This window comes from Corvus moneduloides, chromosome Z (genome assembly GCF_009650955.1).
Source record: "Corvus moneduloides isolate bCorMon1 chromosome Z, bCorMon1.pri, whole genome shotgun sequence".
NCBI lineage: Eukaryota > Metazoa > Chordata > Aves > Passeriformes > Corvidae > Corvus > Corvus moneduloides.
In genome coordinates, this window is record NC_045511.1 from 38,199,587 (window position 1) to 38,343,765 (window position 144,179).

General features: G+C 39.9%; 1 protein-coding gene and 1 long non-coding RNA gene across 3 annotated transcripts; one reads left to right on the forward strand and one right to left on the reverse strand.

Moving 5' to 3' along the window:
• Window positions 1-1,445: 1,445 nt before the first annotated feature.
• On the reverse strand, window positions 1,446-88,801 carry DAPK1 (death associated protein kinase 1). 2 transcript variants are annotated; one of them, XM_032095687.1, is made up of 26 exons: window positions 88,768-88,801; window positions 88,213-88,359; window positions 45,994-46,215; window positions 35,356-35,494; window positions 33,391-33,520; window positions 33,057-33,105; window positions 32,886-32,912; window positions 32,309-32,461; window positions 32,123-32,168; window positions 30,370-30,459; window positions 29,870-29,962; window positions 28,182-28,301; window positions 27,169-27,267; window positions 26,266-26,364; window positions 25,009-25,107; window positions 23,430-23,627; window positions 22,247-22,444; window positions 18,834-18,932; window positions 16,014-16,091; window positions 13,763-13,985; window positions 11,207-11,395; window positions 9,211-9,408; window positions 6,941-7,079; window positions 5,921-6,041; window positions 4,434-4,622; window positions 1,446-3,834 (listed from the first exon to the last, which is right to left on the reverse strand). In XM_032095687.1, exons 2-26 carry the CDS (start codon window positions 88,272-88,274, stop codon window positions 2,602-2,604), a joined length of 4,293 nt encoding a protein of 1,430 aa, XP_031951578.1. In that variant the 5' UTR covers window positions 88,275-88,359; window positions 88,768-88,801; the 3' UTR covers window positions 1,446-2,601. The 2 variants fall into 2 exon arrangements, with proteins under 2 accessions (XP_031951578.1, XP_031951579.1); XM_032095688.1 differs by lacking the exon at window positions 32,886-32,912.
• Window positions 35,493-38,022, forward strand: LOC116437681. Its single transcript, XR_004237413.1, has 2 exons — window positions 35,493-36,428; window positions 36,965-38,022. It is a non-coding gene; the product is annotated as an uncharacterized LOC116437681 (long non-coding RNA).
• Window positions 88,802-144,179: the final 55,378 nt, after the last annotated feature.

Consider the following 144,179-nt stretch of genomic DNA (forward strand, 5'->3'; position numbering starts at 1 on the left):
GGATCTGTGCATTTTTTAAACACATTTCTTAAAACTGTAGAATGAAGTTCTCCTTCTAGTTGCATTCACAAAATAAAACATGGAATTAATAAAAGTGAAGCGACAGAAGGGATTGTAACACTTGGTTAGCCTTTTTTTTAATCCCAAAATTGTCATCTAGGAAAAAAATTTGTCTTTTCTTGGTCAGTAGCACAGGATTTATAAGAAAAGAATCCAAAGCTATCCTATGACTGTGATTCACTTTCCTGAGACTATTTACCACAAAACCTGTAAATGATGCAATAGGCTGTGACTGCTAGTCAAAGGTTCATCATAGAGTCCACTAAGTAATTTATACTCCCAGGGCTGCATTTTAGAGTAAATGGAAGCAAGAAACCGTGAGGAACATGCTGTTGGGAAGGGAAAAACAAAAAGAAAGCAAAAGGAGTAGTTAATGAGTGTTGGTAAGTTGACCACGCATCTCAAGTGCGCATAAAGCATCTGGGGAGGCGGGCAGGGGAGGAACCTTTTCGGGTAGAAACCCAGTAAGTTTTTTGACATGAGAAAGACCCCTCCACTTATCAGAATCTGACAAAAGTACTAAAAATGTCTACAGCTGGAAGGTGAAGAATGATAGTGGCCATTAATTGACAGAGGTACACACAGACTGCATGGAGCTGGGCTCTGCACTGAGCTGCTTTGAGCAGCGGTGGGAGATTCTGAACACAGTTTGTCAGTGGCAGAATATCAAAACACAGACAGCTCAGGGTAGGACTGCTCATAAACTATACTTCTTACTGGGGACTAGACTTTAAAAGAATGGTTAACTATAGAGCCCAGCAATAGCCGGGACCTGGGGAAAGATTTAATGAAGTAAGAGTAAAATAGGCAAGGAAAGGCAGGGGGAAACAGCAACTAGCATCTTAAGAAGACCTTGCTTAAATCCTTTGCAGCATACACAGGGCAGAGGTATTGTGCTAAGCTGCCTGCATAGAGTGCCATACCAAGACTGTGCAGCTAACAGGGAGTGATGCTGAGATTTTAAATAAGCAGCACCAGCACAGTCCCTTGTGTGATGAGGGGATATTTAATGTAAAGGACCATTATTGCAGCACAAGTGTCCTCTCCCTCTGCAGCACAGTATTATCTGGAGGATTCCTGATGATAGTCTCACATTTGCTGTGTTGGTTTCCATTATGAAAAACCACAAAGGAAAAGCTATGTAGCAAACTGCTTCGGCTTGCCATTTGCTGAAACGAATGCAGATCTCTCTGCATGCACAGGGACCACCTCTGCAGTAAAAAAAAAAATACATAAACATTCCTGCAGCTTACTAAGAAATCCCCCTGAAGTCAAACAGGAGGTTCCCAGAACTTCAGATGGCAGGCATTGCCTCTCCACAATTGTGACTGTAAAGAAAAGAGAAGTTTTGATACCCTTCATCAATACAATGTGATCAACAAGGATGCAACAAGCAACAGTTTATTTGTAGAAAAATCCTTTAAAATTTACTACATTGTAAGATTAGGGAAAAAATAGTCTTAATATATATACATACAATATATATAAACAAACACATATCGCACCATGAAAATTACATGCTTTTTAGAACAGAGAATGGATCATATTCCCTCATATCAATTTTAAAGTTATCACTGCAAGAAACCTTGCTTCCTTTTTTTTTTTATCCCCATCAAAGTTTTCAAGTACAGGAAGTAAGTAATGCAGGATCTAATAGTAGAAAACCTTTGTTATACACAAATTACAACTGACAGCTAGACAATATTATTCTGCAGTATTCAACACTTGTGGTTTTTGAACTCTATAATGATATGAACTTTTACCTGAGGTGCATGGAAATAACGAAGCATGATAATTGGCAAGTTTAAGAGATTTTCACATTATGATTTGACTGTAATTGAAGTTGATTAGGTATCACATGTCTGTATGTATAGTACTGGCACAAGAATGCTCTGCATGGGTCATCACCAATGTCTTAGAAGTGCAGGAAAAATTAACAGGCAAGCACCACTTGCAATGATAAGCATGCAGACAATTTAAGTGAAACAGAGGTAGCATGTTCTTTAAACTCCAGCAGGGTCATTCAAATCAACTGCACTCTCCCTTCTGCAAAAGGCACTCACTTTTTCAGCTAAAAACAATGCGCTTAAATTTGGTCATATTGACCACAAATGGTGGATTTCTCTCCTTACAAATATAAAAAAATGTTAAGCAGAGGACACAGTGGAAGGGAAAAAAACAAATGTAAGAAACACACGTAAAAGGTACTATGTGCTATTCCTCTCCCTACCTTTTATGGGGAGAATTATATAAAACAGTTGCAGTACATAATCCAAAAGTTAAGACTTTCCAGTTGAAATGGCAGTATTAAGCAGCACATTCTCTATCAGAAATAGTTTTAAACCACCAGAAGTACAGCAGTCTTTTTAATAAAGAGCAACAATTCACAGTTAGGAGTAGAAAGTTTATGAACAAAAAAGGTGGTGCCAGAGAAGGATCCTTTGATCCAAAATCTCATAAATTAGTATGCACTGTAACTTTTATGCAGTATCTTTTATCCTTTCTGCGCTTTGAAAGGATGCCCATGCAAAACACCTCCTCTTACCGTGACACTACAGAACTAATCGAGTTATAAGATGTGCCACTGTTGCAACTGGAAGCATAAGCCTCTTGACCATTAGCATCTAAATTTATTTTGAATACAGAAGATGCCTTCAGTAAGAAATCTGCTGCATCTCTGCGACCTAATTCCCTCAGTTTAGACATTAGTATGCCTACAGTGCTGTCAGGTGCATTACTCCATTCCTGCAGAAGGGCATGGACTGGGCTTGAGAGAAAGTAATTTTGTGTTCCATTATTTGTATTGTACTTTGCAACAAGATCAGGGAGGCCCAGGTTCATGGCCAGAAGGCACCAATCTTTGCCCATTGGATCAGGTGGATCCAAAAGTCGGCTTAGTTTTCTCCTGGTGAGTAGATTCAGATCAGAAACATGGATATCCATTCCTAGGCTTCCCTGGGAGTAAACATCAAGACACCCAAAACAAAGTATACTGCTAAAGCTCTCTTTATATCCCCCCATAGTGTTAGTTAATGATGTTTCCTTTTGACTCTGTGCACGGAAAAAGTCTCTAGGCTGGTAGACCATTACTGGCTCATGATGTTCCCTCAGCTGCTGAGGACTAAGGTAATATTTCCCAGTCAGAAGACCTGGTAAGGTTGTGGCTATTAAGTTATCAATGGTGCTGCACACAGAATCCAGAAGTAAACAGCACTTGATCTTCTCTGTTTCCAGTCCTCTAACTTGAACCTCTATACCCTGCCCGTGGTTGACCAGCAGCACTAAAAGCTCAGCTCCACGATTCATAATCTTTGATCCGTTTACCCACAAACGTATATCAGCATCCCCCTCTGTGCTCTGCTGATGAATCCACCTGCAGAGATTCACCTGAACTTTATGAAAAATTCCACAAGGAAATGGGGTAAGATGTTCCACAGGAACTATTCGAACACCACCATAAATCAGCACTTCATCCTCCTCATCTGTCCAAGACCTGTGGAGATTGTCAGTCTTTATGAGAGCAGGAATATCCACCATTGCTCCACTGCTAAGGTCCCTTGCACAAATATCCATGGCATCCAAAATCTGTATCAGTTCTTCCACGTCACTATCTGTCACCAGACGCTGGATGTCCTCTATAGTGTACCGACCTCTATAGTGATGGAGGGCTTTTGGGTTCTCCACTGACAGGATTTTTCCAAGAACATTAGAACAGAGCCAGCGAGGATCCAGAAGCACAACATCTTGGACAGTTTCACTCTGCATAATGTTAATCTGTTTATAAATATGAAAGTTACTGTTTATATCCTGTGAAGTACAAAATAATAGCCGAAGTTCTTGCCTTCCTAACAGACTGACCCCATAACTTGATTAACACTGCTCACAGGAAAAAGCAAACAGTGCATTTAAATATATGGCAAGTACTCAGAACAAAAACCAGATCTTGCTGTTGTTTTCCACTAGTAATGAAACCATTAGAGCCTAACAGCTGGAAAGCCTAGTCATGCCTTGCAAGCTGTTTATGCAAAGCTGTTATCCTACTATTCAATTTCTAATGGACACATATAAATCTCTCATATGCAGTGAACACTTCATTGAAGGTGATAACATAGTGATCCTTTCTGGGTATTTTATATTCTTACAACTGTAGCAATAAACTAATTATTCCTGTCTCAAAGAGGTTATGTTGAACAAAATAGAAGCCACAAGACATAATGATAACAGAAAGCGTTAATAAGCAGTCTCTACTTATGTCTTAAGAGGAAGAGAAAAAAACCAAACAACTTTAGACATCTGCTTAAACTCATAAAGCAATATTCTACCAGAACAATATCTTGCAAATAAAGAGATGGAATTTACATAAAAATACTTACTTCTCCTATGCTATGCAACTGCTGTGCAATATGCCGTAGGTCATTTTCGTTTGCTAGGGGATTAAGGTGTTCCTGTACATCATAAACAAACTGCTGCAAGGACATCAGCTGGTTGGGTCCATTAATTTTTCTCCATGAAGGCAGTGTGGAGATTATTTTTTCACACAGGTGAGTCATAGGTGGGCAAGTCTTAGAAAAGCACAGAAAACATCAATTTGAGAATAGTGTACTATTTTTTTTTAATGGAGGTCTAATGGATCTAAAGAGTTCCTTTGTGCTGGACCCTTACTCTTTCATCTGGCATTCTCTTGCCAAAAAGTCTATCTACCTTTCCTTAAAAAAGTGAATTGCAGAAACCAGTTTTTCACTGAAATAAGCAAATTTTCCAAATATCACCATGAGTTGTCCTCATAGATCTGTAAATTAATGTTTATTTCTTAAATTATCAGGATTTATTTAGAATCTGTGCTCATCAATATCTGTACAGTACCAATTTACTTAAAAGATGAGACGGAGGAGTACTAAATAAGAAGCAAAAATGGTACTTTGATGTATTGATTGCCTTAGACATGATGCCTTCTTCCCACATTCTCAAGCCACAGCCTCCACTTCTTATGCAGTAAACCCCTTCAGATTTCAAGCTAGTGACCATAGCTAAAATAAAGTTTTCGTAGAGAAGAAAAGCTTATAAAATCAAGAGACCATCAGGAATGTAAAATAGGCTGAATTTTGCATAAATCCAAGTATTTTCCTCAACCCACAGAATTAACTCAGTAATACATACACTCTTAATCAATTACAAAAAAATGCATTTCCAAAGTAGATGCAGAAAATCTTGTTGGTGTGTAACATAATATTAATCCATTTAGCACAGGCTACAAAAATTTCTTAGTTCTTAGTATGGAAGTCTCCATGGATTCATGGTGATAATATCAAACCATGGCTACACTTTACCTTTAGTCTCACATGCATATACCTACACATACAGATACAACTGAAGCAGTATTTTTCAATTTAAAAATGCAGTCAAAAGTTAATACAGATTCAGTTTACATATCTATATTTGGAATTGTCTTTCTAACAGCTGAGAAAACTGTTCTAGTCTGGTGGGTTTTTAATGAAAAACTTACTTTCCTGAAATATATTTATAATATGTTTCTCTATTTCTCTATAATACTATGCTGGAATCCAATAGCTGCCAATCAAAAAAGAAAATTATGACTTTGAACTGAAATCTCAAATTGTTTCCTTTCAACAGAGAGTATTTTGGTCACCTGGTCAAAACAGCTACCATTTTCTAAATACTGACTGAATCTTTGATTTCAAGGGTTTGTTTATCACAAGACCTGTCAAGTATGCTGATAGAAAATTGGGACAACAGTGGTTTCTGTATGCTTCATTGTTCCAAGTTTGAAATTTACAGAAGATTATTACACAAGATGTTCACATTTTGGCTGATCCAACCCAGACCATAGGGCACTACTTACAGAAATTATCTGGCTTCTTGTTTCTTGCAAATGATTTCGAAGAAGCTTCATATCTTTAGACCCAGATGCTCCAGCATCCAGGACAAATAACTTTTCTGAAATTTGCAAATCATTTCCAAATCTAAAAGAAAAAAATTCTTATTAACTTAGCCCCAAATCCAGTTTATTTCTTAATACAATTGTACTTCAGTCTTTTCAATTGATAAAGATACTGCCCCTCCTGCCTTCCTCCCCCCTCCCCCCCCCCCCACTGTGCTGGAATTCCTACATCTGTTTCTTGTACAACCCAGAAAAGTGTCTATACTCACAGGTTTGGATGGTTTCTCACACCCAGTGTTCCCACTTAACTGCTCTGCATTTTCCACTCTGCATATAAGGTATTGTTACTTTAAACAATAGTATGTTCATGAAAAATTCCCTATTTCCATCTACCATTAGCAAATGCTCCAGACATTTGCTGAAGAATTCTAGAAGTTTCCCTAACCTCTCGATACCTCTTGGATGACCTTGTCACCTTGTGTGACTCCATAAAGTCCAGCTTTTTGCAAACCATGTAGGGTTTGTAGAGTACTTCCAGGCCTCATTTAAGTTTTTTTCATACCTATCCTACATCAGTTCAGAGCTAAGGGTAGTTCTCTGATAAAGTTTCCTCTTTTGCATCCAGAGTTTTTAGCTGCAAACTGTCTACTTTTCTGAGACCAGGGCAAAACCTGAGCACCAAGATGTTAGATGGAAAGCTGGAATGGGTCTTTGGATGTAGCCCAGTGTTTACAGGGTGAGACTGCCTATGCTACAATTAATTTTGACACCACTGGGCTCATTTTAGCTCAGGGCAGCTTACTCACTGTACTATTGGTGTATGTTTCAATTTTAGCACAATATAGGCTTCCTGAACTTATTCAAAATACCATAATATCATAAAGCCATATGAAAACCTTTTACATATTCCAATGCATTTTAGTATTTTTTCTTTCCAGTTAGCATGTTTAAGTGCTATGTATAAATATACTTCCCACTTACCTGTTCCTAATTTCCTTCAACAAGGAGATGTCTTTGTCATACCAGAACTCTCCCCCAACAGGCCGAGGCAGATTCACTATGTCAGCATGTGTGGCAACCAAAACAACACGCAGGGGACTCTTCAGCTTCCCACCAAATGCTAGAAGAGAAGCAAGAGGACTCCCTCACTATGAGGCATGCCTACGGAGATGGCTGATACTGAGCCAGGAAAGCAGAAATGCATTTTACATTTTTCATACCAATCACTTTTGTAGTGATTTACCAACTCTAAGCATAGCCATTAACAGTGTAGCTGCCGGTGCTCTGGCAGTTATCTGCTTATAGGACTGTCTATATAAGGCCCAATTTTAATAGCTAGACTACTTGAATAACATCAGATACATTTATATTGTGGTACTTTATTGGTTTAATAAAAACAATAATCAATAGCACTAATGATATTGCTACTAACTACAAACTATGACAGCATGAGGAAAAAATAATTAGAAACAACAGCTTCTTGAAAGGGTTTTGCATAATCTTTGGATGGTCCTTTATACTACAGGTGCAGAAAAGAGGATTGTAAGAACACAAAATGTCTACAATATTCATATGTTGATATGAATGCTATTTTGCAGTACTTACACAAACAATGACCTCTCACTTAAGTGAGAGTTAAGTAGGAAAGCCTGGCAGAAACCATGAAAAAGAATGAGAAAGAAAGAAAGATACAAATGGCATGAATGAGGTGACAGTACGGAACACAGAGTTTTCAATCTTTTCTTAAACTCATATTCCAGAAAAGGAAAGACATCATTAGACTAATTTTAAGAGCCAGCACACCTAATCCTGCTCTTCTAGCCTTAAAAAATCTTCACATGTGAGAAATATGCTTACAACACTGCTCTGTTCTCATCAACTAAGAGCTCACACAATCTTTTAATTCATAAAAAGCCACAATTCCCCAAATCTCTGCATAGCAGGTGTTTTGTAATTATCTTATTTTTTTTAAGTGAAGTAGCTGAATAATGCTGATAATCAGATAAGCAAGAAGAAAAAATTAACTGAGATTTCTGACTCTGTTGAACCAAGAACTATGTTTCCTTGCTAGAGTGAGGAGCTGTGAAAAGCTTTCAGCAATTGCAAATTAGCTGTATTTGCAGCTTTGATACCTTTTTGCAAATTTCTGAGCTTTAACTTTCACAGGTAATTTATTGTTGGTTAGATCCAAATGCTGATATTAGTAACCTTGTAATTTAATGTAAAATAGAAAATAAAAGCATGCCGATGCCTGAACTGAAAACCAAGGGTTGGCCTTGGCTCATTGTGTGCCTGAGATAATGCGTACAGAAACAAGCAGAACACAGAAAGAGAGACAAAACAACTCTTTGCACAATGTTAAGTATTTAATACATTTGTCTGGTGAATCTCTAGCGTTGTTACAAATGTCCTTTAGTGTTGAGTTAGATCCACTGGCTGGAGTAATCTTTCAGATCATGGAACCAAGACATGTGTCAGAAGTGTGTTAGTCCAAGAAACTGTCACAGTCTGCAGACCAATACTCAGATACAAATGCAAACAAGTTACAAGTTACTGTATATACACCTGAATTACCAGACCTTTTAAGAAAAATGTTACTAAATGTTAATTTGTTTGCCTGCCAAGTAACTTTCAGTAAGCCTGAATATAAAACAAGTAAAATTACTTAAAACCGGTGCAAAATTGAAGAATATGTGAAATTTACAAGAAATATTGATTTCTGTGCATCAGCACCAGAAAGTTATCATATTTGAAGTCCAAATACAACTCTAGTTAAACATATGAAAGTTGCACATACTGAAGGGTAATGCTGTTTCATAATACTGTTCCTGTTCTGTTGTCACTGACAAGACTAATTTATGCTGAAAACACTGCTAATTGGGGGCTAGATATAAGAGGAATTTAAGCAGTGTGTCTAAACTTTTTGGGGTTTTTTTTTTTTTGTGTTTTGAATGGTTCCAGCCCTCTTTTGGCAGCTTATCTGACATAAAACTTCATCTGCCATGTACAAATGTAAATCCCCAGTGCCACAAGATATGCACTGTACTTTGTGACCCTTTTTAATTGAACTAAGTGGTGTATGCAACTCTTCCAGCTTCTTCCACAGTTAAATTCCCTTTTTCCAAGAAACCTTATGTAAAGTTTGTTTGAATACGTGGGGATGAAGACACCCAACACAGACGATGTACACAGTTGCACAGAAGCTTTATTCTACAGACCTCAATACTTCATTAACAGGCAGAGGAACATACCTATTGGCTCCTCAACTGGCACCAATGATTTCAGGAAATTGAGCCAAAAGGTCACTTGGTTTAATTGGATTTCATAAGGCTCCTCAAGACTAAAAAGCACTATGTGAATTGCAGTGTGATCATTGGCAGCAAAATAATCGTAACAGCAGAAGTACACAGGGTTCCCAGAGAATTCCCAGATGCTGAAATCACCAACTCCTGAAAAACAGACAAACAGATGAAGAGATCACACTTCACCAGTAAGCATGAAACATCTGGCCATGGAAAGACAAACAAAACAGTTAATCTGATTTAAACTTTTGCAAAGATAAACTGTATGCATGTGAGAAAGCAAGACTGAAAATGCAATCATGATCAAAGGGAACAAGTTTCAGTCAGTTTCAGAGGCTTAGCAGTTGGACCCTCAAAATCTGTTCCTCTCTCACATTCCTTCTCTAGGACATTTAGCTGGATGCCATATGTAAGCAACTGTGTTAAATGCATGCAGTCTTATGCAATTACATTGAGCTTTGCCTTGAACAACAGCAGCAGATCTTGTAATTGCCTTGCAAATTAAAAATAATGGCTCCCATTCTTTTCCTGTTCACCTCAAAAAAGCTTAATATTTTTATTAATTTTTCTTCTTAACGTGCCACCACTAATTTTAGAAACTGCTGAAGCACATTCTCAAAGAAGCCACTTTGCTTTGCCGAATTTTACTATTCGCATTGTGTTGGTAAATCAGGGCTGAACAATCACCATGGTAAGGATTCCAAGAGCTCCATGCTTCTTTTTGCCACCTCCTTTAGCTTTGGGTGAGAAAAGTGTTAGTATGCTGCAGTTCCCAGATGCACCATCTGATTAGGGTGACTGATGTCTGCCACACTTGTACTACCTCTAATTAAACAGATTGTGATTAAGATGCACCTCAGAATTCTAGAAGGAGAGAAGTCAGAAAACTCCAACCTGCTGTTATGAATACAGATATTCAGAGGTCACCTGTGTGTACACTTTATTCTGTATCAAGACAGCACGGAGAAAGAAAAGAAAGTCCTTCTGAGAGTCCGTGGCACAACTCTGTTTCACTGCAAAATTTGACTGGGTTTCAAATTATACTGAAGGAAGAAATTAGCCTGCACAAAGAACAAGCTTTAGCTACTTGGCAAACTCTTCAGCATCTAGGATAATTGTTCTGTCATTTCATTTCATTACTGTGCACTCATAAGCAGGTTTCTGTCTCCAAAATAAACTCTTGATTAATACTAACTCAGCTTCAAAATTGCAGCTGCTAAGGCACGCAAAACATTTTCCTTATGAAGAAGAGATTTGACCACCTATATAAATGATGATTAGTATGGCTGGTGGAGTATAAGCACCACTTGTGTGATCTCAGAGTCAAAAGCCATGTGTGTACTTACAACACCTTCTGTGATTGACCCCTCTTACTGCTAACTGGCTTCAACTGCAGAGCAGTTAGCTTCCTTGCAAAAAAAGAAATGAAATCAGAAGCTCCACTCACAATAACTGATGAGCTCCAGGGCTCACCAAATATGCTCCAGCCATGTCATGGGGTGAAAACAGTATGTCCTTTGCATAGCTGGGAATATAGTTAAATGGTGAGGACTAAATGGGCCAGACTAAATCTGATAAAATCTCCAGATGACATATAGTATAAGTGAAGAAGCCTTCATACTAGTAGTATGGTTGGCTACTTTGCCAACCTGCTCCTGTCATACCAATCCCTCTTTTCTACTCTTCCACTTACCTCAAAAAAGTTTCTACGTAATACTATAAAGATGTGACATGAGTGATTAAAATGTATATTACAGCAGCTACAGAACTTCAGGCAGATTTACTTTCTCCTTAAATGAATTATATCCCACCAGCATTGAATTGTCAAACACGGTCACTACTATACCAAGTCAGACTTTTCCCCCCATTTTTATTTTAAAAAACAAGTAAAATGGCATTAACTCTCCTGCAGCACTAAAGCATCCCAGCCCAGGGCTCTTCTTACCATGCAAGCAGGCATTCTGGATGTCAATGGCCTTGGTGGACTGGTCATCAGAAGAGAAGTGAGAGTGATGAGCAGGTGATACGAAAGTTTCTAACACGCCTTTGGTCAGGCCTGGCTCAAACATCATACTACGGCTTCTCACGCTGACATTTTCACAACCAGGATAAAGATTCGTAATACTTACTGAAACTGGGTCAGGGAAAGGAAAATGAGATTACAAACCATGTGAAAATCACAACCAGATCACTTCAAAACAAGTATGCAAGCCATAAAAGCAGATTAAAAAACCCAAAGTGCTCTTCAAAGAAAGGAGATGTCTATGAAGCTGTGGGCATACACAACTACATCCTTATTCTGAATGATTAAAAGGAAAATATTAGAATGATCCTATAAAGCACTTATGTCCATTAACAGATATACCTCTGAGTGGGAAGCATAGAGAAAGACTGAATTTTATGGGTGTGAAAGGTTTCAATAATTAAAGTTCTATGTTGCAAAGCTATATTGCCTTTTTTTTTTTTTTTTTTTAGCTAAGGGCTACAATTTCATTGCATGACCTATTATTATTGGCATGGAAATGTCACATATTCATATTATTGATTCCTGTAAAAGTATCAGAAAGTATCGCTGTGTAACAAGTGTCTCTGGGGTGGTGAGGGAGAAAAGCAGACCCTTAACGAAAACTATTTTACTAATAAGCAATTTTTAAATTTCATGTTTATTCAGATTCCCAGAGTGCAACTGAGAAACAAAAGGGCTTTTAAACTGACTTGCACCATCTAGTGGATAAAAATTTCGTTCCTCCACTAGTTAGCAAATTCTAATATTTGGGTTTTACAATACAAAGATATTACCTGTTAGCTGTAAAATTATAGTTTCATGTTTGATCTCCTAATGTAATATTTTAAATCTTTGGGCTCTTGTAAATAAATATTTGGTGAATTCGCACACCTATTTTTACAGAATTTAAACAAACACATAAACAAACAAATCATGTCATCAAGTATAGATCAAATTGTGCTGATTTAAATATTTTTCTGATTATGTCACTCAACCCATAACATAATTTACATGCTATATAATGATTTACATCCCAAAAGAACATATACTGAAAGAAGCAAAAACCAAACCTCCAAATGTTAAAATAACACCATAGTAGCTTTGTATGTATAGGACTGCACACCTTTCTGGCTTTATATCTCGGTAAGCTCTTTTCAAGGGCATGCTTCAAATTCATCTTTATTTCTACACTGATTTGCCTATGTGACTGGCAGTCTTTCTGATTTTATGATGGTGTGAGCACATAACACCTCTCCTTTGGTTCTGTTACAAACTATCACAAAAAAATCTTTTTCAGTCAAAACCTTCCTGTACTGCCTCCAGGAACTGATATTCCTTGAGTGACTTATCCCCCTTTGTATGACACAATAAATTAAGATAAATAAATCAAGAACTTTTAATTGGTTAATTTAATCAAGTTCTTCTTTCTGTTATCACAGATGTGGGGCCCTTGTGTTAAGTAAACATCAAATGCAATAACAATCTCTGTGGCATGGATCTTGCCTTGCCAAGCCACTCTTTGGATGCTCTAGAGCTTCCTCAGGTGAGTAGAGAGAAAGCAGAGATCAAAACTACTACTAGCACTGTTCTAACATTACATAAAAATTATGAACAAAATCCAAACCTGCAAGTATTATCCAAAAGGCTTTTTTTTTTAAAAAAGGCAAGCCTGGCCCCATCTAAAACTTACACAGTAACACAACTTCTAAATATCAATTTAAACTTGAGCTCCTCAACATGCTTAGCTTGTGTACATTGTGTAGGCTCCCAGCATTAGAAAAGGGACCTGGACAAACAGTTCACTGGTCTTTCCACTGTACCCCTGTGGGTCCTTCCAAAAGTGGGCACATGCTCAGGTGTAAACCTAGCTAGTTTCTCCACACCTTGTAGCTCTTCCCACTTTGCACACGCCAACTGGTTCTACATGAGCAGTCTATTCCCTAATATTTGCAAATATTTACTTCAGTTTAGAAAGCTTTCATTTATTTTCACCGTGTTTGGAGACAATTTTAGACACCTCTAACTGGGCTAATTCATCCTGTACCTTAAGGAAAAGCACTCCAAGGCATCAGAAGCAGCTCTGAATCCTGCTATTACTTCAAAATCACATAAAGATGCAGCAACTGTTTCAATTTTGCAGTTCCTCCAGCAAAAAAGAAGCTATTAATGACACTGATGTTTGCAGCCTAGGACTTTTTGTGAAAAATAAAAAGCAGTGTTTACAAGTCCTGTCCTCCACTCTGCAAGTTCACTTATGCAGCGTGTAAGCAAACAAAACCTTAACTACTCATATATTCTTCACACGTGCTGGTCCTCTTCTTCTACTTTAGGTACAAGCCTATGCACAGAGAAATCAATCCCTCTCCCCTTTTCTTTTGTTTCTTACATGCTAAGGCTGTCCTGTCTTTTGCAGTGCAGCCAACAGCTTTTTCTTAGGAGCTTAGAGATTAAGAGGAAACTCTTTTCTCATACGAACATTATGGCTCAAAACCATACCTGAAGGTTTGGAAGACAAAGGGGATGGGGGGAATCTGCTGGAGTTTGTGGAGGAGAGCCTAGGCCTACGTCTTCGGAAAAAGCTTCGTAACAGGCCACACTTCAGAGACTCCACAAGGGTGGTTTTCCCAGCACCAGAGTGTCCAAACAACTTCAGTTTGATCCGGGGCTGTGGATTCTGTGTGTGCCTCAGCTGCTGGATAAAAAGCCCCCGGTGCGTATCCTAAAATTCAACATGAGGAAGAAATCACAACATGTGGCAGGGAACGTCTGCCTCCCAACACATTCAGCATGGGGTTTAGATACACTTTCTTGCCAGACTGGTGTTCATCATGCAAGCCATCAGTTACTGGACTGGCAGACAGGATGGTTTTGTGCTCACTCTCAGGAGCCACCTTGATATTTCATGAAAACTGCACATCTTCAGGCTCAACATCAGTGATGGAATCAGAATGGAATTCTTCTGACCCTCAGTGGAGAGGGCAAAGGCATCAAAACCAGCCTCTTTCAGTACCCATTCTCCTAACCCAGCAGTCTCAGAAGGTTAACCAATATACATACGCTTACAGAGTATACATGCAGCACTGAAGAATTTTGCTGTGACACCTATCACCTGAGCAATACAACAATTCAGTGTGCATTTCTTCTCTTCTTTACATAAACTTTTTCTGTGCTTCTCATGGTTGGGTGAATTTTAAGGAAACAAGGAGAAAGCAGAAAAGTGGGAGAGCAAAGTAACTAGTAGATTCATCTTCCCTTTCTTCATTTCCCCGTTTGGAGCTGAGAGAGAGGCTCTGTTGTTCTGCATTTGCACCTAATTTACACATAGGATGAGCCCCCCGAATTATAAGCATGCAGCAACTGAGCTGAGAAGTTTGACAGAAACAGTTGTGCATACAATTTAGTTCCTTCCTCACCAGCAAGCATTTATTTAGTAACACTGCACTGTTACAGCTAATACTGAATCCTCCACAAGAGCCACTATGATAGTAGGTTCTTCATCTGTCTGTATTAGAGGCAAAATACTTCACAAGCACCAAAAATAAGTGTAAGGTATGTTCTGTACTAGATTATACTGACCATTTTAAGTAGTACTAGAATACTTTCAGTGGTTAGATAAAATTTTAAAATTTCAATTGATCAGATTCTCTGTCACAAAGTATAGTCTAATGAAGTTTATGATCACCATGCATTTTCCCCACATATATAGAGACAGACCTTCAGCAATGTATATTCCACTATCAAGAAGTGAATTACAGTTTACTAATATTTCTTTCAAAATACATCTATCTGACCTTCTTCTTTTGTTCTAGGTCAATTTGTATTATTTTCATATTTACATCATGACTGAATCACAAATTTACCTGCTTGCATGCAGACACAAGAGATAAGAGTTTGGTGTGGGGATGTAACTATGAAAAATGGAGCCTGTTATGACAAACATTTACAAAAGCTGTCATTGCAAAGGATGTCTGAACTTTACGCTTTCTCACATCTTCACACATATGTAGTTTACAATCCTGTTGGCAGGCCTAAAGGACATGATTCTACTTCCACCTTGGCAATACATGGTGTGCACCATCTTCTACTAGCAACAGAAATGGTAATTTATTTCAGTTTCTCCAATCATAGACTCAACATTATAATTGTAACAGGATTATTTTAATTGGTCTGGCTCTTGCCTGTAATCTCCAGGCAAGTAGCCACTCAGCCTTCCCAGCATGAGTGATGCTGCCTATCTGACTAATCAGTCTGTATCAAATGTGTCAGACACACCGCCTCACAAGCCCAGGTCAGCTTTTTGTTCTAGTTGGCAAGACATTTGGATATACTGAAACTGCAGAATTAAAAGATGACATTGAGAACTTATGCAACTTTTCCATACGGTATTAACATTTTCATAAGGGGCACAAACCCCCCATCCTTTGTAACCTTAATCTAAGTGAAATGGTGATGGTGAGGAAATAAGTCATCTTGGGGGATGTGCTAATTCTTAATATGTTTTTTTTAAATAAACACCTTAGATGCTTTGCTAGGCACTGTCAGAGACTGATAGATATAAATCAGTGGTGCAGACTAGCTTAGCCAGCTTCTTTAATATGTACATATTTGCTTTAATTGCTGGCATAATTTAAAATTAAAAATATAAAAAGGAAAAAGAAAAAAAAGACACCATTGCAGTAAGGAATTTTGCAACAGCTTTTAGAATAGCTTTGATGAAAACCACAGTTAAAATTCATGCATTCCCAACCTTTTTAAGTCTTGCAAGCAGACTGGCTACATGCTCATGCTGCTCTGCTCTGGCGAGATCTTCTGCTGTTTTCCCATCCTGTTAAAACACATATTATTAGCAGCAGTTCCTTCCTTTTTCTTTTACAGATGGGCATCTGGATGCCACTGTAGCAAGATACTTTGAATTCAGAGTCTGAGAGCAAAATCAACACTCCTCCCCCTGAATTCAATTTCTCTTCTCACCAATTAGAGGATGATAGTGATTTCTAGATATTGTCCACTGAATAGATTTAAAAGTTCACAAAGAAGGGACACATCAGCATATTGACTCACATGAATAGCAAGTGAGTGGTTATTTACCAATGGATAAAGACTGACAGTGGCATATCAGCCACTGGAGGATTCCAGAAAGCAAGAAATTTGTAAGGGATGCAGTTTAAATTGCATCAGCGAGTTAAAAAGGAGAAGCAAAGCTGCCTTCAGCATTATGGTCTTGTCATTTAGTTATCTATGTTTTACTGATCAGCAGTTTAATATTAAAAACACTAAAAGAAAAATTGCCCACTACTTTGACTCTTACAGCTACATTATGCTATTGTGTTGCTTTAAATTTTGGTAAGAGGTAACTAATTAAGGAGTACTTAGCTTATTTCACTATCTCAGATAAGAGAATTAGAAAATACATCCACAAGCAAAATAGCAAGTTATTTTCCTATTCAAGCTTTCCTGAAAAGTACAGAGTATCTACACACTGGTATAGTAATATGTAAGCAAAACTGACATATGAAAAGGGCTTGGTTACAGGATCCATGAAAGCGTATTTTACACCTACTGGTAATATTTCATCAAAATTGCTGACTGGCTCCCTGTGTTGCAGATCAGAAAGCCTGCAAGAGCTGATCCTGAGTTCAAGTGGCATTTGCAAGTATCTACATCCAAAATTTTTACTCCATCTGACAATTTTAAAGTTGGTTTAGAATATTCCATGAGGAGAATCCAACAACATGGTGCCAGTTAGCATGTAAGCACAACAGATTTTTTGGGGCAATTTTCAAACATTTGAAATGATTGTATACTCCAGGAGTGGAAGGTTTTCTAAGGTCACTTAACACCATCCATGCAATCAAATTAAAAATCAAACTAGTCATAAAATGGGCTTTATCCCAGAAAGGAAGCAAGGACTTCATAATACAGCCCAGTTACTTAATGGGGTTGGAAAAGTTAGCTCCTCAGAAATGCCCAGTGAAAGAAGAAAAAGGCTATTAATTCTACTGCACTGGCTCAGAAAGAGCTGTTAATAAAGTTTTCAGAACAGTTTAATATCCCTCTAGCAAACCAATGCAAAACTGAAATATTAAAATCACAACATGCAAGTTCCTCTGGTCCCCTCCTCCTTTTCCTTCTCTCTGCCACCATGCTGTTGGAATAATGGATGGTTCCATATATTCAGTCTACTACTCCTGCTAGATTTAGTATCAGCACTATTTATTTTGCTATGTCCTTCAAACTGACCTAAACTAAAGAGACAAAATGTACCTTTATCTTGGAAGGACAGTGTCCACATGGGCAATTATACCAACACAGCTGTCTTGACATAAACGAAGAGCAACAGCTCAAGAATTCCCCCACCACCCTTTCATTTTATCTCATCTCTACAGTACATAGTAGTGCAAGTACATATACACAGTGGGATGTAAGGAACAGACAAAAAAGACAAAAAACAGGCAACAAAGGAAATCTGTAGAGCATCCTACCGAGTCCACTGCATGCACATTTCATTATTATTAATAGGGGACATGGCAATATACAATCCAATAGCTATCAAAAAGCAATTAGGTGCTAAACTTGTTTAAGCCACAACTCCAAGTTTATTGGCATTCTCCTGCTACATAAGATCTGTGCTTAAAAGAAAAAACTGCAGTACTAAATCTGAGGAAAACAACATAAAATTTTGTATTTTCTACCAAATGGGTAAAGCAAATGATACAGAAGTTTTCTCCTTTTTCCTCTCCATTTCAGCCATCTCAGGAAAAATTGCTTAGGGAAAGAACTCTGAAAATTGAGGACTCAACTAAAATCTAATACAACATGTCTTCCTCATACAGAGCAATAGTTATTTCTAAGCAGAATACATTGGTTACAATGAGTAGCAATGTAAAACGATCCACTGGATCTGAATATAAAACATGGTTAGTTTGTTCAAAACACATGTAATTGTGTGTATGATGTCTATAATTTATCGTGTGTATGACGAAGGACACTTCAGTCCTGCTGTGGATATGTCATTAGGAGGATGCTTCTCACCTTACTGAGAATGAAAATGCCTTCAGTGTTACTAACTGGAAGCAGTGGTGCTGGCTGATCTGACATGAATGATTTAGTTTACAAGGATATTCGCATGCTAGTTCACTCATCCATTAAACCACACAACTCCCACCATAAAACCAGAAATTTTTAACCCCTTAATGCAAGAAAAATATTTAAGATACATACAATGTATTTGTACTTTTCTCAAATGTGATGTGAAATGACATAAATCTTAATGACAGTGACTCATTGTGCTTATAGAAAGCATAATGATACAAGTAATTCTTAGGTGAAGAAATTATTAGGTTAGATGAAGTGGTAGCTGTACTGTACCGTAATCAGCTCCAAATTCAGTTGCAAGAAGGGAACAAGTAGACAAGAGAGATATAACAAATACCACTCCCATTGTATAACATACAACAGCCTTTTTTTTCTAATTTCAAAACGTAATGTCCTTTTCCTACACCTGTCTCTGAGTTTGTTTTCTACTATCATGCATAAAAGAAGAAGAACAGCATCTCTCAATACTTACAGAGGTTAATGCTTCTACATTGGCACCGGTAAGACACAGGAACCGGACAACGTCAAGAATGCCATTGTTTGCTGCCAGGTGTAAAGGTGTTCTTCCATACTAACATGAGGAAAGAAGTGTCATTACATTAGTCAAAGAACTTCACTTCAAATTTTATGACTAATAATCAAACGTATTACACAATTATACATACTGATACACAGAAAAGGTTTTGCAAAAATGTGGATACCATATGCAGCTAGCAAGAATTTCTCTTGCTTCTTTCCACTCCCGTGAGATACTTTTCTCTCTCACGGAAGATATTAGCAGAGTTCTATAAGCTATGAACACCTGTGACCTTGCAAAGCCTTGTTTATGGTACAGTAGAAAAATATTTTGACAATGGATGTTTTAGGATTTTAGCCAATCACCCCAAGGGGTGGCTGATCCTTTGTCCAATTAGACTATGAAGAAAAAAGTCTATAAAGGAGTTTGTAAAATAATTAAATAAAGGAATCTTGCTGCACAATTCCTGCCCGTTGGATCTCTCTTCTCCTCCCTACCACTGAGAGACACTGTGATACAAAAACTGCAAGAAAAAGTACTTTTGATAGCAGCTTAAGTACAACTGTTGAAAGTGCAATTAAAAACAAAGGCTAGACGACTATTTAAAAAATGGGGAAACAATTTTATAGCCAAATCCTTCACAACTGTGGAGGAATTCTTTAGTTTTTTTGGCTATATTTGAGAATGTCTTTTTAATTCCAGAAAATTTAATTGCCTTTTTACTTAATTAAATATGAACAACACTAATTCCTTAACCTTTAGAACTCTGGGTCCTATTTCAATCCAAGTACTACTGAAGATTACATATCTGCAGTCTCCCCCTTTCATCCAAAGAAATAAAAGGAATGAATGAAAGAAGTCAGCATGAAGTATTATATTTTTCCAGTGAAGAGGGAAGGGCTGTACAGTATTGCTTTCCCAATTTTTTCTTTTTCCATGAGTCTCTTCACTGACAACAGGTCCTCATGACGTTCCCTTCTGTTTTCATGTTCAGAGCTACTGTTAAAAAAATTACAATTTATTCTCTTCTGGTATTATCTCTGCTGCTATTACTTCACATTTTTAGGCTTTCAATACTGTTCTTCCTGTCTACAGTCAGAAACAAACTCATAAAACTACTTCTTGAAAGAGCATTTGAGAGCAAAGCCAACTAAATTTCTGACAACTTGAAGGTGAAAAGATGCTCAGGCTCCTCCATACCCAACACCTCAACTCAAGTAGCATCCTGCTTGTATTACAGTGTGGCCAGCAGGTCCAGGGCAGCGATTGTCCCCCTGTACTCGGCACTGGTCAGGCCACACCTCCAGTTTTTGGCTCCTCATGACAAGAAGGACATTGAGGTGCTGAAGCATGGCCAGAAAAAGGGAATGGAGATGGTGAAGGGTCTGGAGCACAAATCCTATCAGGAGCAGCTGAGGGAGCTGGGGGTGTTTAGCCTGGAGAAAAGGAGGCTTGGGAGAGGCCTAGTCAATCTCTATAACTGCCTAAAAGGAGGGTGTAGTGAGCTGGGGGCTGGTTTATTCTGCCATGAAACAAGTGATAGGACTACAGGAAATGGCCTCAAGTTGTGCCAGAGGAGATTTAGATTGGCTATCAGGAAAAATTTCTTCACAAAAAGGGTTGTCAAGCACTGGAATGGGCTGCTCAGGGAAGTGGTGGAGTGATCATTTCTGGAGGTATTTAAGTCATATCGATGTGGCACTTAGGGACATGGTTTAGTGGTAGACTTCACAGTGCTGGGTGAATGGCTGGACTCTGATATTGTAGTTATTTTTCAACCTAAATGCTTCTGTGATTCTATGATTCTAAATAAATGCATGTGATGTTCTACTGCACTGAATCTGTGAAAGAAACAAACAGTGCCTTCAATCAGTATTATACGTATGTGGAACAAAGCCAGATGTTTGGACGAAGGACAGCAGGTAATTTTGTTAATGCTCTGTTAATACAGGGTTTGCTTCTGAAGATGAGAGGTAGAAATTAAGATTCTCTATTTGATAACACTCAAGGTCACCATTCAAATAAAGGGCACTCTAAAAATCTCCGCAGGATACATTACTCCTAAAAGATTAACAAAACAATAACTACAACCATAGCTTCTGTAACCATGTTCTCACAGCCACTGAATATTTGAAGGCTGATTATTTTTTCTACAGCATGCTGGTGGTGATCCCAGTTCAGCATTCTCCATTAGGAAAGAGGGTGACAGCCTCGTAGTCCATTAACTCCACTAAAATGTGCTCTTATCTTTGGATCTGGATTTCATTGCCTGGTCAATCAGATTTAAAATGAGAAGCAGAGGAGCTCATTGTTTTAATTTTTTTCATTTGACAGTTGATGATTTTATTGTTGAAACCAAAAGTGATTGCACTGGACAATCCTCATGCCAAAAAACATGATCATTTTCTTTACCTGGCTAATACAATGTAAGTGCTTTGGTAATGAATAGAAGTGCTTACTAGCAAAGTATTATTGCTAGAATATGAGAATATGTACTTTACCAGAAAAAAACATGAAGAAGCTAAAATACCTGAATCAAATAAATTGCAGATAGTGACATAAAGATTCCTATAAGTAACTTTCAAACTTTGTGGCATATATAAAACTTAAATAGGGCAGAGGACGACAGTCAGAGCTAAATATCAAGCCCTAAGCACCACAGTCTGTCAGCAGAGTTCAGTGGCTGATCTTGACGTATTCAAACTATCCAAAGAAAGTTTCCTGAAACAGCTCACTTTTCTCTTAAAGATCTTTAGGAGAAAAGCCATAACATAAGCCCATAGGGCATTATGTTTAGTTATCTCATACACTGCAGCATGAGCACAACAGAAGCAAAAAAAAAGGAACTAGTGTCTCGAAATTAAGGGACAGGTAATGAAATATTCTTTTTGGAAAGTGCTTATACCAACTACAGATTATTTGCATTTTTAGCTGCCATTCATCTACCAATAATCATTGCAATCAATACTTTTAGCGTTACAACATTGTAGCAGAAAATGTACCAGTCTTCAACATATGAATTAATGTTACATATGAAATTAAAGCCAGCTGCAATGCATTTCGTCTATTCTTTTGCACCTAGATGTAATCTGCATAAAGCAAAGCTATATGGCTAGGGAAGAAGGTTGGCAAAATATACTGTGATAATTCGTCTGGGTTCTTCCTTCATGTATCTTTAATAATCTATTCAACTGAAACAAACTGTGGTTAATTCTGTGAGGTGAGTAATTTAATACTTCGCTTTTGGCCACTTTAAGAGATAGAAGAATCAAAGAAAAGACTTTTTCATATTAGAGAATTTGAAAAGGTCATCGAATGCAACAGGTGACCTAATAAACAACGTAGTTCAGCATCCATATTCCATTTACCTTATTAGTGACATCCAAACTACAACTTGCTTCACAGAGAGCCATCACAATAGGCACATTCCCATCTTTGCAGGCCACATGTAAGGGAGTGTTGCCATGTCTGTCTTGGAAATCTACAAAACATCCTTGACTGATGAGAGTTTTAACTACTTCTATTTGACATCTTCTTACAGCAAGGTGCAGGGCTATATGACCATCCTGAAATCAAAAGACAGCTTGTAAGTGAGATCAATAATGCTAAAAATCAAAACATTTAGCAAAGTCACAATCATCTCAAGTAACAGGGTGCATCTCCTTGCTTCAAGAATCACATTAGTTTTAAATTTGAAGGTGGAGGTAGGGAGATGCACCATATCTGTCAAAACAAATAATCCATGAGATGAAAGCAAATTTCTATTAAGCCACTGGTCTTTGCAGTGGAACAGATGAAATACAAATACACATTCTCTTCTAACAGCTTTCCTAGGAGGCAGGACAGTGATCAACTGTAACAACCAGCTGAATAGTGCAAACTCTAGTGTTTACTAGACAGAAGTTAGTTATGCAAAAGTCATGCAATCTGCTTTGTGATCAGTAACTTTAAAGATAGAGCTTTCTCTCTGTGGAACAACTTAAAGAGACAATGTAACTGGAAAAAACAATTTAATTATTTTAGAAAACCTTTTTCTGAACTTACTTTAATAACTATTTTGTTAATATTAGCAATAAAGGTAGTGAAAAGGCCAGCCACGCCAAAAATACAAGCAATGAAATTCTAAATTTATTTATTTGGATTACATCATGAAAGACAAAAACTGATTCTGAATCAACTAGAGTAATATTTTTAAATAGTTCTTATTGGAAATGGGTGTGATTTATCCAACCCATAGGAATCAAAGACCAACAGCAAATCCATCTTTTTCTCTGAAGTTAACAGCTTGTTGCAAATTACAGAACCTGATGTTCCTGCCATTTTTCAAAGAGTGTTACTCATGAGATGATAACTGAGAAGGAAATAATGGATCAGCAAAAACCCAATCATGGAATAATAACCATCAGTGGACAACTTTAAAGACTATTGCAGCCATCAATGGGCTCTGTGCAAACTGCTATGAAAATTTGCATTGTGGAAACAATGCTGACTTGCAGCACTCAAATGAAGCAATTGAGAGATACGTCCCTGTGGTCTCCGGACATAACTAACCTTGTCTGTTGCATGAAGGTCAGCCCTGTGTTCTGCCAAGCATTCCACAATATCATGGTAACCCCTAGCAGATGCCGTCAGGAGTGGGGTCTCCCCTTCTTTGTTTTTAATGTTCACATTGCAGCCTGCTTCACAGAGTGCTTTGGCAACAGAGTAGTAGCCGTGCCAAGCAGCGCAATGCAGTGGGGTTTCTTCTTCCTATTGACATGGAAAATCAAAAAATAATACTGAACCAAACTCAAGGAAGAACAATTCCCCCACTTAAAAAGACAAAAAGATGGTATGGAAAAAAAAAAAAAAGACAGTCTACTAAGTAAGTCCTATAAAAAGATGTTGTAATTTCTAATGCTGACATTCTAAAAGCAAGAATAACTTCAGCTGACATACAAGTGGTTATGGTACCTTGTGTGTCAGCAATCCTACTTTAAATCTATCTGTGCTCCTGAGGCTCTCTCACTTGAAAACAGACCCTTGTTCACAAACAACTTCTATATCCTGTGTGCTGAGACTAATCCAGTGTTTAAAACAGATCGATCACCACAGAGATGCAAATCCCACTAGACTTGCAATTTGAGGCAGGTCACTCTGCTTACCGTGTTCAGAAGCATATCCCAGTGTTCTAGGAATGAAGGTACTCAGACACCTGAGTCCTTTAAAGACACATCACAACAAGCCTTTGAAACTGTTTGCATTTGGAGTTCAGTTGCAACTGAAGTACTAATTTGCTTTTTGCTTGAACCCAGGAAACTTCAAAACATTCAACTTCAATTCACTGTATGTCAGAGCAGTTATGTGGAACACCATTAAAAACCTCAAATGTTTCATAAAAACATGCTGAAAGTAGCCCACTGAAAAAGCAGAGAGAATTAAAACCCACCAAAGAACCAGCTCTATCAAATTCTAAGAAATAGGATATCCTTTCTGTACCTGGCAAATATCAAAGAGGAGACAATTGAGGCTGACAGTAGTAGAGGACTTGGACTGTATTCACAGTTTCTGTAAAAATCTGAGTGTAAAGAAATAGACAAAGAGCATGTTCTGTCCTCCCTCAGACTAGGGCTGCTCAAACAATAAAATGGAAGTCCTAGAGGACGCAGCACTTGGGGAGGCTTGTGGAACTCGCATACAGAGTCAAATAATGGATTTTCTTTTTCTATTAAGCCTTCTCTTCCTTGTTTTCTTACAAGAGTTCAGACCTTTAAAGAAACCCTCCTGAGCCCTCTCATTTTCAAAAATGAGTCCTTGACACTGCAGAAAAGTTCTGTGACTGCTAAAACCAAGCAGAATTCAAGGCAAAAACTAATAAAAATCTTTAGCCGAACTCACAGAGCACACGCCACCATCCACAGCTTCATGGAGTTGTTTCTCCACCTTTAAGCTTTCATTTTTGAGAGAACCTGTGTTTTACAGCACAGGCTGGTTCTCGCGGTTTTTCAGAGTCTTTATCTGTTAAGAGCTATCAAAACCTCGGTAATTCTCGTTTGCAAACATGCTAGAGGCTAAAGGGAAGACTTGAAGTTCTGACCACTTATATAAAGCCTTATTTGTTGAAAAAATGCAGACAGTGCTCATGACTCACCTTGTCTTGAAAGTTTGGATTGGAGCCAATGCTACAGAGAAACTGAACCACATCCACATGCCCATACCGAGCTGCCACGTGGAGAGCGGTCTCCCCGGACTGCAATTACAGGAGAACATGCCAATGTAATGTGTCACCCCCTGATATACACTGCCTGTACACCATGTACAGCCTGAATGCCTTGAATCCTGCACAGGATACTCCTCCCTCTCCGTAGCCCAGCCACACAGCTCCGTCAGCAGAGCTTACAAACTGGTTGTACGTGTCAGACACACCAACACCTGGCAGGTAGGTTATTTCTTCAAAGGCTTTCTCTTTCCAGAACTTATTTTCCTGCTTTATTTGTTCCAGATCACAGCCAAAATGGGATTTCTGAGCAATATGAGGAGGAAGCTGTGTGTGCATTGTGTTGAAACAGATGACCCATTTCTATTCATAATAGTTCCATACGCACCCCTCCCCGCCCTATATATTCAAGTATGAAGAGCTGGCCTAACACCTTTGTGTACCCTGGCACATTTTGGTTACTATGTCTAACTATTTGCAACACTTTCTGCTTCGAAATTACATAAAGCAGAAACGGTATTTTTATTAAGGGAGTAACCTCTTACCTAGTAGCCTTATCAGGAGTCAAACAACAATTTTCCTACTGTACCTTGCCTTGCATTAGTTTCCTCAACAAAGCAAACTGTGTTTCACAAGTATAATTGCTTCTGTACTGGAGCTTTGGCCAGTATAAAATCATTGCTACAGTATAAAAATTTAACAGCAACTAGTTTCTAGGGCATATGTTGCTCAAATAACATTGCTGAAGACAAGGTAAGTGCTCATCAGGTATAAATTGTTAGGCTTCCTTATACTCAATAACAGTCAAATTTACTTGTCAGACGAATGTGATTTTCAATCAAGAGGAATGAAAAACCAAATCACGATTTCATCCTGAGTTCCAATGAGAAATCAAGTCTTCAAGTGGAAATTAATTTAGGTTTGTACTTCCCCACCTACCCACCATGTACTCACCACATTTAACATGCACACTTGGCTAACATTTGTCAAGAAAATAATCAGTACATCCAGCTACTTCAAAGCTCTGTTATCACGGCCCTATGTGTCAACTTAGAAAACCACACTAAAAAAGCCAGTCAAATTTTGGAATTATGGCACAGCTGAAAACTATTCCAATTGAAATACCCTCTCTTTGCTAAGATAAAGTTATAGGAAAAGGCCCTCTGTGTGAAAAAGGAGTTATTTTCTTACCTTATCCTTAATATCCAAAGGACATTCATTATCACTGAGAAATTTCAGCGTTTCTACATGACCATGTCGTGAAGCCCAATAGATTGCATTAGATCCAGCCTGTCAAAAATATTTCATTTCAGATGTTATTGACCAAGTTAAAATCCTGATTCCAGATTTTCAGCTGAGGTATATGTGCACTTAGCTGTACACAGACACACTGAAAAGGTACTCAAACTTATATGAACACTTAAAAAAAAAAATTAAAATTGGTTGAACAACCCCACATACTGACAGTGACAACAAAAACCTCTCTATGCAAGGATGATTAACAGGATTACTAACTCTTTGCAAGATTAATCCTCTTCTCCCTTGTTAGGGAGTTCTTTGGAAAGAACAGTCATGAGATAAAAACCTTTCTTCTGCTTACTTTACCATATATTAGATGGAGAAGCAGACAGTTCTTCAAGCTCGTTATAAATTAATTGTTACAGCACATTTGGAAAAAAAGCTTGTTGCAAAGCACATCCTCCATCAAATATGAATTTTAGTTGCAATATTCCCCATGGCTAAAATATTCATTTTTCTATTAATATTCTATATTAAATAAAGTTCACCATTGTGTTTTAGGGCAATCACTAATTTGAACTAATTGATGTGGTTTTGTAAGCGTGAACTACATTTTAAGATTAGTATCATTCAAATGATTTCAGCTAATAAAGTGATGAAAATCAGAGGATATGTATTAATAACAAAGGAAATTGCTAAAGACTTGCTTTTATGTTTTTGCTGTGAAGACAGAAAACAGGATCTACAGCTCAGAGTAGTTTTTAATTTCCAATACCGCTTGGTCTGAACTACTTGTCTCCTGCTAACTGTACAAAAAAAACTTAAAAAGAGCAGTTGACAAAGCAGAAACCCAACCTTATCTTGAACATCAATACGAGATCCACGCTTTAAAAGCAACTGAAGCATCTGAATGTTTCCACAGCCGGCAGCAATCAGTAGTGGAGGTGTTCCATGCTAACAATGAAATACAAGCAAGAATGATAAATTAATTTTTGAAGGATTAAGAAAACAGTGGAATAGAAGGCAGGTATCAAATAGCATTTCTGGATTTCCACTTTCAAATTAAGTCTTCAGGAAATATTGTATGAAAATAATTTATCCCTTTATTCAAAAAAATTTATTGCCATTTTCTGTATTTTTGAGATGAATTTATGATATATCACACAGTAAATTTATGCTTTTAAAATCAGGAATATTGTTAGGCTCTCATTAGCCTCATTTGGCAAGAACGTCCCCCTTTGCAATCTCTTTGCAGCTCAGACACAAGCCATCAGCAACATTTTGGAAAGTTAAATTGGACTGCCCATTAAAACAAAAAATACAGTGATTTCTTAAATGGTTCAAGACCCCATCACAGTAAAATAACATACATTTCACTTCTCTACTGCTCTTCATGAATATTTCTGAAAGTACTTGGTAATGAAGGTCACTATAACCATGCAAAAAAGTGTGACAACTTGCAACTCTGCAGTTTGCAACTTCCGTTTCTAACAATGCTTTGTAAAGTCAGATTTGGCAGTCTGGTTATTCCTAGGTATTCTGCCATCCTCATCTGCCACAAGAAACAGCAACTGCAACTGAGAGCAAAGGCTGATATTTCATACATCACTGTTCCTGACAATACATTTGAGCTATACATTTGAAAGGCCTAGGCAAAAAATCCCATTTTGGGCTCCATTTTAATGTATCTTGAGAAGACTGAACACAAAGCACATTAAAATTTCTCCTAGAAAAAAGGCAGAATTACTTCCCATTCCCTTGTCTTCATTTCAGGTGTTACATTTCTATTTTACAGCCACACTGCTCTCCCCAACAGGGTGATAGCTAGTCCCCCACACACCTCACACCTCAACACAGACCCACACTACCTTGTTGGGTTGATTGACATCATAATTTGTCAGAGATCCCAGAAGGTGCTGTAATCCAGGAACATTGTCATCATTGATGGCATGAATAATAGCTTTCATCACAAAAGAATCTTCCTCGTCCTTGCAATTAAATGCGAAAGAAGAAAAATTGTTAGCTTTAAGAAAAATCCCTATCTAAACAGCTGCCAAGACATCAAAAAAAAAGAAAACCTAATTTTTTTTAAATATTATTTTTGTAAAAGAGTGCTTCAGCTGCAAGTTGTAATCCTCCATGAAGCATATAGCTAGCATGTATGTATGTTATTTGAAAACCCACACCAACCCCCCCCCCACTTTTCCTAGTAAAATATGCTTCCCTCTTCTTCACACATAAACCTATTACTCACTGAGATTCCACATAGAATTCTTTTGTTAGGTGTATTTTTTTTTCCTCATAGGAAAAATAGATGATAGGTTTCAATTGAAGCAATACTTGCCTAAAATGAAATTAATTCTATGTGAAGAGGCGCACTAATACCAACTGAAGTATCAGGTTTTGTGCCATCCAGAAATATGGCACAGGAGAGGTACTTTGGCCCAAGCTTTCATCTATTCAAATAGATCAGTTAAAAATCTAGAACGCAAGTAATGAGCCTAGATACCTCTGCAAGTGTAACTTTATTTTTCTCCTATGCACTAGAATTTCAAAGAACTGAAATTCACAGAGCCCATTATTTGGTTTGCTCTTAACTCCTCTCTTCTGAGGTTTCAGATTTTTTTAGGACACTAACAGTGGGCAATAATCCTTTCTGCTGGAACACAGGTGTGAAATGCTGATCCAGTGTTAAAAGGCATACAGATAGCTGAGGTGGGGGGGTGGTGGGTAGGGAAAGGAGAACAAGAGGAGGAGAACAAAGAGCACAGAAGCCAAAAGATAAGAGGAGAATAAGTAGAAACATGAGCATGGAGTTGCACAGGAGAGAAGACTGAATGCATAAAAAGGGCTTTGCAGAATTTTTGAAGTTTGATCCTATTAATGCACAGAAAAGATGATATTCCCCAGCTCTAAACATATTAACACACATTCCTTGCTGATCACAGGGAATTTGTGAAGCATGTATTAAAAACTGTAGAGTAAGCTAAGAAGAATGCTTTTGGATTTACAAGCATTTGCAATTACAAAAAATAGAGCAATTACTCCTAACTACTCAACTCTAGTCGTATCTAACACCACAAACTGAATACTGGCCAACTCTAAAGTCTCCTCCTTAAATAACTGCTTGTTGAGACACTGCTGTCTAGCATTCACTGGATCTAAGAGGGTCTCAATGATTTTGAATGTTCGGTGGAAAAAAGTGGAATATAAGGAATATTATTTTAGTCTACACAATGATGATGTAAATGATGAGTAAAATTCAGATGACACTTTTCCACCATATAATTGTTACAGTACAAAAAAATCCTCATGAGTCAAACTTCAAAATCAAGAAACAAATTTTTGACACCAGCTATCAGCCTCAGCATGATAAGTTCAATTTCAAAGTTTCAAGATGCAGAAGATCAAACTATGGATAACTGCCCTCTGCAGTCTTAAAATCTACTTATGAGATTAGTTAATTATGCAAATTTTCAAGAGCCTAATATTTCTGTTAGTTAGAAACTGGCGAAGTTCATATATGATCAAGCATTCTAAATATATATACACTTACCAGAGTATCATCACTTCTAGCGACACTCATGCTACTTCTGGACAAGAAAGATCTTGATAATCTTTGGCACAAGGAAATTAAGCGCACTGATTGCTTTATAAAAATAATAAGAAAAAAGCTATATGTAAAAAAATTAGAAAATTCTGATAGGTTGTTATTGCAGAGATTTTAAAGGACTTGGCAAAACAATGTGAATTTTGACTTCAACACCCCCATCTCCTTTTTATATTGAATTTGAATCTTCAACTTCTTTTGTTATTTATAATCCAGCAGAAGCACAAAGCAAACCATCCACACACAAGCATTTGTATGCATATCATTAACAAAGAAGTCCTCTCCCATACTACCATACTCAAGCACTTAATTTATTCTCAGCAATGGGAGATTTTGTTTCTTCTTTCTTCTTTTCCACTCTTAAATGCACTGACCTTTCCCTGGAACAGGCAATGCTACTTCATTTGTATGTCACCAACATTTTGATGTGTCATTGAATGACTTACTTTCCATTTTCGTCGTGCTGCAAACTTTTTGAATTTCTCCATATTCACTGCAGAAGCTTTTCTGCTGAGTGCTTGCTGGGTGTCTTTCGGCTATAAGCAAAAAGAAAATAAAGCCATTCTAAAAAATCCCACGATTTCTGCAGGTAAGACTCTGTCCCTCAGCGATGACTTCCACTTACATAATAATAGTACTGCAATCATACTGTAATAATAAAGTAATTGTAAGCACATAATTTTAATATTCACAGTCTAGTGTGGCATAGAGATGAAATTTCTTAAGAAAATGCCATAAGGGAAATCCAGACCTAAGAAAGCAATACCAAAATATGCTTCTACATTTTAAACAAAATACCCCTTCAAACATCAGAACATTCAGCCTTGTCCTCCACCTCCCTCCCTGATAGAGGCATTTGATTTCCAAGTAAATCCTGTCTTCTGGGAAAATTTCTTGACTGATTTTAAATGCAGACAATCTTTGTTATAGTCTCAGTGTATTTACCTGGATGCTGCTGAACAATTACCCCCTCCCCAAACAAAATCACATCCCACCTACCAGTGCAGCAAGCTCTAAGCCTGCATCCTTTCAAATTTTTCATAGGCTAAAACTAAGTACTAATGACTAGTGAAGCATACCAAATTTTGCATCTTATGATCCCATTCTTAAAATAATTTTTATGGAGATATATATATATATCACAGATCATGGAAAGGCTTGAGTTAGAAAGGAAATAGTTTCAACCTTCCCTGACATGGAAATGCAGGTGAAGATAGTGGTGGAAAAGGGGAAAAGAGGATATGACCAGTGAAGTGGGAATCAAATGCCTGGAAATTAAGGTATAAAACAAAATAATAGGATACAAAACAACCTGTCACTTTGCATGAGTGTGGACCTTGGTCCAAGAGAGACAACCTTGCTTGCTTTAGTGGTTTAAAATATCATGTCAGTATGTTCCACACATTTCAACTATTTCAGATTACCTCAGCAAAAAGTCAGCAGAGCATGGTCAAGTTTGTAGTTTGGCAAATTGATGTAGAAATGCCTGCCCTTAGATGTTGTACTGTGAACTGAAGCAGTTGTGGCACAGATAAATATTCTGCTAACTGATTCTCTGGGAAGTGGAATGGGATCAGATACCCACTGAGCATCTCCACATACTGGGAAATCAATGGCACTGAATGGGTTTACTGCTCATAATCAGAATGTGATATGGAATTAAAAAAATTAACTGCCAGGTACTACTACACACATTAAGAAGAATGATAGGTGCCATTTTCTCCCTCTCAACCTAGCAGCTTCACAACGGGTCAATCCAAACCAAACACCGAAACACTGAAGAAGGAAGTGGACCACCAACCCACATCAACTGCTCTCTTCAGTCTAAAAGGAAAGGACAGAAGAGAGATTACTCTTTTTTCCCAGTCTAAATAAGGGCATTAGAAGAAGAAAACTTAGTGGGAATTGGACTGGTTTCAGAGACTGTATCTTTGTCAGGGCAATGCTCTCTGAAGATTAGCTTCTCTGTCTGAGCATGAGTTTAATTCCCATAGTGGGCTACTTCCCAACTGCTAACTCACACGGAGTGGATATTAATGAAGCCCACATTCTGCATATGTTAGCTTTCATACAGACAGCTTTCCAAAACAGTAAGTTACATTAAACAATTATGACAATTTTCCACGTTAAGAAAACTTGAAAAGTATGAAATGAAGAATGATTAAAAGCAGGACAACAGAGAATGAATGGCATGCTAACCTTGATCCAAGGATGCAGCAAACTGTCTTGAATAGTCATTCTTTTCCTTTAAGAGAATAAAAAATAGAACTGTTTCAGATATTAAAAAATACATACTGTTTTATGTTTATTAAACTAACATCTCAAAATATAATGTAATTTGAAATATTAGAGATGTAACTGCCACACACAAGAAAAACAACTCACTTTGGATCCTTGACTAGAAGTCTTCGTATAAAGTCTTTAGCTAGGGCACTGGTATTACTAAAGAATTCTTCTTCAAATTCATAATTCACAGCAGACACATTTGCCAACGTTTCCTGTTTGGTTTCTCCAAGAAATGGAGATGCACCACTTAGACTGCAAGAAAGATAGTACATTCCTCTTATTACATGTTGTAGCACTGCTGCTTCAACCCTCTAAGATCAAATAACAGTAGGAAATAACATTTTTCTTTTCTGTTTTAATGCTGCAAATGTACTTTCACGAAGATGTGATGTAGCAGGGCAAAAAACTGGGCTGTAATTTCAAAGAATACTGGTTAAGATATAGTTGTAGGAACATCACCTACAGATTTGAAGACAGTTTCCCATGCTTCATCAATGCTGATTAATGGCAATTCTTTCAATAATTAAATTACTGCTTTCATGATCATACAACTTGAATCATGATGTGCAATCAGAATGGAATTATTTGTACAGACATGACCAAAACCCCAGAGGATAGAATCAGAATTAAAAAACAACAGCATTTTCAAGAAACACCCATAGATTTTGGTACTTACAGAATATAAGTTATTACACCAATGCTCCTGGATTGAAGGTAAACCAAACAGAAAAAGGATGAGGGAGAGGAGAGGAAAATAGATGGAAAGAGGGAGAGAGGAGAGAAAAAAAAGGTTAGAACATGAGCATAATCATGAGAGACTTATTTCAAGTAAGATCCAATAACTTACCACATATCTGCTTCAAGACCAAGAGGCTCATAATTTACTATTTCAGGAGCTAAAGGAAAAAGCAGCAAGATAAGTACCTAGTCAAAGAACAGATGTAAGTCTCACTCTGAGTCTATGTATGTCAGAGATAATAAGCTAAGATGCTGATAGATAAAAACACCTTAATGCAAGTCTAATTTGAAATCAAACACTACAAATTGCTTATTTAAATTTCAAAATGTCACAAATTACACAAAAAATTTCAAAATCTGTAAATCAGCCAAGCCAAGATAAGCCACTAACACTGTTTCACAGACTGAAAAAGAATAGTTTGAAGAAACAACAGTTTTCTTACCAACAAACTCTGGTGTTCCAAAGATGTTTTTGAATTCATTTCCAAAGTCAATTTTGTGTGCTAAACCAAAGTCAATAATCTTGATTCGAGGCTTCGGTACATTCCTGTCCAACAACATTATGTTTTCAGGCTTTGAGAAGGAGGAAGGGGGAAAGAAAGAGAGATTACACATAGGTACGAACTGTGGACCAGTATTCTTCAGCACTGAACATTTCTCTTTACCTCCTTTAGACCCCTGAATTGTGTTTTAGGTGGAAAAATCCTGTCTTTTCTTATTATGATCTATCATATGCTAGAAGTTCACTACCGTAAATTAGGATTTCATGTTCATATGGAAGCGCTGTGATTTCCACAAAGCCAAGATTTTACTTCTTGTAGATATCACAATTGCAGTTTTCATGTGGACTGACCCTAAGAGAAACACACTGTCCCCAGTAAAGGTGACATGCCCTGTGCTACAGCCATTCCAGCACTGCTGGGAGCTTGCAGGAAACAAACCGCTATAAACTATAGTCCCTGAAAGAGGTTTCTTTCACACCACGTAAGCAATCAGGGAGGTGTATCTTCTTGCTTTTGGATGTTCCAGGGAAACTTCTGGAGTGGTCCAGCTCCCAGATTTTAAGGCTCAACACACTTAAAAAAAAGGGAAAAAGAGAAGGTTCTCCATCTTTTCTAGCTTATTTTGAAATATGGACTTTATATTACTTTACACCAAAGCTCTGCAAAACCAGAACAAAGAAGATGAAATGTCAGGATTATCAGCAAAGGGTCCTGTTTCTACACTGCATCACTTTGCGAGCACACAGAACCAGCTACTTAGACTCCGTATCCTGTCGTCCATAAGCTAGTGTGCTCTGAAGAGGTCCTGTACCTACATCCATCCTATTCAGAGTGTTAAGGGCTTCTGGAATCATTAAGGACAGCTCTTCATTATCACCCTTCTTTCACCTTTCTTTCCCAGTCACAGGACCTGATACGTGCAAATGTAATTTTCTTTATTTCCTTCCTGCATTTCTATTGCATATTTATTGGTCTGCACATTGCTGCCCACTTTAACACACAAGTTTTTGGTATCTAGTGTATCCAAGGATGACTTGTTCAATTACAAACACATTGGCAAAAATTCACATTTCATACTCTAAAAAATACATTCCTTTCTAGCTTTACAATTTTTTTTCTTGCTGACTGTCATACGAAGACCAAATATATTACTGAGCTGATGAAACTGGAAAAGGTATGCTTACCCTGAAATCCATTCCCTTCCCTACCTCATCCCCCTTTCTGAACCATATTTCAATTGTAATGAAATAATCATGCCTCCTTTTTCTCTTATAGACATAGCTGCCCATTTCAGCAGGCTTCAGGGAATGTTTAGTTGTCTACCTTTGAAAAAAAAATCTTACGGGGCGGGGGGGGGGGGGAAGATCTTGAAATTGAAACATTAAAAAGCAGTTGCTGAGTTTAAATACAAAAAGCTCTGCTTTCATTACCAAAAGGATGCAATTAACAGCTTTTCTGAAAACGAACAAAAAAGCCACAAAAGGGAAAAAGACAGAAGAGGAAAGAATCTGCTGCCTGCTCCACAACAATCCTTGTACTTAGTGCAGTTTCAATTAAGTGCCAAAAACGCTCCCCCCAATTAAAAAAGAATGTTTCGCCCAGATCCCATTCACATTAAAAAAAAAAAAAAAAAATCACAATCCTCATTTTTATTTCAGGTTTGTTTTCTCAGAATGGTTTAGTTTTGTCAGAAGTTGCCATTTCCCCGGAAGAATCTTACGTTGGGAACAGACGGGAACTATTTACAGTTCAGTAACTTCTTTCCAATGGCTGAGCTTTCCCCTATCTACATAAGCTAGCAAAACAAAACTGTGGCCAAGGTCTGCATGATGACTGATTTGTGGCTAGAATTACAGAGGGCTTTAATGGATATTGCTTACAGCTGTTTTCATCTGTTCAACACACCTTAAGATCAAAGTGGGCAATTTGCAGAGAGTGGAGATATTGAACACCATTAAGTATCTGCTTGAGAAATTCTGTAGCTTCCTCCTCTGTGAGAGATTCTTTTTCAGCTAAGAAGTCGAAGAGCTCCCCACCTGCAACACTTGGAGAACAGAAGCAGAGTTATTGACAAGCTTGTTTTAACCAGTGGGTTCCTTTTAGCATAGCTATCCTCTAACCAGCCTTGACAAGGATCCAGATGCTTCAAAGGTTGCAAATATCAGAAAAGATGATGAAAATTACTTAATTCAACACCCAAAAGAGTTAGTTATTCCCTCCCTCCCCCTGAAAAGAATACGGTAAAAAGAGTCTTACTTTTAGACCAAAAAAAGTTTAGAAAACCCAAACAAACATGTTTGACAGTATCCGAATTTAAATGAAGGCCTCCTACTCTCTATGCACATTTAAAAGAATAAAATTAAATATGAAGTAGCGAGACTCAAAACATACTAATGTTTTAATAACACATTACATTAGCTAGAAAATAAAACATGAATTGGCTCATATCAGTAAAACATTAGATTTCTACACCCTCATTGAAAAATACAAAATTTAAAGCTTATTTTGAAATATCTATTGGCAGCTGTCCTACTATTTAGTTTCTAAACTCTTCAGAGCATTCAACTATTCAAAAATATTTTCTGTTCTTTGAATACCGTATTACAAGCAGCACCTATATTGTATTTGTACTCTAAAATGTATTTGTACTCTAACTTTTTCTACAATGAAAAGCCCTTAAGACTGTTTCTAGTAAGTGTTCTAGCTGCACAGCAGAAAGAAAAGAGGTATGAGAGGGTACATAAGCACATCTGGATTTTTCCATTTGAGAGACAGAGAAGAATAAAGAGAAGATGACCCTCTTCTCAGCTCCGTCAAGCAGCTCTTGACTCAGTCAACAGCATAAAGAGATACTGAAGTGATAAGAAACAGAACTACAGCTATTCCTAAATAACAGAAAAACACCTTTCAGCTGAAGGACATATAAGGAGATGACTGCTCACTGTGGCAAAATACTTTTCCCATCTGTGAAAGCAGGGGTATTACTTAGAAATGCCTTACAGATTGCAAAAATGGTCATAATACCCCCTGTAATTTGCATTGTAATGATATTAAACAAATTCAGAAAGTGGACCCTAATTTTTATTGCTTTTCTGCAGGGGAAAAAAAAAATCTGTTCACAATTTAAAGTTCTGATTATGAAACATGAGGCAGCATTTAACATATAACAATAGGCAAATAGTTTGGGCAAATTTCTGGAAATACATTTGACTTCTTTATCATGTCTACTTTTTAAGAGACTTGATCTGCATTATTGTAATGCAAATTGCATGAAAAGTGTATTTTAATGAGTTCTTGAAGCTTTCATTGAGCTGCCTAGACAATAATGAGAGTATTGTTTTGGGTATTATTTGTCTTGTAATATTTTCTGCATGAAAGCAATTATTGAAACAAAGTGCCATTAAAATATAAGAATTATAGACTGGAAGGACGAGGCCATTTTAATAAATTTTTGTGGTTGTAGAGACATTAAGATGGAGTTCCTAATGATTAAATCCAACTTGTTATTTTACAGAGACTGGTCAGAAGCATCTTACAAATGGACACACATGCATATTCTCTCATTGTTCGCTTCTGAATTAAAAAAAAAAGAAAATATTTTCAGGCTAATGTCTGTATCTCTGCAGCAGTGCACTGAACGGTGACATTCATTTCCAGTTATTGGACTAAAGGCCTTAGCATCACGTGAAGCTTGCTTCCATGTGTTTACAAGTGGATTTTGGCTGCAGCTGTTGAAAGGCTGTAAACTGGAGCACAGCCATGCCACATGGAGCAGGCAGACTCACTGTGGCTACAGCAGCCACAGCAAAACCCATCACCTGAATGCCTTCAGCATGGTTTGGCACTGGGCTAGCTATCGCAGTTTGGGGAACCAGAGAAGATGGATCCTCAGCTGAGGAAGAGCCTGTAAGACTGCACCAAAAGACTGCATCTGGTCCTGCTTTTCACCCAGCTCAAAACCCTGTGAAACAGCAAAAGCTCCTGCTGGTGCTTAAGTCAGTCATCAGCAATCACAAATACAAGAGAAGTACTCAGGCAGGCATTTGCAGCAATGCCCTCTCCAAGTACTGTGCTGCCCGCCCTGCAGTCTCAGACTGTGACAGTGTCACACAGGTGGTGTCATGCTTTATGGCCGGTAAAACTCGCTCTTACTCCTGTTGGCATTTTAAAGATATGCAGTCTGTGAAACTTAGTAGTCATCTATGATTATCACTGATTGTACACATTCCTTATAGACCCAAAAGAAAGATTTAATTCCCAAGGTTTGCAACTTTTAGAGATATCTGCATTTGTAAAATGGAAAGAGCTTCTTCAGCTTCTTTTTATCTGGAATTATTCAGATTCTGTACTGCTGAGTACTACTCTTCTGTCTTTGCTACAGGTTAATTGTAGTGACATTTCTTTAATGACATATCATAAGCCTTGTAATTGTGTGCAATAAAATGTTATCTGTATTTCACAGGTAATATACCTAGTGCTTGCAAATCTCGAAACTGAGGGTCAAAGAAGCTCGAAATGATTTTTCTTTTTTAAAACTGGAAGTTCATTAGAAAAAGTGGTAGATTTTTCCAATCTGTTGTGTGCTTCTTTGTGTGATTCTTAAGTACTGCCACCCTAAGTGACTTGGCAGCTCTTGCTGAATGAGTAGGCGAGTGAGGAGAGATGGGCTGTAATGCACTCAAAGCGTTGTTCCAGAAGCAGCTGTACCTCTGGTCTGTGGGACTTTGGTGTGCCCCCTCATATTACACATCTCACTCTTGATGTCTAGGAGGAGATCCTGCGTGGGTTCACCTCAGAGAGGGGGCCACTGTGAATTCTCCTGCTGGTAACTCCTCAGCTGTGGGGGCGAGCTCAGAAACCCGTGTTCTCCCCTGGTGTGCTGCCATAGCTGGCAAGCACAGTGCCCATCTAGCTGCTCCTGCTGTTTACTTCTACTGGTAGGGACATAAGGCATGAGAGAAAAGGGTTTTTATAGCAATGATGAGTAAAAGGTTATACTAGCATGCATAAAAAGCTTCACCTGGAAGCTCAGAAACACCTGGCTTCCCAGAAAGGTCCCTCTGCACCCAGCAACCTCTAGGGAGGCCCTTCTCACACATGTAAGGCAGTGACCCATGTCCTCATGGGAGGTTGTGTTTTTCAGCTTCCTCTTCATGCTCTTCAGGAGACTACTTATTCCTTACCATTTTGCTGACTCAGGAAGGTCTGATATTAAGCTATACTACCACGGGCACACAAAAATCCATTGTATCACTGCAAGGCAATCTTCAAGTGAGTCATGGAAGGTTAATACAGGTCCACACTCAACATCCTTTATAAGTTTGACTTCCACAATTAATTGACTGAATTACAATGTCCTCAGATTTATCAGCAGAGCATGGTTTCACAGATCTCGTAATTGGATTATATATGTAGAATAACTAGATGATCTTGACTAGACTTCCAGATATTACAGATGATGAAATGGGTTAGAAGAAGCCAGTAAAGACACTGGCTGTGTAAGCTACTGCAGCCTTCACAAGCGTCCTAAAATGCTGTTGAGTTTTCAAGTCTAGTCCTGTGCCTCAGCCAGTGTAACACAGTCCCACAATACGCAAACACTGCACATTTTAGTAACCCAGAGTCACCTTTAAGAGTGGAACCAGAAGGCAAGCAGAGAGCCCCATACCACCAAGGAACCTGTGTACATCCCATCTCACACACAGAACCAGTGTTAATCTAAAGAAGAAAGCACAGGTAATTCCATACATCAGCCCTTTCGGCTGGTCTTTTTGAACATCATCTTCTACCAAGTACACTGTTTCCACCTCCATTACAACGGGCCCTTGTTTCTAAATTGGCTTTGGGGTTGCTGATGCACAAACTCTCTGCTGAAACCTGACTGAAACCAGACCATTGCATGGGTTTCCCAAGCCACACAAACTTGCTCCCAGCCCACCTTTGGTCCTCTACAGAGCAGCCCACACAGCCAACATCTAAAAGACTGCTGCCCCCAACCACCAGATGGAGAAAGATGCTTCCTGAGGGGAGTGGAGGCTAGAGGTTCACCAAGCACCAGTGCTTCTTCCTGTACAGGACTTTGAAGTATCTCTACCCGGTATCCCCAGGAAGCACAGAGCTTCGTTCTGTTCCATTCCTCTGTTTGCTGGGAGGAATTACCAGACAGCTTCCTGACCCGTTCCTCTGTGCCCTAAGACAACTCTAACTGCCAAAATACTAGTAAGTAAAGGATGGACAGCAACCTATACCCATTCAGATTGACAGAGAAACTTGATTACAAGTTAAGTCACAGCTAAATTCCTTCATGACTGCAAAGCCTCCATGTTCATCTTCACATACTGTTTTCCTTTAAAGCATTCATTTTTTAGCGTTGCTGTATAAAAACTTTCTGTTTACATTAAATGAAGTAATAATTTTGCAGTCATAATATGTTGTTCAAATATCATGTTCAATAAAATTGTGCTTTACGGCAGTCACATCTTAGTCCTACCTAATTCTAATGTACTATTGACCATGTATAACACAGAAAGTCATAAGCGCTGAGTAAATCTATTTTAATTGTTATAACATGACCTTTTATATTGTTTTAAAGTAGCAGAGCACATGTTTTTAGAAGTATTTTGTATAAACATTTTCACTAAGAGCAAATCTGGTATGTGTTATTTCACTGATATTTCTAGGCAGAAGTGCTAGCTTTCCTGAAATGAGAGAAGTAAATTAAAGCTTTCAGTTGACTTCATTCTTTCTTATAAAATGCAGTAGTGGTAAAAGCATTTCCCAGCCTTCCCAAAGGAAGGCTGACAGATGTGATTGCAACCCACACACCTCCCTCTGGGAAAGAAAATACATCACGCCCATGGAAAAAAGATTTCTGGATAGTGCTTTTGCAAATTGCCAGGCTTTCTTAACCATGAAACAGAACTATCGCCAGATCTCAGAGGAAGTCATTATGGGAACATACCCAGGGAACTTAGAATCAATTAACCTTCAAAGTCAGCGTGGTCACCTCTTAATGACTCAGTCATATGCTATGATCACACTGCTTATTATGCAATAGCACCTAAATTATAATTAATTATTATCTAAGGATTCCTAATGGATTTAAAAATTTAAAAACAAACCCCAAAATCTAGGCCCAAGCCCCTTGAAGAAACATTTATCTTGCTTAGATTTCAAAACAACATAAACTAAGTTAAAGAAGCACGCTATCAATTTATTCCAGTTTTAAAACAGAATCAATTTGATAAATTATCTAAATTCTTCTCTAGTCCAAACATTTATTCTGTCAGCTTGTAAAAGAAATGTTTTCCCTGTTCTGTGGTCAAATGTGTATTGTATGACAGCCAGTTATGCAGTTGTCAGCCCAAGACTAGATTCATATATTATTACTTCTTTTTATGTAAGAATAAGGGGGTTTACATTTGACTTCATTTCACTGCCTTTATGAATTGTGCAGTTACCAACCCACTCCTCAGAAGTACAAAGTGTACCAAACATTTTGAAAGAGCAGAACAGGGCTGCTAGCTCATTAAATTACCGACTGGCTGAACAACACTGCACTTCAATTTTTCTTTATCTAGCTATCAGCTAGACATGTTACAGCATCACCATGCCTTTTCATTTTCATTTGTCCAGCTTCTATTAGAGACACTAACTGTCATGAAATCCTCTCTTTAGTGTGCCTAAATTCTTCAATTATACCAAACAAGAAGCATTGGCCTCATTGCCCAGCCAGAACACACATATCAAAACCTGGACTATAACTTAAGCAGTTAAGTCCCACTAAGGGGGAAGCCTGAACGTTCCTGTGAATCTTTCCTGCACGCAAACACTGCTGGTATATAGGTTTCCATCACTGAAGTTCCTTAAGTGCCCGGCGTCTGGATACAGCAGCTGGTTACTTTGGCCCAGCAGAGTGCCTTAGTATTTTGATCTCATCCACAACATTCAGATTTAATGTATGAGGAGCATTCAGGTTTAGCAAACAAGAGGGACAAGCATTTTGCTCAGGGACTGCAGCACATAGAAACCAACTCTCCCTTCAAGATGTGCTCAGTGTGTGGCAGAGTCACATAGGCTCTGAGCCTGTTCTTTCAGCCCTGTCAAGCCTTTTTTCTAACCTGGCTACGTATTCTCTGTGCATCTATCTGTGGGCCTGGAATCTAAGATTTTGAATTCCAAAGGGGGCACAAGATCTACAAATTAGTGTCACAGGGTTTTCTAACCTCTTGTTACATCCCAGAAGCACAAAACATTTAATCCTCCTTTCAAATTTTGGTGCAAAGCTACTGGAGAATAACTTTCTTATTTACTTACAGGTAAAGTTAACAAAAATCTCAGAGGTATGTCAACCAAAAGACAACTGAAAAATAAAGAAACCCTGTGATGACTTCAAGCTTCTCTGGAAGATAGGCTATAACTCTCTTCCAGAGCATAACTGTAAACGGTTAAATTAAAGCCCCAATGAGATAGAAGAGGAATTTAAAGAGTTCATAATTATTTGCCCTTATTTACTCTTCAATGATCAACTAATGAAATGGTCATAATTTTTTATACAGGGATGTATCATCCTCTCCTTGCACTGTTCTGTTTTGGTTAGTAATATGAAGCTACCAACAGAGTAGAAACTTGGAGACAATGGGGTGCATAGGACTAAGTTTAAAAGAAAGTTTATGCTTTCAAATGAAGCATAAATCCTAGTATTTAACGTACAAATGCTTCTAAGTTAATGTCATTTCACTCTAGTACTTTCAAAGCTTTCTATTTATTAAAAATATGTAAAACAGATAATCATCACTCAGAACCATGTGACAAGAGCTAACCATCTTAAGCTTTCAAATTCAGAAATGAAGTTATGTTCTTTGCAGAGAAAAGTATGAAAACCTAACTCCATCCACAGCTTCCAAGTGAAAGGAGTCAGGTATTGCTATCAAGACATTTTTAAAAAAGAGACTACCTGCATTGTTTTTGTGAATTCTAAGAAAATACTATAGAATATAGGATGAAAATATTTATTCTTTGTGTTGCAGCAATAAACCATAACCAAGGCACCACAAAGAACCAAAAAATTAGTATAGTTTATGTCTGCAGTCTAAATAAAGACATAATAAAGTGAAAGAGAAAATAAAATGGAAGACAGAAATTATGCATCCAAGGCCAGAAAAAGGGGAACCAAGTAGGTGCAAAACATGCTTGAGGAAAGAAAATAATTATCACTGTGCAGAGACATCTGTGTTTTCTAGCCTGCAAAGCCTGAAAAAATGATGGCTTCAGCAGAGCTCACTAGAAATATCTTAGTACTGCTAACTTATAACAGACTCCAATTGCTGCAGCTGGATAGAAAAAAGTACTGTGAAATTTTGACTAATTCCATTATTTGTGTGATAAAAGGAAAAATAAGAAAACTATTAAGGTTTTAAGTTAGATGAGGAAAAGACAGTGGTTTCCAGTTTGTATGTAATATGCATAAGACTCCTTTCAAGACGATGACAGAGTCCACAGAGTGGGAATTTAAAAGGTTATTTCCAAGTCAAGAAAGGAGACACCTAAGACCTAGAGTTATGAAAATATGTCTGAATGCTCTAAATATACCAAAAGACTGCAATTAAGTAAGGCTCTTCAAGGACATCTCACGCTTGTGCATGGCTGCTGAATCTTTTAAGGAAGGGTTTGGTTTTAAAAGTTTCATAAATTAAATGTTTCATAGAACTTGGGTTTTTTGGTAGATCAGTTTCCTGATATAAGGTAGTTGAAAGAAAAAATTCCAAACACCTATGTGGATATAGCCACTCTGTTTTGTATTCCGTGCTGTGAGGACCTACCTTGCCATTGCAATAATTAACCAACTGCCCACCTATTCCTGCATATAAATCATGACCTTGAATAGAATCATAGAATGGTTTGTGTTGGAAGGGACCTTAAAGATCATCAAGTTCCAATTCCCCTGCCATGGGCAGGGTCACCTCCCACTAGAACACATTGCTCAGAGCTCCATCCAACCTGGACTTGAGCACTTCCAGGAATGGAGATCCAGAACTTCTCTGGGCAACCTGCTCCAGTGCCTCACCACACTCACTGTAAAGAATTTCTTAATATCCAATCCGAGTCTACCATCTTTCAGTTTGATGCCATTCCCCCTTCTCCAGTCAATTGCTTACCTCTAAGAAACCGCCATTTAGTATGGCAGAAAAATGTCTAGGAGGCTGTACGCAATATGGCAAAGCTCTTGCTGAAGCAGAAAATAAAAATCAGTAGTGAACAGGCCATAGACCCTGTTGCCCTGGGACTGTGCATGTTGACACATGGCAACAAAAGGGCAGCTGCAATTGCTCAGTTATACAAAATTGTGTCTCTGTGTGGTATACTGCCTCATTATTGTAGTCAGAACAGAACACAAGTGCCAGGAGATATACTATGTTCTAATCAGAATGGAAAATGGACACTTAGGATAGATTCTGAGGATAGCAAAACAGGTTATTTAATGAGATCGCAGCTTTACCTCTGTTCGTATGAAATAGTTCTGTAAGAACAAAGACTGTCAGGAGGGTAGGTCCCTAGGCAAAATGTGAATATTAGAACATTAGAGAAAAAGGATTACATATTTAATGCCTAAGGATGCGATTAAAATGACAATCCTGTCTTTTCAATAGCTTTATGTAACATCATGGTGATTTTGAGAACTACAAAACTTTGTAGCAGTTAGCATATTCAAGTTTACAAAGCAATTGCTAATGTCATCTTTTCCTCTTCAACTGTCTAAATAAATAAATGCATTACCTTTGTCATACCCAAAATAGCACTTCTTCAACTTGAAAGGCTCATAAAGCAGTTTGGAAAAGTGAAAAAAAAAATCTCTGATTGAAACAACATATGGATTGCTGGCCTCATAAAACAATTACCTAAATTGCAATGCAAATAATTTGCTGAGCTTCATGCCATCAAGTTTATGAAATATGCAGATTGTCATTCTTCTGCTCAATGGACAGTAGTGGGGACATACTGACACACACAGCAACCCTTCTGCCAAAAGGGCTCCCATTCCATGTGCAAAGTGGGGGTGGGTGGAATAGTCCCATTCCTCCTACCATTGTTTTGATTACCAAGTCTCCCTCACAGCTTTCAAGTACAGACACTGGCCTGATTTCATCTGGACAGATTACAGAGCAGAAGAGCTGCAGAAGCAGCAATACTCTGACAGTAAGGTTATAGGGCAAGAGAACGTGAGACTTAGTATCAAGTGGGGAGAGGAAGAAGCATCACACTAATTTTGCCATGTATTCACGTCACACTTCAAAGAATTCTGAGCAAAACCCAGAAGCAGTAAGAATATAAAGAACTTCTATGTTATACAGGATGATAATTTAGTTTGGAAAAAAAGACTTGTTTAAATTATCCAAATCTGGCAAATTAATGCAAGTGTGTACAACTGGAACTAAAAAACCAAGCCAGACTACAACTATTACAATAAACCATCATATGCTGGACTAGAAGTGTGGAAATATGCTTGCATAAACATAACAAAGTATTATCATGCATATATAGACCATAGAAAAGAAGTAACTCCAAAAGTTACTTCCCAGGTTTCTTTTCAAATCTATACTGTAAACCTACAGGTTACTGAAACCATGCAAAACTGAAGTATCTTTATAAGGTAAGTGGAAATACCATTTATCAAAGCTAGTAAACAGAAAGACATAACCTACACAAGAAAAAACACATGAACAGCCATGAAAAAGGCACAATGATTCTGGTACCAAGACTTCTGCTGGCATGAAATACTAACTGTAAAGCATGGTTAACCAATACAGAACAAGTATGGCAATAATAAAGTGCCAGGCATGCAATCTATGTAAAGACATGCACATTCCAGCAGAAGGCACTGACAAACTCTTAACAAGTGAGTAACGCTTAGCTCCTACAATTGCAGTCTTTGAGGAACTGGAAACCAGACTTGAAAAAATGCAGAAGTAGTCTCTGCTGACATATTTACTTCACTCTATTAGCAATGACATTGGATGAAAAATTGGGAACTAAACCAGTATGAAACAATGTTAAAGTTCAGTTCTCATTTCAGCAAGAGAGAACTGGGAAGATTCTGTTCTATGTGCATTAGAAAAAGAGAAAAAGCATTCACTGAGGCTACTTTACACCAATATAGAACACAGTAAAATTTGCTAAATTAATCTTCACTTGGAATCTCTATTTTTCTCTGCTCTTATCTTCAAATTAATTTATTTAGTTCCAGGCTATTCTTCTGGATCTGTAACACCAACAGTGATTAAAGTAACAATCAGAAAAAAAAAATCCTAAAGATGCTGATTTTTTTTTAAAAACTTTGTAGTGCATTCAGAGTGAAAAATATATGTAGAAATCAGGAAGCTACAACACTGACTTAGAAATGAAGATTTCTAAGGCTATTGTCTATTTTCTTTTGGGGTGATAAGGAACTTCCATTAAATCACTGCAATTCTGAAAGTGTCTGCTTTTGAAAAACAAAGAAACAAATATTCTGCTACTCCTTCATGGGTCTCTAGAGTTACTTACAGTTCCAGAATAAGAATGACATCTGTTTTGTTCTCATAGACATCATGAAGCGTAATCACATTAGGATGTCGAATCTCTTTTAGTATGCCAACTTCTCGCTCGATGTCTTCCCGGCTCACTCCACGGCGGCTGGATTTCGTTCTCCTTTTCTTGATGAATTTTGCTGCAAACTGCTGACCGGTGCTTTTCTCCCGGCATTTTTTCACTACGGCAAACTGCCCACTAAAAAAAAATAGATGATGAGTGTTCAGTTCAAGAAAATTCAGAGTTAAGAGAAGCCTGTTTACTGTGGTGGGGGAAATCAGCTTTTAACTCTGCTTGACTAAAGTATATTGCCCCTTTTTATGCCATCTAGAACAATATCTGAAAAAAACCTAGAAGAGACAGGAAAGGTAATTTAATATATGGCTTTTGTATCACACAAATGTACACATTTCACCATGTCTGTAAGTAAAAGGTAACACCTTATCAGTGAGGACCACTGGATTTTTGATTACTGGGGATTCCTGGACAAAAGTAATGGTTTCTGGATTTCTCCTTCCATATGCATGTTGAGCATTTTTTCTTCTGCAGGTGGGAGAATTTGTAGTTTCTTACAATCTATATGATTTGTCAATATTCACTTTATTCTATCCTCAAGTTTGTTTTTTAAAAAGTTTTTAAAACAAAACAGTTTCATGACACTGCTTTAGATTTTTAAAGCACTGACTAAATACAGTAGTATCAAGAATTATTGCGATGCCTTAGGTTTTAACTTTCATATCTTTCAAATCCTGTACTGCCTAGTGTGTAACTCTGAAGTTTCTTGTGGCCTGTTAGCTGCTGTTCTCTCATGCCAGGTAGACATAACAAAGCCTCTCCAGGCCTGCTCTCCAAGGACACTCTGACTGTCCTAGGCCCAATATACATAAACCAAAAGCCTCTAAAGGGTGGGGCAAGCTGAGGGGAAATTACATCATTAAACTGAAGCTTTAATTGGAGAATTAACCCTGATATGCAAATGAAGCAAACCTATAAAAGTGTGAAGAACTCGTGACCTGTCGTCCACACTGGGGTCCATCTTGGCAAAAGCCTCTGGCTCCACAGGGTGTACCTTTGAAGGCCCTTCAAATAAATACCTACATTTATTCCCTTATTCTTGTCTAGTCTGTATTTAGGTAGCCTCTCAAAGCATCAACTGTTACTGTATCATCCTGTTAAATACAAGTTTGAAGATGAGAAGAGTACTGAGGCATTGAGAAACAAAAACCTGTGTTTGTCTTACAAACCAGAAGAAACTCCAGGAAGCTGCTGACTCCAGCACACTATCACTGATGTACAAGCCTGCTATTGCTAGATGTACATGCTGATCTAGATCAGATATCTCCGGGAGTCCAATGTTGAGTTAAAGCAAGAACAGGATTTCTAAAATTGGTTTTTCTTTCAAGTTTCTCTAATCTCTCGCTGAGGATTCTCTAGAAATTCTGTTCCTGCTTTTTTCACCATATGAAGGAATCACAGAATTACAGAATGATACTAATGAGAACAGTTTTCAAAGCTAGCCCACGCTGTTAACTGAAGAAAAGCTGTTCTTTAAACCAGACTTAGAACAGAGCTAGCCCTAGTAGATTTGACTACTCAAACAGCTGTATAACATTCAGATCTACTCATTTCATGCCACCATTACTACTCTGACCCTACACAGTATCCTGAGTGACAAACTTGTCTTGAACTGGGACATGCAGTTGGGCAAGACTAAATGACTGTCACTCATAGAAGGCAGGGCAAAGACAGGACCTCTCCTATGAACTCCTAGAAAGACACTCTAGAGTAGGCACCACCAGCTGGGAAACCTTTGAATACAGCCATGGGTAGTGAGAGAAGTAAGCTTTGAGAGAAGTCTTAAGTCAACAATCTTAAGCTGAGGTTTATATTTATTCCAGTATTATGATCACCATTCAAGTTTCATTCTTCACTGTTTAATGAAATCAGTTCATGAACTTGTGAGAAGATGTTATGTTGTGTGAAAAATAACTTTGCCTTAAATTCCACCTGCTCCCAATTCCGCACAAAGTTTTCAAGGATCAGATTTACCGTATGGGGACCCCCACAATATTATTACAAACTGCAGTGGACAGAGCAGTGCTTCAGATCACACCATATCCTCTATCACACACAGGCTTGAAGACCTGCTTCACTTGCCTGGACTCAGTCTGCTAGTGTAATCAGAGATGCTCTTTAACATGTAAGACAATCATATGTGACTGAAAGGGAAAGACCACTGGAATACCTGTGTCAGCCTAAACTGGCAGCAGAGAGCTAGACAAGATGTCCTAAGGTTCACCAGCCTTCTCTGCCTGATTCAGTCCAATTTTGCAAAAACGTTTCCTGCAACAGTGCCTCTGAGTTTGATCTCCAAGGTATGAGCAATTTTGGACTGCCAGAGTAGAGGTATTTTCACAGCTGAATTGAAAACACAGCCTTTGTGGCTCTTGCTTCCAGGGGGAAAAGCAAGTGATTGTCTCACACTCTCCCCCACAGCATGCACATCTCCACAGAGATACAAAGCTTTATTTAAAAAGCAGTCAGTTTCCCAGAAAATTCACAGCTTCAGAGACACTACAAAGTGGAGCAGTAGACAGATGTACACACCATCACAACTCCAAACTCAAGCTCATGGAATACAAGGAAGTCAAAAGCTGCTGTTGTCTTTTGACCACCTGGCTGGCTTTCAGGCTAGAAGTCTAGATGCCTGATATAGGAAGAAAAATATTTCTGCTTATGATTCATCCATAGGCTTGAATGCTGCATGGCTAACCACTTCCTTACCAATGCTCAGTCTGTAAGTTTAGAAAAAGCTACTGCATTATAGAAAATCTACAAAACAAAACAAAAAAGAAACTACCCTCCCCCCTACCCAACCCCTAACATCCCTGTCCCACCCCCAGGCCCTACAGTACAAATTAAACAAACCCAGAAACAACAAACCCCAAAATATAATATTAAAACCAAAACTACATCTAACATCAGCTCTGGAGTAAAAAAGCAAAAACATAAATCTGAACTACACAGACATACAATATATTCTGATATCTGAGAAGATTTAATTATAAAAGTTGGTGGGGATTAAGAGTTGTCTGTGTTGATGATTTTTCCATGGTATTATTCATATCTGAATTACATTATTCCCCAAAGCCATTTCATGCTTCTGATGCCTTTAAGGCTAAGACTGTTTAATCTTATTTTGGCAATGAATCAACTATGATGTTACAGCATGAGGTTGACCTACTGGAACAAAGGGGGCTGCATAAGACAAGTAGATCTCCTCTCTCTTTCTCTTCTGAGATATACAATTTGTTTTTTCAGTCTTTCACTATTTTCTGTCCACAACAACCCGTTGGAAGGATGCCCTGATCTATCACTATTCAATATAAAAGTGTTAGCAGAAGTCCACTACATTGTTTAAAACCACATAACTTTAAAGACTGGTCTCATCCACAGTTAATAGGATGTGAGGCTCCAAAAATCTGTGACACAGCTTAAGATTGCAAGAAAGTTATCAACTAACAAGTATCTTGAGTAAGTGTCAGTTATACACCAAATAGCCTTCTTATTGTTGCTGTTGTGGTATTTATTCAGCACATAACTGCACAATTAGCTGTTTATTATTAAACACTCTACACGCAGATCACACTTAAGCTGCAATCAAAGGGGCTGTTTCATGCCTGGGATCCCTAAGCCACACCATTTTACAACTCTCTCTAAACTCCTCTTTTAAAAGCAGAGGAAATGTATAAATCAAAGGGTATTTACTGGGCTTCCCCTTGTAGAACTGTAGCAACAAGCTGGTATAAACCAGCTTTGAAGAGGCATAGAACATTCATAGAATATCCAGTAATATCCTCCCACAGATCCCAAATTTTCAGATTCAGCATTCATTCATACAGCATCTTCAAAGCCAGAAAAGCCCTTTAGTTTTTTAAGATCTCTTGCTTTTGTAGGTTAGATTTAAAGTGCATGGAGTCAAAAAATGACTGCCATTTTAGGAGAAAATTACACCAACCACCCTGCGCTCTCTCCCCTAAGTAAATCACAAATTCACATTTAATAAAGTATCTGACATCATTTTTTTCCACGTGGCAGAATCAGGTTCAAAAGTAAGGCAGGATGACAGCTTGATGTAAGAACAAATACTTCTGCTAATAATAGTAATTTGTTTTGTGATCTTGTAATTCTTACTCAACCAGCACTTAATTACTACCCTAAACCTGCTCTTTTTGGGACACTTGGCATACCTCCACATCCAGTGATTTTTCAGACTCACTTCAGAGCAAGTACTTAACCCATTACCTAATCATGACATTTCTGCATCCTTTTTACATCATGAGACACACTGCCCTTTAAAATAAATATATGTATAAGCAAAAGTTATGCAGATATGGGATGGAAGCACCAATAAAACACCTATATGTCAACCTTTATTGGTCCTGGCTTAATGGGATCACAAAACAACTACTCATTAGCATGAATTAAGGAATGTTTTAAATACAGAGACAGCTGGTTTAGAATCAAAGGGAAACCACAAAAAAGTCCTTTCATTTTTTCCACAAGGATGACGACAGTGATTAGGAGTGGCTGACACTCTGTATTCCCTCCCACTCCCAGCAGTCTGCTCCAGCCCTTCCTGGCTAGCTTCTTCTGTGAGGAGTAAAATTCTTGCCCCAAGAAACCATTGAAAGAGTTCTAAGCTGGACACAGAGTTGGTCAACTGTCCCAGTAACTGCCAGGGACCAATTTTCTAGTAGTTATTGCCACAACAGGCCAAGAACGGGGCAATTTTTCATGCCATCTTCTGCATTCCAAAGTTTAATGGGAGTGGGAAATAGGAGTAAGGAAAAGGCATTAAATTGCCATCAGAGGAATAGGATGCTTGAGTATGTTTCTGACATGCAGGCACTTTTTTCCTATTTAAAAATTTGGTGTTCAGTACAGAACTCTGAAAACACAATGTACTGAGATTCAACTACTTCTACTATTTGTTTGACTACTTCCCTTTTTAAAATTATACTAATCCAACAGAAAGAGATTTACATAATACTATTAGATTAGCCTGTGAAAGAAACTGCAACTTAACGAGAGAACTACTTGTTTTCTCCAACAGAACACCTACTAGCATACTGTACACACTTCTGTCTTTCCTCAGAGATCTGCTGCAGGGAAGACCAGTGGAGCAGGGGATGTGCAGCCCCAGCAGCATCCCAGCATCAGTCAGCTCCGTCAGTAACCACAGCTATCCGTTAGCCCTGTCTGTCACCAAAGGCATCTGACTTGCTTCTGCTAATAAGGTTAGCTCTCCCGAGACTTGCTGGTGAGGCAGCAGTATCCAAGTTTTTCCAAAGAAGAGGAAGACTTGTCCACAAACTGTGAAGGGCTATAGCTACATTAAGTCCCTCTCTACCTTCCAAAGAAAGAAAAATAATATTTTCAGCTTAGCTGCAAAGACAGTTTGGACACAAACTTTTTCTCTGCCTTCCTCTCTCTTCTTTATGGTCTTGCAAAATCGGGGTAAGTCTTGGTTGACATGATAATAGAGTACTACATGAAAATGCGACTGGGGAGCAGTTGTCTTTCATTAGTAGCACACTAAAAAGACAACCTGTTGTCTTGGAATACTGTTGTATGGAATAGCAGCTTTAGTGTCAGCTACCAGCATTCTGCATGCAAGAAAAAAAACTTCATTTATCTTGACAGATAAAGAAATTGGGATAGTCTAAAACAAGGCTTCTTTTCAGGCAGTTTCTCTAAGTATGCATGCACTTATCTTCTTTTTCCCACAGAGGGAATGTTGTAGAACATAAAGGCTCTTTTCCCAAATCACATTTTTAATTTTGCAGTAAACTAAACAGTACAGGCAGGTAAGGAATGGCTGCAGGACTGACTGATGAGGTCCTACCATATTTGTTTAGACTCTGAAAGTAGGAAAGTCAGAGTACAGTGCTCACCATATTTGTGCTCCTTCTCTTGCCCCACAGTGTTTAATTCTCTAACACAGAAGCTGAGAGAATGCTAGAAATGCTATTTATCTGCCAGCTCTCCAAGTACTGGAGAGCTCTGAAAAGAAATAACAAAGAATATGAAGATGAGAACATCACAAGACAGCTGAAAGATCCAGGAAAGATACATGGAAACGGAACAGATTATTAGTCTATTTATATCTATATTTTTCAATTTTAACAGCTCTGAAAAAGCAGTTTTCAATATAAGTAACAAGTTTGCACTTCCAGTGCTGACACAGACACACACCTTTCAGTTGGTAGTGGAGCTGTCTGCTTTGTGGTCGTGGTGAGCAAATGCATTTTCACAGTCCACACTGAGTCCAAGTGGCAGCACTCAAAGTACTTGACTACTTGGTAATATGAAGGAACAGCATCTATATACCTGGTAGGAGAAGGAGCTGGAAGCACCTGAAGCCTATTGATCACCATAAACTTGTTTCAGGCTGCACATAAACACTTGTTACAGGAACCGGCATGGTGGCCATAGCGTAACAGAAGTAGTACTTTTGGGAGTCAAATGAAAAATGCAGTATTAAAGCAAAAAAAGAGGAGTTAAACATGATACAGCATTTAAGCTAAAGAGAAAATACTCCTCAAATTATATGTGAGTGACTAAGCAGAAGAATAAACCAGCTGGAATCTGATGGTGGACCACAGAGATCACTGTTAAGAACTGGCTTTTTCAAGTACTACTAGTATAGAAAACTAGACTTGACTGTAAAAACTATAAAAAGTTGAGTGCTGCAACTATACAGGCAGGAAAGTAATTGTGTTGGGCAATTGTGCAGTACATTTCCAACAGATGCGGGGTTAAAACAAAGTTGCAATTTACACCCATCAATATAATGCATGCTGATACACTTTACTTAGAATTATTTTGGAAAAGCAGCAAAGACAAAAAGAACAACAGCATGGAAGGGGAAGCAAAGGGGAAAATCAGATTTATAAAAAACGCAAATGTACTGACACCTGGTATTTCTGAGTTCTGATAATTCCCAATTTCCAAATTCCTTGTTATGCACAGATGAATTTACACACTTATAAACTCCACCTCTTTTAAATGATTTTTCTTTATTTTTGACTTAGAATTAATTTTTTCCCAAAAGTTCCAAAAGTACTGTGATTCCAACCATAGTGACTCAATGTATGTGATGCTAAGTTTGATTATCCTTCACTATGAATACATCAAATATTTCATTTAAAGTTGTTTTACCAAAATACATGAAGTATAAAAAAAATTTCTTCCTTTACATAATATTTTAAGCAAAAAAAAAACCCCAACTTTCAAAATGAACTCTATTATTACTGTATAATTTATTTAGATACTTTTCTTATCTCTACAGATCAATTGGAACTTCTGTTGTACTACCTATTCAAAGACAGTTGGAACAGTGTAACTGTTATCTTTTTAATTAAATTTGTAGAAGCACTTTGATAGTATCCATAACAGATGACAACATGAAGCAGTCAGAATTTGAGTTTTCAAAGCAGTGTAAGAAGCAGTGGGGTAAGTTCAGTTTTTAAGAGTATTTATAGACTGAACTACCTACCACAACTTTGTGTAACTGAAGTCAGATTGCATGATGGACCAGAAAATAAAGAATTATGGTGCTGTGATTTAACCCCAGCTGGAAATCAAGTACCACTTCCCAGCCCCTCCATGGTGTGAAGGGGAGGAGAATCAGGAAAAAAATTTAAAACTCAAGGGTTAAGATAAGAACAGTTTAATAGCTGCAATGACGTGTAAAAAAAAAAAAAATACTAATAATACCAGTCACAATAACAATAGCAATGGAAAGGAGAGGGTGAGAGAGAGAGAGAGGAATAAAACCCAAGAGAGGGAAGCAGTGCACAATACAGCTGCTCAGCACACACTCACCAATGCCCAAATCCGTCCCCCAGCAATGACTGCCCCTCTCTTACGGAAAAACTCCCCCTCGATTATATACTGGGTATGATTCTCATTGTATGGAATATTCCTTTGGCCAGTTTGGGTCAGCTGTCGTGGCTGAGCAGACCCTCCCAGCTTCTTGTGCACCTGCTGGCTAGCAGAGCATGGGAAGCTGAAAAGTCCTTGCCTTAGGGTAGTCACTACTGAGCAGCAACTGAAACCTCAGTGTGTTACCAACATTATCCTCAGGCTAAATCCAAACCACAGCACTGTGCGAGCTACTAAGTTTCTAAGAAGAAAACTAACTCTATTACAGCTGAAAACAGACACGGAGAAGTAGAGCATTTGTCCGATCTATTCTTTTCTCCAGCATTTTAAAGCTTGTGCCTCATATTTTTGTGGTTTGGTTAATTTAAAAACACATCATCATGCCTTTTAGCTATCTATTTATCTCCTGCAGAAATCCTCTTGTGCTGTCAACCTCAGCACATAACACTGATGAAATTGTAGGTTTCTGTTGCTCTGCCGATTTCTGTAATTTCATTATGTTGCTAACAGACTTCTCTAGATGTTTGGTAAGCCTACAGAAAAGTGATTTTCTTCACTGTTTTCTCAGATAGCCAGAAGAGCCAGTAGTCCTAAGGGAGGACATAACAGCATGATAAAAAAATGTATGACAGATCTAAATAAGGTATCTCAGAAAAATACAAATTTTTTACTGTTATTTATTATTAATTCTTAAATGCATTGTATTGTTCCAAGTAGTGTATGGAAAATTTTAGAAGAATAGTTATATTGGAGGTGGGGAGGGAGAGAGAAAGAGATGAAAAGACAGAAGACTATTACTTTGTCTGTGTACAGATATGCATGTGTATGCAGTACTGACTTCTACAAAGTGTTTTAATTCCGTACTGTGAGGATGGTTTATCATAGAATTAAACTGCTTTCTGTGCCACACCTCTAAAAAGGCAAGTGCCTGTCATTGCCAAAGCTCCCTATGGAGACCGTCTATCCATTTATGGATTTGGTCAAGATCACATCTCACTGAACACAGCTCCTCAGTACAGTAATTAGTTAAGCAGGAGCAGATTAATCAGATGGCTCTGGTGACTCAGAGAAGAGGGGATGAAGAAAGACGGCTATGTACCGTGCCTCTATGTTGAGAGTAAGACCAAGCATGCCTGTACAACTTTCCAACCCAAAGGAAAGGGGCTGATCTGCTTGGGATTTTCTTATTCTACTAAGAGAACCACGATAAAGTTTTTCCAACATACTTAATGTCAAACAAGCTAAACTGTTGGAGCGTGAATGCATGCACACACCTGTTTTTGAGCTGAAAAGCAGTTATTAACTAGTACAGTCCATCACGCAGAGATGAGGGAAAGTGGTTCCTGTGTATCAGCAATTTGGCAGTAAACATCAACTGCAGATGACTGAATAATTCTTCACATTCAGAAATAAGAAGCTTAGAAAAAAATGCAGTCTCGCGATGATTAGGCTGAATTTCATGAAGTAGAACCAAGCGTAAGTTTCAGCCACGCTCTGCGTACATATAAATATGCACAGTATCTCTATATACATTACTATGAGGATTTTAAAAACATGATTAAAATATGAATGGATGATGTTTTGTTTTATACACACTATATTGTGAAGTGAACAGATATTTGATATATTTTATCATAAGAAGTAAATGAGTTTCTGTCCTTGAAAAGGGTTTTAATTAGAAACATAGCACCATGAAAAAGAAATTAAAAGCCAAAATGCCTGTAATATTTGCATCCTGCTGGTGTAGTTTGTCTGAAGGCTAATGCAAAGCCCTTGCCAAGTATGGCTGCTATGTAACCAGATAAGAATGCAGTCCTCTCTTTTACCCAAGGAGAGTGCCTTCACATTTTTTTCCTTTTAAAAATGGCTCTGTTTCAATTCACAGCTTGAAACTGAACAGGATTTCAGTGAAATTCGGTGTTCTGACTGCGTTACACCAATTCTCCCCATGTAGCTGCATGTATATCTGCTCAGTGTGATTCCCAAGCGTTGGCATGGGACCTTGGGATGGGGAGAAGAGTGGAAGGAATTATGAAAAGTAAATTCAGAGATGTGTGATTCAATGTGAAAGAAGTTATGAAAACACTTGAGCAAACAGTGATATAAGTTCTGCTTGTGTTCAGAGGAAGGGGTTAAAAGAGAAAGAATGGCAAGGAAGACGGTGGACTTGCTCAAGCTGGGAGATGGTGGACTTGCTCAAGGCCTGGAGAATAACGGTGTGGGAAACCATATGTTTAACCTACTGCTGTTTATCCTCTATCTGTCTGGGGAAGTAGAATTTCTGTGTAGAGATAACATAGGTGTTTACAGAGACCTGTAGGCCCTATCCCAGACATGCTTGAGCTCCCTGTTGGGAGAGAGATCAAAGCAGAGACCATAAAAAGCACAGGGAGATCACAGCATGGTGCTGAACTCCGCATGCGCAGGCCTTGGATAAACGGACACAGCAGCAGCCCTGCCGCCCGCTAGGATTGGACTGAGCCTGACAGTGCCGGTGCCCTCATTCTGTGTGTCTCTGCTGCCCAGCCTCGTTTCAGGATCCTCCAGTCAGCGAGGTAATGGAGTAAATCTATTCTTTGCATTTCAGCTGTGGTGGTTTTGGTTGCCCTGTCACCTGTCTGTGTTGATTCACAGCTCAATACAGAAGCTACTTGTATTTTCCTTATGTAGTCCACCTCCTTGGTATTTAATTGTGGCTGAATTGTGGTTTGCTTCACCACTTTAAAGGAATGTTTAGGTAAGTATTTGAGTCATGATGCATCACACATTAATAGAACCACAGAACAGTTGGGTTAGAAGGGACCTTAAAGATCGAGTTCCAACTGACCTGCAATAGGCAGGGACACCTCCCACTAAACCCAACTGCACAAAGCTCCATGCAAATTGGCATTGAGCACTTCCATGGATAGGGCATTCACAACTTCTCTGGGCAACCAGTTCCAGTGCCTCATCACCCTCACAGGAAAGAATTTCTTCCTAATATCTACTTTTAAGCATTCTTTCTGTCAGTTCAAAGCCATTCCTCTTGTTTTGTCACTACATGCCCTTGTGAAAAATCCCTCTCCAGCCTTCCTCTAGGCCCCCTTCAGGTATTGAAAGGCTGCTGTAAGGTCCCCTCAGAACCTTCTCTTTTTGAAGCTGAACAGCTGCAACTCTCTCTGTCAGTATACAGCCTGGCATTACAGAACGGGAACAAGTAAATGATGTTCAACCACAATATAAGAAAGACATTCAGCTATTAGAGAGTGTCCAAATGTGGGCTATGATGATGGTGAAGGGCCTTGAGGGGGAGCTGAATGATGAGGAGCTGAGGTCACTTGGTCTGTTCAGCCTGGAGAAGATTAAGGACAGACCTTATTGCAGTCTTCAACTTCCTCATGAGGAGAAGAGATGGGGCAGACACTGATCTCTTCTCTGTGGTGACCAGTGACAGAACCCAAGGGAATGGCCTGAAGTTGTATCAGGGGAGGTTTAGGTCGGGTATCAGGAGGGTGGTTGGGCATTGGAACAGGCTCCCCAGGGCAGTGGTCACAGCACCAGCCTGACAGAGTTTCAGAAGCATTTGGACAACCCTCAGGCATATGGTGTGTTTCTTGCAGATGTCTTGTGCAGGCCCGGGAGTATGATTCAATGATCCTGATAGGTCATTTCCAACTCAGCATTTTGCATGATTCTATGAACATTATTAATGTTTAAGACCCTTTCAATTGCCAAAATAAAGGCAAATATATTAAATTACAACAAAGCATTAAAACAGAAACATGTATTGGAAATTTAATATAAACAAATCATAAAAACATCACCTCTGAAGACTTTATTTGCATTGAACTCAAATTTATCTCTAAAGATACTATTGTTCAAAAGAATGAGGAAGAAGAATATGGGAGTTACAGCAAAGAATGGAAAGCTCTGTTTTCCAATATATGCATATTTCAACAAATATTTACTATCTAAACTGAACTGCCACACAAAGCAGTAATTGTGAGACAGTCAAGGCTTATAAAGGCATTTCGTAATTGTTTAAAAATATTAGACAATAAAGTTTACCAGGACTTTAAATAAGAGTTAACATCCATAAACTCAAATTGGCAGGTAATGATTTAATAATGTAACAGAAATTTCACTAAATCCTTTGGAAACCACCTGCTCAGAAGAAAATGCTGTGCAAGAAAGATGCATCTTTAATCCTCTCATCAGTCCTTAAGCTTAACCTTTATTGCTGCCTAAATGTTGTATTCCTATATACTTTATTATTTAGTCTTAAATTCAGGTTAACATTTTTATTGATTTTTCATGAAAAACTTCCAATGACTCAATTTCCCTCCATTCAGATAATTGTAAAATTAATTTAATTTCTGTTTTTCCAAATTGTCTTCAAATTTCTTATCGCATTAAAAATAATCTTTATAATTTTCATATTCAATAAAAGAGGGATCAATAAAACTAAAACCTGACAAGTCCAAGATTCAGAAGAGTTTGGAGCGTAGCACCTCTAGTATTCACTCTCTTGTCCTTTCTCCCCCCGTGGTAGTGACTGGGTTTCCTGGTTACAATCCATAGGATACACTAGACTTGTTCTCTCTGGCTGCTGTGGCAACTGACCCGACACTGTGTAATGTGCTCCATTTCTTTTGCTGTATGGTTTGTAGCCTTTCTTGGTCAAAATTCTGCAATACAAATGAAACACCACTTGTTTGCCTTTCACTTTTTCTTAAAACTAACTTTTGAATAAAAGCTGTATGGTTTCATTGGCTGTTTATCTCTGGTGTTTACCACCTTCGGTCCTCTTCATCCCATTCACGGTGCTCTTTTAATACAACACAAAGCTTTCCTTCGCATGATTTTCACCAGTGTCAGCTCCCTGTATTTATTTTCCTCACTCAGTTGTCTCACTTCCAGATTTTTATAACCTCCACCTTCACCTGCAGCTTCAGCACTTGCAAGTAAGTCCATCTTTTGTACCTCACTAAATCTCGGTCTTCAAGCCATTGTTGTCCGAAGCTTGGAAAAATTACAAATTTCTCCTCATTCCTTCCACTTCTGCTCTCATCTTTACTGCTCCTCCTGTCCTTACACGTTCACCTGACTCCAGCAGGGTGGCCAGGTACTCAGATCTCGAAGCTCAGTTAAATAAATGAATCAGTACCCCCCACAAAGTCTCTTCCAGGAGAGATGCCCTTCTTCAAATCACCCACTTGCTACCTATACTATGTTCTCTGCTTGACACTTGCTTTCCTTCCAATTTACCTAGCTCACCTTCGCAATAAAATGGCAAAGCATGCCAAAAACATAACTGAAAAAAACCCAACCAAACCCAAACCACCCTGACAATTATGCTTCTGTTCTGGATTAAACAGAGTGCTGCATCCCAAACATGATGTTCACACACTTTTAATGCTCAGTAGGGCTTATTCAATATTTGGACAGAAACAGCTCTTCAGAACCTATTAAGTTCTCAGCTATGGATGTATGAAATGGATGGACTCATTGCATGTTCAAGTTAACACACACAGCTTTAAACAAAGCCTTTAATCTACAAAAAAAGGAATAAACAGTAATTTGAGTCATTAATTTGAAGATTCTACATACCTCATTAAAAATACAATTCTGCTGCTTTCAAGGTTATTTACTCCCTTTTATTTAGATAGCTTAATTGCACTTGTTAAAAGTCTTTTAATGAAATAAATTTAAAAGCATATATGCAGAAAGACTAAGTTTAACTTAACAGTTAAGCAGCAGACGGCACATCATGCAGTTACATGCAGTATCAATCTGCAGCATGGACAAAAGGATTAATCTACAAATCTTGCTGTATAACTAGTGTCAATATAGAAACTACCTGCCTCCCCACCCCCCATCCTCCCCATCTCACATGTATAAAAAAAAAAATTCTGTTCCTTAAGCAACAGTATTTCAGTGGGAAATTCTTGGACATTTACCTACCCATTTGCTTTTGGGTCCAAGTCAGTTCATTTTAAGTACTGCCCGATTTAAAGTACAAACCATCTGAAGCTCCTGTATTTGCCAAGATATTTCACTCACTGAAATTCTATTATGTCTGAAGTTTCACATTTCTTTTCTAATTTCAATCCACTAGTCTTCTGAAGAGGTACATATAACTCCTTTAGGTTAGCTTTAGGTTTTTTTACTTCCTCTCTTTATCAACAGTCTCACCACAACTGAACTAAATGGCACAATTATCCAAAAACACACTAAAATAATTTTTCTTTGGTTTACTGCATGCATCTAGATCGAACTCTGAAGACAGAGAAGACTGCAGCACTTGTATGCTGTCCAATCTGAGAGCATAGTACAGATGCAATAGCTGGAGGGGGGAGAAAAGACAGTGACAAGAATTTTATTTTTCTTTTTATATAGCCAACTTCTAGCCAAATCCGTGTAACTCTCTCCAACCCCTTTCCTTAAAGGAAAAATAGAGCTTATGACCTAGCAAGTCAATCGACGTGGCTTTATGTTAAAACAAGCTGAACTGAAGATTGCTGCTTGCTATTACTTTGGTATCGGTTTTGTTTAAAGTGGAAATACACTCTATTAGAACTTTGTGCTACAGCAACAATCACAGCATACTTTTCAAACTAATGGATGAAAATCATTGGTGCCAAAACCAGATCACTTCATTAAAAACACAGTGTTCTCTTCCTTTGGTAGGATTTGGAAGTGATGTTGTACAGCGCTAGAGAGACAGCAAATCTCGAGCATGACTGCTGAATAATTACACGGGCTCAGGTTAAGAACGCATTTTATTTGCGTAAGTGCTCCTTGTGAAACAAGAACGAGGTTTCCAGTTAGACTTCTAGATGGAATTTGAGAAGACAGGAAAACATCAAGTTTTTGGAGGTTTGATTATCTAACTTTATCAGAACTTAAATGAGAAATAAGAACAGATCACTGAAGATTAAAAAGCTTGCATCAAATTAATATGAGAAGTAGATGCATCATCACCTTATTCATCTATTTGAACTTCTTTGTTGCATGAAATAAAATCTCAACACTACCACCATGCTTTGGGATTCCATCCATTTGTGTTCCAGATTCTTAGTAGTCTACACTTTCTCTCAAAATACAACAAATATTCCTTGCATGGTTTTTAACATGTTTTCTGCCTACAAGCACTTACTTTGACTCATCATAAAAAAGCTACCAGTATGCATTTAGTTAAGAAAAGAGTATTGAACGTTTCATTTTTCAGTGTTAGTGCTGCTATGCATTAACCTTTCTTTATATTTACAGGCAGCTGAGCTGATCTTCTTTTGAAGCAGAGAAATGGATTAAGTGATTTCTAGAGATAGTTTATATAAAGTATAAAGCTAGAGCATGAAGACATCCCACTTTGCAACTGGATGCTGTGCACAGAAGCTCTCCCCTTTGTGTAAGCTCTGACGAAACACCACCTCGACTTCTGACTTCAGCAGTCAGTGTTTTGAAGAAGTCAGAAATTCACATGCCTACTTTGATGATCTTTATGAAAGTTAGGAAAACTAGTACATTGAAGGAAAGGCTGGAGACTGTTGTAACCAATGCAGACACTTTTATTAATGCAAGGAGTATGCTCAATGAGTATTAGCAATGATAATTAATACAACTGGAAAGAAAGGGGGGAAAAAAGTTGCAAGTCCATATCAGCATTACTAAAAATAAGTGGTTTTCTAAAATTCAGCTTCTTTGTCAAAATAGAGATATTTTTTCTATGTTTGGTTTTGACTAAGGAGACTTGTCATCCAAACAGTTGTGTACTTAGAATCACTAATATCACTGGTAAGTTTCACTCTCTGTAGTAATTTAGTCAGTCTCCAAGAGATTCTAATACATCAATTCCAGCTCTCAGTGGTTCAGCTCTTCCTACTCAGGTGAAGAGTTAGGCATCAGAATAAAAACACATTCTCATGGACTTCAGCTTAACAGTCACTGCAGGGTGCAGTTGAAAGCCTTTCTTCACGTTTCAAAGGCTGAAAGAAAAGGACTGCACAAACTACAGGAAGCACTTTAGAAATTATGGCCTTAATCAAGATGTACTTCCGTAGAATTCTGCACTGTACAATTGTAAGTGACCTACATAACCTGGCTTTTCCACCCTCCACCCTTGTGCTTCATATTTTACGGCCAAGCAATTCTGCACCAGATAGAAAGCAAGTGCAGTAACCTGGGGACATTTGGGGGAGAGATAGAGTCTGCTAATACAGCTCCGAAACAAAGCAAAGATTTTTGAATTCATAAATTACTTTGTAAATGGAGCTTCAATGAGTGTGTTTTTCCAGAAACCTGGTCTTTTCATTACAGCTTTCAAACAAATGGCGCCCTTGTAGAGAGCAGTATCCAAGTCCATCACTCCTGAGAGTTAGGTATCAGCAAGGAGATGTGAGCTTCTTTCCTATTGCTACCACCAGCAGTGAGTCCCTAGATTCAGTTCCTCATCTTGCTTCTACTCAGGAACCCCCTGCATGCAGACTGAAGATAAGCAAGGCCCTGGAAAAAAAGCAGAACCAGTCACCCAGTGGCATTTCAGCACTTCCAACGAACTTCCTCTGCATATCAGTTCCCTCTCCATCCTTCCAGAGATATTTCACTGCACCCTCTGCTGTCATGACTTCCTCAAAAATTAACTACTAATTCACTTCCTGAAAGCATTAATTTTTTATGTAACATATTTCAGAGGCTTAGAGATGAGTACGCTTGACATGCTGGAAGGGTATAAAGGAGTTTTAGTTGATTTTAGCTCTGCATTGAAGCTGTCTTTGGAAAGCTTTGGTCAGATGTTCCTGTAGTATATGGTATTCCAACTAAAAAAAAGTTGCCCACAGTTGACAGTCTGCTTTATGGAAGATATATTTGTTGTAGTTACTACATAGTTGTGCGCATGCAAATAAGAGACAAACAATCCTGAAATATTTCATTTCCCAAACCACAGCCTACTTCGATCTTTGATTTTCTAGACACAGACTTTTAAGCTTAAGAGTTTCAAAATTAAACAGCACATATTCCCGAAATTTTCTTTTATCTGTTGCCTCCTTAACAAAGGAAACACATAGAAATTACACAAGCTCCACTAGTGCCAACAAAGATGTAATTAATTTTGCTGAATTTTTTGTTACAAACCCAGTTCACAAAGGCATTTTATTTTAGCCTTGAGAACACAAATCCCATTTATGCATTTCCTTCCTTTTTCTGTCATTAAGCAACGTTTATCTGTGTAAGTTTCATCTACTTGAAACACTACCTGCAGCAAGGTTTCCCTTAGCAGGGACTGCTACTGCTTCTTTCACAGAAGCCCAACTCCCTAATAAAAACACTAAGACGACCATGTGCCTCTGGACTGCTTTCTGCACAGACCCCCTGTGCCACTACTGTAAGCAGCCTGCCTTTCCTACTGCCAGCTATCAGCTTTCCAGTCCAATACAAATTGCCTCAGGGAGGCCAGCACAATGTGCTCTCCCCTGGTGACAAGCTTCATTTTGTTCTTTTTCATGTTAAAATGTCCAAAAAAAAAAAAAAAGTCGCTCTGTTGGGAGGTTTCTCTTAGCTCTTTACACAGGGAAATGTCAATGAGGAACTACCAGAAAGAGACCAGTGTGGTAGTACATTTGCCACAAATGACCTTGCAAAATAATTTGATGAAAAACAACAAATTTTAATAGTCATTTTTATTCTAGGGAAAGAGGTCTTTTAAGAAGGATTTATTATACTGGGTAAGAAAACCTGTGCTGCTGAAGACAGAGTGTGGCAAGTAGCATCTCCTTGTTTCACCTCCCATAAGGTTCTCCTGCCCAGCTGGAGAAGGCAGCAGTAGCTACTTGTCAGGAAGTCAGCACTCAAACGTAGCTTCACGAAGCCAGGAGACAGCCCAGTATTTTGCAGGATGGCTCCCTTCCTATTAGCAGTGTCTCAGTAACCTGCCTGAATGCCACTTTGGACTTCTCAGCTATTCAGCATGCAAAACTCAAACCAGAATCCTACTATCCTTCTACAACACCATGTTTCTGAAACTACTTTGGCTGCTCAGTCAATTTCACAAAGTTCCAAGATGCTAGATGCCAGAAATTGTTGCTTCTTCCCCGCAGTGATAAGGAGCTGATGAAGCAGCATCCCTCTGGCGGAGCTGGGGGTCCTGAGGCAGGCCCAGCTACTGGTGGATGGGAGACAATGCGCAGATGAGGTCAGTATCACCTCTGGATCACTCCCTCCTGCTGGGACAACTGCTGAGAGCCCAGCATGCACCACAGAATGCAATGAAGAATTTGGCTGGCAAGAGCCCAGGGTGCAGCAGGCCACTGAGACCACGGCCCTCGATGCCAGGTGGCACACACCTCCCACAACAGGGGATCAGCTTTGTTGTTACGTAGTTTGGGAGTCTGGAGCCAAAAAGACATTCCCCATTTGCCCAAAGAAAGCAAGACTAGGCTCCCAGAATGCCTTGGTTTCTTAAGTGCCCTTGACTGTCTTGTGCTTGGAAGTAAAGTGCCTCACAACATGTCAGGAAGGCAAGTGTGCTGGCGTGCAATTCATGATTCAGGATGGACTGTCTGTCACTGTTATGGCAACCTGTGCAGTACATTTACTCTGACCAGCTGTGAGCAGCCATGTGGCTACTCCTTGGTAGCCACAAAAAAACTAATGGAAGACACTCATGATCTTGGTAGACTGCCCAGAAAACCTGGTGGCACCTAAGTTTGCATCTGCAGAGCAACAATTGCATGTCAAATTCTTCCTTCTCCTCACAGGTCAGGTGTTCCTCTCACAGCAAGAGCTGCTTTGGCCTCACAGCTTTGTTGTGGCTGAACGCCAACCATGTGCCGGAAGGAAAACGAGTTTTCAGAGGCAAAACAAAAAAAGACTGCCAGAAAATACAGACTGCTCTCTTCCTGTTTCCTAGAGTGACAGCAGTGAAATTTTTCTAGCAATTAATGGGTTTGCACAGGTGTTACTCCAAGTGTAACCATAAGACTGTCTAGCTGGCAGAAGTGATACTGTGTTGGTGGTGACAGGCAGAGAGCTGAGCTCAGCTGCTGCAAGTACACTACTGCAGAGTTGGCAGTCAAAAATCAACTTGTAGGCTTGACATGAAAATCAGTCAAATGGAATAGGGAATCCTCCAACACCTTCCTTTCTGAAACTGTACAATCACACAAAGAGTCAGAAAAGCTTCTGAATTAATTTTCACTGTCTTGGCAACACCACCAGTGAGTCTCAGCTGTTTTATAAACAGCCTTTGGGCTTAAATTCACTGCCATTCTCAATGCATTCACTACGTACAACTGCAGATATTTATTGCTCTTTTTGAAAGTTTTGTCAAAGCATGGATATAAAAAACACCAAAAACAAACCAAACCAAACTTCAGCATCAGAGAAAGTTTATCTCAAACTGTGAGGCAAAGAACATTTGAGTAAACAAGCTGAAATCCCAATACGTGTGTGAGTCTAGGCTTCCCCCTGTGAGTGAACAGGGTAAGCACAGGCATTGCTGCAAACAGCCAGACACAACCTTTGTCACAGATGCAAATATAAATTGACTTAACAATGAGTATAAACACCTCCCAACAAAGGTTCCTCAAAAATCCAGGTCCCTTTGGAAGATGTAATGCAGTAGCCGCTGCATGGGGAAAGGTATCAGCCAGCTGTAAGACACCCCTGCACACAACCATTTCAGCATGGGGCTAAAAGAAGACAGTTTATCAGAGATGGGAACATAGTAAGATTAAACTAGATGACAGAAGGGCTTGAAGCGGCACCCACATGAAAGATAACATGCTGAGCAGGCTGCAGATGTGAACCACTAGCATTACCTAAGCACAGACACAGTGTTCTCACAACTGCAAGAACAGGGTCACTGCCCTCTTCTGCAAATGCTACAGGAAACTGACAATCACATGGAAACCAGGCAGTCACCATGACACAGTCACTTTTTCTGGCCTCACATGATTTTGCATGCTATAATGCTGAGACTCTTTTCCCCACCTGCCACATGACTAGCAGAAGGAATAAACTTCAGTCAACACCACCAGAGTAGTACCACCAGAACTTCAAAAAATAGGTTGATTGTAGCTCTTTTGCATTTTAAAGATCTGCTCCAAAGTTAAAGCCTATGTAGGCCATACATTAAACAAATATCTAAAGTAAATCAGGAGAGTGCATAAAATTAGTGTAAAAAGTAGTACTGTTGAGAACAATATGAGGCTTCTCTATGCAATTTATTATCAATTTATAATTTTTACACTCATAGTCCTCCCAAAATAGTATTTTTCCACAATGCAGTTGAATTAATTTTCGTATTAGCATCATAAACATTTGTTGGGCTAGATTGCTAGCACAGTGACAATTCTGCAGCATATGGCATTGTGGAAAGGGCCTCTAACATGTTCCTTCTCTGTCTAGAAGTGAAGCTGGTACAAAAATATCGGTGCATACCCTACTTAACCCCTGCATGCCCAGCTACTTCTTCCTGTTGTCATATCTCTTCTTAAACTGATCTCAAAATAAGGTTTACTTCTAACCATTAAGGCTCAATGATTCACCTTAAAAGATAATTAAGAAAACCCCAAACCCTGTTCACACAAGGCATGGCAGGAAGTGCTACCACATGTCCTAGGATGAAATAGCAATGAGCTAAAGTTCTTCATGCCAATGTTGCTTTGTACTCTTCCTAAAAGTCACAGAATCATAGAATGGCCTCAGTTGGAAGGGACTTTAAAGATCATTTAGCTCCAAGCCCCCTAAAATTGGCAGGAACAACTCCCACTAGACCAGGTTGCTCAGAGCCTCATCCAGCCTGGCCTTGAACACTTCCAGGGATGGGGCGTCCACAACTTCTCTGGGCAACCTATTCCAGCGCCTCACCACCCTCACAGCAAAGAGTTTGTGCCTAGTATCTAATCTAAACCTTCTCTTAGTTTGAAGCCATTCTCCCTTGTCCTGTCACTACACGATTTTGTAAAAAGTCTCACTCCATCTTTCTTGTAGACTCCCTTCAGGTACAGGAAGACTGAAATTAGGTCACCCCAAAGCCTTCTCCAGGCTGAACAATCCTAATTCTTGCTTTTCTTCTCCTCTGGACTCCAAAAGATTGAAGTGCTTCCCATGCTGGGACCCCAGAGATGGATGCATTGCTCCAGGTGGGGTCTCACCAGAGCAGAGCAGAGGGGCAGAATCCCCTCCCTGGCCCTGCTGCCCACACACCCCCAAGTCCTTCTCCCCAGGGCTGCTCTCCATCTGTTCATCCCCCAGCCTGTGTTGGTACCAGAGGTTGCCCTGATCTAGGTGCAACACCTTGCACTTGGTCTTGTTAAATCTCATGAGATTCCCATGGGCCTGGATCTTGAGCTTGTCCATGTGCCTCTGGATGGCCTCCTTCTTCAGGTGTGTCAACAGCACCACTCAGCTTGATGTCACCTGCAATTTGCTGAGGGTGCTCTTGATTCCTTTGTGTCATTAATGAAGATGTTAAATAACAGTTGGTCCCAGTACGGACCCCCAGAGACACCACTTGTCAATGATATCCATTGGGACTCTGACCCGTTGACCACTATCCTCTGGATTAGCACCTCCAACCAGTTTTTTATCCATTTCTCTCCAATTTAGAGAAGGATGTTGTGGGGTCAAAGGCTTTACAGAAGTCCAGATAAATTATATCTGTAGGCTTTCCCTTGTCCACTGATGTAGTCACTCCATCACAGAACACCACTGGGTTGGTCAGGCAGAACCTGCCCTTGGTAAAGTCATGCTGGCTTGAGTCACTTCCCTGTCCTCCATGTACCTTAGCACAGCTTCCAGGAGGATCTGTTCCATGATCTTTCCAGGCACAGAGATGATGCTAACAGGTCAGTAGTTCCTAGGATCCTCCTTTCTACCCCTTTTAAAGATGAGTGCAATGCTTCCCCTTTTCCACTCATCTTGGATTTCCCCTGACTGCCATGACTTTTCAAATATCATGAAGAGTGGCTTTGCAACTACATCAGCCAATTCCCTCAGGACTCTGGAGTGCATCTCATCAGGTCCCATGGATTTATGTATGTTTAGGTTCCTCAGATGGTCCAGAACCAGATCTTTATTTATAGTGGGAGCAACTTTGTTCCCTCAGTCCCTGTCCTGCTATCCACACACTCAAGAGGTGAAGGAAGGAAGGTTGCCATTGAATATTGAGGCAAAAAAATTGTTGAGTACCTCAGCCTTCTCCTCATCCTTTCTCACCAGTTTGCCAGCATTGTTTATCAGGGACAGTACGCCTCAGCCTTTCTCACCCCATCCCTACGCAACTGAACTTCATTGCTGTGCTCTTTCCAGCTCACCTGTCCTTGTTTCTACTGCCTCTGCATTTGATTCATTCCCTTTAGTTTGACCACTAGTTCCCTACTCAGCCATGCTGGTCTCTTGCCTTCCTTGCCCTATTTCTTGCTCCTGGGGATTAGCCAGCTCTTGTGCTCTGTGGAAGACTTCCTTAGAGATCTGCCAGCTCTGTTCCACTCCCTTGTTCATCTGGGCAGTCCCCCAGAAGTGTCCACTGACTATCTCCCTAAAGAGCTGGAAGTCTGCTTTTCTGAAGTTCAGGAGGTTCACTTGGCTCCTTTACTTGACCTGTATCCCTTAGAACTGCAAACTCCACCAGTGCATGGTCACTGCAGCCCAGGCTGCTCAGTTTCTTCCAACCACAGAAAATTAATTACTCTCAGGTTAAGAAACAAAAGTGAAATGAATTATAGCTAGTTCACTACATTTGGGATACCATTATGGAAACATTAAATTTGATTTTTTATATAGGAGAGTTACAGAGATGGATCACCTAAAATCAAATATCAGCTCATGGTTTTAAATTAAGACTGACAGAATATGCAAAACAGGTCAGAAAATTTTCCCTGTAGATGATTTTCTCCCTGAACTATGAAGCTGAGAGGACAGAACTGGAAACACTACACTTTGTTACACTAATTTTACAGCAGTAGCATCAAACCACCTATGTTAAAAAGTACAAAGTCAACTCCACATATTTTCATCAACTTTCATTGTTGACAAGTTATACCCAAATTCCACAGAAAACAAACAAAGGGGCCACCTTGCAATGGCTGTGGAGGCCTTTTCAAGTGAGCAGAATAGTCAAACCCCACAACTGTCCCTGTAACATGAAATCCAATAGAAATACAAAATATAATAAAGATACCCCTTTACTATGTCATCTTCTCATCTCATAGAAGTATTGATGTGCAGCTTGAATGCTTGGGAACTTCAGCAGGAAAGCTTGTACAGACAATAGTGATGTCGTATGCAGGACCGACTTTGGTGTCTCCAAAGGAAAAAAGTGATTAATTCAATTAATTTGCTTCATTATGAGCAGATCCAAAGGCCACTTTATAGCTCAATCTCTGAAATAGTTCTTCAGTCAGATTCAGAGTAACCTCCTCTAACCAAAACCACAATGAAATGCTCATCCCAAACATTGCTTAAAAGCAATGCAGCTACTGCAAATGGCAAAGAAGAGATTGTAAATGGACCTTTAGAGACCTCTCAAAAGCATGTAAAAAATATGAAATGCATATGAATATGAAAAATTTTAAGATATTTACACAAATTCTTTTCTCAACATCTTCCTACCCTATAAAAAAAGTTACTGTCCAATTTTCAGAATAAAAATTCTAAATGTTTACAGAGAAATGAAATTTTCCATCAGTTAGATATGCATAACCAAGATAAATATTAATAATTAGCAATTTAAAAATTAATATAGACATAAAAATTCACTGTAAGATGTCTTCTGATGATAATGATCCCAGCTTCATTATTGTTTTGTGACTGATTTTTAAGTTGAGGTTTTGGGGGAGGGGCTTGGATTTTTTAATTTTTTTTTTTTTATATTCCAATAACTTTTGGTTAAAACAGATATAATAACTTTAAGAAAAAAAGGCAACCACAAAAGTCAACTGACAAGAATTCACCGTGTACCAAGGTGAGCTTGTTACGATAGTAATAGGCTAATAGCACAGCACAGGCAAAGAAGATACTTTCAGACTAAACCTGAAGATGTTTTCAACCTTTCAACATCCTGGAAAATCTCAGCTCCTGTGTGTTTATTGAGTGATTAAGGACAGCATGGTGCATTTTGACACTTGGAGTTAAAGTCAAGAAAAACATCCAACAGGCAGCAGGAAGTGAATATCATGTTGAGTTTGGATAGCTGCCAAAGTGCAGAGGGCAAAAAGCAAATGTAAGCAAAGATAACATCCAACACAGACCAGAAGGCAGTGATGTGTTGCTTCTGATGGTGTACAGAAACAACTGAACCTTAATTCAAGGAGGAAGAAAGAGAAGGAAGAACAATGGGTAGAACACAATTGATTTTAAAAAAGCTACGCATTCAAACAAGCTGTCAAATGCACTGAACAACCTAGTCTGAGCTTTACAAAGATTAACCAGTTTCTTCCCTGTGCAATCTTGAAATACAGGGAAGCTACTGAAAAATTAAGGTGAAGACCAGCACTCCAGGCAGTACCTGAAACTTGCAGCTCTTTGCTTTTGTTAAAGCAAGCACCCTATTCCTCACCACACAGGACAAGCCATTACAAATACCTATAGTATAACTAGAGCAAACCTGCTCTCCTGCCAGCATAAGGCTACATCATGTATCTGAGAAATATGCAGTAACCACCTCCATGCAGGTACCCACAACCTAAACACTCTCATGCACATTTCATAACTACCAACAAGGTGACAGTAACCATATCCATAAACCTTATCCCCTTCCCTACAGGATGGATTCAATTCTCAGTCCAATAAACATCACATTATGTTATCTTGCTTTTTCAAGTGTTCCAGGTCTAACTGAGCTGGAAAACAGTTTCCAAAGAGCCTTCTTTTTCTCTATGGCAGCTACTGGTCATGCTTGAGAATCTATGAAAAACTGCCAGCCATAAACAGTATTAAAGATAACATTACTTAGCAGATAAAGTTGTGCTCAAATGAAACATGTTAAAAGTAATTTAAAAATTCATAGTCCTCCCAAATGAACAGGAGAATTGAGCGAAGGAGCAGAACTTCATTATTAAGTAATTTTGTGCAGCTGACTAAACACTAGACATCTCAAAACATGCCAATAACAGTACAATTTACACGTGGGGTAAAAATGGAAGAAAAACTAAGCACAGAAATACAACTGCCATACATCCTGCATGTCTCTAGAAACAGGCACGCAGTCCTCTTCCCCATCACCTTTATTTTTAAGTAAAAAAGGGAGTCATCACTGTGGATGCTAAAAGGCAGGAGCAGAGGAATTTTCCTGTGAAACTATTCTCTCATAAGAGAGAAGCTAGAGAAATCCAGCTTCTCACAGCTTCTCTGTGAAAGCTTTCGTTCTCATGAGAATTGGATGGACAACAGTTTGAGAGACTGTAAACCATTTCTGCACCTGCAGGTTGTTGTGAGAACAGTAGAATTGTTTTCAGTCTTGTGAGAATAATATTTGGAAATGGGTGTCTTAACTGCTCAACCTATCACCTTGAGAGGTGATGGGTCAATAGGCCAATCATGTAATTTCTCTTTTGCAGACCATGCTGTAAAGGTTATGGGTGATTAAATGAGGTCACTTCGGCCATACCTTACAACCTGGACTGATGTTGTGATTTTCGCTGTCTCTCTGGGGATAACAGCAACACATCTCCCTCACATATATATTCCCACTTGCCTCTACCTCTCATTACTTCTAAAAGGCCTGCTACAAGAGTACTTAACGTTGTATGCTCAAGGGCCATGGGCTGTAAACTTTATAGCATCAATTACAGACCAACAGAATTGTATAAAATGAATAATATTAATTTGAAAAGACATGGCATGCAATACACACATGACACTTACAATGCAGTCATTGGCCCTAACTTTTTTAAAAAGAAGTTACAAAAAAGACAGAAAAACTGTCTAATACTGGAACACATTAAAAAAATATATATATCATTTGCTTACTAGATTTCAACTGAAAGTGACAGTCAGAAGAGCTCTCCCACCTCAGCTTTCTTTTTCCCTGCAAAAAGCAGCCCTGATGACAGCATAAAAGATACTATTAAGTGCTACCAGTCAAAGCTCCTGCTTTGAATTCTGCAGGATTCACACGACGAAATCTCCTACAGAGGCACAATCAATCCTCCAAGGAAAGATAAAAATTAGTATCTCACAATTATTTTATTTAGCAAATGAATCCAATAGCAGCTAGGAAACAATGATGTTCTTCCTTGCACAATGCTTTGCAGATCATCAACTTCAATAATCCTAAAACACTTCCCACTTGACAGTGAAAGTCTTATTTTAGCAAGTGAATTTTCCTGTCACTAGGCTACTCCATAAGATTGAAAAACTCCTGTGCCTCCACTTAATTTGTGGCTTGTTTTAGTACAGATAGACATACACAAGGAACTTGAAAGCAATCTCCATCTGCCTTACAAAGGAGGCAGAGAAAACATTCCTTCACTTGACTCTCTCATTTATGTTACCATTACACACAGCTTAAACCAGAAGTGTGCTAAGAGACTCTTCACAGTGTAGCCCCACAGTCATCAATGCAGTGAACAAGGGCAGGTAACACTGGTTTCAACAGATGAAAGCTTCACTCTACAGCAGCACACAGCTTCAAGTTTTTTAAGACATCGCCCTGATAGGCTAGACAGAAAGTACCACCAGTATTGAAAAGGGACCTGAAGGTTTGAAACAAGGTGCAGCTTAGGAAGGCACTGCTGGCATGAGGCAATCATGCTCCCTCTTCCTCCTACATTTGCTTGCTGCTGTGCTTTGAAACTTTTCAGAACAAGGGGGTTAATAGGTGCTATTGCATCTCTTGCTTTACTTTGACTTCTGGTCTCTTATCAGTTACCCACGTCCAAATCATGAGAGCATTTCAAATTTACATGATGCCTGCACATAAGCCTTATAAAAAACAATGCGCAGAAACACAGGCAGAGATTCAGGAGTTTGTCTTTCTGAAGTGCTATGCAGCAAGAAGGATAGGGTTTTTCAAGAAGAAAAGGTGGCATGGCAATGGTATTTCAGACTATGAAAGAATGAGAAAGGAAAGATCTTGCAGGTGCTAAATCCTCCACAGAGAGCACCAGCACACAGCACTCCTTCCAGTCAAAGCGGTCTTCTTTCAAAGGAGCACATGACTTTAAAGAGGTAATGACTACAGGGTTATCAGACAATATATGGGTTTCTCCATGATCATACTCTGCTAAGCAATTAGGTCAAACTGTGCTCTTGAAAATGAGTTTAGTGCAACTGAAGGTCTAGGAATGAAAGCATGCGGGGGAGATGAAGCAGAAAAGAAGTAGAAGGATTTAACTCTCAAGCACATGCAAAGCCCTTGCCAGAAAGAGGAGTTGCACTGTTGCTAGAACTTTATAGTGTATGAAAGGAACATTCTTGGCACTGAAAAACTGGCATCTTGTGTACAAATAGAAAAAGTGTTCCAAGTTACAAGCTGTACACAGAAACAAAAAGGAACTTCTTCACATCCGTGTGCTCACCAGTACTGTCTTATTCATTCTAAATTACTGTTTTGTCAATGGATTGATGTGGCTTAGTTGTCAGGCAAATAAGTAGATTTTTGTTACTTTTAACTAGAACAAAGAGATATTACATGCTTTTACAGAGTTCTGTAATTCTTTTTAAAAAACAGATTCTTTTGTGTAAGCAGGAATTCTGACGTCAGATTCTTTTTCTTATATTCACATTTGGGTTTTGGAATGCAAATTTGAATGAGTAAAGTACTCTGGGTCTATGTTGACAGCCGATGTTCAGATGAAGAGGCACACTGAAAAAGCTGGAAGCATTACTGAAGGTTTGATAACTCTGTTCTCCTGGAAACCCATGGATTACTGCAGATACAAAACAGACATACTATCAGCTTTACACATGGCTGTAAAAAATTGACAGAATTATTTTTCTGGAAGTAGCGAAAGACTAAATTCTCTTTCCTGCTTTTTCTAGTGCTTTGAACGGTTGAATAGGTGGGTGAGAGGCAAACACTAGACAGGCAGAGACAAAACCTTCCCTGCTTCCTGTATGTATATAAACAATTCAGCTCTGTCTCCAGTTTAATATTATCTATCCAGCAGTCACTTGTACAGTCTGGGTAACACCAAACATGCATACTTGTCACTGTGCCAGTAGACAAGACAAGAAATGCAAGTTATCAACGTTGCTGAAACTTTACACAAAACAGTGAGTAATGGTCAGACACTATTTTTATGCTGTCCAATCCAGTTACTGCCTAGTAGGAACAGCAATTACATTATCGGGGGGAAGGAAGGTGCAAAAAAAAAAGTTGTTGGCTATTCTTTTGTAAGCAAAAGCATAATATCTAAAGGCTGTGCAGTAATACTTTTCACTGCTCAGGAGATAAACATTTTTCCATCATTCCTTGTTGAGAATTCATTTTACCATAGGATTAAATTTCACTTTAAAGTTTATCTAATATAGTTCAATGTGACACACAGGCGCTACACAGAGTTTGAGAAGCTGAGAGTCATTTTTACAGTCTTCTCCATGGTATGTTTAATTTTTTTTTTTAATTTTTCTTTTTAACATGACACTAAGCAATACTGCAAAGCTCAAGAGCTCTTAGCTTTCCAGCATAAAGAGAAAAGCAGTGCTACACCACACTTTCACAACCACACTGTCTCTCCCACTTTCACAAAAGGAAATGTAGTGTTAGATTGAGTGAATCTTGGTATTCTTGGTTCTCTCTCAAGGGACACTTCTGAGTCACTAATCTTGACATGTGCATTGCTAAAAGGCAAAAGTACTGACCCCTTCTAGAGGAATTTGGAGCTGCTCCTTTGCAGTAACAGTGGGAACAATAATAACTCACTGAATGTGGTGACATGACAAATGTGAGATGAACACAATCAGTGTGAGAGTGAACTCAGTCTGAACAGCAGTAGTCTTAATGCATGATTCTGGGTAAAACTTGGGGATGGTAAAAACAACACGAAAGTGAAAACGGAGATGTTCCTGTGCGTCAAATGCCTTAACAAAAGTACTTTAGAGATTATCAAACTACAAAACGTGAAGAGCTGGACAGCACTCAAGAAAATACTTCCAACCAAAGTCTACTCATAGACACAGAAGTTTAAAATACTGATATGAAGTCCATGTCAAAACGTAGTGGTATTTAATGTATAAGCTGGAGGAATGTGTATGGCTGCAAAACTTCCAAGGCAGCTGTATGTCAGCCATTTCCTATTAATGATGCCTGGGCTAGAGCTTGTAGAAACCCATTTGGTCTGAATACATGTACATCTGCTAAAGCCTTTTCAGAAAACATCTTATACTATGAAAAGCTGAGTACTCACACTTGGAAGCAGTTGAAGTAATAACTACATCTATAACATAAAGGAAAACGCCAAAAAAAAAAAAAAAAAAGGGGAGATAAGGCAAAGAAAGCCACAGATTTTCAAGCAACTGCCATTCATGGTATTAAAAAGTACATGTACACATACAGGTACTTTAAGAATCAATGCCTAACCATAGCCATATAAATACAGAACTTACTATACCTTGCAAGCACTTAAGTAGAGTCTTAATGCTTCTACTGTTATTTAGTACTTAATTTTCGCCTTCTTTTGGGCTTTTCATGAAATTTGTAAACCAACTCAGCAATTAACATTAAATCATAAGTTAATCTAGCTAAATGTTTAAAGACACATGTGACGTAACTCTGACTCAGAACTGATTATAAAAGCTCAGTTATCACTAGCTCATAAAATCTTAAACCAGGAGACTGGTGTGAATATTAAAACATAAGAGCAGAACAAACATTTGATTTTGGTGATGTTAAAGACTGTTCTTCCTGCTGTTTCATAACTAGTGTTTTGAGTTACACGCTTCTCTTTTCAGCAACGGGTTCTGAAACATTCCTAAGGGGCTGTTTGTCCTTCAGCTTAGGGAAGAAAAGTCTAGTGATAATGCTTATCAGACCTCACTTGTCTCATCCACTCTTTCATCACAACGAACAGCCTTTCTTCATTTCACCTTTTCAGAAATTCTCTGTTTAGTAGTGTATGACCTATCATCTTAATGAGCAATAACACTGTGCCTATAAGCAGCATTCCTATGCAGATTTTGACTCTGGAAAGTATCTGTGTTGAATGGCCACAAATAAAACCACAGAAATTCCTCACCTTTACAGCTCAGCTGCACCTGCTAAATACATTAAACAGTGCTAGTGTAAGAAAATGGTTTTTTCAGTATACTTGAAAAAAATAATTTAATACAGTCATGGAGTATGGATCAGTCAAACACTTGCTAGAAAAAGGATGAAATCTAATCACTAAGAGCAGGAGTGAGGATGGACTGCAAAGCTCCCAACAGGTTACACATCAGTTTTCCCTAGAAATTATACATATTAAAGGTGTGGAAAGGATTTAAAGTTTGGTTACTTTCTATTTCTTCCAGGTATGAAGAATCACTAAAACCCACAGGTGTGTCACTAACCTTTTAGTATTAGAGCATAAGGAGAAACAACCTCCTTATGCTCCACAGAGGATGTCAGAGTAATTTTTTCTGTAGAAAAGTTCTGGATTTTCTCCTCCAATTATTAACTTGATGCTAGCTAAATATATAAGAAACTCACCGAGCTGTAAACACATCACTTAAGCCAGTGATGAAAATACTGCTTTTCCATGACTTAAAGGCAGATTTTTAAGATGATATAGCATTACAAAAAAAGCAGTTTGTGTCACAAGCACAAATCTCATGCTAAGTGCCTTAGTAACTTCCATATACATTATGGTTTTATGAGCCACTATTTACAGCCAAGTAATTGTCTGCTTCCCCACATCTTCAGCTTTTATTCACAGCTATTCACTCTCAAAGACAAGCATGGGCACCTCAGAATTTAGAGCATCCAAAAAAAAAAAAAAAAAAAAAAAAAATCCAAGTTGTCCCCTCTGTCTGGCTACCCTATGGCTGCTGCCACAGGAAAACATACTCAGACTGTGCTGTCACCAGTCTCATTGTCCAGGGTTAATCACAGTCAGGTTTTGCTTCCCAGTTCAGAGCAGCTCTTCCACGAGGTCTCAGCTGGCCAGACCTGCACGGTGCTGATGCAGAGCACAGAGGGTTCAGGCTTTACAGCGTGCTTTAGTAGGCTGAGCCAGTAACTGTCACAAACAGAGACTTCCCCATCCCACTGGCCATGCATTCCCATGCTGTGCTGGCGGCTGGCACTGATCCTTGTCTGACATGCCCACGATGACCCAGTTTGGGGAGCTCAGTCTGTAATTCCCTCCCGTTTCCAGGCTGTGCTCATGATGGTGCCAGTGCTAGCACAGGAGAATGCCGCTCAGTGGGTGAGGAACAGGACCATCCCATTCTCTGACCCTTGCACTAGGCTGGCTTAGCCTCCCCGGGTAGGCTTGCAGGCAGGCAGGGCAGCACTGACCAGGGACTAACACACCCTTAGGAGGAACAATAATGTAAAAGTTTCTTTCTCGAGGAACAAAAGAGGCAGCAGAAGAAGACCAGCTTTGCAAGATAGAATCTGGAATGGTTTGTTCTTCACCTAATGTTAGACCTGGCAGCAAAACCAGGAAAAGAGATATCCTTCTTTTAGGCAAGAATGTGAAGTAAATAGTATCAGAAGGCCCTTTCAAATAAAAAGCCATGAGAAAAGATGAGACATAAGGAACTGAGCCATTCCCTGATGTGCTTTCCTTTCCCAGGGAATCAATGGCAATTCTATGCAGATGGCCCTGCTCATGGAGATAAGAAAATACTGCCAGACAGATAATATACCAACAAAGTCAGCACTTCCATACCAAAATGTTTGAAGTCTGTATTTGCAAGGAATAAAAACCACAACAAAACACAAACACATGCACACAAACCCAAAGCAAACAAAACAAAATCCCTAATAGAAAAAGGAAGCTGAAGGAGAGAAGTTGAAATATCTATCTCTAGGATTACATCTGCATCAGCTTCCTTAAAGGTAACAGGAGCCAAGTGTCCCAACAAAGCAGTCTGAGTTAGCAAGAAGAGAGGTATTGAAAGATAAAATTTGTTACCATTCAAGATTCTCATATACTGTTTTCTTCTTATACAATAATAAACTCCCAGTCTTGTTGACAGAGTTATTCAATGTTGAGTTCTTGGCCTCAAAGCTGTAGGACCCAAGTAAGACACACACACACATATTATTTTCCCCTGTGGACAAAGAGGTGTTGTGGTTTGACACTGGCCAAACACCAGGCACCCATGAAAGTCACTCACTCACCCTCCTCTGCCACAGCTGGGCAAAGGAGAGAAAAATTAATGAAGCATTCATGAGTTGAGATAAGGACTGGGAGAAAACACTTCAAGGGCAAAACAGGCTCAACATGGAGATACAAAGTGAATTTATTGCTAACAGAATCAGAGGAGAATAATGAGAAGTAAAATAAGCCCTTAAAACACCTTTTTCCCCCAGCCCCTCTCTCCTTCCCACTGACAGCATACGGTACAGGGCAGGGGGGTTTGGTCAGTTTGTCACCCAAGGTTTTTTTCCGCTGTGCAGGGAGAGAAATCCTTCCCCTGCTGCGTCATGGAGTCCCTCCCACAGGAGGGAGTTCTCTGTGAACTTCTCCAGTGTGGCTCCAATCTTACAAGCAACAGTTCTCCCAAAACTGCTGCAGTGTGAACTCCCCCCATGGGCAAACAGTCCTCCCAAAACTGCTGCACCGTGGGTCTCTCTTTCCACGAGGTGCAGTCCTCCAAGGACAGGCTGCTCCAGCCTGGAAGCAGGGACCCCCTCTCTCCACCGTGTCTTCCACTGGATCACAGCCCCCTCCAGGCATCCACCCTCTCCAGCACAGGCACCTCCCCCACAGGCTGTGGATGGATCTCTGCATTCCCTGTGGATCCCCATGGGCTGCAGGGGCCCAGCTGCTTCACCATGGTCTTCACCACGGCCCACAGAAGAATCTCGGCTCCAGCACCTGGAGCACCTCCTCCCCCTCCTTCTCCTCTGACCTTGTTTCCCTCACATGTTCTCACCTCTTCCTCTTGTGCACTTTGTTTTGATTTTCTTCTTAAATGCATTATCACAGAGGTGTTACCAATCTCTCTAATTGGCCCAGCTTTGGCCAGCAGCTTGTCCATCTTCAAAGCCGTCAGAGATTGGCTCTGCTGGACATGGTGGAAGCTTCCAGCAGCTTCTCACAGAAGCCACCTCTGTGGCCCCCTGCTACCAAAAACCAGGCTGTGCAAAACCAACACAAGGGGGAAAAACCCACACCTTGTCACCCACTAAACTTGGCAGAATAATTTAACCTGGCAGAATAACTTAATTGTAAACCACATCAGAATACAACATTATCCCTTAACACAGAAGTTAGCTGCACTCAGTTATACCTACACAGCCAGGCAAAGTAAGCACAGTGCCAAATAACACACACCACAAAGGACACACATGATTTGAAGTTTTATGAATTGGCTTTCTTAGTCTCCTTTAGAAATACAGGATTACGAAATACCATATCAGCAGTGCAGTTCAGTCCTCTTCTCTAAAAACTTCAGCAGAGACAACAGGGGAGAAGAGATGAGTGTCTCCATACCACTTCTCTATAAGCACCAGACAGTTAAAACTCACCAGATTCCAGAAAATGAACAGCCTTTCTCTGTCCCGTAAGACTAACAACTTCAGAACACTACAGGTCCAACAGACTGTGATCTGGGGAAAATGTCCCTCTGCTATCAGTTCCCATGGCATGAAAGCAGGTACTCTAAGTGCATACTTCTACAGGCACACCTAGCCAGTACCTTAAAGCTAGGACAACCACTGACACTTGAGAGAAGACTGAGGAAAAGGTACAAGAGCACAGAAGCCAATTTACATACCAGGCAGAAAGCAGGACTCCAAGTAACTTGTGAAAATTTGGAAGCACACCATTAATTGCTGACAAATAAAGTCATAGTGGAAATAAAATATTTCCAGTACACAGGTTCAGTTACAGGCTCTTAGCATCCTGTTTAGGCAAGAAGTGAACAGACAAATGCTATTGCCCCAAGTAATTTTTATTCTTTCCAAAACCTCACTCCTCTGCATAATTCAAAACAAAAATCTCAAACTACACCTTTCAATCAGTATGTAAAGACAGTTATAATTTACACTGACTATGAAATTTCCAAAGCTTTGGACATTTCCCCACAAGTTCATAACCACCCAGTAAGGTATTTTTCTTTCTGTTAAATACAGGCAGGACCATCTGAGCTTCATAACAAATGGAGACATGCACCTGCAAGCAGACAGTACTGGGGAAGACCTGCTCTAGTAGAGTGGCACACCACTGCACAGGGTCCCTGCTGCTGGTGGTCAAGGCACTCACATTGGCTGGGCAGCCACACAACCATGCTTCCTCCTCAACACTACTGCCTCTGGAAGCAGAAATGGTTTGGCACATCAGCTTGCACAAACAGGAGGGAATAAGGGGAAGGAAATTAAACTTCTAAAATCAAGAGAACAAGGCTGCAGACCACCATGTAGATTACTCAGTGTAGTGTTTTGCAGCAATCCTAAACCCTGTGAGCTATTCTGGGACTGAGTGAAATGCATCTATTACAAGATATTCCCTCCAACATGGACGTGTGCCACAACCAAAAAAAACCCACAAAACTCTGACATGCCAATAATACTGCACTTTTAGTACAATAGGACAACACCTTCAAGGACTGCAATATGCCTGGAAATTTTGAAAGAGAGTGTTAAAACTGATCTAAGATATCAACAATGACTGTATCCTTATCAACTTTCTCCTTTTCCAGAACAGTCCTTTAATGTTACAAGCTAAATCGTGATACAGTTTAGATTCCCTGTTCAGACTGGTCTCATTTCAACAGGTCCCATAAGGTCATTTTCCTTGAGGCAAGCAGCCTTTCAATTCCAGCCTGCAGAATCATCTGTGAATGTAAATGTAGTTTCCAAAGTTTCTTTGTTTCACCCATCATTTTAATTTTTCCAGCATATTAAGAATATCATACCACTCCAAGCATAGTGGTGCAAGCTAAATGTACTGAAGCCTTAAGTCTTCTTTCTTAAGAAGCTTCTTTCCACAGCTTCACCACCTTAGCTTAGCATCTGTTCTTCACTTTAGAAAAAGACAGCAGCAATCTCTTTGAAATGAAGGGACAAGACCCACAAGTAACATGTGAAGGAGGATGTAGCAAGGTTTGCAAGGATATGGAGACATACCTGCCCCTACAACTCATCTCTGTCATTAGTCTGGTCCATAACTGGACCAAAAGCAAGAGGAATGTCACCCAACAACTGACCAAAATGTGCAGGCTCCACTCCTCCTGTATCACCTCCTAGACAAGATCTGAGAGTTTAGCAACATCACCTATATTAGACTGCTTGGCACCGGACTTTGTACCCAGTTCTGCAAAATTTCACACGTTGTGCCAAAATTCACTGCATAAGGTAGACATGCAACAAAATAGTAAAGGCTTGAAGATCTTTAGGCTTTGTCTACACTTTTCTCAGCTTCACCCATCTCAGCCATGAACTCATCACAGTTAAGTATGACCTACTATACTGCGTGGCAAGTCAATGAATGTTGTTCAGGTTTAGTGTATAATCTTCCTTTGTGTCACGTATCTTCCTGCAAGGGGGTCAAAACACAGTTTGAGAAACAAGTTTTATTTGAGACAGAGCTCCTACAAAGCCACTACCATCCAGGAAACAAGCTGCTGAGCCTCTGCTTTAACCAGCATAATTTCTTCATAATATAAAGTTGTATCAACAAGTTGCACAATTTGTTTGTTTTAACCGAGCCATTTAAAAACAGAAAGACACGTGGACATTAAGCCAGGGTCTCACAAGAAACACGCAATCTCCTCCTTGTACAGCTTTGAATACCTCTGACAAACTGCAACAACCGTTCGTGACGATTACTCCAGAACTGTTGCACCACCCACAGTTCTCCTAATTTCCAGCTTAAACATCCTTGTTGTCGGTTTATGTTCAGTGCTTTCAGCTGATCTGAGAGTATTCATCTGCCATAAATTAGATATAAGGTGGGGTATTTTTCCCCTTTGACAGCAGCACTACATTAATAAAAGGAACCCAACCTGAAACAAAACAACCTACACAGAAACACACAGCAGAGGAAAGAGATACTGATCCTTTCAACCACCAACTCTGCAGCCTGAGCTTTGAACAAAGCTCTCATGAAAAGGCAGTGTCAGCCTCCCCTTCCTAGGCTAAAAGGGCCAACTTCTGTTCAGTACACATAATTCCAGCAGAGAAACTGACATACTCAAACACCTGTAAAGGGAGAAAATAGGGAGGAAAAAAAAACAAACACCAAAAAAACCCCATAAGCACAGAAGGAAAGCCCAGAAGGACAGATTGAAGTTTCAGCACGCCCCTAACATGCCTGCTCTGGTACTGATCATGCCTCACTGAGCCTGGCTAGAAGAAAAATCAGACAAGCATTTTTATCTGCTTCCTGATGAGTTTAGATTTACAAAGATTTGTGCATTTAAACTGAAAGCACAGAATAATCAGCAAGCTGTAGTTTTTATTACACTGTATTTTAAAAGACATACAAAACAGTCCTTCTTTTCCCCCAGAGAGAGAAATAAAGTAAGCAGGACCAACTTATACCCAAAAAAGCATCAGCATTTCTTGTGCTTTTCACGAAGCAGACCTCTCAGCACATTTTATACGGCAGTAATTGTCACCAGTGGCACTGTATGGTGACAGCTCTTGCACCCTGCGTCATCAGCAGCTTGCAGATTATTGTGCATTTGTGAAAAAGAAACATTTTGAGGCATGTCTGGAAGGCAAAGTGACTTGAGATGCATCATTTTTGCAACCATGCTTTCCAGTTAAGAAACCTTCCTTTTCAATATCCATGCAGCCACCAAAGCCAGGACTTACAGAAAAGCATGGAACAACCAACTTCTCCTCTGAGGACTGACAAGACTGATAAAACATGTACATGGTTCACAACCAGCACAGAAAGGGTTATTTGATGTAATTTGAATTCTACAACTTTCAATTCTTCAAATAAAAACAAAAGAGCATACAAAGGCGTCAATCAAATAGGTTTCCTGGTAAAATAGGGGCTTTGTTGTGAACATTTTGAGAGTTCCTTCTGAGGTGAGGTCCTTTTCCCTGAAAAACCTATATAGTCCACTCAATTTAATTAATTATCATGTACTACTAAAATCTGAATAAAGTAGTTATAAAAACAGTGAATTACATACTTGCAGTATTTATCACCGTGCCTGTATGAATAACACAGGAAATGGCACCGCAGAGGTCTGCACCTTCTGCTTCTTCAGAGTTTAACCACTTAACTGCTGTATGAGAAGGAAGGTTAACAATGGCTTAAAATGGAGCAATGGAGATGAACTTACAGCAAGAAAACCCAAGGAAACAGAAACTGGAAATTTCAATGTACCACAGTTAAAAATTTTATAGCTTACATGCAACAGTTTTAGCCTTATGACACCATCTTTCACATTGCTCCTTCCCCTCCCCCACACGACTTTCTGATAATTCATAGGAAAAAATGTTACACTATAACATCATTAAAGATGGTTGTCATGGGTTTTAAATGTGACTGTTTTGAAAGGAAGTATCACCTGAAATGAGTTTCACATCCTATAAATCTCACAACAGAGCCTGATAATACTGACACAATTTTAGTACATGAGATAGCCAGCAAGGTTAGCTTAGGTTGTCAAGCCTGAAAAGTGCCATAAAGGTCAAATTCTAGTTGCCATCCAAGTTTATTTGGGTTTTTTTCAGAGGTTTTACTTTTCTCCCAATACAGAGGTGCAATGTAGTTACAGTTACGGTGTTTGGATAGATGACAAGCAGCCTCCACAGCCGTAGAAAGCAGTGCTACCAAAAACTGGTATCTGAATAACGAAAAACACATACATTCATGCACATATATATATATTTATATATTCAGCTTACATACTCCTTGCTTACTATGGAGATAATTTTCCAGGGAAAAATTAAAAAATAATCTTTTTTCACTCAACTCTGAAAGGTAGAGGAACGTTTTACAGAATGTAAATACATACTTGCACAGCTCTCTATTCTCTGTTATCAACATCTTCAGCATGTTATCCTAGGCATTTTTCTCTCACAACTGATTAAGAGATTGGGTACATTAGGTAGCAGGGTTAGCTTGCTGCTTTCTACTCTTAGCACCTCTGCTTAGTGAGCTACCAAGCAGAGACAGAGCAGTCTCTGAAACTGGCAAGACTCAGTGTAGCTTTCCTTCAACAAGTTACAAGTGTTCCCCTAGTGAGTCCAACAGGTCCAAATAAGCTTAACATTCAAAATTGTTAGATACCTCTTCCTACTTTCTGAATCAAGAAGAATCTAAAAATTGTGAACCACAGTGCAATGCAAATACCATTCTTCAATTCCAAAACTTTACCATAGCAGTCTGCATCTCTTTTAGAAAGCACATGAAAGCTTGAAAGAAAATAAAACAACCAAAAAAACCAAATGTGGGTGTTGGTGATGAAGGAAGAAGGAGCTGTCTATACAATCAGGAACTCACAGACAAACACAGTGTGTATTTATAACATAGCTTTAGTTACTTCTCCCTAAAATTTTTTAAGCAACATCACATTTCTAGCAATACTGTATGAATTCCCAAGCAAGGCCAGTCATGGGAGGTAAAAATATACTTTGAAAACTTTCATGTGCTTTGAAGGTCTTTACTTGCTTGCTCACAATAGTAAGGTTTTTAATACTGCTGAACTTGAATTCCTGACTTTTGGGCAGACTGAAGTAAAAGCACTGCAGCAGGGTATTTAAAATGCGCAGTCACACCACCTGCAACTGCAGGCAGAATTAAAATGACAAAATAGCTTTTAGCAAATTTGTTGCTCTTCCATGATAATGTTTACCACCCCTTGAAACTTCATGGTTAGATGATTATTTAACGCATCTGCAAGTAGCCTGCATCTGAACAAGTAACACATGTAATTTCAAATCTCTAAGATGGAAAACAAAAAAAAGTGTATGCAATGCGGCATACATTAATCAAGAGAAATCTTCTTATATGTTCTAAAGATAGCATTAGATCCATAAGTCTCACAAGACTGCTTTGGTACAAAATCTCAAGATAAACCAACCTGAACAGCCATGAACTTGTCAGAGGAAATCACATACAGGCAAGAAAAATAAATAAGGATGATTCTATCCATATTCACAATCCCAAATTTCTTTTTTCTAATTCTCCCTAGGCATAAATGAAAACGAACTAATGACCAGAACAAAACTCAGACATGTCGGTAACAGGACTGTGATTGTTTATTACTTTTTCTGCAAAAGCATGGTAAAATATCAGAAAACTAGAGAACACTTTTTTTTTTGGTCCAGGAACACCATCATCCCCTTCTCCTTATTTCCAACAACCCTAGGTTTTACGCTAAGCAATACTTAAACCTCCTTTACTGCTTTCCATCAAAAATTTAATTTACACAGCCCATTTGCTTTCTTCAACACACTTTTCTTATTCAAATGACTTTTTATTTTAGTGACTGTCAGAAGTATTGTAATGTAACAAAGACTTAAATAATTTACAAGGGAAAACAGTGCAGATTATTAAAATACCTGAGTATTTGCATCTTCACTGAGCTCTCTCAAAAGGCAGGTTGGCCTAGGAACTTTTCATTCAAACACAACTCTGTCAATGAAAACTCACCTGTTAATTAATTCACCTTGTTTGCTTCATGCCTGCAGCTAAGTGAGAGGAAATAAAAGCATTCTTCCAAGAGAAGGAGAAAAATCAGTTGATTTTGCAAAACGGAAACTTTCATCATTGCTTGAAGTATTAATTCACAACTTGTGTGCCCAAATGAATACAGGAAATTTTAAAGTCAAAGGTGTTTTTAATATTCACTGGTTTTTGAGTTTTGAGCCTCAGGGTAACTACATTTATATGTAAACCTAACCGTCAGAAACATGCTAAGGGGTAGTGACGAATGGAAAGTGACAGATTTACAAAAAAGTAGTTTGTGTAACCCTAGAAATTGAAGTTCAAAAACAAGTTTAAAACACCACTGAAATAAACCATACAACAACCCTCTTGAGGTTTGCTTACTCTTACGGTTTTATGCCAACATTTCACACTGGGATAATCCTGGTTTCTTAAAGTGATGCTGAAGTGAAAACTTTGGCCCTTTTAAGTAACTATATTCCATTTTTAAAGCAAAAGCCCTGTCAAACATTTCACAATGTTTTACCATCCACTGGTATTTTCTCACGTATGTAGATAAAATTGATGAGGTTCTTAGATGCCTTTACCCTTTTTCAAGTGAAAACTAGAGTAGATTCTAACATTCTTTAAAATTCATAAAACACGGCAAGTTTAGACTTCATGCCAAGCTTATATAGCCATTGGATGGATCAACCCCTCAGTGTTGTAATACCCTGTTGGTAAGTGATCAAATGAAGATACCATTTTTAAACTGAATGCCATTACCTAACACTCTGCAAATTTGAAACCCTCCATTTGTTCTGGGTTTTTTGGTTGTTGTTTTACTACCTAATGTTTTCAGTGTTTGCACTTCCCATACTGTAAAAATGAAATGCCTGCTCTCCACTGCTGTGTTCTGGAGCTTGTGACTTGCAAAGAACATTTATTTGGAAAAGAACTCTACGTATTTAAACATTTCTTATGTAATTGGCCTAAGGGCAATTGCTCTATTTCATAAATATGTATTAGGGACCAAACATTGCACTGACACTCCCTCTTTAAAAAAAATACAAGAGAAGTTACATAAACCTTAACACTTTCTAAATTTGCATATTGACATTGTCTTCTCTCTGATGAACCTTAAAACCCCACAATATATCTGTGTCTTCATTTTCTTCTATAAAGTCAATCATTTATCAGTACCTGTAAGTACAACAATGGTTTTATTTTTAATAGTCCAGAAACCTAAACCTGATTTTGGAACACTATGTATTCTTGTCACAAAGAATGAAAATCAAATAAAACAATACTACATGCCAAAAAAAAAAAAAAAAAAAAAAAGTTCAGACCACAAAATCCAAACTTATGCTTTAGCATGATGACACTTCTTCCTATCAAGTTATCCAGCAAATTAGTATTACTTCACATTCTGGATGTATGAAAATGCCAACCCAGAACACTATGTGGACACAGAAGTACATATTTACTGCCAAAGTCACATCAACAAACTTGTATATAAATGGGATGAAGTTTATTGGAAATACAGTGCAATTAACTTTCTTATAATGTGGGGGGCTTCTTGGTTGGTTGGTTAGTTGTGGGTTGGGTGCTTTGGTTATTTTTTGATTTTAAGAAATCATGAAATATTTCTAAGTTCCTGCCTATTCAAGCACCTCGTTCACAACATTTGCTATGACTGGACCCTTCACTGGAAAGGTATGCACAGGTAGATATGGGAGCATCTGCTCCATATATACTGAATGCCCTGTGTTAATTGAACACTGATCCTATGCTTTGAAATCACCAAGATGAACACTTGAAAAGGATTCTGCCATGTTGGTTTGCTAGAATGCCATTGACTTCTAGAAAGGGCAAAGAAGAGGAAAAGGACTCTCGTGTAACACAATCCAGTGTTTAAACAGTTTTAAAACACGGAAAGCACTGAAAAAACAAGGCACGATTAATAGTGTGAGCTCGGAGGAGCTCACAACTACACAGCGTTCAAGAATCAAGGTTCAAGCAGGCAGCTCTGCATCTGCAGCACTCTGCTCACATCCCTTAATCCGACTTCCATCTCCAACAGCGATGCTCAGACAGTGATCTTCACCACAATAGTATCGATAAAATACTACTCTCACTTCTCTAATCCCGTTCTTAAAGAAAAATCCAACACGCACTACAAACGTAGTCCTTCACACTATGAACAATGCAAACTTCTCTCCTTTCAGCCCAGCCCGTTTCCAGCTCCCCGCCCGGCGAACAGCAGCGAGCCTCGCAGTGCCACAGCTGCGCCGCCGGCAGCAGCTTCGCCCCTACGCGCCGCACAGCACCCGGGAGGGCGTCGAGCTGAGCAGGCACCACTTAGGAACTGTCCCTGTCCAAAAATCTCATCAAACCCGTATTAAAAAGGCAAAGACACGCTAACTTCAAATCCAACGCCCTTTTCCATCTTCGGGCATCTCAGACAAAGTGGAATGGCAACGCGGGTGCGAGCCTGTCCTCACCCCTTGCCCCGCCGAGCTCAGCAGCCACGGCTCCATCCGCCCGCACCCACCTGCCGAGGTCCTCGCCCGTCTCGTAGTGCTCCTCCAGGTTCTCCTGCCGGAACACCGTCATGGTCGCCGCCCGCCGCCGGCTTCAGCCCCTGCTCGGCGCCCTCATCACCAGCGCCCCGGAGCCGCCCCGCGCTCGGCTGCGCGCCCTGCGGAGGAGCGCGGAGGTGAACGCCCCTGCCCGCGGTCCCTCCCGGCGCCGGGGGCGCTCCCCGCCCTCCTCACCCGCGAAGGAAGCGGCACCCGCGGGCCGAAGGGCACCTCCCCTGCCCCTGCCCGAGCGCCGGGAGAAGAAAGCGGCTCCCGGCGCCCCCGCCCCTTCCCCGGCAGCGGCAGCCCCCAGCTGCCCTGGCGGCCACCGGAGCCCAGCCGCCCGCCCGCTGCATTCCTCAGTGGCTCCGTTGCCCTGTCAACCGGGACGTGCCTCCAGGCCTGCGGCAGGAGCCCCCCTGGACATCCCCGCAACCCGACGCCGGGCGAGGCGGGGGATCCCCTCCGCGCCGCCGGGCCGGGGCTAGCGGCACCGGTTCTCCCCTCGCGCGGCGCCACCCGCTTACCCGCTCACCCTCCCGCCGCTCCTGCGGCTGCCGCGGCTCCCGCCGCTCCGCGCCCTGGGAAGCGGCGACAGCGCCGCGGCCGCTCCCGGCCGGCGCGCAGGCACTCGCGGTGTCGCCGCGCGGCCAATGAGCAGCGGCCCGCCCGCCGCGCCGCCCTCCGCCCCTCGCCGCGGCCTCCCGCCCCTGCCCCGCCGCCGCCGCCGCCGCCGCCGCCGCTCGCCCCGGCCAGGTGCGCTCGCCCCACCCCTCCCCGCTCGGCACGGCCCGGCACGGCTCGGCACGGCGAGCCCGCGGTGGCGGGACCCGCCCAGCGCGGCTCTGCGGGCGGCTCCCGGCAAGGCCATTGTGTGCGCGCCCGGCGGCCGCGCCCTCCCGCAGCCCGCGCCTCCGCCCGCCCCGCGCCCCGGGCAGGGTGAACTGGGGCCGGGCTAGTTGAGAGGCTGGCGGCTGCTGCCACCCGCTGCTGGCACCCTGCTCTACCAAAAAAGCGGTCCCCACCCCGGCGCTCGCCCCGTGCGGAGCCCCGGGCCGCGCCAGCAGCTCCGATCTCAGAAGGGCAGCTGTAGCCTGGCACACGCACCCACCCCGGGCACACCGAGTGTTCCCGGCCCGCACGGAGAAGGGAGCCTCTGCCGCTGGCAGCGCTCTCAGGCACCTCAGAAAGCAAATGCTTACGTGCTGTTTGGAGGTATTATCTTATTTTTAAAATACAAGATACAGTCTACTCTCTCTACAGAGTGTTGCACCTTATATTTGGTGTTTCCTGTCCTCTTAAGTGCTGCTGCTGCTTCTCCGGCTCAGCTTCCCCAGCGCTTTATGTTTTCTGTAGTGTATTGGTCCCATGCCAAGTTGAGTACTGATTATATTCTGGAGGCAAGTGTTTTTCCTAGTAGTTCTATTTTCCTCCCATCCATTTTATTCAGCCTTGAAAGGGTGCATGATATCAGGTAACTGAGCAACTTTTAAGTTCCATCTGAAGTTTTAGGTGTTCAGAGGGAGAATTGCTCATCAAAGGTAAAAGGAAGTTCAATGCACTCATAGGATTTCACACCTACTTGATTTAGCACTTGAAAGAGCCTAGCATTCAGGTACAGGTCAACAAGTACAGTACAGAATCTCTGATATTTTCTGAGTGAGTTACAGCATGACCTTGGGCAGGTGTCAAAAATGGTTTTTCACCTCCACTGAGGTCATCTGTAAATTGAAGGGACGGTATTTGGATGGCTTGCTGGATGTGAAGTTACATGAGGCAACCTGCTAATAGGCCAGCATGGTGGCATCTCAGCCTGAGTTTAGACTAAGAGCCATGCACCCCTCTTTCATATATAGCCAAAGATGCAGGAGTATGGATGCTCTGCCTTTTCTTCAGCCCATCTTCTACATGTTTAACAGGTTTTCAAAGTCATGACTCACGCAGCTTAGGCTGTCAACACAGCTCCAGGCTTTTAACAAACACTGGGTACAGGTTCAAAAGTTCCTTTTGGTTTTGGAGATTGTTCCTTTGCTGAAAATGAGGATGACCAGTGTAGCCAGCCCATGAAAATTCCGGCACTCCAGCCCTACTCAATCTTCAGAGGTTTTTCACTTCTTTATTTTGATATATTTTATGGGGGCCCTGAGCTCATACAAGAGTAATGGTTTTTGTACCTTTTATGTACTTTATATTGCAAGCAGTGCTCAAACATGCAATTCAGTGTTACCTTTTATGTCCCAGCCCTGCTTCATTTGAAGCAAATGAAATTTTGCTATTGATTCAAATAAAGCAGATGCACATTGGAATAAATACATAATGACTGAGATAATTACCAAGACACAAAGGAACAACAGAAAAAGGAATTGCTTGAACATTTCTCTTTTCCCTTTCATTAAAAAACTGTATTAGAAGGTGGAAATCTTGCAACGCTCACCTGCCCATCTAGGTCTGGGATGCCTGAATTCTGTTGTCCAGGCCCCTCAGTGACCTGAGAGTTGTGTTTGAATACTCTTGTGGCAGCAGCAGCAGCACAGCTCACCATGTTGTACGCATGAGGCGGAGTCGTGCTACTTGAGTGAAGACAGCCACAATGGCACATCCATGCTGTGGTATAAACAGGCACAAAAGAAGAGGTTTGCCAACAGAAGCACTCTTCCTGTTTCTTCAGAGAAGTAGTCATCTGGTTTTGTCTGATGCAGTCCACTTTTTAAGGGCTTGCCCATTCCTGGTGGCACTCATCTTGCAGTCTGGTAACAGTTAGTCTAGTTGAAAACCCAGTCCCATTTCTGTGCCCTCAAAATGGTCATTGACTTTCATGAGAATTGTATTGGATTGTACATACAGTAAATGGAATAAATAATTTTAAACTGCTCTCAAATATAATTCACCAATTGTGATTGTGGTTTATGCTTACAGGTTTAATAGCACATTGGATGAAATCCAGCCCTAATAAACTTGGTAGCAGAATCTTCATGATTTCATGGTTCCATGATTTCAAGCCAGTGTGGTTTTTTCACTTATTGTAATATAACAGAAATACTAAAGTGAGATTAACTCCTTACTTACATCATTGTAAATCAGGAGTGACAGTGATTATTTCAGTGTCAAAGAGGCTCAGGAGCAAGATTAGTAGCAACAAATGTGTTTTCAAAGGAGTGATTTGTGCCTACCAGGTTACTACGTAAAGTGTCTCATGTCCATTTTGTTGCGCTGAAAAGCAAGTGTTCTGTTTCGCAGTAAATATTACAAAGAATCAAATTTGCAGAGTGTGTGTATCCCCAAGCAGTGTTAAGTGAGAAGAAAGCTACATTGTTTCTGCAAGTCAAGTGATTTATTGCACTCTTCAGCCACTTGGCTCCTGAGCCTACACAGCCTTTTCTACACTAAGTTAACAGACAAGGAGGCATATTAAGGGTATTGTTTCAGAATAAATCTTTTTTAAATCACTGTCAGATTATTTTCTGACATCCGGGTAATACGTCTCTCCTAATAACGTAAGACCCTAATTATGGCAAAGAACATAAATTACTTAGGCTGGCTATTATTTCTTCCATGTATAGTTTTCTTTTTAAGAGATCAGCATTTGTTTCCAACATGACTATAGAAGCAATTTCCTGGGTTATGTGTGATATCCTCTCTGCTGATTCATAGTTTTTTCATCCCTGTTTTAGTTTCTCACAAAGCAGTCTAGTTACTGCCCTCGAAAATTGCCCTTCCTTATCCATCATAGACATCAGGGATGATATCATAATTGGAAGGTGGCAGTTGGTGTCACAGAGCCACTCAGTTTTAGTAAATTCAAAGCATTTTTCCTAGAAATTTTGCTCCAGATGTGCCAGTGACTTTTGTGATTAGGTCTTGCATCTCTCAGAAAGTGGACTGAAAACACTGACTCACAAAGGCCTGAAATTGTCCTGCTGACAATTAGGACCTCTAGCCTCACAAGGCAGTACTTTTAGTGCAATAACTAGACTCAGCTAAGTGGTGCAGAGTAAGTTTTTCTAGGTGGAAAAAGAAATCCTTAGCATTTCAATCAGTAAACAAAACACTACATTGTTTAAAATTGCAAAAATTCATTTAATTGATGTATTTTGGAAGACACATAGAAGCAAAGTTCATAGAAAATTATCATCGTCACTGGTCTGAAAGCATCTCAGAATGCCTTCAGAGTGCCTCTTTTATTGTCTAGGTATTTATGTTGGTTCCTCAGAAAAAAAAAAAAAAAGATAAAGAACTTTTTCATCTCCCAAGAGACTTACAGCTAACCTAGGATCTGTCAACTTGTGTTTATTCATCAGGGACCCATACCACGTACATACTCCAACACATGCTCTTCTCCACTGAAAACTCAAGCTGTTGATGGAAACAGGAAGGCTCACATTTGCGGTGGATGTATCTTTTTCCCTGAAGCTGAACTATGACCATGAAAGCCTTTGACAAATGACCCAAGAATAATCACTAACCAAAATCAGGACTAAATAGCAATTATATTCCTTTGAGTTACAATAATTCTCACGTGTAGGTTCGGTCTCTATGTTATTGTATGTTTATTTAAGAGAAAATAATCTGCAAGTGATTGATTTTAAATTTTTTGGCAGAACTGTTTCTTTCTGAAAAGAATGTTTACTCCAAGTCAAAACATTTTGACAAAGATTGTGTTAATGTATAATTTCAGTAAGGTAGATGTGTATTTTCTTACCTTTAGTTAAAATACAACTTTTAATAGTACATCTTTTTGTTGCATATAGGATTACATATTCTGGAACACAAAAATATATATGTACTAAAGTAGCATGACTAAATCCTTTGTTTTTTTGAGTTTTTAATTCTGAGCTCAAAGAGTGTGATTTACTACAAAAACGACACCAATCAAATATGTAACTGCATGTTTCATAAATTTTCTTCAATCAGGCCAAAAAATATTCTAAACTTACATTTGAAAGAAGTCAAGAAAGCACTTGCTGGAAATCCTTTTTAATTCCCATGCTACTTCAAGAAATTTACAGGGACATTGAGGGACTTATTTGTACAGTATATTGCACTATAAACCTTGAACTTGATTGGCATCTCAGTATTGTGATATGCTTGTTTAATAATAAATTTTATAACACTTGCTGTGATAAAACAATGAGCTTTGCAACAACTTTTACGCAATATGCACTGGATTTCCTGCCACTCAGCTTTGAAATATAAAAGTTCATCAGACCGATCAGTAATATATGATACAACAAAAACATATTTACTCGGATCAGTAAGTTTCATGGGGTAATGGATGACAGGATGAGGCAGCATTTCCTGTCCTATCTTTCTGTCTATTTATTCTCTTTTCCTTTTGTAAGAGAGGCTCTACAATTCCAGTCAGTACAGAAACAAAGAAATCAAAGTACACATATACGTAAAAAAAAAAGTAAATAAGGGAACTTAAATTTATATAATGACTTTCATTCAATGCCCCCCAAATAACTTGCAAACATTGGGTCCTTTAATTATCCTTTCCTACACTTCTGTAACAACTAGGGGTAAAGTAATTACGCTTGTAGATGTGGAACAGGTACTCCATGTACTCACCATAGATGAGAACCAGCTTTAGAGAAAGCCAGGTGAAGGGCAGAAGAGATTGGTGGGATAGTGCCTGTGGCAGCTTATTTTCGTGCTATAATCCACCAAACTTCCCACACCACTTTCCTGCTGATGCCAGGTGTTAGAAGGTAAATGTGCTTGCTGACACGTGGCCTTAGCTCGTTGCCTGCCAAAGCCACCTGTGGTTCAAATTCCTTTGGCACAGTACTGTAATGTGGTGGTCATAACCTTATCCTTAGAAATAAATGCTGAGTAGTGTTTAATGTAATCATTTCACAGATAAGGCATTGGAACTGCAGGCTGGATATAGGGCTTAATCCCCAAACCATGGATGTATATTTAGCTGCTGAAAATATTTTTTCTTTTTTAGCTAAACATGACTAAACTATACATGAAGAATGTCTGTACGATCTGTGTGAATTGCACGGTATCAGACTTGAAGTAGGTGATAATGACTGAAAAAAGATGTTATCCTAACACTTAGCTCCTTGTTCCAGTTAGACTCTAAGACTGTCTCTGTCAGATACTGTGAGACAAGACACCTACATGATAGTGTTTCCTTTGAGGATGCACTGTGAAAATCTGGATTTAAAGTCATTAATGCTTTTAACTGCTGCCCGAGATTTTTCCTGTCTCAGCAGGTCTGGCATAACAGATATACCACCATGGAGTCCACATTAAATACCTTGTTACTACAGGAAACATTATTATGTCTTCTGTTTTGAAAGCACATTTACCAAGGGAATCTCAAAATCTCTACACTCATCCAAAACTCAGTCTTCACACTGGTGCTTGCATGTGCCTGTCAGAATTTTTGTTAGAGAAAAGATCCTAACACAAGACTTGAATTGTGCTAAACCAGAACAGATATAGCAGGTGATATTTAAAGGTAGAAGTGTGGGAGACTTCTTTTGTGGGATTAGTACATGATCCAGGTTCCTCAAAATACTGGGGAATCAGGGGCAGCAGTTTGAAGATCATGAACTGGGATGAATGCATCAGCTACCTGGCAACCTGACAAGCTATACGTGGAGTGTTAAAGGAGTAGCACTCTCCAGCTATTTGTGAAATGCCTATGTGTGCAATCATTGGCATATGAAAAAAAAGCTGTCTGCTTGACTGCTTTGCAGCATTTGCACTGTGTATTTGGGCATTTCTGAAAACAAAACAACCCTAAGCATGAATCTACAACAAACAGGAGTTGTATAGAATTGTCATCTGGATGTTAGGGAGATAAAGTAATCATGTTTGGCATGTTTCATGCTCATACATTCCATCTGCCTATCTTGCTTACGTGTACAGCAGACAACAAAACAATTGTGCTTAATTTCTGAAGAGAGAAATTGGAAGTTTGTGCTCAGTTTCCGCTGTGTGTGATTCCTTTGCCCAGGTACTGCCCACAACACACTCTGATTGTGCCAAGTGCTTTTGTCTGTGTGTGTATGCCATGCAGAGAGCTAGGCAGAAGCACAACTAAACTTCTGCAAATTGGCAGACTCATCAAACCAAAGGATATGGAAAAAAACTGCAAGAGGCTTCCGTTATGTAAACGACACATAACCTTGGAGAGCTGATGAAGAGATGCTGTATGTTGTTCAAATACTCTAATCAAGTCAGTTGAAGTTTCCTGTGGTATAGGAAAAAGTCTGTCCTGATGAAATTCTGGTTTCTGAGGTTGATTTTGAAGTTTACCTGGTATAAGTGGTACTGGCTGTGATGCTCAGCCATTGCCTGCAGAATTTTGTTTCCCCAGACCCTCCCCCTCCACTTTATTTCCCCTCGTTGCATTGTTAGTTCAAAGTAACACAACGTAAGTATGTCCTACCTTGCTATGGATGGTTACAAAAGCCTACTGAGGATGAGGGAGTCTGGCAGTTTACCTCATAGCACCTCTTTGCTGGTGGTAAGATGGGAGTAAAAATGGTGGAGGAAGGACTCTGAGACAAAACAATAATTTCCAAATTAAGACAGTCTGTATGTGTGATGTTGAGGGCCAGTAATGAGCACTTCACATGTTGTGTAGTTCAGAATGTGTTAAAAGGAGGGTCAAAACCATTTTGCTCAGCTGAATTAATCCTTTCCAGCATGACTTCAATTAATTTAGTATTTTATCCCTTAAATTGATAAATAAAGCTGAACAAGTGACTTAATGAGTTCCAGTACTAGGATGGATGGGTTCAATATATTGTTCTATATTTTAGTGATTATTTTCTTTCTGTACAATTTTCAAAGGAAAAGCAGCAGCCATATACCTACGTATTCAACAGTGCCAGTAGGATTTTATATCCTGAGTCCAGGATTTTCCTTCTCCATGTACCCTAGAGGCTTGTCCACTACAAACAGAACAGGTCTGACAAGTGGGGGTACTGCTGTATTGCAAAAACCAATATATTTTTTATTATTTATTAGTGATTGTCACAGTCCCCCATTAACATGGAAACTTCTTGCAGGAATCTGAAGCTCAGATTCACCAAAGCAGGTCTGGAGGTCTAGATGCTAGACATAACAAGAACTCTTAATCTGGTGGAGTAAAACACCGCTTACACAGGTACAGGTTGGAGAGTTTCTTATTATTCTGCTGGGAGAGCGCCTGAGTGTGCAGCATCCTGTAGAATGAAGGGTGAAAGTCAAACTTACATGCTTAAATAAAGGGACTGCTTTTCAAATCCACAATCTCACCCCAACTTCAAGACATAGGGAGTAGATTGGGTCCACCATTAAAATACAGAATGTCATTCTAGTATTCTCAGAAGAAAAGTAGCGTCATGATTAATTCCTAATCACATTACAAAAATTATACACTATTCATATGGTCAAATAGATACCATTGTATCCACAAAGAATTACTAAATGGGAAGTAAGCATTCAAAACATCTTATTCTTGAATTAACAGAGACATGCATTAACAATGATGTGTCCTGTACCTGAAACCATATTTAGCAACTAATTTAACTGACAGGCAAGGAGAAATAGTTCTGTCATGCAGACATGACCTTCAGCTATCAGGCCGTTGCAAAGGCCTAATGCATAATACTGTGCAAAGCACTTTCAAAGCACCTTTTTCTTTTTCTTTTTTTCTTTTTCTTTTTCTTTTTCTTTTTCTTTTTCTTTTTCTTTTTCTTTTTCTATTTCTTTTTCTTTTTCTTTTTCTTTCTCTTTTTCTTTCCCTTTTTCTTTCTTTCTCTTTTTCTTTCTCTTTTTCTTTCTTTCTCTTTTTCTTTCTCTTTCTCTTTTTTTTTTAACATTACATACCAGTATTTAAAAAACAAAGGTATTGTACAGTCTGTGAATGAGAGAAAAATCTAGTGAGGGTACATGAAAGAACAACAAAGACATATGAAGAAATTCAGATTAAATACTAGAAATTACTATTTAAAACATGATGAATATTGCTCAAGGGGAGAGACCGCATTGAATCCAAGTGAGGGACGTGGGTGGGTTGGTGACTCAGCTGTACAACCAGGACCTCTGACTCTGGAGCAAAAGGAGTGGTAATGGAAAAGGATTGGGACCAGAGGAGGAGGAAGGAGGAAGCTTGTGCCTCTTCAATGGCCTTAGTAAATCTGCAGCTGCATTGCCTTTTGCGAGTAGTGAGAACATGAAGAAACACCAGAGAACAGTAACCTCTATTTCAAATGAAGTGAAAATTATTCTGTAATATTAAATGTCAGAAAGTCATGCAGGGCTAGGTCTTCATCTGCTGTTAATTAGTATGATAAATTGGTTTGGTCCTCTAAAGTAATGGAACCAGGAAAATTTAAACAAGGTCAGTATGTAACATGAATCAACTGTTTAACTTAACCACTTACTTTGACTTGGGGGGATTTAGTGCTAAAGAAAAGGCGTGTGTGAATCCAGTCTTGGAGAAATATCCATACAGTTAAATGCAGGGCTAGATACTGAGCGTGAGAGTGGAAATTGTACATTGTCTCAGAATAAGTACACGGAAGCCAGGATGCTTTTTTTTTTCTTTCCCAGTACAAGCCTGTTAAAATTAGATTACATTGTGTTCCAGTGTTCAGACTTTGGAGTGTGTTCTGCAAGCTCCTCTTGGCCTGTTGGTCTGCTATGGAGGTGTTAATTTTGAAGTTGCTGTGGTGCAAGGGAAAGGTGACACACTGAGTTAATGCAACAGCACTTTACCTAAGAAAATCGGGGCTCTACTTCACATTTGACATTGTTTTGGCAGTGCCAGGCTAGCGTAGGTGCTTGTTCCCATCCCTCCCAAGAGACACAGTACAGTGCTGTAGAGCTGACACTGGCAGTTAGTGCATGTGCAGAAGAGATACGAGACTGCGGATGGACGGCTGCTCACAGGCGTTGTCAAAGGGGACTGGACTGGAAACATTTCAGGCAGCACATCCTGTGCTTCCTCAGCATACTGAGAATTCACTTGGCTTCTCTACACCTGCCAAAACAATAACTAGTACATCCTCCACCCCAAAACATGCAGATGAATAAAGGCTGGGGGTGGGGAGGTTTTGCTGATTATTGACTGTAATGAAGGAGAGTGGGTGGTGATAACACATAGCAGAAACCTACAAGAAAGGCAGTATGATATAATTTCACCCTGGGAATCTATTGCTATGGCAACAAAGAACAGATTTTTTTTTCTTTTTTCTTTTTTCTTTTTTTTAAATAGGATTCAATACAAAAGTATCACAAAAGCAGACATCACATTTCTGACAACCCTTTTCCCCTCTTTGCTTGTATTTTGTTCATTTGTATTGTTACAGGAATATTTGTAAGTATGAAAAATGAATGTTTGTGGCCACTAACATTTCTCTTAAAAGAAATAAAGTATGGTTGTGTTAGCTTTATTGACTTGGTGTGAAGTGACAGCAAAATTCCTGTTTATGTTCTCGATGTTCAGGCTATAGACCACTTAGAGTATACATTCCTTTTACAGCAATTGAAGCGTTCCTCCAGATATAACAAGATGTAACTGAGGTCAGGATTTGGCTGGCACCATTTTCTATTCTATACAGATAAAAAATTAATGAAAATAATTACTTTTGGTTAAAGCTACTGAAGTAGGTTTTGACAGCCATTACAAGACACCCTGGCAGCAGCATTTCACTTCAGGAACTGCAGCACCTTGAGATGGTGAATAGGAGCTTGGGGAGACAGTTTTCTACATTTTCTGTGTGAGAAAGGTCAAAGCTTTGCAGTAACATTAAATAAAGGAACAGTGCTAATCACCCCTCTGAAAGAAGAAGTAAAGCCTTTTGTCAGAAGGCCAGATTAATACTGCATGGCTTTGTGCCAGCAGTGTCTCAGTGTCTGCCAAAGCCCTGGGTTCACCACTCTGCCTGCTGGAGACAAGCTGATGATACAGGGACGAGTGGCTAGTTCTGGGTTTCTTTCTCTCTTCAAGGTTTAAATGAGCATTGTGATCTCCTAGCTAGATGAGCTAAGGATTAGCCTGTACTGGAGATCTGCTCCACTGTTTTCCCTTTGAGACGTCTTCATTTCATGAATTTAGGCCTCATCTCACTCTATTTTCCTAATGCCTGCACTACGGAAATCACATTTGCTGTTTCTTTGCTCAGATACTATGCTAATTTCAATTGCACCCTCATTTTGACGCTATTTTTGCTCTACATCAGGTGTAATTTTTTTTCATTAGATTGATCACGTATTTTGAAATACCAGCAAGCTTTTTGTAGAATATTAAAACAATCTTTTACCACACATTTTTTCTGACACAGATCTTCCAAAAGAGGTAGCTGCTGCTGTGAGATACTCTGAGCTCCATGAACAAAAACCTCTGCAAGCTACAATAATACTGATAGTTAAAAGACAAATTTAGTGAAGAAAAGAAGCACACCTACAGCAAGAGACACTGATTCAAACAAAGCAATTTCTCTCTGTATGACTAGTTTGTACAAAACACAAACAAATCAAATCCAAAATTAAAACAAGAACAGAGAAGAGCAAATAAGAATCAGGGACTCAATTTGACAGAATACAAAGCTAAACACAGAGATAGGACCCTAAGGGGTTTTCCCCTCCAATGTGCCAATAGGATGAGACAAAGATGCTGTTCTGTTAAAAACTTGGTTTAGAAGCACCTATGAGGCTGGAAGGTGTGGAAATACCGAGGTACCACATTTTCACTATATTTAGCATACATCTATAGCAGATTAGATTGGTAGGCACTGCTCACCTTTGGACCATTTCAGAAAGCTGTTGGGGACCTGAGTTGCATAAAGGGATCTGTGGTTGTTGAATACAGAAACCTGTGGTTGGCATTGACCTTACTCAGACAGCTCTGGAGCATCCACTTCCTCATCTTTGTTGGCAAACAAGGCCGCAAACAAACCTTAGCATGTGTTAGGTGTCCTGAGATGAAAATACAGAGCAAAGAGGGAAGTCCTTTTAGGGCAAATTGCGATCTGTCAACCTTTGTCCAGAAAAAACATCTTCAAGGACCAGTGCTGCTGAGAAATTTTCTGAGACCAATTTTTACTCTCTCCTCAAGTGTCTCGCCTAAAAATTATGAATTTGCAATCAAAGGATTCTGTCCAGCAGACAAAGATTCTGCCACATAATTACTGCTCACAGAAACTGGAACATTCTTATCTGGATGGAAAGGCACTGAATTATACGTCCATGACACTGAAGAAGGAAAAATTGGTCTCAGAGTTCTTACTGCATAAAGAACAGGGACAACCTCATGTGCTTTTTTGGCCTGGTATCTGCTTTTAATATTTATTTGCTCTTCTTGTTCTCACAACACCACTACCAGTTTTCCTGCTGGCAAGCCCTCTGGCAGGAACCCCAGACCCTCTGATGTGAGCGAGCCTTGGCACTGCTGCTACTGTCAAGTGGAGTATCAGCTTCCTCTATCCCTTTGTGTTGCTAATGGAGCTTAAAATGAGCATGGCTTTCCTATGTGTTTGTACAGAACTTCACGCTGTTTTTTTCAGAGTTGTACTTGTCTTTTTTTTTTTAAGTACTAACCACAAGCACCTAAATTCACCTGTGCTATTATTATGCCCTAAGCAATAATATATGGCAGGCATAAATCCACTCTTTGTGTGCCTCTAACGCTGATAATCATTAGAGACCTCTGTGAATACTGTGGAGTAGTTTTATGTTGCTGTTAGTTAAGCCTAACTTATAATTTTTTTTGAAACAAATTGTGTTTAGTATGAACTGATTTTTGTTGAATATCAAAAGCTCAGAATTTATGCAGCAGAGACCTCCCACCTTGTATGTAACAGAACAGTAGCAATTTTACCTCCTATTAAACAATACCGATATACTCTGCCTTGTATCTGTGTAGGCTGCAGTAAGTGCAGGTTTTTTCCATGGAAAAGTCTTATTGAATAAGGAAGAAACCAGTACGATTCCACAGAAATTTAGTGCCGCTAATAGCTGTGAATGGAGAATTACATTACCCTGTTATAGTGTTCTCTGGATTGTTCTAAGCATTCCATCAAAAGCTTGTCATTCCCTATTAAACACCATAGGAATTGCCCCTAAATGCTGGTTTTTGAGCTATTGGGATTGGGAGTAGATGCTAAGGATTAGCAAGCACCATCATTTTATTGGACTACTAAAAGCTATTATTTAGTCTGCCTTACAAAGGTGTAATTCTTCTAGGACCACAAGACAATCCAAAACTTAAATCCCATTATAGTGGTGCGCTTACCCAACAGCACCACTATAACAGGGGAAAAAAGGTGGAATGAGTGGGGTGTCATCACAGCTTTAACATGGTAGAAAGAAGATAAATAGGATGCTCGTTCTTGTCTTTAACTCCAAAACAATGGTATAACCCACATTATATAGTGCAGCTACTCTATTTCAGCATTGAGTATTGTTTAGCGTTCAGTAAATGAACATGTTGTTAGATTGGTAGGTTTTAATAAATACTGCGGCATGAACGCTGGAATTTTGTCTGCAGGAAACCCTAGAGTACATTCAGGGATTGCACCCCCTTGAATGACACTGAGCCTACATGATTCTGGTATCATAGCAACATCCATGAGTGATGATCTTTGTTTCTGAGACTTGTTTATATAAAAACCACTGTCAATGTGAGTCCTGCCCTTCTACTCCTCACTGCGGTGAAAAGAAGGACTGCAAAGTGGTCCTACCAGCTTCAGTGTGAGTCACGGGGAGTCCGCTGTGGTGGGAACCACTTTGCGCTCGGTGCCTGTACAGACATTAGCGCACACTGAGCTTTAATAATGAAAAGGCTTGGTTTTGCAATGGCACAGAAAATAAAGATATAACACTTGTAACAATGCTTTCCAAATGTGCTTTCCTAAGAATAAGAAGGAATTTAAGGAGTTATTGTGCCTGCACGGTGTAAAGCCATATGGCTAGCCTTCTTCTTTGTGCTCACCAGGTCAGGAGTGTGAGTACTGCTCAGGAGAACATAAGTCAAGAGAAGGAAAATTCCTGTAGCACTTGACAGTAAGCGATTTGCTTTGCTTATGAGCTTCTCAGGTTGGAGAAGGGAACCTCAGGCCTACACACCCCTCACCAATCTCTACTTCCTCCCTCACAAGTGCAGTAGGATTAGGGAACAGAGATTTTGCTTTAAATCGGGCCTACCAAGCAAGCAAAGGGGTGAAATTGATGCAGTGATGCTTTTTCTACCCTCTGCTTTGGCAGGTAAACACATAGAAGGTGGTGTTGAAATTTGCTCTTACATAGCAACACAGGAAGACAATGCTGTCTATGTAGGAGAATAATGGCAGCATGACTCCTTGGTCTTAAAACTTTTGGTCAAGATACCATTTCCATTTGGCCCTGAAACTTCTGTGCAAGAGAAAATGCTTTCATTAACGGTTTTCCTATGAAATGATAATCTACCACAGTGCCAACTATGCACAGAGAGACCAAGCAGGACAAGACAGGGTAACCAAAAATTTCTGTTTATTTCATTTTCTCTTCTGTCATTGGTATTAGTTCATACCTTTGTTCAAAGTGTAAAATAACCAGTTGTCATGGTTTACGAATAGAACTCCTCAATTCAGCATCTCCCACCGAGATTCTCCCAAAACGAGACGCTATTCATTTGCTCCCCACACTTCCCCTTTCCCCTCTCCCTCTGGGGTACAGAATTGAGAACTGGAGGCACAAAAATGTGAAAATCACAGGTTGAGATAGGAACAATATACTGGAAACAGCAATGGGATAAGAAAATGAACAGTTACAGCAACAATATTAATAGCAAAAGTGTACAAAGAAAGGCTGATATAAATGGAAAGTGCTCACCAAGCCCAGGAAAATGAAAAACAATGACCCTTGCCACAACCATGGCCATGCTTGCTCTCCTGATCAGAAAGGGCCACCGTTTCTCTCAGAGGAGCAAGAGTGCCTTTCCTTCTGCCCCGGCAATGATGTAAGATGGTATCTAATAGCATGACATCTTGGTCACACCTGCTGTCACTGCTCTGGACGGGAGCCAGAACACCAGTTCTTAAAGCCACTGCATTTAGATGGTATTGGCCTGAGAAAGAAGAACACATACTAAAATCTTCAGGTTATCTGTAGGGCAACAAAAACATACTGACTTTGTGAAATAAAACAGAGAGAATATTACATTAAATACCTTATATACTTTCATAAGATGGAAGAGACTTTTAAAATTTAAATTACTGATTCTGGCATATGGCAACACAGATATTACAGCAAAGACAAAGCTAGTGCTAACTTAAAAGCTCATAACTTTGCAGACAAAGAGTGCTGTAGACACAAAAAAGTCTCAGGGTTCTTCATCCTCCAGATGAAAATTGCTTTTACTGGGAACCAGAACATTTTTGATCCTAATTCAAAATATGGCCTTTGACAATAAACTAATTTTGATACTACAGACAGTAGAGCTAAACTACAGGGGAACAGAAATTAACAGTAAAGATGAAGATCAGACATAAAATATCATTCCAGGGGAAAAAAATATTTCAGATCATAACTACAGAACCTGGGAAGAAATGTAACTTCTTGTAAGTGCTACAAGAAAGAATGTCCATGCATTCTTGTGCCGAGATAGGTGGTGGCTCCGCATGTGCACACATTAACCTCAATTCCAGAATTTCAGGAGTTGGGCTATGGGTAGTTAAAAATTAGTCCTGTCATTCTACAGTACTCACACTTTCATTTGTGTAGTTAACAGAGAGGTAAAAGATGTGAGTGATGCTGTGCTTGTGCCTGAACCAACTATTTTTCTTCCATGGAAATGCTAACATACTTTACTGCTGAGCACTCTGGTATGGTCAAAGCTCTAGACTTTTTAGCAGTTCTTTCTCCTTCACCCTGATGTGAAACTGGTAAAAGAAAATTTTTTTCATGTGATTTTACCTACATGGAGTGGAGGTGTCTATTATATCTGCTGCATCAGTTATATTTATTAAATATTGTAGAGAGCTGTGGCAGGTAAGCTGCAGTTCCTTACAGTCTGAACTATCAGTATTGTTTCTCAACAAGGTAGGGGCATTGTGAGGAAATGGTAGAGACGATAGGAGTCTTCCAGGGAGGAACAGGGTGCCCTTGCTGACTCTCCTGGGACTTCTCTCTGGAATTATTGGTGGACTGTCTAGAGGAGCCTAACACTGTGTAACCCTCCTTTATTTTGAAATTTATTCTCTTATTTCTATAGTACATTTGTTCTTATCTCCATCTCACCCAGTTTATTTCCATTGTATCTATTCATCTGGCTTGGTTTCCTGCCCTTTACTTTGGTTGCTATTTTTGGTTGTTAGAGTCTCTTTCTGCCTTGAACACTTCCCAGCCCCTGGGCCCTGTCTCAGGCAGCTGAGACTCAGTGCACTGCCTGATCCCACAGATCAGGTCCAAAGCTGCAGCCTAGTACAGCCCTGTGCTTCCTTCCTCTAGCCTTAGACCATCAGTTATGAACTGTTCTTGGTCTATCAAATCTGGGACCAAGGAACTTTGAGTCTTGGCCTGCGATCCTCTCCCTCTTTTCAGTGATTCTAGGAATTAGAAAGAACACTGACAAGCACCTGTCTGCATTTTCTGTGAAAATCCTAGTAAAAAGGATGTTGAGACCTTTCCTATTTTACTTCTACTTTCCAGTCATTATTTCTAGAAGACAATGATGAATTCCTGGCCTCTGATTTCCTCTGTTAACAGGACTCATTAATGTGACCCTGCAGTGCTTGGCAGTATCAGACACCTGACCTTGTTTCTTCCTGACATTTATCAGTTACTCTGAGGTTGTAATCTGTTTACACGTCGTGAAAATCTATTTGCCTTGTATGAAGCTGCTGTCCTTGATCACAAAATGAGGGAACACTGTAGAACCTGTCTCTTTATGACTCTAACAGGAAACCCAGGAGCTGACAGATAAATGGAAATGAGACAAACAGGTGCTTGTAATGGTGATGGGACCATGGAAAAAAGTGTTGCCTCTTGAATAAAGTAGATAGTACCCAGGAAGTTGGTAACAAAAACATATCCATCAAATGAAGCAGATTTCCACAGTGGTTATATATGTTTTGACAGCAAAAGAGTTTTTGGGGAATCTCTTGCCTCAGATATAGTTGTAAAGGACACAAAGAGCAACCTCAGTTAAGCATTTGAAGATTAGTAAAAACATTGGAGCATCAGGTTTTCATGTAATTGTTCATATACCAATGAAGTTGGCACCTCCAACAGAAGAGAAAAGATCAATGGCTAACACCATGATCTCTACATAAGAGATTACTTCTGGTGTTTCTCCTGTATGTTCCCAGTTTGCAGGCCATAAGAGAGAGAAGGCCTTCCCATATAGTTCCTGGATAAAAGAACAAGATAACAGAAGTCATACCTATAGTTGCCGGGATTTACCTCTCGACTACTTTAGCCATTGAGATCCTCAACAAAGACTCCTCCACTGGTTTTAAAAGGCCCCAGTGGACCTTGTATAAGGAAAGAGGGACAGTAATGTCCATTTCCAGTTCTTTCCTATTCTTGATTGTTGTGAGTGGCTGTTAGTGGATATAGTGTAGCTAATGCCTGCAATAACAGAAATACTCTTATTTCAAAACTTATGAAAAGAGCTAAAAAGCCTTGCCGCATCAAAACAGCTGTCTTACTTTCATTCGTTAGGTAGGGAGAAGGAGTGGAAAGGATAGAGCTGGAAAAGTCTTTCTTGTCCAGAACGAGACTATGTTTGTTGCCTGTTTCCAGACCTGGGAGTTCATGAGTCCTGTCTGTTAGAGAAAATTTGCTGATAACAGACCCCTGACACCTGTTCGCAGGTGTGTGAATCAACACACACGGGTGACAGGGCAACCAAAACCACCACAGCTGAAATGCAAAGAATAGATTTACTCCATTACCTCGCTGACTGGAGGATCCTGAAACGAGGCTGGGCAGCAGAGACACACAGAATGAGGGCACCGGCACTGTCAGGCTCAGTCCAATCCTAGCGGGCGGCAGGGCTGCTGCTGTGTCCGTTTATCCAGGGCCTGCGCATGCGGAGTTCAGCACCATGCTGTGATCTCCCTGTGCTTTTTATGGTCTCTGCTTTGATCTCTCTCCCAACAAGGAGCTCAAGCATGTCTGGGATAGGGCCTACAGGTCTCTGTAAACACCTATGTTATCTCTACACAGAAATTCTACTTCTTCAAACTATCTATCATCCAGATAGAGGATAAACAGCAGTAGGTTAAACATATGGTTTCCCACAGTTATTCTCATGGCATTCCCAGCTGTAGGTCACTTGAATGAATCCACCATTCTCATCACCATTCTTCCCCTTTTAACCCTTTCCTCCCAAGAACAGAGCTTTATTAAGACAGCACCTCTCCTTGTAGTTAGGCTTGAATCTTTTCATCATTTGATTCTGGGTACTTAGAAGTTATGGGGAACCACCACCACAGGTAGCTCAGTTATACAGTTTAGATCCTTTAGTCCAACACAGAACTCCTGCTTCCTTCTCTCTTCAGTTAGACTACACTTTCTACACTACATTTTCTTCTACTTTCTGTGCAGTTCAGACTGTAAGATTGAGCTCACTTCCACATGAGGTAGGTTATGTTAGGTTCTGTAATTCTGTCCCAGCAGGAGAGAACATTTCTCACTGAGGAAGCTGCTAAAGTTGCCTTTGATTAGTAGCTTTGCTTTTTAGTGGTGAGTCTGCCTGTTCTTTCCTCCTGTGAAAGCTAATCTTAGTTGTTGTTTTGGGATAACAACTGCGAAGTTATTCACCAGCAGTGGACTCAGTGCCTTTCTATTTACAGCAAAATTTCTACACTCCATCATCTTGTGATAGATCTGAACTTAAGAGAATCACAAGGGATGTCACCATACCCTTCTGCACTGAAAAGAGCTCAAGAAAAAACTATGTGATACAGGAAGCAGAAAAGTGGTAAAGGGCAATAGAACACTTGTCCATGGAGATGTTTTGGAACGTACATTTGTTTCTTAGGAGGTGAAAAGGAAGCCGAAGCCATAAGAAACAATGGGCCACTCATTAGCCTCTCACTGCCCAAACTCAAGAAGTCCTCTGTCCTAGATTAGCAGAACACCTCCTAATAAACAGCAAAACATCATCCTGCTGGAGAAGGTGAATCCACCTAAGAAAGGTAAGGTCTTGAAAGAAATGCTGTCATGGTCAATAATTAAATTGCATAACTGTGTAAAAACAGATAACTCTGTATGCCAAAAATGTTCTGCTTCCTCCTGGGGAAATTATCAGTGATCAAAAAGTGCCTCCACCTCTGTTACAGGGAAGTGTAAGACCTATTTAAATGTGTGTAGTGGAAAAGACTGAGAACCAGAAAACAATCAGCTGTCCAGGCTGTAGTGATAGTGCAATCTATCAACCTAATTTACAGGTTTGTTAACCCTCTGTGTGCCCCAGAATCACAGAATGGGCAAGTTTGGAGTGGACCACAATGGACCATCTGGTCCAACCTCCCTGCTCAAGCAGGCTCATTCCAGAGCACATGGCACAGGATTGTATTCAGACAGTTCTTGAATATCTCCAGTGGGGGAAATTCCACAACCTCTCTGGACAATCTGCTCCAGTGCTTGGTCACCTGCACAGTAAAGAAATCCTTCCTCATGTCCAGTTGGAACTTCCTGTGCATCAGTTTGTGCCTGTTGCCTCTTGTCCTATTGCTTGGCACCGCCAAGGAGAGCCTGGATCCATCCTCTTGACACCCCCCCTTCAGATACTGATAGGAATTAGTAAGGTCCCCTCTCAGTCATCTCTTCTCGAGGCTGAACAGGCTCAGCTCCCTCAGCCTTCCCTCTGAATAGAGATGTTCCAGTCTCACAATTATCTTTGTGTTCTTCCACTGGATTCTCTCCAGGAGCTGCTTGTCTCTTCATATAGTAGAATCATGAATGGTTTGGGTTGAAAGGGACCTTAAAGATCATCTATTTTCAACCCCTGACATGGGCAGGGACACCTCCCACTAGACCAGGTTGCTCAAAGCTGCGTCCAACCTGGCCTTGAACACTTCCAGGGGTTTGAGTACTGCTAGATGCTACTGTGTTTCAAAGTGTTATTTATGTTTTTCCAGGTTAAATGCAGCAAAGTGGCAATGCAGTTTGAAGACCTAAGAGCAGAGAAAGGAGAGATCTCCAATTAATGTGTTTATTAACTGGCATCCAGGCTAACAAAGGTTTACCAGTGCTGGCTTGGGGCACTTGACCCCCATCCCGTCATGGGACTAGCATGAGTCGGTTTGACTTCCAAGAAACTATACCCCAGATACAGCTTGCTGAGATTGTGCAATATAAGGAGGATGGTTGCTTCTCCAGAAACTCTCATCCTGCTCGCATTTCTTGCTTTTGAGGCAATCCTAGCATTACAGTATCAGAGTCATTTATGTGGTCCAGGACAACAGCTTGTTAAAGAAAATATTTATCATATTCTGTCTTCACCATTACCTATTGACACGAGATGGAATCCTGCAGTTGTTCTGCATTTTTTATAAAAAGAGAGACAATTGCTAGCAGTGGGAAAGGCACAACCTGGCCTTGAAACTTGCTCAGGCTGTCTTATTAAGAGATTTTGCTTTCTGAATCAAAGGATCTATTTTACTCTCCTTCACCATTGTATACCATCCTTGTGGAGATTACTTGCAAGGAAACTTAATGCTATAAAAGAATGAAACACATTTTCTGCCTTAATGGGTAAGAAATAAGGAGAAGAGCCATGTCAATTGAGCTCATCCTGTTCTCCAATGACAAGTGTAAGATTCTGAGAGAGAACGTTTTGGTGGTAGGCAAATGGCAAAAAATTGCTTATTCTTACTTCCCTCCAAACTTCCCATGGAGTAGCATTTACTTCTTACCAAATACCATTTACTTCTCTTTAGACCTATTCTACTCTTATGGGTTCGAGATTCCCATTCCAATGCATTTCAGGTGTATAACTCCAATAGTTGGGAATGGAAGTCTGAAAAGATCTGAGTATTGGACCACACAGTTATATGTATATTCCTAAGTTTAGATCTTTCCAAAACATGAAACCAAAACCCAAATAAACTGTAGAATGCAGAATCTAGCAGCTTTTTCCCTTTGGGTTTTTTTGTTTGTTTGTTTGTTTTTTTCAGTATGCTACAGTCACTTCTGAAGCAGTGCACATCTGCTTTGATGTAGATATAGCTTTCAGATGGACAGACAACTCCTAATCCTGCAGTTTGCCCAAGTTATAAGGAATCAAGGTAAAACACTGGTGGTCTCACGAAAATTGTTCACAAGTGTCATAGGTTAGCAAGCAGAGTCTCGGAAGTGATGTTCTTCTTACAGCTTCCTCTATGACCTGACAGGACCTATCAGCTGGCCAGTTTGAATATGGACAATTCTTTGAGCCACTTAAAGTTGTGGCCGCCTCTGTGATCCACACTTAAGAATAGACAAACTCCCCCCCAAGCTCTCTCTCGTTTCCGGCGCTGGCACAGGTGGCTGTGGGCCCCGTGTGGGGGCCAGCGGGCCCGGCCAGGCCCTGCTTGGGCCAGGCCGGGCCGGGCCACGGCCATCCTGGAGCCGTGGGCCTGTTCCAGCCGTGGAACCCCCCCCACTGCCTTGCCGTGGGCAGCCGGAGCGGCTTGGCTCTCCCCCCTCTCCGCTGCGATAAGAAACATTCCAGCTGCAAGGCCGAGGTGAGATTAACCCTTTTAGTGCTGTGAAGAGCTGAAATCCTGAGGGAAGAGAAAGAGGAGGTGTGCAAAGCTGAAAGTCCGTTGTGAAGCTATGATATATCAGAATATCCCGCTGTAATTTCATGAAGATATGGGGGGTGGAGTGTTCAACTTTTACTTGTGAGCAAAAGCACCTGTGCTGAGATAGGCAGATGCTGACGCAGCTGTAATTTCATGAGAAGTTTGAACAGGGAGAGATGGACCAGATGAGGACTTTTGCTCCAAATGGGAAAGGAGAAAACCTCAGTCCCTAGAGATGCTCCCAGAGATAGTCCTAGCAATGAAGATGAGGAAGACCCTTTGCTCCCAGGGAAGGAGAACGGCCTCTGTTCTTGTTTCTGAACGGCTCAACCTTAAAATTGTACCCCAAAAAATTTCAAGAGTGGACCCTCGAAAGCAGTTGAGGGAAAAGCTGCAAGTTGGGGGGAAAGGACTCACACGCGAGCAGAGAGACTCCTCTTCCTAAATGGACTGAACAATATTTGGAAGTGGGCGGCTGTCTCGTTGTGATAATGTTTTCATAGCACGAGCAAGAAGAGACTTCTCTTTCTAAATGGACTGAACAAGGTTATTATGGAAGTGGTAAACAGACTGAACACCTTAAGGGTTGTCTTTTCACATTGTCAGTGGGAGAAGGGAGGAAGGTGGGGGGAGGAGGAGAGTTCTGAAGGTGGTATAATTTTTTTTTCCCTTTTCCTTCTTTTATGTCTGTTAATAAACTTCTTTATATTCTTTCAAGTTTGGTGCCTGCTTTGCGTTTCTCCTAATTCTTATCTCACAGAAGATAAACGTAAGGAGTATTTTGGGCCAAACCACTACACACATAAATACAGGAAAACACAAGCTACAGTTTTAAAAAATTTGTTAGTAGGGGCATTTTACATAGGTTCAAGTATTGTTCACTGAGATTTTTCAGCACTCTTTGATAGCAAAAAGGGAAATATTTGAGAGAAAAGATACTTTTTTTTTCTGTTCAGTTAAGTTCACTTTTCATGAAGAATGAAGCTGGTAGCATCTTTTAACTATAGAATATGGGTACTTTTGGTCTGTAAGTGCACATAGTGCAGCTGCTCTCAGGAAAAACAGTCTCCCTCAATTAGAATGATGGTGAATTTCCTATAATATTGTTTTTTCAGAAAAGTGATAGTACATTAGGGCTGATTTAGAGTTATTTGTATTTCCTTATTACCACAGATCTTCAGTTTTTAAGTAGGCAAGACACTGTATTTTCTTCCTCCTGGAAACAATATCCTGTACCATCATCAAAGGGCTTATCAGCTTATTTTGAGATACACAATTAATGCAGAGACAATTTTCTTACTCCCAGAGAAGTTCAAGAGGCAAGTTTGCTCTCTATGCAAGCTCATGACAAGAAGTATGTCAGCAGCTATGCAGACAGCAGTGGTTCAGCATGAGTGTTGACAAATGTAGCATGTTATTGCATAGGACAGAACCAGAACTCCTGCCTTTGCAATCCTTCTCTTCTAAGAATTCTTGCTGTATTTGTCACTGTCCCATGTCTTGCTTCCTCAGCCATTGTCCTGCAGCCTGCAGAGTTATCAGAGGATATTGAGTAATGTATTCTTTAACTAACTTTCCTTTTCTTTAAGAGAGAAGATGGTGACCATAGTAACCACCATACTGAGAACAGTATTTGTGGCAACAAGAACGTAGAGGAACACTTCCTTTCCATATCTCAACTTATAATGGAGTATCTGTTTTGTCACACAAGATGCTGGGTATATTTATTTTACACCCAGGATGCTGAGTAAAAAAAAAATAAAAAAACCCCTGGAAAATTGTAAGAAAGTGTGATGTGATTACAAAAACCAAAGTTGCCTTGCAATGTGCCTATTTAATCTCACATGCTAATATCGCAAGAGAAGAAGATCCCTTGTTTCCTGACATGCTTTATAATTAGTCATGAGAGAGGCGCTGCAGTTCTATCTGTTCCCAGAGATGCATCAGCATTAGGGAATGTTCCAATATTTCAAGGACTGGCTACAAAGAAAATGGAGACTTCCTTTTTACAAGGAGTCACACAGAACAGGCAAGGCGTAATAGGTACAAGTTACTCCGGGGGAGATTTCAACACATGACACAAGAGGAAAAAAATTCACAATGACAATGGTCAGCCATTGACAAAATCTTCCCAGGGAAGTGTTGGATTCCCCAACACTGAACAGTTTTCAGCTGGGCAAGTTGCTGGGCTCTCTTGTCTAGACTGTGCATTTGCCAAAAGTTGGACCTTGAGGTCCCTTCCAAACCTGGTATTCTATGATTCCATGATCTAAATAGGGAAACTCCATCATCCTACACACCTGAATTCTCGTCATAAAATTCTCAGCTTTTCACTTGCATCCAAATAAACACTTATATGTGGCTTGCTCATGAACATTTTCGTTGAAGTGTAACATTAAATAAAAGGTGCTGTGCTACAAATTAATTCTGTTACGTAGTGCCCAGTTTCCAGAGTAGCCAGGAAGCAGTCCCACACAAATCAAAGTCTGGAAGTACTGGCTCTAAAAACTGGCCTGATTGATTAATGTGCACCTGCCTATAGCAAGGTTGTATTTCAAAGTCAGACCTTGGTAACATGAGGGAGGAGGAGCATATTCACTTTACTAATATTGACAGAGAGTACTGACTCCACAAAGAAGACCCCAACAAAACAACTAGCAGGTAAGAATACTCTTTTAAAAACACAAATGGATTAAATAACTTTGTAACACCTTAGACCTTCCAGCCTTTTTTTTTTTCTGGAAGGCCAGAAAGCCAAAATTACAAAGACACAAAGTTAGAATACAGCCCAGTAAGAAAAAGTTTGTGCATGTATCAGGTTGTGGGGGAGTACCACAGAGAAGCCACAACCTGCTTCCATCTCCCCATGAGAAGCCATGGGAAGGGCAGTGCAGAGATCTGAGCACTGTCTACAAACTAGGCTGGATGTCCAGCTTTCAGTGTGTCATGCTGGAAACACCGGCAGACATAACAGCTTCTGCAATGTGCTTCTCAAGCCAGTTAAAAGTTCTTGGCTAGGTGGGTGTCCTTGCATGGATCTCTGCTAGCACACTAGGCTCTGTCCCCATTCACCCAGCTCACAAAGCAGGGGTTAAGTAATTACCTTGGTAATTACTGCCTGATCTGTGTCTTTTCATCCTGAAAGACTAGATGAGGTCTGCTCTTGTTTTTTAATCCTGTCCTTACTTTAGAGGCTGTTGTACACTGGCATGGGTAAATGGCAAACTGCTGTTGAAAACATTTAGTTTTGTAAAGCACAGAAGATGCGCAAAAAACAATGACAGAAGGTGAATCACATTGTCAACCATCACGCGGAACTTCTGAAGATAGTGGGTTTTTTGCCCTAACAATATCAACACCAGTAGCAGGCCTTATGGAAATGCGTCATTTCGCAAGATGGGTGACACAGACCAAAGTGGCAGAGGCTTCTGGCTGGCAGCATCCCAGAGTAGCAGTTCTCTGACCATCCTGACACAGCATGCCTTGAGGTGAGAAAGCCTTGTAAGCCTTTGCCGTGAGACTTGAGCAGAAACCATGGCAACAGTAACTACGGTTGTGCCTTATTAACATTTAACTTTGTATTCTTGCCCAATTTTAACTTTTCCAAGTCTAGAGTGACCACATGGCACGGGCACGTATTTGCTCATCTCTTGGCTAGGTATTTTGGCTTGATTGCTTAAAAAAAATTATTTATGGAGTTACAGGTTCCTGTTTTACCTGGATGTTTCTCTGTAATATTCTACAAGGAGTTTTCTTCTACATATAATTGCAACCATAACTTACCACTCATATTGTAATTAGTTATTTATTAGACATATGCAAAGACTAAGATGTTCACTGGGTGAGGGATTTCTTCCTTAAAGACTTACCAGTCTCATACTTCCCTCTGCACCTTATTAATTGCTAAAAAACACAGGCAAATGGAAAAAAACCACCCCAGCACTGTGTGTACTTTGCCTTCAAGAGATATTATCACAAAAACTAAATTCTTTGTACACATAAATAGAAACTGTTATCATGGCAGATCTGCTACAGAAAAACCCTCCTGGACAGAAAGCAATTCGGAAGAGTAAGGTTACGTAAGTTGAAGAAAGGTCTAATGTTGTAGAGACATGAAAGCCATACAAATAATTTGCTTTCATTACAAGTGCTTCTGCTCTACATGGTACAAATTGCTCTTTCTGTTGAAAATGTAGCTTGAGTATGAAGGCATATTCATAGAAATTAAAGGACACAGCATTACTTTCTATTTGTACTGTCCCTGTTCTATTTTTGCATTTCATAAACAACTTTTTCATAAATAACTTTCTCACAAAGCAGCTGTGATTTTACAGGGCTTCAGGCTGCAGGGCTCGTCATCTCTCCTCCTGATTTGCATTACAACAATAGGAAGAAGGTTAGACAAAACCTCACAGAAGAAAAATCCTTTCAAGAGCTACCTCCTTATTGACAAGCAAACCTCACTGCTAAGCCATGTAACTTGCACAAATACTTGTGAAAAAAAGCAAACACTACCTTATCAGCCCTAGCTAGGTATGCAGCATCTTCCCAAAATAAGACTTTACTCTCAGACCCCATACCCTTTACCCACAGTCCTTTGTCTTGCTCTAAACAAGTACTCCAATATAGCATATGTTTCTCAATTTTCTGTATTTCCTGTTCAATCTCCTTTACTTCTGAATATAGAGCCATCGTCCATCATACATTCTGACCTCACTTCAGAACCTCGCCTTTTTGATTGACAAGGTTCCTTGTACCCCACATGAATACAATCTAATTTCTTGAAAGCTGCAGATAGATAGAAATATTGGTGGCCTTTATCGGAGTCATCCTGGTACTTGCAGGGTCACATCCTCTTTTCCGTACTGTGGATAATGCCAAATGCAGTAGATATCAATATGGCAGCTTGGCTACCCAGAGCAACAGAGAACTGCAACACACTGCCTTGCAGCCATGAAAAGTCTGTGTCACACGGACTCCACTAGAAAGTGCTGGGCCAGAGCTGTTATGTAGCTTTTCCTCTCCAGGCATGTGGTGTATCTCATGAGAGAGGATCTAGATATCAGAAGAACCTAGGTTAAAAAGAGAAAGCTGGGGAGAGCTTAGTAAAAGAGCAGTATTTCAAGCATTCACCATTTTTTGTTAGACAAGGCCTAGCAAAGGTGGAAAACACATCAGCAACAGAACAATGTTAAGGAATGCCTTGTTTCAACTGCGTGCATAGTTTCTTTTATCACTGATACAGGGCTGCTATTACACTCTGTATCAACACTTCTAGATCTTGGATTCTCTTTCTCAGCATTTTATTGGGCCTATTTAGCATAATCCTTGCAACAGGGCTCTGGAGCAGATCCCAAAAGCATTGAAAAATGCCTTGAATTTATTTTCTGACACAAATTTTCGTATGACTGCTTCATGTGGAGAATGATGGCTCCTTTAAATATAAAGGAACATACCAGATGCTACGGTATGTTATTGAAATGTATATTGCCAGAAGTTTCTAGTGTGTTGGTCAGAGTAACATAAAAAAAGCTTCTATTTATACTTTGAAGCCGTTCTTTCATCAGTACCTTAATCACCTCCTACTTTTACTCAGGGAATTTATTTTACAAATGAGGAGTACATAGGAGAACAGGAATCTTATCTGAAGAGCAAATATGAAAGAAAACTGCAGGTTTCTGACAGCTTGGTCAGAAATGAAAGGGAAGCATGGAGAACAGTGCCAATGAAGGAAGTCCATTAGAAATGGCTAAAAAAGCCGTTTCTATTATGTAATGGGTGAAGATTAATTTCCTACAGAAATACGTTTTTTCTTGGCAGTTATCACAGTGTCTTAGGCAATGTTTGAAATCAAATCAACTCCTGTCTATTCTTGAATGACACAGGTACAGACAATCTCCCCTCTCAGCACCAACACCAATAAAAAAATCTTGCTCTGAGTGTTTAGATTGGCTGAGAGCATCTGTTTGCTCAGTAAGACAGGTGAAAACCAAGAAAGAACAGCCAGATAGTAAGTAGCTCCTGGAGAAAAAACCACATGAAAGATAGGCACCTAGGTAAAAACATTGCCAGACACTCCTTGCAGCACATCAGAAAAAAACCTAACAAAACATGACGAGTAATGAATTAATGAGGATTTCTTCGTTTTCCTAATTCAAAAAATTTTGAAAAGTCAGTACAATGTAGTCATACATTCCTAAGCCTCTAGATGATTTGATTGTGTTTCATCATCATTAGTGGATGCAATTTTTCTAGATCATTGTAAAGCCTTAGATACTGTCCCTCACAGCACCCTTCTGGACAAGTTGTCCAGCTGTGAGATGATCAGATATACAGTGTTCTGGATGAAGAACTGGCTGAATGTCAGAACTTCAGGGGCTGTAGCGTGTGGGGCTACATCTGCCTGGTGAGCTGTCACCAGTGGTATTCCCCAGGGCTTCATTCTGGACCAGTTCTGTTGCACAAGTTTATCAGTGATCTGGATGCAGGAGTGGAATGCACCATTTACTGACAACACTAAACTAGGAGATGATCTTTGACTGTATTCAGAGACAAGAGGCCTTCCAGAGGGATGCGAATAGATTGGAGCACGGGGTAGTTATCAGTGGCTTGAAGGTTAACAAGAACAATTACAGATTCTGCCCCTGGGACGCAGGAAAGCTGGGCACAAGGACAAGCTGGGAGAGGAGTGTGTGGAGAGCAGCCCTGCAGCAAGGGATCTGGGGGTGCTGGTGGGCAGCAGCTCAGTGTTAGTCAGCAGTGTGTGCCCGGGCAGCCAGGAGGGCAAACCCCATCCCGGCTGCATCAGACACGGCAGCACCAGCTGGGATCGGGATCATCCTGCTGGATGCAGCCATGGTGCGGCCTCACCCTGAGTCCTGTGTGCTGTGCAGGGCCCCAGAGTTTGAGAAGGACGGGAAGGTCCTTGAATGGTCCAGAGAAGGACGGCAGAGCTGGTGGAAGGGCTGGAAGGCACATCCCGTGAGGAGCAGCTGAGGGCTCTGGGTTTGTCTAGTTTGGAGAGAAGGAGGCTGAGAAGTGACCTCATTGCTCTGTACAGCTTCCTGAGGAGGTGACATGCAGAAGGAAGTGCTTGCATTTTCCTGGCATCCAGCAACAGGAGATGTGGGAATGGTTCAAACTGCATCAGGAGAGGTTCAGACTGGACATCAGGAACCATTTCTTTACCAAGAGGGTGGTCAAACACTGGAACAGGCTTCCTTAAGAGGTGGTTAATATCCCAAACCTGTCAGTGTTTAGGAGGCCCGTCATAATTTGCTTAACTTTTGTTCAGCCCTGAATTGGTCAGCAGTGGAACTAGATGATTGGTTTAGGTCCATTCCAACTGAAATATAATATTCTATTCTATTCTATTCTATTCTATTATCAGTATTTTAATCTTGCAGATTTAGGGACTATTTCTAAGGATCTGAAGAGGTGAGGAAACTATGTCTACTGTCAGAGGGCTGGCATTTAGTACACAGGACCCCATATCCCCATCTGAAATCATCTGCATGTTCACAAGATTCTGATTTAATATATTAAAATTGCGCAAGATTGCCTTGAGTATTTTTAATAGGAAAAGATATCCACTCTTGCCCTTTAAAGTCAAGTAGCTCCTACCCTGGGGAAATGTTTTGAAAAGCTCTTGTTGCCATTTTTGTGACATTCAGTCTGACTATAAGGGTTAGAAATTGAAAGATTAGTAGGTGTTGCTCCTTTTCACACTTGGTCTTTTAGCTTACATTTTAAAAAAAAGTAAAAGAAAAAAAAAGGAACACTATATTTTATTCACTATCCTATGCTGCAACCACTCTATATACTATATTCACATACAGAGTGGGACTGGAGTGAAAAAGCTGCCCCAAATTTAGTACAAAGAACAAGGCTGGGGCAGGTGTGTCTAGGTAGTGGCATGAGCTGTCTGCCACCAGCTAGTCCTTTCCCAAGCAATATTTTGGCAAAGAATATATTAGGACATTAACTTCTCTGAAGGGACCCCATAGATGAAGATAAACTACTCCAGAGAATAAAAGAGCTTAGCTGTAAGGATTTAAGGCAAGCCATGCCTGTTGTCCTCAATGCCAGAATGGTCCCTGGCCAATTTTATGTACTACTGCAGATGTAAACTAGGCTTGGTTTGACAAACAAAACCCAGCTCTTGAAACAGCTACCAAAATTGTAGATTGCTCTTTCCACAGTTGTCCCTTTCAATCCTGCTGCCCAGATCCAAGCGACTATTTTCTGCAAGTAGAAATCTGGATCTCTGCAGCAGACTTTAGCTGCAGACTGTTAGCTGACAAAAGCTATTGAATCTGTTCTCTGTGTCACACAGCAGTTTATTTTTAATATTCCAGACTGGCTAGCCAACAGCCTTGGGGAAACTTACTGTAAGTTTACTGAAACGTAATATAAAAGCAATTCTGTTTATCCTCTGCATTTCATATGATAGAGTACAGGAAAGGTGAAATGAAGAGCCGTATGTGCTGATTATTAAGGGTTAAAATTTAAGGTGAAGAACATTTTAGACTTTTTATAGCTGCTATTGTTCTGCTTTTGGAAAGAGAGCTCTTTTTTTCAGTTTACAAAATACAGGTTAAAATGCTAGTCCTCAGAAAGATGACAAAATACACACAAGAATGCTATAGGAATTATGGGGCTCATATCTTGGCTTTCATAACCTAGAGTTAAAACAAATCATAGGCAGCCTTCCACACTCATTTGGTGCATTACATACAAAACTTCTTAAGTTTCCAATATATAATGTATAGAATCATTTTATGAGCATCTCCAGTCTTGATAAACTGGATATACAACAACTGGACATTCTGCAAACTGGAGACTGAAGGCCTCAGATAGTAATTAAAATGTTCTGCTCAGATTCTACACATTCTGGAATAACAAATGACACAAGTAATTACTTGTCTTTGAAAATTGCTGTATGGGTTAATCAAAGAATATTTGTGCAAAATTTATGAAGTGTAGTGTGCTATTATGGTACAGAGCTTGTTTTTGTTTATTTTTTTATTGAAGGTTCCTTAAATGACCAAAAGGCAGTAAGATAATGAAAAAGGACAACTGAAGTGTCATGACAACATATATTTGCCATTGGCAATAGCAGCTGATGATATACAAATAATTTTTAAGTCACAGTATACTAGAGGGGACATTTCTATTATGTCAATCTTTTCAATGTGATTGCACTACTAAATAAACAATACTAAATAGTATTGTTTTCTGGCTTCAGGTTGCACTCTTACTTTCTTTACGTGCTTCATTGTAAGGTATGCTAACTGTGCTAAGAGTGTGAAAGCAGTTGGCATAAAATTCCTTAGCCGAATTGCAGATCAGACCCTGTAGGTTTTTAACCAGCAAATTGTGTCTCCCTTCTCATAGGACCTTGGGGGACCTGCTTATTCTAAAACAGCATCTTTCCACTGGATATGAATCAGCCATGCCTTAGTGCACTTGGTTTGTCAGTCAAGAGTGACAAGGAGACTTCTGCCCAGGCAACAATATCAATATATGTTTTTTAGACTGTCCCCTTTTTTCGTCATCAACATTCATTGCTCTGTTAAGGATCTTCCACAGCAATTCTGCCCTCAGAGCTGTCATTGCACCTCTAACTGTGTGAAACAGACAAGGTCATACAATCCAGTCTTCCTTCAGAAAATTAATATAATAAATATGGTATGATAAAATATGTGATGTTCTACCTACAGATCTTTTATTATTATCCTTAGGGTTTTAATAGTATTTTTTACTATTTTGCTGATTCCTATCTGATATATAATTCTTGTTTATCTCAAACCAGAAAAATCCGTTTCCATATTTGATAATGATTCCTTAGGAGAACTTCAGAGAAATTAGAAATTCCTGTTACAGTTTAAATATATAGCGCAGACACTTGCATGGCACAGCTGCTTTCCAAGAACACTTGTGTATTTTAGCCACAATGATCTCTGTAAGTGGATTTCTCAATGCACGGATTACCAGAAATGGACATGTTCTGACACTGGAAATTAAAAAATTAGTATCCTCCATGTTCTGAAACAACCTTGAGAAACAAATCTTGGGTAAGAATCACCCTAGCATTACTGAAATTGTTTTACTAAGACATGCTTTCACGGATGATTAATTTACAAATGGAATTTTTGTAGCATTTTCCACTTGCACGTGGACAGTCTTGCTTTGAGAACTGCACCCTATGTACTGCAATTGTCTAGAGGTATAGGGTAAGGTAAAGATACTGTTCTTCACTTTTTGCACAGAAAAGTTCAGGACAATGTCAGTGTTCCACCCCACAGAAAGGTAGCTCTGTTACTTCCTTAAGTACTGATTTTCCTCCAAACCAGAATAGACTTCTCTGTTAAATGATCTTAATTGTGGAAGAAAAGGTGCTTTTTCTCATTCCCTTAAAAAGCATTTCGGACTGGTACATGTATCCAGTTCAGTCTTTCTACTGAACTTCTTCCTTTCTGCTACTAAACACACTGCCAGGTATCACATATTTCAGGGTAAAGAACAGTAGGAAGAACAACTAAAAGTATTTAAGCAAGAGGAAGAAAGAAAAAGACAAACTGTGACTTAAGGTATTATTTTCCATGGAACTAGGGAGGTGAAGGAAGTCAGTTGCCTGTGGCAAAGATAGAAAAGAAATGCTTATATTTTAAGCTTTGAAGCTAGAGCAGGGGCTTGTTATTTTTTTAACCAGTGAAAAACATGTATTTCCACCAGAAATATCCCTTCTGCAGCTATATAGATGAGAGTGTATAAAAACTAGTATCAGAGTTTAACACAAAAATTGAAATAATTTCATGGAAATCAGTACTTAATTTAACATCTAATGCTCCAGGGACAATATTTCTGAAAACCTTTAATCCACTCTGCCCTGCACAAAGAAATCCAAGACTGTCTGCACAGTCTTCTGGAGAGGGGTCTTCATGCTATGCTGAATACAACAACTCATCAGAAGCTTAAACAGTATCTCACAGTATTTTTCTGCCTTAGATTGTTAGGAAACTTACTATTACGCCTGTCTCTTTGTCACATTAGCAGGTAAACCATGGAAAGAAGAAAATTCTCTTAAAACCATGAGTTATACTTAAAAAATTCTAATTTAGGTAAAAATTAGGCAGCTGTCTTTAGAATAATGAAGACAACCTGGATGCTCAGTGCAAAGTACCATTTTCTCTGAATCCCAGACACACAGATGCATTTAAGCATCACGTTTCATGTGAGACTTTCTGCTACAGCCTGAGCTCCCCCATTCTTCACCAGTGCTACTTGATTCCTGCCCTTTGATGTGCTGCTCTGCCACCCACCGGCCTCTTTATTCCTGACAGAGACAGTATAGTGCAAGAAAAAAATGGTTTTCCTACGTACATCAAATCGATTATTTGAAATAGGCCCACTTGAAGCATCTTTACAGCAAATGAAGCATTGAAGCATCAATGTGGCACTTGTAATTCTCCAAAATGAAGAAGTCTGTCTCAATGAAGTGTTGCTAAGGAGTGAGACATAGGCCATCCAGCACTCCAGCACACCTGGGTCACCTGTCCTGGGTACCACTGGGCTGCTGAACTTTCCATGCACTTTGATTCTTATTTAAGAGCAATGAGTAACTTCTGCAGGCATTAAAAGTGAGCTATGAACAACCCATGCCATGGAAGGCTAAGACCAGTATGTATTTAATTGTGGATTGAACAAATAGATGTCTAAAGTGAGGCTGCATATTCTAAAATCAAAATGTGGAGTTGGGAGGCCTTGGGTTCTACTTACCTGCATGTATGAGTTAATACCAAATATGGGAAGAGGAGTTCCCACAGACTGGAAAGGTCTCCCTCGCCTTTGCAATTTCCCTGTTATTGTCTTATGGCTACGCTTTGCATGTTAAAGACCATGTAATCTTGTCCATGGGAGCACTAACATTGAAGAATAAAGCTTATTTTTGCACTTCCAACTCCTCACAAGTTATCTTTATGTTTTGAAAATTAAAATGATACTACTGAAAAGAACTATTATGCATTTAGAATGTTTTGGAAAGCTTTTAAAGTTTTACAGAAAAAAGCAAAACCTCCCCCCAGTATTAAAAACAACTGACAGATTGTCAGTTTCTATTTTGACCTGTGAAAGAACATGATACTCACTTTTACTTAATATAAGGCATAAATATGCTACCCCATATTTCCACGTTCACATGAAAGCACAGCTTTTTGTAAATGACATCCAGTATTCTGCTAAGATTAATGAAACCCCTTTCTGTAGCACACATCCAGACAACTCATGGACATAGATGCTCATACTGCCCTACCACTTAAGCAAGAGTGCTCATTCCTGAATTCATGTATTGATCATTGTAAGAACAGTACCCTTAAATAGCATCAAAAGTGTTGCTGTTCTTGTCTTCTTAGATAGCTATCATTTGAAGAGACTGCCAAAGTACATGCCCCCACATCTGGCTTACACTTCTGTTCTGCTTTCATTAATGAAGCATGGTAAGCATTAGGATGCAGTTATCCAGCCAACTTGACAGCCTGGTACATCGCTTCTCTTAGAGAGTGGAATAGTTACAGTTTCCATAGCCACCAAATTGACCCTTATTTTAAGTGGTTTAAATTCTCCAGGGCTAAAAGACAGCCTTGTGTTTTCCTCTTGTAATAATGAAGAACATGTTCCTTTTAATGATGGTAATATTAGACATTCTCTCAATCACTGTTACTTGGAAGCAATTACATTAAATTAGTTTCCATGAAATTGGGGGGAAGAGAAGAAAAAGATCAAGATGTAACACTCTGATACTATGAGCAAACTACTGTTGGACATGGAAAAAAAGGAGGTGGGAAAAAAAGCAATTCTCAATTAAAATGTATTAACAGTGATGGGACCCCAGGAGCAGCTTCAATTACCCCCAACTGAGGGAGCTTGGTGGAGAATCCTTGCACATTAGAAGCACAGGCCCATCTGAGTGCCAGGACCTGCAGCTGAGAATTGCTGCATCAGGAGAAGGAAGAGGAGACCTGTACACCATCCAGTGTAATTGTTCAGAGCACACAGCAATTCAGAAACAAGAACACCTTAGTTTCTGAAGTATTATTCAGCATGTAAGCCTTGTAGATAATGTCTACCAAAACATGACACACATAATAGGGCACAACTGCTTTTCAACAGGCCGAAGGCAGATTTCTGCCAACACATCTGAGGTAAAGGTAAGACACTGAAATATTGAAGCTCAGGGATTTTACTACAACAAACCAAAACCAGGGAGAAAATATATCAGACATTAAGAGAAACAGATTGGCAAATTTGTGAAGTTTATCTTCACTGACTCCTGATCCCATGCAGCACCCTTATTAGCTCATTCACATTCAGTGTTTATCTTACTGTTCCCTAGTTAGACTTAAAAGTTATGTAAATCAGCATAGAGAAGATACAAAATTTCATTGGGTGCTAATTAAGTTTACTTAATGGGAATTTTGCCTTCAGTAGAGAAGGAATAGAATCAGACTCACTCATTTTGGTGGTGATTACCTGAGCTGAAATTCTTGCTCCACAGAGCCACACTAAGGTACCATATGTAGTATTCCACCGACCTTTTTGAATCAAATGTTCAGCAGAATAAAATATTGTACTATGTTTCATTATTCTGTTTTTAATATAGGATAGTATACTGTACTAGCTAATACTTTCATATGAGACAATGCTCTAGTTGTCACAAAACTCAGAGAAGCTTAGCCTCAGCTGAAGATCCTGATCCCCATTTTGCCCTGCCAGGTCCATTGGACAGGTCAAGAAGTGGTGACTAGGCTTGCAGTCAGTTACCCACAAACGGTTGCTCTTCGGATCTCTCTGGGCACAATCACATGGGTGTAGTGAATCACCTACTGATGCTTGTTCTTGTGCATTGGAGGGAAGCAAGCAGGACTTTTGTTTGATCTTGACAATGGGCTTACAGTTGTTCCCCTATCTCTATCTATGACTGATCACACTTGTGTAGACACTGAGCTCCAGAGCGTCTATAAAAGACAAAGGAACTAAATTTCAGTATTTCTGTTCTCTCAAGACATGCTTTCTCTTAGCTATCTTCAGGTCCACAATCAATTTGTCTTTTTAGCTCAAACTATTCTCAACTTGGGGAAGAAGCTGTCAGAGGGTTTTTTTTAACAAGCACCGTGCCTGCCCATATCACTCTGCCAATAATTGCAGATCTGGATGGCTTTCTGAATTTGTGTGCATCAGCAAAAAGTGAAAAGAAAAAATTAGAGGTATTATAGTAGTCGAGATCACAGATTTTGAATGAAGCTGTTTGGCACAGTATTTTAGATTCACATTTGTTAAAAATAGCTGTCAAAGTTTTATGTCCATCTGCTAGCACAATGTTCAATTTATCTTTCTTCTCAGCAAGGTTGCCTGGAAACATGGAAACAGTCTGTGAAATCCTTTTCTGAAAGTGTGGTAACACTTGAGAAATCAATATGGCCACTTTGGTTTTATTCAGAGATTTAGAACCTCTGAGATTAAAAACAAAAACCACAAACAAACAAATAAAACAACTTGTAGTAATCTTAAATACACCTGGTGCAACTAGCAATTTGGAGGTAAGTCTTTGTTCAGCACATAGCGATCTGTTACTTTCACAATTGTAGTGTACACTGGTATCTCTCCTGGTGCAAGTAATAATCACATTCACGGCAGAGTTTATCTTGTAACATGCAAACTTAGAGCTGACTGGCTTCACAGGGAGAAATGAAAGCAAATTATTTGTAGGCACAAACCATGAAATTGCAGCACAAGGTGCAGCAAGACCACAGAAGTATCTGTACCTGGAAGATAAACAGAAGTCTTATGGCCAGAGTAGCTCCTTCAAGTGATGCTGTTGAAGAGACACACACCCAGGCTGGGTGTCAGCTCATACACTGTTTCATATCATGCACGGCTGACAGGGCACATAGGCAAGGACAGGCAGCAACAGAGAGATAGCTGGGATCAGTTATATTACCTGGTCAAGGGGAAAGATGATCATGCATGGTTTTTCAGAAACAGTTCCAAACTGCGAGTCTCTCATTTGACTGTGCTGAACTCTGTGCTGATGGATAATGGCCTTTAGGGAACATGTACAGAACATAAGCATCAATCACTGCTTTTTGAAACAAACAGCTAGGTTGTAGGATTTTTTCTACAGCCAAAGATTTACCAAAGATTTAAATTTCTTTATTGGATTATAAAGAAGTTAAAGAACCCAATACACCCTTAATTATATGAATAAACATAATCACACAGGTTATCCCCCTGAAGTTCTTGGGACACACGTATGGGTTTAAATGTACTGCTTGATCAGGCTCCACAAGTTTTTGTCAGCTGCATCTTGACAGAGGTGATCCTGCTCCACACCACCCCCCACTCCATGCAGTTGTGCTCTTCTATTTTCCACATTTCTCAGCATCTTGCCTTTGCAGACACCAGACAAGCACAAAAAATGCTGAATGATGAATATGCTGCATATTAAACTATGAATGCAACAAGCACAGGTGGATGGAAAACGTTTCAGTGGGGTCAGTTGCACCATTGTCCAGTCAAGACTTCAGGCAGATGCAGGCAGAGCAAAAAAGAGTAGGAGTAGGAGAAGACAGTGCCTGCTGAAAGAGCAGGCTGAGCAGTTTATATTGAATAATTAATATGCTGTGCTTCACTATTCTCATTCTTCACAGATTGTCTGTCAGCAGGGTCATTATTTTCCTTTTACTTTTCTGAGAGGAAAAAAGATCCAGCTTGATTTCTGTCAGTGATGTTGTTTGCCATCAGTGGGGACAGAGGGAGCACTCAGTATGCAGACTGATCCGTTGCACTGGTTGCTTTTGGCCATACAAACATGACTATTTTCTGTCTCCTTGCACAGAGAGTTTTGACATTCTTCAAAACCTTGTCCTGCTACAACTAAACTTACTCCAGGATTCCCTTTAACTTGATATGAAACATCCTGCAGTCATATTCTCGAGTCAGTGCAACACAGGTACTCACACTGAAAATAAAAACAAAGCCTCAGAGAGGAGTTCATACTCCACATACATTTTCCTGCCCAGAAGGTTACTTACACATGGAGGACAGGACAATAAAATGCATAGGTCGATTCCTGTTCTTATTTATATCTGAGAAGGAGAAGTGTAATTCATTTGTAGCCTAAAGTTGTTGCACATTTATATATTTTACAGCTAAATTTGACACAAGGCAAGAGGGCCAAGAGCCAATATCAAGCAACCTTTTGAGTTTTGTGGCCTTCAGCTACAGCTATGATGACTCAAATAATATAGCATGCAATTTCAATAACCCTACAGGGATGCTGTTCATGAGTAAATGCAAATTATGGTGAACTTATGCATCCCTGGAGATTTACTCAAAGAGAACACAGAGATGATTGCCTTTGGGATGAATGAAAGCTGCAGTACTCACTGTGCTATACCCACATTAGCTTCTGTGAGCAAGACATGAAGAATAATGGCAACAGAAAGAAGAGAATTGTTCTCAGGAGGGTTCCAAAAGAGCTGCTCCACGGGTGAACGCTTGTCAGAGAAGCTGGGGTATCTCCAGGGCAACTTGTTTCTATGACGCTCCTGCCACAAGCATAAGGTATTGACCCGTACAACCCTATAGATGTAGGCCTTGGATTTCAGCAGTCTTTCAATATAGTCTCTGTCTGCACATGGCTGTAGCACTGTTTTCAAGAGCAGTTAATTCATGGAGAAAACTCAGCAGCTCTAATATGAACACCAGCATATGCACTCAGGTTGATGTAGCCTCTTCTCCACTGATGCAGATATTCGTATGCTAAGGTGCTCAGGGATATAGGGGAAATTTTAAGCATAGGCAGAACAAGAAACAGTCATCAGGAAATAATTATAAAGTAAAAAACCCACACGGATTAGAATGTGGGGGTTTTTCAGGCAAAATAACCGTAAGTGGTATTTCACTCACAATTTACCAATGTGAGGATCATTCTGAACCTCCTTCTTAATAAAGTATAATATAAATACCAGTACTTCAGGAAGCTGGGGGTTGTGTCTGTGAATTACAGTCCCATTCACCTGAGTTCCACCTCACCCCCAATCACCTACCACCTCTAATTACCACTATTTGTAGTCTGCTTTGTTGCTCAAGGCTGGTGGGAGGGTATGCTGTAGTGTTACTCCCCGAAAGCTCCATTCACCTCACCAGAGTGTTATTACGCTTGAAAACAGAGCAGTGCTAATTAATTTGAGACAGAAACAAGTGAAGTGGCTACAAAGTAAAACAGTGTCTTTTCTGCCCTGCCTTGTCTTTGTTGTGATCCACAAGATGGTCACCCACAAAAGAGGCCTTTCAAAGGGGCACTCTTAACTGCTCAAGCAGAAGGCTTTATTCAGAGGGATCTTTAATTAGAGGCTGTAAAGAAATGGTGGTGTGGCAAGTAGCATAGAATACACTTGGCGTTATAATACTGAAAGCAAAGTAGGAACTTGAACAGTATGGCAAGATAACAGAGGAGGGGTATGGGTTGGAAATTGCAGATGAGTTTGCAAGATGACTTGCTTGAGCCATTCACTGAAATCGATCTTCATACAGCCTGCTTGAGATTTCTAGCCCAGGCATTTCACGTTGTATGCTAACAGGAAATTGTTTTCTGGTCTGCCTTGCCACTTGCAGGTATTTGTTATGCACCACACATGCTTTATGAATGGCTAAGAGTGGCTGAACTTTAATAGCAATGGTAGGTTCAGTAAGTCTGTAACTGCGACAATGTCTAAGACCTTACCATAATTGTTCACGTTTGGTTGGTCACATGGCTTCTGCATGCACATACGTTGTACAGACTGAATGGTCTGAAACTCCCTGGGGAGACAAGGTGGGTTTCACTGACTTACTAGTCCTCCTTCCTTAGATACCTAAGAACAACTAGACATTGCATTTAGAGTAATTACAGTTGGCCCGGTTAATGAAAAATTTCTTGTCTACATGAGGAAGCCCAATATGAAAATCCGTTTATTTCAGGAGTTTCTTCTCTCAGGGAGAGGTCTTCTCCCTCATTGTGCTTCACATTCCTCTCCAAATCTCAACTGAACGTATTGTTGTATTACAACAAATCTGCAGAAACAAAAATTATTCCGTTTTGAGTTGTCCATTTCATGGAAGGAAGAGGGAAATAGCCTCTTACTACATTTGTAGAAGTTTCTTGTGTCTTGATCCTGAACAGTATTAATCTTGTTCTGATACTGAATAGGAAGGAGTTCAGAGGAGATCCAAAAAAGAACCTGAAGACTGATTTACACAGAGAAATCCAGAAAGCTGGTACGTCCCCGTGGCTCCCCCCCCTTCTTCCCGTCTTATTAGGAAACTGCAAAACCTGGAGGGAACGCCAAAGATGACATCAGCACATGGAGAGCGTGCTGCCCTCCTCAGGCAAGCTGCCGTGAGGAGCTCACTGCTGCCTTCAGACCAGATACTAACGCAGGACGGGCGCCACTACAAGAAATAACACTATTTAATTTTAACAACCAAGACAGAACTCAGACACCAAAAGCCGGCCATCGGAGCCGCCAAGCCGGTGACGCGTCCGCTCCGCCTGTGAGGACAAGGCGAGGGCGGCAGCGGCTTCCTCGGCTCTCCTCACAGGCCTTAAAATGGCGGCGGGCGAGCTGCGAAGGGGGAGGGAGGAGTGCCGGCGTGGGCGCCCGCAGACCGTCCTGACAGGAGCTTAGGCTGCGCTGCCGTGCGGTGGGAGCTGAGGGAGTGGTGTGTAGCTACCAAGCACCTGCCCCAGGCGAAGGGCGGCGGAGGGCGAAGGGGGAAGAGGGGGGGACATGCCGCACTTGCAGCCCTCCCTCTTCCCCCTTCGCTCCGCGCCGCCCAGACCAGCGCGTGCCAGAGCCAGCTGGGGAGACTCGTTTGTGTCGGGGAAAGGCTCAGCCGAGAGAATAGTAATTAACAATTTAAACAAAGTACTAGTGGTGGTTTTTTTGGTTGGTTGGTTGGTTTTGATTTTTTTTTTTTTGCTTGTTTGTTTGTTTTTTGCACCTGTTTCCCTCACACTTACAGACAGAAACTAATATGCTGAGTATGATCTAATGGTACAATGGCTTCTCCTTCCTGTCATTTTTGCCTGTGATCTTGGGAGCCCAAGAGATAATCAGTCCTTAAATGATACATGAGTAGACCCTGCACTTGATAGACACCCAGAATTTAGACGCGCTCAAGAATTATTTCTGCACTGGTTTCTCAAGGTGCTCGAGCCCGTTTGATGACCAGTGACAGGACCTGAGGGAATGGCCTGAAGCTGTGTCAGGGAGGTTTAGGTTGGATATTAGGAAAGAATTTTTCACCCAGAGGGTGGTTGGGCACTGGAACAGGCTCCCCAGGTCACAGCGCTGAGGCTGACAGAGTTCAAGAAGTGTTTGAACAATGCCCTCGGGCACATGGTGTGACTCCTGGGGCTGGTGCTGTGCAGGGTCAGGGGTTAAAATTGATGATGCTTGTGGGTCCTTTCCAACTCAGCATATTCTATAATTCTGTGAACTCAGGTTGTGCATGGCACAGGTGGTAAGATTTGTTCAGAAAAGTACAACCTTGTAACAACTGTAGCCACCCCTTCTGTTTTTGGTGCGAAGTGCAACCTGAGATGCACAGAGACTGTATCAAGACAGCACACAGCCCTGCATTCATTTGTGGCGGGCTCACTGCTTAAAACTGCTGTAGCTAGAGATGGGGAAGTAGGAAATACTTCTTATATTCCACTGAGCTCCATCAGGTGGGATTACTGGCTGACATCTGTTCAACTCAATCTTGAGTCCAGACAGCTGGCTGTCAGGCTGAAGTGTCCGATGTGGGAGACAGTCAGTCTGCACATAAAATTTTGTAGTTGCTCATGTTCACAGAACCACAGAATAAGCTGGAAGGGACCCCCAGGGATCATTGAATCCAAATGGCCCTGCACAGGACCAGCCCCAAGAGTCACACCATTTGCCTGAGACCACTGAGTGCTGTGACCACTTCCCTGGTGGATTCTGTTACAGTGCCCAACCACCCTTTGGGTGAAGAACCTTTTTATAATGTTCAACCTAAACCTCCCCTGGCACAACTTCAGACCATTCCCTTAGGTCCAGTCACTGTCACCACAGAGATCAGTACCTACCCATCCTCTTCCCCCCACAAGGAAGTTTAAGACTGCAATGAGGTCTGTCCTCAGTCTCCTCCAGGCTGAGTAGACCAAGTGACCTCAGCTGCTCCTCATACAGCTTCCCCTTAAGGCCCTTCATCATCTTTGTTGCCTCCTTTGGATGCTCTGTAATAGTTTAACGTCTTTTTTTATATTGTGGCACCCAGAACTGCCCCCAGCCCTCGAGGTGAGGCTGCCCCAGTGCAGAGCAGAGTGGGACAATCCCCTCCCTTGCCCGGCTGGCGATGCTGTGCCTGATGCACCCCAGGACAGGGTTGGCTCTCCTGGCTGCCAGGGCACTGCTGACTCATGTTCAGCTCGCCAGGACCCCCAGGTCCCTTTCCATGGCACTGCTTGCCAGCATCTTGTTCCCCAGTCTGCCCATACATCCAGGGTTGCCCTGTCCCAGGTGCAGAATCCAGCACTTTCCTCTGTTGAACTTCATATGGTGGGGGATTGCCCAGGTCCTCTAATTTGTTGAGGTCTCTCTGCAGGGCCTCCCTGCTCTCAAAGGAGTCAACAGCTCCTCCCAGTTTTGTATCGTCTGTGAGCTTAGAGTATCCCTTCCACTCCTGTGTCCAAGATGTTGAAGAACACAGGGCCCAAGATGGAGCTCTATGGGTCCCCCACAGTTTCATCCCCCAGTCTCAGCCCTGATTTCTTCCCAGACCTGGAAGCAAAGCTCCTCTTAGCCCATTTTTTTTCAGACCCAGGGAAGATTGGCTTAAGTATTTAAACTTACTGATTTCCTACAGTACTTTCATCAGCCTTTCATGGATTCTGCTGCAGCTACCACTGAGGAGAAGCTATAGGTGTAAATCTAGGATGGGATTCAGAGTCAAGTTCTCGTTTTGGTACAGTGTAAGGCATCTGTTTTGGATGCAGCACATTCAGCCTCTCTCACTGATACTCTAAGAAATTATGTGAAATGAGTAGAAGGCATGCCACGTACATGACCTGAGCAAGCCAGTTCATATTCACAATTACACTGCTGTAAAAGTAAGATAGCTCATTACATTCTAGTGGTGCCAGGTTTATACCACCAAAACACTCAGTGTCTATGTATGCATATAAATGTATTTGCATTTTTCTTTAGCGTGATTGATCTAAGGCTTGGGAACGCAACTTCTGAGTTTACAGAATATTCACTGTTAATCCACAGGGTGGTGCTGTTGGCGTATTCTGGATGTACTGCAGCAGAATACAGATGTTTCTTTAGGCTGTTTAATTTAGCTAAACTTTTGTCCAGGTGGCATTGTAACTAAGGACAGAATTTAAACAAAAATACGTTTCTTTTCCAGGCATTCAGCCTTTCTGAACAATAAGGGTTCTGTTCTAATTGCAATTCCATGTATCCAGATTAGTTTTCATGTTTTCAGCCAGGTTCATGTCATGTTATTGTTGTTTGTAAGTGAAAGTTAGTATTCTTTGACCCAGTGGAGGACTGGAGAGGACTGTCTGTCCTTGTGACATCTTTTGTCTTCAGTGTATGAGGTCGTGTGGCCTAAGGATTTTAGCTGTGGACTCTGCCGTCTGGAAAGGCTTCTGTCAGTGTGAGGTTCTGCATACAGGGGAGCCAAGTGCAAGAGCTAGGGTAACCCCTCTTGCTCACCAAGTGGTGCGTGTGATAGTTACTGGTGTTCTCTACTTCATGACTGTGCAGAAACACAGTACTGGCTCAAATTTCTCTACATTGTGCCATCACGTGCTCTTGTCTAAATTTTGCCATGACAGTTTAACTCTCTGCGAAGAAGAGAGTATCTCGGTTCTGATGCCCATAAACTGAGGCAATTACCAGTGAATCCTTTTTATACCATTCTGTACCACAGTAATAAATTAGTCTTGCTCCTTTAAAATTTACTGCTGTATTGGTTACTGTGGAGAATTAGGCTACCTTTACCTGAATTGCTGACTTACCAGCTGCAAGTACACAAGAATAAAGTTCTTTTTACCTTGTCAGATAAATCCGCCCTCACAGGCCTTTCTGCCCTTTCCCACATTCTCTTTTCTGTGTAGCTGGACTCCTTGACTGTCAGTTTCAAAAGGAGGGAAGTAACTGCTGCTTCACAAAACAGTATGTCTTGATTTTTCTTGGGTGTCACTGCTTAGTCTGCCTTGAATCTCCCCTAATTTCACAATAACTGTGTAAGTCCAGGCTTTTTGTCGTAACTATAAAGTAGGATTTCAGATAGTTTGGGTTTGAGATCTCAGTTGATGTGGCCAATTCTATGAGAATCACTCTGACCTGGTTTTTAATTAGTGCTCTCCCAGCTGGCTTAAAATATTTACAAGATATTTTTGTGAATGTGTTCTGAGGGACACTTGATATATTTTATCATAAAAATTAATTGCTATTCTAGAATGGATAAAAGATTTCTAATGGCTTAAAAAATTATGCCAGTTGAAACAAGAAGACTAGCTCTCCTGAGGACAAAGTTAATCCTTGTCTGAGAAATTTGGAGCAAATTCTGTGCAGAGAGTCTATATTACTTTACAGGAAAAATGCTTATTTTATGTCTGTGTGAAAGACTATTTTGTATTAAGGCTGCGCAGAGAATACTGCAAAACATTGATGAAAAGAGAACACATTGCCAATGGAACACTTGATTAATATGCACCATGAGTCTGGTGATTTCTTATCTCTGCATCAGCATATACAAGGTCTAATTTCATAAAAGCCGACTGTCATTTTTTCTTTGCTTAATCTTATTTTAAGGTATACTCCAGTATCTAACTTTTAACTGTTTTACTTACATATTTTAAATTGTGTATCACAAATTTCATTAAAATACACAAACTTTGCCAGTGGCAGTTTGTGAAAAAGCTTTATTTGAAAGAATAGTTTCTTCAGCTACATCATACTTCCAATATGACCGCCACTGTTCTTTGAGATGCTGTTCTCAGTTGCTGGAAAGTTCACACCTTTAGGAGGAGAAATGTTCTGTGTTATGTATCTCTTTGGGGCTGATATGTATCTAAAGTTTAAGCTCAAGTAGTTCTGCCTTTTCTGGGAATATGTACAGGGGAATAAACATTCTTTGTTGTTATTGAGAAGACCTGCATACTTTGTAGAAAAAGTTCTTGCTGTGGCAGGGAGATTGCTCTTTTGCCAGATGGTGCTTTCTCTAGCCTCCATCTGGTCAGGTTGTACCTTTTTAAAAACTTGATTTGTGCTTGCTCAATAAAATCTTTTTTGGAGCCCTGAGCTAAATTTTGCCTGGAGATCTCAGTTTGCACGGAAGGTTCTGTATTCGCTGTCACACCTTTCCGGCTGCCCTGTATACCAGTGTGAGGCTCACAGATCAGCAAGAGCATACTTCCACGATGAGCATTTTTCAGTACTTGCCCTCACTGAGTATGTAGAGGGCCTCTTCCAGATTAGAAGCTAGAACAGATAGTTGGGATAGCTCTCACTACTGTCAGGGCAAAGCAGCATAAGGAGCTTGTTGAAAAATCATTCCCCCAGGTAGAAAATTCTTTCTGCCAGAATTTGAAAGTTGAATGTGGGATTTCCAATCTATTCTTTCCTCCATGACCAGAAAAGGACTTTGAAATACACTGGCAAAATATGTTTCATATTTTCCTGCATTGGCTTATCTAGTTAAGGGTCAACAATTTACATGCATAAGCAAGGGCTCTTTTAGCCCCAAACAAGAATCCATATGGTCTGGAATTTCTATTTTTGAAGCAAAAGAGCAAAGTTAATAACATTGCAAGAAATTTAACACTCCAGAGTTAGGCACTCCACTCTCCCAGATTTGTGATGTGCAGTCATTCCTCCTCTTGCCGAATTTTCTGAGTCTTCTAGATCCTACAACAAATAATTCAGGGATTCTGGAGACAGCAGCCTTATTTACTGGATAGCTTTCCTAACATTCCCAAACCATCTGTTCTCTAGAACAAAACCCAGAATTTTGCAGAGGCTGTTTGGAAAAACAGACTATACTCACATACTTAAAAACAGCAGAGTAGCATGTGCGCAAAGGGGCCAAGTTTCAAAACCTAAGTGTTCTTAGTGTCTGTGAAGATTTTACACTGCAGAGTGTTTGATTTTCCTTAGTTTAATGTAACATCATAGATGGAGAAGAGGTTGTACGATTAGCTGAAGAAAACCAAAATATAGATGCAGGAATAATCTTACATTGTTTGAAGTGGAAATAAACCAGGTATCAGAACTGGGGGAATGGTGTGATATAAACATATTTCTCCCTTTAAATGTTCATTCAATTTCCTTTAAGTTCCATTTTGTTTCCTTTCCATGCTGGTTATAATTAATGAAGAACTGGTGAGCTGCAATTTTACAGAAAGGCAAGGACTTAATTTTTTTAAATACTAAGTTTAGAAAATGACCAGTGTGAAAAAGTGTGCATCTGTTTCAATTCAAGTAACAACAAGGCATTTGGCACTTGCCAGTTCCTGGAAGTTTGGGACTGTGGACTTTGCAGGCATAGCTCCATTGACTCCTCTGAATAAGCCCAAACACTCTCCAACTGTTTTTACTTTCTTTTCTCTCAAAATGGAATTTGGCATGGCTGTGTCTCTGATCCTGTGGTGCTCTGACACATACTGGGTGCAAAGCCCAAGGACTGCAGGTGGGGAGTGTTGTACATAACCATGCAGAGTTAAACAGTGACAGCAATTCTCTGCTAGCAGTTGTTACACATTCTAATTTCGTGGTCAACTCCTGAATTGGGTAAGTGTATCTATGACTGTGTTTCATGTACTCCTTAAACAAAGAAATAAACAAAGGGAACTATTTTCTGGCCTTTAAAATATTCTCCTTTCCCACTCTTAAACACTAGCCAGAATCAATGAGAGTATCTTTGGAAACACTTAATCTAGTCAGCAGTTAGGCTTTGTTACTAGTGAATGGCTAAATTCACATGCCCACCAGTATTCTTTGTAACACTAATAGCCTGAATTAGAGAGAGTCTGAAGTTTTGCAGTGTGAAACTCATGTTTTAGGGTCTGCCTCCTAAAGAAAAAAGCTCCATGGCCTCTTCTTCCTTGTATGTCTTTTCTGTCTCTCAGGTTCTTTTGAGGTATTATTAACGCTACACATTAGCCAGGTGACGTTTGTCTGAAAACAGGGTCCTTTTGGGAAAATTTGTGGTTTTGCATAGGATGAGACAGAGAGTAGGGAAGTAGCTGGAGATTAGTTTGTTTTCCTTTATACTTTATCCCAAAATGTTAATTTTTTTTTTTTATGACTTTGTGTAAGTATTAGCATTTGCTTTGGAAATCTAGTAACCTTCTGTGAAGATAAAGGGCAATACTCCATATGTTCTGCTTTGATGTTTTCAAAAGGATGTGACTAGTTATTTATCAGGATAGATTCACCTATGAGACTGTCTCACAGTACCCACTGCATTTCCATGTGGTAATCTGGACCTTCTCTATTCTGGATTTGTGTGCCACTGTTGTAAAAGCAGGCAGTGTCACTGTCACACACCCTTTTCAGGTCTCTTCTGGGACAGGGGAAGCAACCTTGGGGACACTGGGATGTAGTGTGATATGGATCACACTTTGTAGAAGCTAGAGGCCTTTATTGTAGTGAAGGTGGAAATGTCTCTGAAAAATGTCTAAAGGGGAATTGAGATAGTATTTCTTTTCTGAAGAATGCATGAAAGCATGGAGTTGTCTTTAGAGGCTGATAGGCTTTCTGAAAAAGACGAGTAGTTCAGGACTGTGTTTATCTTGGCTGGCTGGGGTAAGGATAGATCTTGTTGCCTAAAAGGGAAAAGGAAGGAGTATTCAAGAGGAGCACAGCTGAAGGATGTGGTATGGCAAGAGGAAAAAGGACATGTTGAGGAGATGCAATCAAGAACAGATTTTTTGTGTGTGACAAATTAATACTCTCTTACACTCCCTGGAATCCCACCTTCTCCAGTTGCCAGGACTTGTGTGTGGGCTCTTTCAATGCCATACTTCATTAATGACCCTTAAGGGGCTAACATTAACACCTGTTTGTGGTTATTTCCTGTCACTGTTTACTCTCCCAGATGGTACAAATACAATATGCCCAGTGTGTTAGGCATTTGGCAGTAATACACCCTTTGCCAGCTAAATGCCATGCATGATAAATTTGGCAGCTATTTCATAGTCTGAATAATCTGTCCTCTAAGTCAAAACAAAAAACTTAGAATCTCAAAATAAATAGGAAAGAAATAGCTCAATTTTTTCTCTTTCATCTTATAGTTTGTTTTCTTGTATCAAAAGGGTAGAACTCAGAAGAATCTTAAGATCTAAAGGGCTGCTATGACTGAGATGGGTGTTCCAGTGCAGTGGATTAGGGTGTACTCATGTGATCCTAAAACAATTATTTCATGACCAGAGGATGTGTGACTTTGTTCTGGTGACTAAAAGCCACAGATATTGGAAGACACTGCTGCAGAGCAGAATGTAGTTTCTAGGTCTTGAATTAAGTCTTGCTGTTGCCTGAGAAGATATTTAAAGCAGTAACTGGAGGAGTGATAAACAGTGTTTCTGGAGTGCTCTGAGAAGTTGTCCAATACTGGCCAAAATGTTTTGTGTGTGTGTCATGCATGACTTCAGTTTTCAACTCTCCCTGAGCAGGGAACATGTCTTTCTCTAAGGACTGTGATGTACCATATCCATTTGGAGTTCTAAGGAAATGTTTTGTGTTGACAGAAATAAGAAAAATACTGTAATTGCTTGGCTTTTTCAGAGATAAAAATGCTAAGGACATAGGCATTTGCTAATTTCTAGCCCAATGGGCAAAAGTCTAAAAGGTGAGTAGATGAATCCCCGTTCTAACCCATTGACCAGCTGTTCACTAAAATCATTCATATATAAAATGCTACATTCTGCACAGGAAAGGTCAAACAGGGTGCTTATGCCAACAGTGGGAGTATAGATGCATTTTCCCAGAAGAAGTTATTTAGAGGTTGAATCCCTGACAGCTGTGCCTTGGTGACAAACATGATGGTAGAGCATTTATCTCTGGATTCTGCACAGGCAAAGATCCAAAGCTGATTATTTTACTCATGGCTTTTCCTGGTCTTAAAATCAAGAGTCATACATGGTTAGAAGGGGAAAAGGGATTTTACCTTGGTATTTATTTTAAGGATCCTTAGGTGCACATGTCCAGGTCAAATGCACCAAAATGCACCCCTGCCAAATATGCCCCCAAAAGATCGGGTATAACATTATGGTTATGATGGTCCTTTTTACATTCCAGTACTGCACCTGTGTCATCTCCAACATGCAGGGCAGGGCAGCTTATGGGCAAAGGGTACCCAATTAAGTAACCATTGCCCTTGTCCTCCTCATCATTTTTGATTCTCATCTCTTTGAAGTAATCCTTAAGCATCTTTTAAGTGGGATATAGCTGCAGTATGCCAAATGTACTTATAGTTAAAGATCTTTCTGTAGGTTTTACCAATCTCGATGTCCAAAACATTTATCTATTTGCTAGAAAAGCACCTTTCTTTTTCATTATGAATCGGGCCAGACTCATGCATGCCACATTCTAGTGGCTGTGTGCAAACTGTTCTTTTAGGCAGGCAATTAAGTAACTGCTTAAGCAGATGAAAGGTTTTAGAAAGACAGAAAAACTCAGGATGTCTGGCTTCAGTAGTCATGATTATAATCTGAGGCTTCTTTTACTCCCTTCTATTTGATGACCCCTTATTGAAGTAGGTATGATAAAAGAGATTATCTCTAAATTCAGATAATCTTTGCCTGTTTTACAGTGTGCTTCTATAGTCACCATTGAATACCATTGCCCAACTGCATGGGCACACAGGATATGCTTCAGATTCTGGAAATGTCAAGCACTAACTCAGGAGTTGACTTTTTCTATCCAGACAGGGAACAAAGTCTGGTTTATTTTGGAAGTGACCTCCTGCTTACCTCTAACTCCATAGTGATTACCAAGGCTTGTCTTCTTAAGAGGTTTGTGTATTTGGTTGTACAATAAAGAGTGAGGTTTGTGTTTTGAGGCCCAGGCTTAGATTCAAAGGGGTTAGAATGGCTGCCTCTGTGTGAAGAAGCCAAGGTTTTTAGTTTGTCGTTTAGTTATTTTTTTTAATGGAGGAGGTTGTGTAGTACAAAGCAAGACTCTTTCAGCACCAATGTTTGACAGCAACTCTTAGAACATATTTAAAGCATTGAAAGCCTTTGGCATGGGACTGAAAAACTGGAATCTCCAGCAATGGCTGGGTTACAGATTTTCTCAACAACTCAAGAATAGTTTCTCCTGTACTGGCAGCTCTGCCCACTCAAGCAGACTTCCAGAGAGCCTGTTGTGTTCTTTCTGCCTGCTTTATGAATGCTTAAACTAAATAATTCGGAATTACATGACAATTTAAATGCTGATAAATATTGAGATAGAACTACCTGGCTCCTCTCACAGTGATGACATGGCTGTGATGACAGTATTAAGCATATTTGTGCATGTGTATGTATATTCACAAAACACCAGGGCTAAGATGTTATTTGCAAATTTCAGGCAGAAGAAATGTATTTGTGAGAGTTTCTCTCTTTTTAACTTGGGTTAGCATTTGAAAGTGTATCATCTTCACAGGTCTGCTTGATCCATCTATTCGCTATCAAACAAATCTCTTACCTGACTTTGAAAAAAGTAAACCACATGTCATAGATGCAAAGAACCTGAGCAGGAAAAAGTGGTGCCATGTCTACTATTCATTCTCCTGAGGAATATCCGTGGAGAGCTATGGAAACCCTGTGGGGTTCCAAACCTTTCCCTACAAGTTGACTAACAAATAATAAATGAGACATCCTTGTGTCATCTGAGATCTCTGTCTGTCCCTCAGGCATGGCATTGCCAATGTGTGCTCAGGCCAGTCTGCATAACAGTCACAAGTATTAGGAATAGAGCTGAGAGCACTGTTTGTAGTCTTGGGCTGATGGAGCATCCTGAGAGATGCTTTACTCCAGTCCAGACAGTATTATCCTGGACATTAGCTTGTCAGCTCAGTGCAGAGAACATTTTTCAGTATGAAACTAGGATTTTCCAGTCAAAGCCCATTTGCACAAGTTTGAATCCTTTTTATTTTTAATCACTGTTACTCTCTGTTTTCTTGCTCTCATGTAACACACATTTTTGATCAGCAGCAAATGGGAACACTTCATTGGTCACACTTATTTCTAGTTTTAATGATGTCTTTGTACTGTGATTGATACGAATAATATGTTCAGACTGGTCTTGTGCCACAGATTTTCATCAAAAGAGATTTCCTTCTGGAGAGTCTTTTGCTTGGTTATAACACTAGAAATTTTTTTCTCAAAAATATTAAGAAGATTCATTAAGGATAAGGCTAAAAGAGAGAGAGAAGATCCTGAATTTTCAGTGCAGGGAGATGACTGAAATGTCTAAAGCAAGTTTCTCTTACTACTGATAAAGTTCAACAAGGATTGTCATTCTGTCTGATTCCAAATGAACTTCTGTTACTGTTCCCAAGCCATAGACTGCCTTTACAGCCTATATGGACTTTTGTGTCCATGTACACCTGCTGTTACCAAATTGCCCTGCCCAAAGAGCAGCCTAGAATTACCCTGTAGTTGTAGCTATGCTATGAAATTTAGTTGGAGCATCAGCTAATGGGGTGTTGTTTGTGGTCAGAAGGTTTTATAGCCTTTCTTGACAGGGATTTGGCCCACTCCAACTACGGTTCTCCTTGAGCTGTTCCTGACACAACCTGGTGGAACAAAAGGCCTGGGCATAATTCCAAACAGGCTGTTCATATGTGCCTGACTGTTCAGAAGTGTGCTGTTCTGTTCCCATTCTGTCCCTGGGAATGCCGCTGTATATATGTGTAATTTAGTCAAGAGTGATACATCCCCAGTCAGGCTCAATGCAATCAACTTCCCCAATGTACCAGCAGTGCTGCTGGCCATGGTGTTTGTAATTTGAGGATCTTTTCTCTGCTTCATGTCCTCCTGTATATAAAGAGGTAGCAGCCTTGTGACTGCTGGTTTTTGCAATCATCATAACGTTATGTGCCATGATAGGTCCCTTTTTCCCATGTTCAAATGCACAAACTAGAAGACTTCAAAGGAAGACAAGAGCTGGTTTTGCCATTGTCCTATTGCTTGGTTGTTCACAGAGCACTTCCAAGCATAAACAGCATGTTCTGGTGCAAGCTCCAAACTGTGCTTGTGCATTTGGAGTTAACCCAACCTGCCTATTTTGGCACTGTGATACAGAAACAGGAAAGAAAAATCATCATTAGTAAACAGAATAACTTCTATTGTCAGCCTGTAGGGTCAGTTGAATATCCAACATGGATCAAATTTCTGAAGAGCTGAACAGCCAATATATCCACTTTTATGTAAATTCCCATCAGAGGACTCTTAACCCTATCAAAAAACAGGCTATATATTTTGGTCCTCAGATATGGTCTTTATAAAGAAAATCTGGCCTTACTAAACGTGGTTTGTTTAAAATAAAATCCTTTGGTTCCCTGAGATGCTTCCTAGAGCTCTGGGGGTAACACTCCTTCTTTTTCTACTTTCTCCCTGGAATTTTTCTGGGATTACAGCCTAGAGAATAAAGTCTGTAATAAGGCTGCTCATGCCAGTGATTTGATTAATGAAAGACTGTCAAATTCCTTACAAAGACCTGTCCCCCATAGTAGCATGACTATATTCATAAGCATGATATTAAACTGAGAGTCTTTACGGTAGAGGCAACTGCCTTCTTTTATCCATCCTTTTCTTCCCTGAAATCTTCAAGTCTTCAGGCTTCTCTACTTCATCTCTTCTTAATGAAAGTGAAGACTTTCAGGTTCTTGTCCTTCTTGATGAAATCTTCACAGGCATTACATATTGCCTGCATCTCCTTCTCATCCACGAGGATTTCAAGTAAAAGAGAAACAGCTCTCTTTTTCACAGAAATATTTCCTGTGTTCCAAAAAACCGCCCAACTTAAACAATGAGATCCTTTAAAATTTATTAGTAGTCATTGAAATTAATTTCTTGCCTGGTGAAAAACACCAATCAGCTAAAGGAATTTTTTTTCTGTGTGTAGAAATCAAGGTAATACAGGAAGTGCAAGGTAATTGCAGGAATGTTGGTGCCATATAACTCTGATGTGCCCTTAACTGTCCCTGTGGGTATTTTTTTGTTATTTTGTGAATAAAAATTTTTAGCTGGAATTTTGTTTTTCTCCTTCCTGCCTTGAAAATAATCTAAGAGATATGGAGACTGTGGTATGAATTATTTTTCAGTTTCACACAACAGAACTGAATAATTTTACTATGGCTTTGGTCTTTGTTCTGCCTTCTTTTCTGTTAAAACTCAATGTTAAACAGCTGTTTGACTTGCATGAGTGGTGCTTCTACTTTAGTTTAAGACCCTGAACCTGTGTTTAGTTATTCCTAGGGAAGGAAGGCATTCTTTCATGAAATCTGTAGGAACAGACCTATAGCATTTTTTGATGGAAGACTCCTTATACAAATTGTAGATTTGCTATAGTGGGGAGGATTTCGTTATTATTGTGTTTGGTCCCATGGCTTGTTTTGGGCTTGTTCAGCATTCTGAGCTCATTACTTTTTTTTTTTATGTTGGGGCTGATACATTTTTTGAGGCATTTCTTCATATAGGGCTATGGATATTTTGTCTTTTCTGAAATTTCTCATTCCAGACCAGTATTCTTATTTCTTTCTTCCCTAATTATCTGGCTCAGATAGCATTGGGACAACTGTTTCTCTCTCTCTTATTAGGTTTCTCCGTCTTTCTTCTAAGTTCCAGCATTTCATTTGGTGTGCTTTAATATTGCTCTGCTTCATTCTCTCTGTGTGCTGCTTTGCACTTTTTATTGATCTCATTTACTTGTGAAAACTAGAAAATATTAAAGCTGTCAGCCATCTGTTGCCCATTTTGCAGATAGTCTGTAATGGCTCTGAAAGTTCTTGTGGAGTTAATAGACGCCCTGCAAAAGCAGCGATTTCAAGCTTTCTCTTTCACTGGCTATTTATATTCTTCAGTTTACTTTATGATTGTGTTGACAAATTCCTATTTTTTTTGTTTGAAGTTCAGTGATTCATCCTGCAAGATGTGCTAGAATTATTTAGTATCACAAAAGTTATGTGTAATTACTTCACATTTTTAACTGAAAATTTAAGTTCGTACTTTTTCTGTGTGTTGCACAGGGAGTAAACTAAGTAACATAAATGACGCATGGTTCGTGGGAGAAAGTCTGCTTTTATATTCTTTCTGGACTGATCATCCATCATGGGTATTATTTAGTTATTTCTCTGCAAAGATGTAAGTAGCTCCACTGTTTGAAATGCAGGCTTGGGAGTACTGGGTTTCTAATTAAAGAGGTTTTGGACCAGATTTGACCAGTTTCGGCCATTTAATGCTGATGGGGAGATGTTAATTACAAAAATACATACAGTATGTTCTGTGAGTCTTTTCTTTCCACATAATCTGCAAATAAGAAGATTAGATATATTACAGGGAAGTGAATACAGGGAAGTGAATCTCTGGTATCTGTAGGATTAGAAGATTGACCATTGACTTCAAAGAGAACTGAATGCTTTTGAACATCTTGCCTTTGACATTATTTTTGGGAATGCTTGCACAGCTGGACAATGGTCAATATAAATCTTTGACAGCAGAAATTGGCCCAAGTTTTCTGCCTTTTTTAAGGGTGGTTTGCAGCTTTTGATTTGTTTTATCAGCAGAGCAGCTAGGTTCTGTTCTCTGAACAGAGGGTAGTAAGATTTGGAAAAACTTGTGAAATAGATGTAATTTTGCAGAACATGTAGAAAAGCTATGTCAGAAACCGTTAAGAAAAATGATGATTCAGAGATGTCTGCTGTGGCTCAGCCCAGAACTATTTGAGACACCACAGCCCCAGAGAGTAGATTTTGTGCAAACTTTTGTACTGTTTCGTGGCTGATGACTCCACTTGGCTTCTGTTGTGCTTCATTTATAGCCTATGGACCACATTGGTAAGGAGAATGATTATTCTACATTCATCATTCCCTGACAGCAAAAAGGCAATCTGGGCATTTGGAAATGACACAGTAATTTCTTGGCCCTCACAGCAAATTTCCCAGGGACTTTAGAGAGGCCATGGTCATGCAGACATGTCAACTTCTATACTGTAAGGCTGCATCTTGATGTGGACTCAGAATCTACAGTACACGAGATGACTGTCACAGTGCTGTGACTATCAGTGTCTGCTCTGTGGTCACTTCCCAAGCTTCAGAGAGAAGGGTCTTTCTCCTGCTCTGTCCCTTTTACCCAGTACAGGTGGTACCTCATTAGAGCTTCTCCCTGTTCTCATCCCGCAAAAACTGTCCACATGACAATGAAATACTGCCTTCTGGAGAACAAGGAGGATTCAGTTGAGTAAAAAAGTCTTCCTTTTCCTGCATGTGAGGCCTTAAAAGCACCTAGCACTGAGGGATCAACCTTCAGTCAATTTGCTGCAGGCTGCTCAGTACTTCATTGCTGGTGTCCCAAAGGGACTCCACTCCTGACTCAACAACCCTACTTGTGCAGAGGCTCAGCAGCCTTGAGCTTTTCAGCAAGGACACTGGAGAGCCCTTGAGAAGGGAACTTTGCTGAGCACACAGGCAGCTTCTAGGGTGGCAGGGATGACAGGAAGCTTTCTCTCAGAAGATAGAAAATTCCATCTGCTTAGCTCTCTCTGTTCCCTGAAGTATTGTGCCTGACAGTTGCTTCTCTCATATATTATTTTCAGGTTACACCAATACTTTCTGGAAGTCTAGAGTCAGCAGACTTGGTTTTCATGTGATGTTTACATACTCTTCTTATCACCTCAGGTATTATTTCACTTCCTTATCTTGAGTGTGCTTGGTACATGAAGTTATCTGACCTCTGGTCTTTCTCCCTCCTCCTGCCTTCTTTTCTTGGCAGCTGTAATTTCTACATTTTCTTTCCATAATAAACTTTTGCCATTTAATTTCTTCTTTTCCAGTCCTATTGTAATTTGTATGGGTTCTACCTGCCTGGAAAGTTATTCCTAAAATTTCAGTTGTCCCTACAGGAAGTGTGGGTCTTGGTCTATATATCT

Excerpts from the sequence above, each read along its gene's own strand:
- DAPK1 (XM_032095687.1), bottom strand. The coding sequence starts at position 88,274 with ATGACGGTGTTCCGGCAGGAGAACCTGGAGGAGCACTACGAGACGGGC. Across the intron at positions 35,495-45,993 it reads GTCATTCTTATTCTGGAACT|TGTTGCAGGTGGGGAGCTCT; the intron begins GTAAGTAACTCT and ends CTGTTCTCCAAG. Across the intron at positions 9,409-11,206 it reads CCAGAATGCCTGCTTGCATG|GAGTTGGTGATTTCAGCATC; the intron begins GTAAGAAGAGCC and ends TCTGTTTTTCAG.